Raw genomic sequence first — 139,149 nt, 5'->3', positions numbered from 1 at the left:
CTCTGGGTAGGCTCTGTCTGGCCAGCTGCTGCCATCCAAGAGGGCTGTGAGTAGGTGGTGGCTAGCTGAGCTGTGGTCCAGACGGACTCTTAAGTTGCCTCTGGCTGGCCATCTGGTATCCGAGTGTGCTCTAAATAGGCTCTGGGTGGCCGGGCTCAAAGGCAACTCTGAATAGGACCTGTCTGGCCAGCTGTGGTCCACGAGGGATGCAAGTAGGCTCTGCCTGAATTACCTCTTGTCCAGGCGGACTCTAAGTTGCCTCTTGCTGGCCAGGTGGTGTCCTACTGGGCTCTAAGGAGACTCTGGGTGTCAGGCCAAAAGGGCTGAAAGACAACTCTGAGTAGGATCTGGCTGGCCAGATAGAGATGTAGGGCTCTGGCTGTCCTGCACGGGTGAAAGAGGGCTCTGAGGAGGCTCTGGTTAGTGGGCTAGGAAAGGAAGGCGGCCTCTGGCTCTCTGGCTAACTGGCTAGGGAAAGAACGTGGCCTCTGGCTTTCTGGCTAGTGGGCTAGGGAAGGAAGGTGGCCTCTGGCTCTCTGTCTAATGGGCTAGGGAAGGAAGGTGGCCTCTGGCTCTCTGGCTAGTGGGCTAGGGAAGGAAGGTGGCCTCTGGCTCTCTGTCTAATGGGCTAGGGAAGGAAGGTGGCCTCTGGCTCTCTGGCTAGTGGGCTAGGGAAGGAAGGTGGCCTCTGTCTCTCTGGCTAATGGGCTAGGAAAGGAAGGTGGCCTCTGGCTCTCTGGCTAACTGGCTAGGGAAGGAAGGTGGCCTCTGGCTCTCTGGGTAACAACACAGGAAGCTGCAAAGCACGCAAGGAACATGGGCTCTGGCTAACGAAAAGAAGGTGGGCTCTGGCTAATGAAAGGAAGGAGGGCTCTCTGTGTCTGGCTAACAACGCAGGAAGGTGGGCTCTGTCTGTCTGGCTACCAATGCAGAAAGCTGGGCTCTGGGTTTCTGGCTAACAATGCAGAAAGGTGGGCTCTGGTTAATAGAGCATGGAGAGCTGTGGCTCTCTGGCTAACAATGCCGGAAGGTGGGCTCTGACTCTCTGGATCACAACGCAGAAAGGTAGCCTCTGGCTCTCAGAGCCCTCTTGGACCCCGTCCTGCCAGTCTGAGCCTATTTAGAGCCCAGCTGGCCAGCCAGAGAAAACCAATACCCTGCCAGGACCACAGGTCAGCCAGCCAGAGTCTACTCAGAGCCCCTGTGGCCTGCAGCACTCCAGTCAGAGCCTACTTGCAGCCCTCTTGGACCAAAGCTGGCCAACCAGATCCTACTCAGAGTTGTCTTTGAGCCCAGTGTGCCAGCCAGAGCCTTCTTCGAGCCCAGCTGGACAGCACCTGGCCAGCCAGAGGCAACGTAGAGCCCGCCTAGACCACAGGTCAGCCAGCCAGAGCCTACTCACAGCCCTCTTGGACCTCAGCTGGCCAGCCAGAGCCTACTCAGAGCCCTTGTGACCTGCAGCCCAACCGCCAGAGCCTACTTGGAGCCGATGTTGTAAGAGTTGGTCAGAAGATCAGCCTTGTCTCAACATGGTCATCAGGGACATGGGCAGGAAGGTAGCTGACAGCGGCCTGTTTGGAACTCAGTTGCCGATCCCAAGAGTGGAATGAGGTGCAAAGGCTCCTGAATACAGAACTGTGTGGCACAGCGAGCACTGTGCTGTTCTCCTGAGCACTGAGCCCTGTAGTACAGAGTGCTGTGCTATTGTGCGGTACCTGGGCCTAACCAGAGCCGTTAGACATGACCGCGTAGCTACTGTCAAAAAAGATGGATCGCAACTGTTGCCATAACATCGATGAAGGAATCATGAACTTTAGGTGAACTTTGCTTCATTATAATACCAAAACACACCTCCTTGTTGAAGGCTGCCCACCTGTAAGACTGACCACACCTCGGACACTCCCCCTCGTGCATGCGAGGTAGCCTCACTCAAGAAGGGCAGAGATCCCCGAGGCAGAGGAAGAGCAAGAACGAAAATTCGAAGCTTCCCCACCAAGGATCACGATGACCGACGACGGAGCACTAGCTGGACCCGGGACCATTAGGACGTCTTGAGATCAGCGGTGGTAGCTATAACCTTTCCTTCTTTCTAAACTTTACTTTCCCCCTTTCTTTCACTCATCTCTAACTATCACATGCCACTTCATGGGCAACACAATACAGTTTCACTGTTTGACTGATGCTATCCCCTTTGCTGTTGGTCACCTTAATTTTGCACTTTTGAGATTGTAGTAAACAAACCATCAAAAGTCCACCGAGTGGACTGTGACAGATGTGGAAACAAAAGTTGGCCAGCCATCTCAAAATTGGAGTTGTCTTTGAGCCCGGCTGCCACCCTGAGAGAGTCAGTTGGATACTAGCTGGCCAGACAGAGACAATGTTGAGCCTCCTACACCACTGGTTGATACAAGGAAATGATCACCTGGTTTGCAACTTATTTACTTATAGCAACTTACAGCAACTTATAATGATTTCTGAATATGGCTTAATAATCCTGCTTGCCCTGACTGTTCTGTGGAAACTTACCAAAGGCTACCCTGTTCATCAAAACAAAGCAGTTTTCTGTGGAAACTTACCAAGAATTACTATGTTCGGCAAAAATAAGAGACATGTCCTTGGAAAGCAGATGGGTTCTAACAAGTTGAGTCTTTGTAGACTATATATGGACAGTAGAAACTAATAAGCTAGTGCTTTTAGATAAGATAGAGGTGGTAAACCGTCTGCAACCACTCTTGTTGTTCAAGAAATTGGCTGAGAGAATCTGTGCATGCTCTGAGGAAAGGTACAAGTTGAGGAGGACTGTGAGCCTTCCTCCAACAGACCCCCGAAGACGCCCCCCAGGAGACAATGTGCAGGTGAAAGAGAACATAAACTGCTGACACCAGCCTCTAGAACTAACCCAGCCTTACTCATGCATATGTATGTTGGTGTTATGTGCTCCAATGAATATGTATATCCACACTCGATAAGTTTCTGGTAAAATGTGCTGTTGGTGTGCAAGCTTTGTGGAGAAATCCCCTTGCACCCCAGTGCCGGAATAAACATACCTGCTGTATAATTCTATTCGAGTTGTAGAGTCTTTTTTCCACAAATCACTGTCCCCAAGACCTCTCGCCCCCTGTGACCAGTGGCCCCTTCTTTCACTGCACCCTCCCCCTCCCCTCCAACCAGGCTCGGGGTCACCCCTCGGAGTGACTCTTTCCCTTTGTGCCCGACTTGGCTGCCTGCAGCCTCATTTTGCAGGTGCCGGGCATGGAATCCTTGCCTTGGACAGGAGACGGAATGGAACCGAAGCATGGTGAGCTGTGAAACGTGGCAACTTTATTCAACAACTAAGACAACATCATTTTTTTGTGCAGTCGGAAGGGCGTGGGCAGGACCAAGCAGGCTGTTGATGCTGAGGCTGCCATTGGCTCAGCAGGCAGCGCCCCTGCAGGAGATGGTCATGGTGCACTGCAGCCTGCACTGGATCCTGTCCATCCTGGTGCTCAGGCCTTCCCTCAGGTTCTGCAGGAGCTCCTGCAACCAAGTGAAGAATTCCACCAACTTCTGCAGTAGAATGGGGCAGGAGCTGAACCCGCCTGATTGCGTTGGTGTTGGCCTTGGCGTCTGAAGGGGGGTTGAGGGGAAGGCTGGCCGTGGCGTCGGAGCAGCCGTTACTGCTGGGCTCAGCCCCATCCGTTCTAGGATCCAGTCGTAAAAGTGCTGAGTGGAGGTGTAGATTCCGGGCCGTTTTGCTCTCGTACAGCCTCTCCCCCAGCTGGTCACCCCAACGAGCCAGAAGTACTCAGCATTCTTGTCTTTGCAGACGAGAGGAGCACCGCTGTCCCCCTGCAGTGGAGGAGAGAGGGTCAAGGTGGTGTCGGGTGGCCGCTGGCAGCACTAGGGCCGGCTCCTTCTCTCTGCCAGCACCCCCCAGAGCTGTATCCAGCACAGAGGCTCTGCTCAGGTGCTGGGGCCGACAGGACCTTGTCTGGGAGGGGGTCGTGGGCCCATGGGGTAGGGCTTGTGCTCATCTCCGCACAGCGATGATGGCTGGGTGCAAGAGGGATGTTCCAGGGCTTGGAGCTGGACCTCGGGGCTGCCAGGAGCGCTGGGTGGGCTTTCTGGGCAGATTCCTGGGCCTCTGGGGCAAGTGGGGCCCTGGGCAAGGAGCTGCAGCCGGGGAAGGGGAGGTGAGCCCCGCCAGCAGTGAGGACCCAGCGGTGGGAGGGCGACTGGCCAGGCAAAGCCCGCACCGGGGTGTGTCTGGGTGGCTGTGCCAGGGCTGTCTGTGCCGCTGGGTGCTGCCTTGTCGCAGGCTCCTACCTGGCAGGTGTCGATGCCGCCCTGCGGGTAGCCAGCGCACAGGTTGTGGGGGTGGACGGCCCCTAGGTACCACCGGCTGCTGTTGCAGAGGTTGAGGTCGATGAGGTGGACCTTGGACTCCTGCAGGACATCCGTTGATCCTTCAGCTGTGAGCACAGAAAGGAATTAACACCCAGCAGCTTGTTGCCAGGTCTCCTGCCCCTGTCTGGGTGAACCCCTTCCCTGCGGCTTGGCTTTGCACCGGCGTTGCCCTTCTGTCTTGCTGTGGGCCCTGGGCCAGGCCCATCTCTCTATGGGCACATGTCCCCACAGCCGGGCTCTGGCTCTCGTCTCTGCTGTCAGGAAGCCCAGTCTGCCTCCCCCATGTGCCAAGCTTGTACTCGGGACATGAGCGCTCTTTGGGAACTCACCTCTCGCTGTCGTGGACACCCAACCACTGATGTAGCAGGTCGTCAGCTCTGACACTTTTAGTGAGGCGTCGGGCACACAGGCAAGCTGTATGGAGTTGCTGCACTGGACAGGCTGGTCCAACTCCAGCAGTGCAATGTCGTTAATGTGTGGGATGTTCCTATAGTCTTCATGAACGAGCAGCCGCTTAATAGTGCGCACTTGGGCCTCCGGGCCCAGCTGAGTCAAGTGGGTGGCCCCAACCACCACGCGCCACATGGTGATGTGCCTGGAAGGCAGATGGGGAGAGGGGTCAGAGGGAGCTGAGCCATGTGCTGCAGCAGCCCGGCCGTTGCCTGCCCTCTGCTTCACGCGGGGGAGAGGAAAGCAGTGCTGCGGAGGCTGCGACTGCCCCTACATGCCTTGGGCTCAAGGCGTGTCGAGCTGGAGGCTGTAGGAAGCTGTGGCAGGAGCCCAGCCCTCTCCTGAGCAGCCTCTCAGCCGGGCTCTGCAGTGCCCAGGCACTGGGCGTACCGCAAGGAAAGGGGATGGGAGTAGCACATGGTGCTGTGGATGGGGCACCCGTGAGTGCTGGGGGATATCCCTGTTCCTGCTCCTCCTTACCTGGCCTTGATGAAGCAGTGGGCTGCTGTGAGGACCCACTGCGGGCTGATGAGGGACCCTCCGCACACATGCCTCGTGCCTGCTGCCCAGAGATCCTGGATGCTCACGATCCAGGGCCAGGCCCCTGTCTGGGCGTCTGTGCCCCCCACCACGCGCGAGGTGCCGTCATCAGCAGCCATGGGCCGGAGCCCGCAGGTCCCTCTGCAACCAGAAACTCATCACCGTCCTGCTCGACGGCTCGCTGCTGTCCCGGCTGAAGGACAGCCCTCTGCCCTCCCCACGAGGCGCTGAATGGACAGCAAGGCCAGGGAGCCCCGTGGGGTGGGCGGGCGGCCGCCCCCATTTCTGCTGAAGCCCCGCGGGCAAGTTTTGCCAGCAGCCCGGGTGCTGCAAGGAGCCGAAGCTCCCACGTGGGGCTGGGGAAGCTGTGGTGTGGCCACAGGGGACCAGCGGGCACCCTCCAGGGAACCCTATCAGGGTGCCCAAGCTGCCTCCCAGAGCCTCGGCCACTTACCCACAGCTGTCCCAGGCACTGTGTGCAGGCCAGCACAGGGCCAGCACGACGAGGAGATGGAGCAGATGCATCACTGCCAGTGGCATGTGCCAGCGGCCAGAACCGAGGGCTTGTCACCACCAGTGCAGCAGCCGAGGCAGTGCCTGCAGGGCTCGTGGTGCCCTTGGTGCCCTTGGCAACGGGGCTGATGTCACAGCGTCGCTGGTTCCGGGGGCTGGGCACGGTGGTCTCCTGGGGCGGGGGGGGACAAAATGGGGGTTTCCAAGCGGGAGGGGAAGCAGAAGCTGGGATCGGACACCCCCGACAGACCCCGCTGAATGCTCTGTTTGTGGGACGGGGTGTGCAGGCCCCGTGGCAGGCAGCAGCTCCTGGCCCCCAGCACTGCCTGCCAACGGCCAAGCAGGAAAAACCCAGCGTGGCACCACAGCCTCTTTGGGGAGCTCACCGCGCCCCTGCTCTCCGCAGCCCTCTGCCACCAGGTCCTTCCCAAAACTCGTACAGCAGAGAACAGAACTGCTACAGGCAGCAGCACACGTGTGGGTGTGGCAGAGCCCATCTGGTTCCAGCCGTGCAGGCAAGCAGGGATGTGCAGCCACCTCAGCCCAGCAGAGCCGAGCAGTGTCACCCTTCCCGCACACAGCACGGGGCAGCACTGGCCACACCGGCCACGTCAGCCCCAGCAACACCCTCTGGCAGGCGCCGTGTCCTCGCTCTCTAGGAGTTGTCTCGCTGTTCTGGGCCAACACCGACGAGGGTAGTTGTGGCCCCTGGTGTGCGTGGCCAAGGACAGGCAGCCGTAAGCTCCAGGCAGAGGAAGCTGCTCCTGCTCTCAGCCCCACATGCCATTCTCCATGGCCTTGGGAAACGCTGCAGCAGCCTCAACTCCTCAGTCTGCCTCCTACGGCCGATGGCGGAGCCATGCTCACATGCAGGCTGCAGGGCAGTCCCGGCAGAGAAGCAGGAGGCAGCTGCCTGAGCTGTGCTTGCTGAGCAGGGCCGGGTCCCTGCAGGGGCGAGAGCAGTGGCCTGAAGAACAGCAGCCTCAAAGCTGGTGAAAGGCGTGGGAGCTCCCTGCTGGCATCCTGGCTTGTGTGGACAGACGTCAGGCACACAGCTGAGCGCCCAGCCTGGTCCCGAGGGTGCCAGGGCAGGCTCCCGCTGAAAGCGGAATAGCTGCTGTCAAGGCCCCTGAGGCTTCTGAGGCACCAGGGCTGTGCCCCAGAGAAATGGGACTAGAGGCTGCTTTGTTTTGGGGAGGTTGACCGGAAGGTGAGGCCCCAGATCTGCTTCGGGAGAGCAGGCAGAAGGCGGCCTGAGAGAAGACGACTCGTCCTCTGTGGCTATTCCAGCACCAGGGTTTGCCGGTGGTTAAGGGGGGATGATGTGAGAGGGGCCACACGCCAGAGATAATTGAAGGGAGAGATGGGGTGATTCTGGGGAGAGGAAGCGTGTGTTTGTACATCTTACAGTGTTTATGAATAGACATATATATGTATTCTGGTTTAGGATACCTTATAGCAAGTTAGTGTGAATCTTTTCACTTTCAAACCTCTAGTGAAGTGGCTATTCGAATAATAATGTATTTTACTGAATTATTTTGTAAATCCTTACATTGGTTAATGATTAAGTGCTGCTAGTCATTAATAAATCTTGATTTGCTGCTAAATCATTACTGGGCTAATATTTCCATCTGCAACGTGCCCTCCCTGGGGATGGCCAGATAGTCCAGAGGAGAGTGTTCCCAAGGCCCAGCAGCAGTTCAGGATGCTCCTTCCGTGTTTCAGGGCATCTTTTTCCTTGTCTCCAATTCTCGGGATACAGTTTTTGGAAGCTGCCTGCCGAGAGGGCAGGATGGGGTGGGGGCAAGGAGCGCTTGCGTTGCCGTAGGCCAGGCCGTGCGACCTGGCCCAGCAGCCTGTCAGGCAGTCCTGGGCTGCAGCTGGGGCCTCGCTTTGGTCCCAGAGTAGCGTTTTAAGGAAGGAAATGCCTTTTTCTGTAGTCTGTATAAAATAATAGATCTGAATTTTAAGCACTAACTGGCTCTTGGAAGACTTTCCAAGGAAAGTAAGAGTCCTGATGCCTGTTTGATGGATGAGGAGCTCAAAGCAGAGCACCCAGCTGAAAGGGCATGAGGTGCTGGGTCTGAAGGAGCCGCCCTCTGCAGCTGGGCAGCAGCAGATACACATGTGCTGGGCCTCAGGACTGAAGCAGCTTGGCCAAGGTTTGTGGCAGAGGGGCACAGAAATCAGTTCTCCCTTGTTTTATCCAGGGGCTCCATCTAGCAGGTGGTGTGGCCCTTTATGGGATCTGGGAGATTACGGCAGATCTGGATATAGGTGACTTGGTGCCCCTGGCCTGCACTGGAAATGCTCTTGAGGTTCTTGCTAATACAGGAAATAGCAGAAATAGACAGTGGGGGATGTCTGTGGATTGCTCATGAGCAGTAATGCCAGTGCCTTATTTGTAAAATAAAAGACAACCTTTTTTCTTGGTGGTGAGTTCAAGCTTGCAGAAGCCACCCAGACACTGCCAGTGACTATTGTCAGTGTGTGATGGTGTGGAATTAAGGCTGAGCTGTAAGAGTGGCAGGTGCTTTAATTATGTATTTTGTGATTTATTTACCCTTTTTCTGAGATCTGTACTTAGCGGCTTGGTGCATTCTAAACAGACACAAACACCACAAGGCTCACGCAGTTCTCCACTGGCAAAGTTTGGAGGCATCAAAGTCTAATTAAAAGTTTGAATTTATTTCTAGAATTGAAAAACCCAGAGGAAAGGAGTAACAAAATCCCTGCCAATGTAACTGCACAATGTAACTGACAGCTGTATTGTTTTTCTTCCCTGTTCCCAGATGCTTTGTGCTTCCCACCTTTCTCTTTGCTTCCTTTTGTAAAAGTGGCCAATTTAGTAGGAATCTGCTGCCGGACTGCAGCTGGTGTCTGTATCTGATTAGTTGCACCCAGGAGATGTATTGGCCCTTCACTCCTCAGCGCAGGAAGGGGGTGGTTCTCTGGGGTGGTTCTCCAGGGTGGTACCGTCCCTACGAGCCACGTCCAGACGTTCCAGATAATCCATCCCGGAGACGCTCGCTGGCACAGAGGCTTTCAGGACGGGTGCAGATGGTTCCAGCCCTTCTCCACCGAAGCTAACAGAATGACTTAGCATCTGCTTCTACATGAGGAAAAAGGCATTCTAAGTCAAACGGGTATTTTCACTCTCTCGGATATATTGAGGAGAGACCACCCTCAGCCCTGAAAACATAAAGCACTTCCTAGTGAAAAATGCAACAGGTTAGACGAAGCCCAAAGCGTGCTGGCAAATGGAAGAGCAAGATTACAGGTTCTTGAACACTGAAGAGAGCCTCAGCAGCTCCAGACTGCTTAATACTGCACCTAGCAAAGGAACGCAGAAGCACACTGCATTAGGTGATGGCAGGACGGACGGAAAGCAGGACTTTAAGACAGTAACAAATGAGCCCGTTTAATCAGACCCCAACCTTCACATTTTGAAACACAAGAAATGTTTTTAGAATCAACTGTACAAAATGCTATCAAGGCAGCACCCCTGCAACCACCTGCCTGCCATAGGGCAGTTCCTGTACTTAAAAAAATCCTCGGCCAGCCACGTTCAAAAATAACTTATTCTCTGTTTCTATCTTTCTAAAAAAATTTCTGATTACCAAATGTCTGGGTGGAATTTCACAGACAGTGGGGAGCTGCCAAGCCCTGGTCTCTGACAGTAGCCGTCACCAGCTATTTCAGATGTCGGTTCAAGGAGCCCGGCAAACAGCAAACATGGGTTAGCGCTGCAGAAAGGGGCAAGCAGGTTAACAGAAGTAAAACTCCAAGAAAATGAATTCCTCACCTGTCCCATTTCTGGGGAGAACGTGCCTGACACTGTGTTCTGCTTCTTCAGCTTCCTGACTGATCTGGACACTCCTTCTCTTTCTTGACTGCTCCCTGAGCTTCCCGCAGCCTCTCTAGGTCATGCTGACAGGCCTCTCGCTGCCTCTCGAGCTCTTCCCTCCCCTGATGCAACTTCTCTCTCAGCTGCCGAGTTTCCTGCAGCTGAGCTTCTGTGCTTTCAAATGCCCTCTGCTGCCGACTCCTCTCCCGTTCCAGGCGCTGCTGCTCCAGCTCCAGCTGCCTCTGCAGTTTCTGCACATTCACCAGTTCTCTCCGTTTTTCGCAGTTCCGCTGTTTCTCCTGCTCTAGCAGCAGATTGCCTCGGGTAGGCTGCAGCCGGTGTTGCTTCTCCCAGTCTACCGTGGTGGCTCGTTGCATCTCGATGCAGCTGTCTGCTGAGATATCACTGCCTGGAGGGGAGATAAGAAATTCAGCATGAAACCCATGGGTTCAGAAAACATGCGCAGCTGAACAAAAGACAACAGCATCTACCAGATTAATCACAGAGACTTCTGCCTTCAGGAGCAGATCTAACTTCCAGCTTGTACCGCCCATCGGGACCGACACGATACTGAAGATGGCTGAGCAAATAAGTTATGCTTCCCTATGGCAAAATTAACATTTCTTGCACCTAGAATTATTACTCTGAATCCAATCAGTCACAATATCACTGATTACAAGGTTACGGTAAAAACAACTAATACATACACATGTGTATATCAACAACAACTTTAAGAGGAAGTGGGCATGGAGAGCAGACAGAGCTCCAAGTAGCAGAAGAATTTCATTTAAGTGAGCCGGAAAAAGGAAACAATTACTTAAGACAAGAGATCTAACACTTCCTTCAAAATACCAGACACAGAGTTTGTTTCCTGGAGTCTCGGGTCTTAAATTCTGCACTTCACTCTAGCTTTAGGGGATATTTTCAACGCAGCTCATCTCCACACCTGCATAAATTTTATTACATTTAATGCCTAACAAACCTCTTGGATAGTAAATAGTGGTTTACATGAAGACTGGAGAGCACCTGTAACAGCATTTGTATCCTCTGGACAAGCTGCAGGGGAGGTGAGGCAGGGGGAGGGAAAAAAGACATTAGACACTTGAACAGAGCTCTGCTTTGATGCATTAGACTTCTGTTTTCTTTTTAAACAGTGAACATAATCAGCGGTATCTGTACAACAATACACACAACGGAAGCAGGGCTGTAAGAGTGCTCTAACACAGTTACAGCCAGTAAAGCCATTGGCCGGCACGACAAATGTCAGTGTATTCGTCCTTGCAGTGATGTAAATCAGTGCCCAGCAAATCTCAGTGGGATGTCAGGGAGCAATCTTCATCATGTTTTCTTCACATGACCCACTTAATGATCGCTTCTTCCCATGCTCCAGCGCTGAATCACTACACAGGGAGTGTAGTGCCTCGCGGGAGATCCAGAGGCCAGTTCTGTCAGTGAGCAGAGACCACGCGATCCCTCCAAAGATGCAGGAGCAGCAGTCAGCCAGCTTCGAATCGCGTGTCTACACACCCAGAACCCACCTGTGCTTTCTAATGGGACTGTCACCTCTGCATTCATAATGTGTTTGAGTCATAAGGTACAGGCTGCTAATGTGCTTGTGGTTCCACGGACAAAAATACTGAGTTTTTTGGTGGGTTTTTTTGTTTGTTTTGTTTTTGCATGTTATTATTATAATATGGGTATTTGCCATTAGATTTCCTACCAGCAGAAACAACATACCCAAGACTCTGTGGTGGGCTGAAGACCACTGCTGTCAGCTGGCCTTGTCACATCGCACTGTAAAAAAAGACAAACCCAACACCTGTGCTAGAGACACTTGTTGGCGTTGGAAGTGCTGCCAGAACAAGGTGGAAGGGTTCATCTCATCAGGGAACAGCGTTTATGGCTGGAGCAGAGATTGCTCCCGTACACTGAAGGACACGTATCAAAAATATTTAAATCAGAGGCCGTTGTATGGTGATAAAGCTAGTGTTAATGGTACAGCATCAAATGAACAGATATAAAACCAAATTATCATGCACCTCAAGTGCTAAGTTATCTGCTTGCCCCAAAAAACATCCTCAATTGAGTAATTTGACAGAACTCTGTTACACTCTCACCCTACCAGCTATTACAACTTTTAACTTTGTGAGATTTGTTCTGTCAACACTAGTATGAAGAGGAACATGAGGAAATGCATTGATATCACGCATAAGGCAAACATATGGTTTGAGATCCTTCTCCGCATCAGAAGGGAGGTTGTGGAGCTGCACATCTGAACTCACTGCAGGGCCTCTCCAGTTCCACTGTCTCTGGTCACCACCACTGTTCCTCCTAAAGATACCAGCTGAAAGAGAAGTGAAGTATGAGTAGCTCACACCAGCACTGGGCCTGTGAAAACTCTTTGTATTAACAGAGAAAACAGGAAAAAATTGTGACTTTGAACTTAGAACCAATATGCAACTGCATGGCTTCTCCATGCTGATTCCAAGTGGAAGAGCAGACAATAGTGACGAGTAGCACTGCTCAAAAAAGTATGAAAACTTGAGGAGAGTGGGTTAAGATAAACAGGGGGAGTAAGTTCAAATTACATTATACTATTTTAAGTGAAGCAACCACAATGTGTGCATGAAAATGATCATCTGTGGCTACCAGAGTTGCAAGCTCGTAATATGGAATACCTGTTAGTAGAAAAATTCTATTCAAAGCAGCACCACTGTAAGCGTGGAAGGAGGTAGAGGGAAACCATAGTGTATGAAATGTCTGTAGTGTGACAGACATATAGCCTGTCAGAGACAACAGAAAGTATTCTAGAGCTTAACAACCAGTGAAAGAAAGACCATTTCTCAATAAATGCATAAAGCAAAAATGGAGATAAATAGTATCTACTATTTCCACTCATTTCGTTAATTAACTGATGGATCATCTGAGGCAAAAGGACAATTTATATTATCTAAGGATTCAGCGACCCTTTAGTGACTGTGCAGATACAAAAGAAAGTGGAAAAAAGTTTTCAAGATTCAATAATAAAAACAGGCAGCTGAATTTAAATTTCCTAGGTTTTGAGGTCAAGCTTATTTTTTTCAACAAAATTAAAATTCTGTGTGGAATTGTGATAATTAGGAAGTATGGGTTAATGAAATGCTCTCAGCATAACACCGAGAGCCCTACTCTGCTCTCTGCTGTTGGTATCAGAAGCAAAAGATACAACAGGCTAACACACTCAACACACGCTCTCATCCTCCTTTCAGAGCCTGGTGAAGCTTCCTTAAATCAGAGCTTCACTTAATTCATTGTTCTTATCTCATTCTCTGTGCAGAGAAACACAGTAAAGAGCTAAGCAGCGCAGAAGAATGCTGAAGGGTCCCTTTCTTACTTTTATTTGAAATTGAGGGACTACTGTCATATCCTCCAAAGGTCTCTGCTCTCCTGGGGAGTCCCAACCCAGAGCAATCCTCAGGCTGACAGGATCCACTGCCTAAGTGAGTGAAGATAAGGTTCTGGAGATTTCAGCTAGGAAAGAGGAGAGCATGTCATGTAAACAGCCATGTCTGTGCAGAGACAAGTGCATCATGCTAACAAGTTAAAAAAAGAATTCAACCATCAAGTACATTAAAAGATCGGGCAGTTTGAGAAATTTCCTGCAGTACAGATGAATTTCCCTTCATGACTAGCTCTTTACGACAGGCTCTTCGTATTGCACATATAAAGATGACCTCTTCCTCGATTGCAAGTTAGATTAGCGAGCCTTGAGTGTTTAGGGGTTTTTTTTCAAAATAAAAATTATGTTTGTGCTTATTTTCTTTTATACTTTATTATATTATTATATTATTCTTTAGATAGGCTATTTTAATATATAACCTTAATACAATATTATATTTCAGGACTGGTGCATTATTAGACCACTCAGTTACTCATCTGAATAGACTCACCCTAAGACTCCACTGGTTGATCCTTAAAAATAAAAAAATCCAAGGTGTGAGAAGGTCCTCCACCTAAAAACACCAGTGCACTTTACCTGTCTTGCAGATTGGTTCTGAGAATAAGGAAGTCTGAACAGTGTTACATACAAGTATTATGTTACTACAGGATGATTTTCAGGACCTGTACTTAGATCCTACGTGCTTATCCCCACCCCTGCACCTGAGGGAACGCAGACACATTCCCACAGTGCATTTACCTTCAAAATCACCTCTCCTTGCAGATTTTCTGAGATATCTCCTCGAAGAAGTAGCTTAGATCCGAGATCCTTGGGAATGGTCTCCAAACCCATTCATTTCAGGTATTTCTAGATAAAACTGTTGCTTCTCAGTTAGACTTTGCATAATCAGGTCGTCCTTCATGTCCAAACGCTCTAAAGGAAGAAACAAACTCAGTTCTGCCTTCCTAATCCCTGTCAGTATAATGTTCCATTTGGAACATTATTATTCATTTTATGGTCAGAGCATCAAACGCAGAGATATAATTAACAGGTAAGGGGAAAACTCATGGAGCATACAAAGCTTATTAGACTTACTTAACTATTTCTATATAAACTTGCACTACCTTGAAAGACTTATGAAGGAGAAACTTGATCATGTTTAAAAGAGTAAGACACTCATAAATCACAAATGATGCTGAGAAGCAGTTCAGGGAATATATAACTAGGTCATTACCTTGAAAATCTTTCAACTTAGCAGCTGTTGCTTCAGCCAGCCTCTTCTCTGCTCCAGGTTCATGAAACATTCCTCCTTCTTCATCAGGACAGCTGTGCAAAGCGGGAGACAGACAGAGGGTTGATGTGCACATTAGAGAACTTAAAACCATCTCAGGATTCAACCTGAAGCTTTTGCCTAGGATGTGGTGTATCTTGTGAGTCAATCTTCCTCCCTTATCCAAAGCCCTTTGGCATTTGACATCAGTGAATCATTTTTTTTGTTTATTTTTAAAAATAAAGCAGAATAAAGTCTTTGGCTGCTTTTTTTTTTTTTTTTTTTTTTTTGCATCTTTATGAGTGGCTTCTTCCCATTGAACACAGAATCGCACGCTTCAGTCTTACAAAGACAGTTTAGCGATAGTCAAATGGATTTTTACAATAAATTTATACCTATGAGTCTTGCGAAGAGAAGACAGATGAGCAAGAAATCAAACCCTCCCACTTTCACTCATCATTTACCTTTCTACAGCTCTGCGGATGTGTGTCATCCAGGAATTCCTCTTCTCTTTTGAGCTTGTGTGAATTTCATACATTTCTGGTCCTTTTAAGGAAGCGCTAATTAAAAACATTGCCTTTTCCTCATTAGCTACCTCTCTTACAATCAACTTTTGCAATGAGGTAACTCGTGGTTTAGAGTCCTGTGTTCAAGGAAGAAACATAATGACCAGACATGGGTATCTCTGGGTTTGCTTTATTAACAACTCAGAGTTGGGCCAACACCTCAGTGAGTGGCCAATGTCCAAAGGACTCAGGCAGGTTATACACTATTTCTAAATCTATTACCTAAGTCCAAAGTCTTTGTAAGTTTCCACTCAACCTTTTAGTTCTTGATTCTCATCATTTATTAAAGTCCACTGCAATCGCCTGTCTCAGCCAAATTCTCCTCTTTTCGTTCCAGTCCTCGTTTCAGTTTCAGGGTCATCTTTTGCGTCATCATCTTCTTCATCTGTCTTCCACTAGTTTTCATCTCACACAATTCTGAGAAAGACTCCAAGATGTTCTACGAAAAGCTTAGGTAGAGTGAGCAGTTTCGATATCCTAAATTCTCTTAATCTAGCAACCCCCCTGTGTTTAGTCAATTAATCATCCTTTGTTAAAACTGCCTCCATAGGATTAGCTTGACTGGGTTTTAGAGCAGCCTTGGGTCGGGACTATCCAAGAAGCGGGCTAAGAACACTTTTCAGGCCTGTTGAGCAGCACCCCGGTTGCCTTGGTAATACGACGAGATCGCTCAGTCCTGAACACGTTTCACTAGGCCTTAAAATCTATTTCAAATATACCAGAGGTTATATTTAAAATTCTTTTACATCCTGCAAAACAAAATATAATTTATTGCACTACATTATATACATTCTTTAGGGTTTGTGCTTCCTAGCTCCCCATCTTCCTACTTATACAAGGCCACCATGAGCCATAACATCACGACACTGTAACTTTATTGCTATGGCCTCTTCACATGACACTTTTGACATTGTCATCGTCAACCACAGCTAAAACATGGAATGAAGAAGGTACATTTCAAAAACAAGAGGTCTTGGTACCTGATTGAGTATTAAAGCATGTATCAATTTAAAGACCTGAGGATTCCCACTGGGTCCCAGAAGTGATTTTACACCAAATACTCAAGCATTTTGAACAAGACTCAGAATCACTGATAATGCAATTCACACAGACACTCCTGAATGCACTAACAGTGTTCTGCCTAATCCCTGCTCAACCACAGCGCTGCTTTCCTCATATTTGCAGAGGTTATTTCCATGCCTCACAATTCAAGATTGATACCACTCAAGGCGGCAGCAATTTATTGGGCTCCAGAGGAACAACTGCCTTTCTGCACAGAGTATTAGTAGGGGCTGAAGGAACTACAGGAAAGTTCAAATCACACCACAGGAGCATCAGAGTGTCACCACCAGCAGAGCATTACCACTTTTCTACCTTCACAAAGGAACTGTTTCCAGATAAAGGAACTGCAGCAGCCCTCTCTCACCCAGAAGGCATAAAACCATTAACAGCACAGTAAAATCCAATCTCTTTTTTTCTTTATCCTAACTACTGCTTGAGAAAACAGAATGGCAACTGGTACTGTCAAATACTTTCTAGTCTTTCTGCCCACCTACAAAATAAGTTCCTTTACCAAAAGCAGAAGCAGGACACCAGCAACTCAGTAAAGGAAACCAGGATTTGTTTCTTCCCATGTTTTTCAGGCATGCCTGTTAAAAGAGAAATAGAACAAAACTGGGAAGATGAACACCGTATCTGCTAGGGAAAAGCCTGATTATGTTTAAAGCACAGAGGACGAATGATTTAAGGTCTCTTCATCCAAACAGAACTATCACCCGCGCCTGGCGCCAAGATTGGTGATCTGCTTTAAGGCTCCTGGCTAGCACAGAGAAATGCTCACTTATAAATGTTTTCCATAATTACAGTAAAACTCTGAGAACAGGAGCAAAATGCTTACTTGGCCTTAAACACAAATAAATTAATAAAGATATAAAAACAAGACTGAGAGAAAGAATGAGTGCACAGACCTGAAAGATGTTATGCAACTTCCACAAGTGTGGGAAGTAAGAGCAGAATACTGCACTTTGAGTGGCAGAATACTGCCACACACAAAAAAAATCCACAATCACCTCCCATAACTTCTCTCTTATTTGTGGTATTTCTACCACTACTGCACCCCAGGCAACAAAACAAAAGGCACTATACCTAATTTCAAATGTATGTGCCTCTGCAAACGTATGATAAAAATGTATCAAAATTATTCTCTTGCTAAAACTACGTAGAGAATAACAAGATTAGCTATTTCAGCGTTGATAAGGGTCCACCTATCATCAGAAAATGAAGAGCTTGTTAAAAGACATGCCAAAACAACAAACGACTAGTTGTCAATGGAAACCCCTTTCCTCCTGAGACAAAGGAGCAAACTGTAGGCCAAAATTCCATCCCCCCCTGTCCCCCCCCCCAGAGGAAATAGAAAAAATTCTCCCTGATGTCAAGCTGGCTTGGATTCAAGTTTAGCTTGCAGACAGGTTCCCTTCAGGCCCATTGGTGGAGGGAAGTGTTGATGCAGCCACTGCCCTCCCACATGGCCCCGCAACATCGCCTCTGCTCTTGAAATCCACTTCATTCATCAAGAATTGTGTAATATAGTCACCTACACACATTTTGTTAAACTTTAACTAGACATTCATATTCCCTGACATTTACGCATCTTCAGTGATTACGTTCGATAATTATTTTCCTATTAATTATTAGTAGGACCAATTCTACTTCAAAAGCCTCGGTACCTTGTTAAGCTAACCGTAATACGGATATTAACTTAAAAATGTATTTCAGTTTTGAAATCATGCATTTGCTCCTGTCCTGGTTCAGCTAGGATAGGGTTAAGTTTCCCCAGCAGTGGGGAGGGAGCTCTGGCTGCAGTTCATTGACGATATCATTGTATGGGGGGACACAGCTGAGGAAGTCTTTGAGAAAGGAAAGAAGATAATTGAAATCCTCCTGAAGGCTGGTTTTGCCATCAAGCGACAGAAAGTTAAGGGGCCTGGAAGGGAGATTCAATTCCTAGGAATAAAATGGCAAGATGGGCATCGCCACATCCCAATGGAGGTGATAAACAAGATAACAGCCATGGCCCCACCAACCACTAAAAAGGAGACTCAGTCCTTCCTGGGTGCTGTGGGGTTCTGGAGGATGCACATCCCAAACTACAGCCTGATTGTGAGCCCTCTCTACCACGTAACCCGCAAGAAGAACGATTTTAAATGGGGCCCTGAGCAACAACAAGCCTTAGAACAAATTAAGCGGGAGATTACCCAGGCAGTGGCCCTCGGGCCAGTCCAGGCAGGGCAGGAGATTAAGAACGTGCTCTACACCGCAGCCGGGGAGAATGGCCCTTCCTGGAGCCTTTGGCAGAGAGCAGATGGGGAATCCCGAGGCCGACCTCTAGGCTTTTGGAGCCGGGGATACAAAGGCTCTGAAGCTAACTATACCCTGACTGAGAAGGAGCTACTGGCAGCGTACGAAGGAATTCGAGCTGCCTCAGAAGTGGTCGGCACTGAGACACAGCTCCTCCTGGCACCCCGACTGCCGGTGCTGGGATGGATGTTCAAAGGAAAGGCTCCCTCCACACATCATGCAACAGATGCCACGTGGAGTAAATGGGTTGCGTTGATAACACAACGGGCTCGAATAGGGAACCTCGACCGCCCAGGATTAGTGGAAGTGATCATAAACTGGCCAGAGAGCAAAGATTCTGGGATGTCACCAGAACAGGTGAAACGTGCTGAGGAGGCCCCACCATATAACAAGCTGCCAGAGGAGAAGCGATATGCCCTGTTCACTGATGGGTCTTGTTGCATTGTGGGAAAACACGATGATGGAAGGCTGCGGTGTGGTATCCCACACGATGAACCACTGAAGGTGTTGAGGGACAAGGTGAATCGAGCCAATTCGCAGAGGTGAAAGCCACCCAATTGGCTTTGGATATTGCTGAGCGAGAAAAGTGGCCGAGGCTCTATCTCTACACTGACTCGTGGGTGGTGGCAAGTGCCCTGTGGATGTGGTTGCAGCAATGGAAACAGAGCAACTGGCAGTGCAAGGGCAGACCCATCTGGGCCACTGAAGTATGGCAGGACATTGCAGCCCAGGTGGAGAACCTCGTTGTGAAGGTGCGCCATGTGGACGCCCATATACCCAAGAGTCGGGCCACTTATGAACATCAACATAACCAGCAGGCGGACCAGGCTGCTAAGATCGAAGTGGCTCAGGTGGACTTGGACTGGCAGCATAAAGGTGAACTGTTCATAGCCCAGTGGGTCCATGAGACCTCGGGCCACCAAGGCAGAGATGCAACATACAGGTAGGCTTGAGATCGAGGGGTGGACCTCACCATTGACACCATCGCAGAGATCATCCACGGATGTGAGATGTGTGCTGCAATCAAACAAGCCAAATGGGTGAAGCCCCAGCGGAATGGAGATCGATGGATGAAATATAAGTATGGAGAGGCCTGGCAGATCGACTACATCACACTGCCACAGACCCGCCAAGGCAAGCGCCACGTGCTCACAATGGTGGAAGCCACCACTGGATGGCTCGAAACTTATCCAGTGTTCCACGCCACCGCCCAGAACAACATCCTGGGCCTTGAAGACCGAGTCCTGTGGCGACACGGCACCCCAGAGAGGATTGAGTCAGACAATGGGACTTACTTCTGAAATAACCTCATAGATGCCTGGGCAGAAGAACACGGCATCGAGTGGGTCTACCACATCCCCTACCACACACCAGCCTCTGGGAAGATCGAGCGCTACAATGGACTGTTAAAAACTCCATTGAGAGCAATGGGGGGTGGAACCTTCAAACACTGGGACACACATCTGACAAAGGCCACTTGGTTAGTCAACACAAGAGGATCTGCCAATCGAGCTGGCCCGGCTCAGTCAAAACTTCCACGTGTTGTAGACAGGGATAAAGTCCCTGTGGTGCGCATGAGGGATCTGCTGGGAAAAATGGTCTGGGCTAGTCCTGCGCCGGGCAAAGGCAAACCCATCCACGGCATTGCTTTTGCTCAAGGACCTGGGTGCACCTGGTGGGTGATGCGGAAGGATGGAGAGGTCCGACGCGTACCACAAGGGGACTTGATTTTGGGTGAAAACACACCGTGAATTATACTGTGCTTTTGTTAATTTTTCTTTGTTATTGCTAATTGCTAAATGGCAGCTGGATGTGACACAGATGGTACAGAATAAAGGGGTGGATTATGTCCTGGTTTAGCCAGGATACGGTTAAGTTTCCCCAGCAGTGGCGGGGGAGCTCTAGCCGGGTTATTCAATACCATGCTGACGTCAGGTCCGGGCGCCCAAGCGCGGGAGAATTGGTGACCGTGCGTGGTGTGCGGTCGCTCTCCTCACTGCTGTATTGGTACATTTTTTGTTCTGTTTATTGTTATTACTGTTATTGCTATTGTTACTGTTCTTGTTGTTGTTCGGTTTGTTGCTGTTGCACTGTTGTATTAAACCTCTCTTTATCTCAGCCCCGGGGTTTGTATTTCACTCCCTGTCCTGTTCGGCTGTAGGGTGGGGGAGGGGCAGCGGCAGCGTGGTCTCGGATCCTGGCAGGGCGTAAACCACCACACAGCCCCTCTCTATTTTATCACTTTGTACTGTCATCCTGCAATTTATTACAAAAGCTCGACCATAGCTGAGAGAATGAATAGGAGCCCAGTGTTACACCTTCCTGTTATTTAATAAACTTCAGCTGTCAGCTGACAGTGAGATGGACCAAGATCCTTTCCAAGGGTCTGCTGGAGATTCCCCAGCTCCACATACTATAACCTACTGCTGTGGCTCCTGCCTTAAGTATTTACAGCATATTTTCCCTTTCCCAGAATCCGATCCCTGCTATCCTGGATTGGCAACTTTGCAACTCCTTATTTACTCTTTTTCTGGCATCTGGACCACATTTCATAGAACCATTTAGGTTGGAAAAGACCTTTAAGATGATCAAGTCCAACCATAAACCCAGCACTGCCAAGCCCACCACTCCTTTCCCTGGATGCATGCAGGAATTGCTTCTCAGAAAATCATCTACGGATTTCAAATCAAGGAAAGGACAGGGAGGGGGAGTTGGCTTTGCAGTTAGGCCAGCTGTTGCATTTTTCATCCTCAGCATCCACAACACTGTATAGACAGAGCAAGAGTAAGCTAAGCCCTCACGTACACACCGTGCAAAACAGATTTCAGGCCAAAACAGCCCAAAGGCCCTGTGCAAACCAAGGCGGGCAAGGCCAGCGGCGGCGAGGCAGGCAGCCCCCGTCCCCTCCACGTTTCACCCACAGCCCGGGTGCACTCACAGCCGCAGCCCGGGGGAAGAAAGGGAGACAGGCCGGCACTTTCTGTCTCCGGGAGCAAAGCTTGCTCCCTGCCCGGCTCCGCTGGGGGGGAGAAGGGGCTCCAGCTCCCAGCTCCTGACATGGAAAGTGCTGCAGCCTCCAGGTGCCTCTCGCCCAGCACAAGAACCCCCCACCCTGTGCTCCAGGAGTAACCTCCCCCTTCGGATCCTCCCCAAAAAAGCAGCTTTCGTGCAGGGACACAGATCCCACAGGAGGGCGAGCGCAGCACACTGCCAGCAGAGGTTGGGCAGGACCGAGGGCCCCCTGCCCCGGGCACCCCCCTGCCCCAGGCACCCACCTCTCGCACAAGGGATGCCCCCAGCCCTGTGGCGTGGGGCAGGGGGTGTCACACACATACACACACACACCCCCCCGCCTCTGAGCTCCCCCGCAGCCCCGGTCCTTGCTCTGCCCCGCTCCCAAGCCCCCCCCGCCCGCAGCTGAGCAGCCCGGCAGCACCGGCACCCAGAGCCGCCCTCCGGCTTTCGGCCAGGGAGGGGACGCAGCCACCACCCCCCCAGCATCCCCCACCTCTCCCACTCCGTGGGGGCCATGGGGATCCCTGCTGCCAGGGCAACTGGGCATCCCGGCCAGCCCCAACACTGCCATGGCAACAGCAGGGACAAGGGGTGGGGGCATCTCCGGGACACGGGGGCAGAGTGGACAGGGATGCTCAGCGCCCAAAGCCCCCAGTGAGCGCAGCAAGCAGCCCCTGAAACCGCCTCCAGCACACCCGCCCGGCTCCAGCACAGCCGCAGCCTCGGGTGCGTTACCCCGGCACGGGGCAGCGGCTACAGACAGTCCCTTGCTGACCCCGTTCCGCTCTCTGACCCAGTCCTGGGCGTCACCATGCCTGGAGATGGAAAAGTCCTCAGACAGACCCCCCCTCTCACAGAGCTCCCTGCCCAGGTACACGGGTGCAGCTGAGACAGGGAAGTGGAGGGACGACCAAGCCTCTTCCAGGCTTCTTCCCGAGGACGGGGCTTATCGGTTCCAAGAAGGCTTGCAGGCCAGCCACAAAATGAAGCATCAGTGTGGTGGTTTAGTCCCTGCTGGGGTCTGAGACCATGCGGCCGCTGCCCCTCCCCCACAAAGGGAGTGAAATACAAAGCTCCGGGGCTGAGATAAGGAGAGGTTTAATAAAACGGTGCAACAGCAACACAACAAACAGCAACAATAACAACGAACAGAGCAAGGTATGTACAGATACAGCAGTGAGAGGAACGGCTGCACAAACCCACGCGCTCACCAATTCTTCCCACGCTATGGCGCCAGGACGTGACCTCAGCATGGTATATGAATAACCCAGCTAGAGCTTCCCCCCCACTGCTGGGGAAACTTAACCCTATCCTAGCTGAACCAGGACAATCAGGCATTGCCCCCAGGGGAGACCCACGCTTTCAAAAAGAGAGCCCAGAAGCTGAAATTGACACCACCCCCCATGCTCAGGAGCATGGACTCAGAGGATGTACGGGGTTTATATCGCTGCCCCCTCTCCATTCCTGGGGTTGGACATACCCACCTCTGCTCCCTCAGGGACCAACAAGCCCCTCTTCCCTTGCCAACACTCTCTCTGCCCCATGAGCTCCCCTCTGTTTTCCTGCACAATATCCAGCTGTCACCAGTAAGCTCAGCTTGGAGCCATCCTTCCCAACTCACACTTGGCTCTCAGCTGGCTGCCTGCGTTTCTGACTCCAAGAGGACACATGTGGAGCAGCCCAGGGCATGGAGAGGGGATCACACTGGCACACAGCCCAACACAGAAGCAAGCCAGCCCCCTCAGCACTTCAGACAAGCCACCCTCCTCCATCCTAGCAGGGTCTGACCGAAGCAGGCTGCTGGCCCTGCTCTCTTCAGAGGCACAGGGAACTGTTGGTTCATGCAGGGAGCCGCTCTACAGGGCTGAAAATCCTTCCCCCATCCCCTGGGAAATGCTGCTGACACAGCTCTCATCCTCCTGCAGAAACACACGAGCGTACAGCCAAGGGCAGCAGCAGGCGTGTGGCATTATTAACCTCTCTCTTGCTGCAGTGCCGGAAGGACACAGGGCACCATCAGCCTGCATCCCCCGACAGCCCTGCTGCAGGCTCCGAGACAAAGCCACAGCACAGGCACTGTCTAGCTTCTGAAAATCCAAAAAGAGTAAATTGGGTTTTCAAATAAAGCAAAGTCCTTGGCCCCAACAAGTGTAATGCCTCCTAGATTTTCTTTTTCTGTAATACTATGAAACCATTTAATCCAGCCAGCTGTCTTTGTGGAAATGCTGAAGAAAATTTACAAGCCTCAAGGAGTTAATCACAGCTCAAGGGGAATCTCTGACATGGAGGTCAGCAAGGCAGTAACTGTGAGGCTGTGATTGCCAGGAGACAATGCCACAGGAAGATGGGTCCGTTCTGGATGGAGGTTCAGGCCTGACTCAGCAGGGTACTGCCCTTAGGCATCTCAGCCTAAACAAGAAAGTGGACAGTTGTCAAGGGCACTGATCACCTACACAGTTACAGGATGCTTCAGTACTTCTGGGGCTCACTCTACCTTAATCCCAACTCTCCTGGCCTTGTGTTTCCTCTGGCAGCTAAAAACCACCTAAGTCCCCACCATATTGAGGGCAGAAACACGCTGCAGTGCCAGCACACTGTAGGAGCAGGGCTTAGTGGCCTTTCACAGTCACAGAGGCAGAGCAGGGGTCAGTCTCTCCTCCTCCACACCCAGCTCTTCTTCTCAGCTGGAAGAGTCCTGCCCCGGCATTCTCCATCCCACCCAGTGCCACAGGGCACCACGGGCTGGGCAGCACCAGGCCCTCCTCTCCTCCACCCAAGGAGGGCACAGAGCCTCCTTCAGAGCCCAAGCACATGGCAGCTCTCTACCACTGGGCATCTCACGCATTTAAAACCATGGCAATACCTGAGCACCCACAACCCTCCCATGGTCAGCTCCAAGGACCACGCTAAATGCCACAAGGGCTCCTTCCCTCCAACTTCTCCAGGCCAAGAAAAAAACCCTCACGTGCTTTACCTGGTCCACCACAGCTTGGTTGGCATTTGCAGCTTCTGGCATCACTTGGCAGCTCCATTTGCAGTGGGACGGGTCTCCTTGGCTCCTGGCTTCACAGCAAATCGGTCATCCAAAGCCCCAGCAGGTCCAGCACCTCTCCTGCAGGGCACTTTCAAACACCAACATCTGGGTCTGTGACCTGAAGCAAAGGAGAGGAAGATTAAAAAACCAAGAGCCGTTAAGTGGGACACAGGGAAGGGACAAACCCAGCCCGTGACATGCATTTCAGCCTCAGCCCACAGGAGCCCCAGGCACAGTCACAGCAGCTACAAAGCACCACAGCGTGTTCAGAAGCAGTGCTGGGGAAGGAGCAGCTTGCTTGCTTTATGCCTTGTGAAGCACTGAAGGGACAAGCTGGTCTCCTCGCCACTGCCAGGCCAGCGGGTGCAGCTCCCTGCAGCACACGGGCTGTGCCAAGAGGTGCTGGGGCAGCCTGAAGGCACCAGCTCTGCTGGGCGAGGAATTTACAACGTGATCAGGCATCAGGAAAAAAGGCAAAGTGGGATGTGACTCCCAGCACATCACATTTCGGCAGTGGGAGCAGAGGGGCAGATTTTCATTTTCCAAGCTGAACTGTTAAACGAGCTCTTCAGATTCTTCCTTTGAACCTCTTCCCACCCTTCACACATCCCAAGAACTATCATGAATCAAAGAGCCAGCAACGAAACCAGCCCCAAACATCTCCTGCAGATTCGCCTTGAGAGAAACCTTCCCACTCATGAAAAAACAGCTTTGTAATAAGCGTATGGCCCCAAAACACAAAGCAGGAGCGGAGCCACTCGTGAAATCAGACTGGTTGATCATAAACGCTGATCAGTCTGTGCAGGGAGCACCAAAGGCCTGAAAGAATGAATCTGCCAAGCCACTGGTATCATTTAAAACAGCTGGGATTTTAGAAGACAAGACAGTAACCACATTAAAAAAAACCAAAAATGAGGATAAAAAATTAAAAGATAGGCACCCCAGGGGGTCCAGAAACAGCCAGGTTTGCATCTCAGTGACCACCAGCACAAGCATCTCTGAGTTTCAAGGCTCAGCGTTGCAGGACAGACCCACCCAACCCGGAGCTGTCAGCCTCACGGCAGAGCTTTTGTTTCCCATTACCAGGTCTGTTACAGGAGCAGCTCAAGAGGGTGCAGGTTTGGTTTGAGCAGCCTCTCTCTGCCAACAATGAAAACAGGGACCTGAGTACCCCACTTGTGACTTCCTCTCACACTGAAAAGTCTTCCTAGTGCACCCTGGCACCTGATCTCATTAGAAGGGAAGAGGGGAGCAGGTGGAAACAAAAAGCAGCTGTCAGCTGCCAACCACTGACCCCATCCGACTCCATCCCTCGCCCCACTGTGGTAGAGGCACAACTGGCTGCTCCTGGAAGGACAACAACAAGGCCAGCAGGACATAAGGAGCATTTCAGGTGGGCAATAAACAGCAGAAGCAGATGAAATCTTGGTAAATAAGAGATCCTTTGTCAGGAAGTCTCAGGAAAGACAACACGTGAGGACTGTGCCACGTCTGGGACCATCCTGTCCCTGCAAACAGTGAGCAGCGGTGTGCTGGCCGGAACAGCCACGAAGTCTCAAGCCTCTCCAGCATGTATCTGCCTCCAGGCACCAGCAAACCCAGCAGCAAAGTCCTGCTCCATGAGCTGGGATCCCCGGCAGGGCCTGCAGGAATCACGCTCCTATCTCACAGCCTCTAGTTCAGGTATTCAAGCACTCCAGGAAGCCTCAGCAGACCCAGGTGATGTCCTGTAAGCAAGAGCATAAGAGAAGTTACATATATCCACCACCCTTCCTTCCAAGGTGTTTGCTTCATTCCTATCCCCAGAACATCCCCCGCAGGCTCCACCACAGAGACAGCACTGAAACTTTCCCTTACAAAACTGCACGGGGACTCCCAGGGCAACCAGGCCACAGAGAAGAAACCTTCCCCATTTCCCGAACCAACCCAAAAGCCGTTCCTCTCTCCTATAGACAGAAAAAAAAAATTCCCCCCCCATGCCAGAGGCAGCACCTAAGATGGACCAAGGGTCATCAGTAAAAATAGAGCGAGGGTCTTCTCCCCTCCTTAGGGGTCCACATACTCTTCCTCACACTGTCCGGTAGTGAACTTTAGGTTTCTCGTGTCCGTATCTGGTCATAGAGTGACCTCATCCCTCCTTCAGCTCCTGTTTGTTCCAAGCAGGTCAGTTTAGACCAGCTTCCAGTCGCTTATCTTGACACTGGCGTCTTCTTAGACACTTGTTTTCTAGGTTCGTGCTATTAGGGATGTACTCAGGGAGTTTTTCAGACTGTCCAAGGTCTGTTTTATCTTTACTAGGCAAGGAGTTAAAGTTTTCAAAACATCTTACAAGTGGGTAATGACTACAGAGGGTAGTTAGGAAAAAGTATAAAAGAAATTATATACATTACAGTAAAGTACAGGAAGAATAAAAGTTAGCAAAACACAAGTGATGGTTAACGTTAAAACTAAATGTCCTACTTCACAGGTCCCTGTACATTAGCAATTTCGAGTATATTTGTAGCAACTTCCCTTCAAAAGAGGTTTCCAAACCTGTTTGGAAACATTTTTTTTCCAGGCTGGTCTCACCAGCACTGAGAACACTTTACTAATGATATCTCATTAAAGATACATCTGGGATTAACCAAGCCAGCTACATCACACCTTCCCAAGGAATAGCTGGGCTGCAGGGGAGCTGATGAACCTCCTTATGGAGCAGATCTGGGTAAGTAGCCCAGCAAGGAGACTGCTCAGGAAGCCTTCTTGTGAGTAACACTTCTTCTCCATGATAAAGAGCAGTGACAGCTTTGCAGGCTGACTCTGGGAGGCTCCAGCTGCTGGCAGAACACAGCTCCCTCCTCCGCTGGTTTGCAAGCCCTCCCTCCCCAGGCAGAGGCAGCAGAAGAGGTAGCCAACCTCCCTTCAGACAGGACATCTGAGTCTATAATGGCAGCTTCGATCTCTGGGCTTAGCTTCCTTCCTCTCCACAGCTCAGAGCTTTTCTGCCTCGTTGGACTCACTGGTCCCTCCCTGCCCTGAACTCGAGAGAGGGCCCTGGGGAGGTCGGACTGGCCCCTCCATGCTTTCAAGCTTGCTGGGCTGTATCTCTGTGCAACCCACAGTCCCTGCACATAAGGGCAGCCCTTTTTTTAGTCTCTCTGGCAAAGCGAGCTGAAAAGCAGCTGGGGAGAAGCATTCACTTGGGAGAGCGGGATTTCTCCTTCCCAGCGAGCAGCATTTGCAGGGCAGCAGACAAACTGGCTGACATTTGCTGAGAGCTCTGAAGGCACACAAACCTCTAGAAATGCCCATCATCAGTCCTGCTGTTCTTGGCCCACAAAGTTTGTCTGTCTCCCACAAAAGCTACGACACAAAAGCAAAACCCTTGCACAGATCCTGTCTCCCTGGGAACTAACCCTACACTCGTCCTCCTTCACTTAACCGTCCCCTTGAGCCCACAGAAAAATTTCAAGGCCTAGAAACACCTGGTATGAAATGGAAACAAAGGTCAGACATCAAGTGCAACCCCTCCTGGGGATGTACGCCCAACAAGAAACCCTCCCTCATTATGGTCGTAATCCAGGTAAGCCTGAAACAGCTGCTCTTGAGGAAAGAAGCAGTACAAGGAGCTCCTCCCCAGCACATCGCTCCCAGAGCCCTGCCTGGTCCCCGGGCAGGGCAGGGGCTGCTGCCAGCATGGGCTCCCCGCCTTCCCAAATTCCCCCCTCGACATTCCCACTTGCCCCACGTCTATGTACGGGTTCATCTGGCAACTTCACAGCAACAGCAGCTGTCTCTCCAGCGAAATAACTACATCTAGAAAAGGCAGCTAGCATCTGCTCCCTGGCAGAGCTTGCAGGAGATAGCAATATTGCCACATTTTACGTGTTTTACAATGCTTTTTTCTTTTCCTTTCACTCCTCATAAAGCAGACTACATGGGTCATCAGCAGGATCAGGCACAGAAACATGGAAAAATTTAGGTGGAAGAGACTTTGGATGTCTCTGGTCCAACCCCTCTGCACAAAACAGACAATTTCGAAGTTAAAATAGATTGTGCAGGGATGCACCCAGCAGTGTGAAATATCTCCCAGGGTGGAGATTCCCCACCTCTCTGGATCACAGTAAGCCTTTATCTGCCTTTAGAGTTACCAGACATTTGTCCTCAGCTACAGCACAGGCCCCAAGAGATACTGTGTGTTGTGACCCTGCAGCCTTTGTTCTGGCCGTTAACCTCAGCACATGCCTTCAAAGTCCTGGGCTCCTGGAAAAGAAGAGAAAGTCTCCTGGTTTGGGTGGGTTTTGTTTGTAAGCGGCCATCTGCTTAAGTATTGTCTGAGACCAAAATGCCAGCTGCTTCACACCACAGACGAAAGGCAGCGTACAGCAGAAAGGCACTGAGGTCATCTGCCTTGTGCATACGAGTGCCAGAAGATGTGCAATGGACCAACAACCCCATGGGAATAAAAGCAACCCTTTTTAGCAGCCTTTATTTTTGGCCCTGCAAATGTAATAAGATACGTACACCTCTTCTTCCTGGTCTCTTGCAATCCACCAGCACCAAGAAGTCCCCGGTTACAACATGTCAAACAAGCTGACCCTTAAGGTGGAAGAACCACCAGGGCTCTCAAAACTGAGAACAACACGGAGCTGGTAAAAGAACAGTTAAGTGCCACTGTTTTAAGGAACTAGCAGCAGGAGACACAGTATGGGCTGGGTTACCCAACATCCTCCCACGACAAGCCTTTGCAACTTGCTCTGAAAAAGCTGGTTGCACCCAGCACATGGGTTCAACAAAGCTTCACCCCCGTCCAGACTGGCAGCTCTGTGCTCCTTGGGGTGGGGAGGCAGGTGATGGCAGTACGAGGGTCATCCCTGTGGCCACACTGCCCACAGCAGTGAGCATGGCTAGCACAGCCTAAAGCCCCACAGCTACACTAATTTTTGAAAGGGTACTTCATTCAGCCCTGCTGCTACTACAAGGTGAACAGGTACCACTTGCCTTTAAATACGGGTGATTGCAGCAAATGGGTGCAGACTCCTGTCTGCTCCAAGCAGATGAGGTACTCTGAAGTGCTAACGGCTGCCCCGGGGCCTTTTCAGTAAGAAGCCCTTGGAGACACAGGCTGCCAGACTTGTGCCAGCCAGAAGAGGAAAGCTCAGCATGTCAGTGATTCTGGCTGAGCTGGCTCTCGTCACAAAGTCGGGAGGAAGAGTCTGGTTTTTTTGGTATGTTGGGCTACATCTCTTTGTGCTTCTCTTTCCCGGAAAAACTAAAGGTGATGGTTGGAGCAGTAACACAGAAAGGGCACGTCCCAGTCTCAGTCAGGGTCACCTACGTTATAGGAATGGTAAGGTCTGGTCCCCCAACGCCACCCGGCGCTCCCTGCAGTGGTAGGAGGGGGTTAACTGGGAAGCACCGATGCCTGTTCCACTTGCTGGTCTGTCAGCTGAGTACAGACAGAGCAAGTCAGAGATGGACATCCAGACAGACAGTTGCTTGGACAAACCAAAGTGTTTCAGCCAGAAAATACTGAAGAGAGGCCAGAGTCCCAAACAACCTGATAGTAGAGCATGTGGTAAATGGGCTGACGGAAAGGAGGAAAAGGGTTCCTGAAGCCCCCAAGGCCCACGGGGCAGGAAAAGTCAGAAAGCAGGCAGCATTCCTGAGAGTCAGGCCAGCTGTAAGTGAGCCCAGCTCATGGGCTCAGAAAAGCAGAGCTGTAACTCGCACTGAGCGCCAAGATCTGCTCAGCTAAGATATGTCAAACACTCAGTAAAACAGCAGTTCTGGTTCGTTTTGTTGGGTTTTTTTTCCACTGGATGAATAGTCTTTTCTATCGGGATGCAACCAGGAACCCAGCTCCAATGTGGCTGGGACAGCCTTTCCTCTGGTCAGGAACCTGGAAACCTCAGCTCAGCCACTCACAAGTTTCTCGCTCGCAGGGAGACTGCTTATAACAGCGCAGCAGGTTAAACACAACAAGCAGTCACTGCAAAAATCAAGGCAAACCCAGAGCTGCTGCTTGCCAGCAGAGCATTTTAATGGAGGGAGCGAGCAAAGGATCCTCCTTTCACTGATCCCTTGAAAGTATGCAACTGCTTTCCATCACTCATCGCCACCCAGACTGAGAAGGCTGAAGAGGTTCAGTTCTTCCTGCAGTCAGGGCCAAATAACGGGCACTTGTCACCACACATCTGCACTTGGGACTTGTCCGCATCTGACTGACACAACCACTGCAATAACACAGCGCAACACCCAAACTCTGTCCTAACACTCGATAACCACGCCTAGAGGGCACAACCCATGAAACAGCAGGGCCAACCCTGAAACAGAGATCTGCCCAGGGCATGGGGAGAACGGGGAGGAAGATGCAGGGCTGGAAGCACTGGGTTCCTGAAGCTAACAGCAGCACGGATGCAATCTAGACAAAAAGCTCTGCCTGCTGCATTCCCATCGAGTAATCAGTGGGAGGTTTAGCTTTCTGTATTTGTAAGGTTGTCCTGTACCTTGCTAGAGGGGTATGTCTCGTGCAGATCTGCAGTAGGGGATGTCCCAGTTCACTCAGCCCCGGCAAATCAAAGCTGTCTCCTAATGACAGAAAGCAGAGCTGAGCCGAGAGATGGGACCACTGTGAAAGCCACTGCCTGACGTCCAGGACCGAAGAGCAGAGGTCTCCAGTCTCCATCAGAAGGGGCCACTCCCAAAGTGCCTCCTACCTTCTGGTCGGTAAAGCCGTAACTTACGGACCGGTGACAGCTTTGAGAAAGGGTCCGAAACCTCCACTACGAACAGCAGACGAGCCCCAGATGTCTTCAGCACAGGGTTGGCTGGATTATTCACAGCCAGGGAATCAGCTAAATGCAGTTTAGCTCATTTGCCTGCTTAATCCAGAGCACTTTTAAATCCACATAGATTGATCCAAGTTGCCAGAGGTATTTTAACCCTTGAGACCCCCAGATGCTAAACACTGGTTAAGAAAGCAATTTAAATACACAAATCGAATTTCCGTCAGTGTTGAAGTAACTGTGAATGAACTCCTCATCCATCCTGGCTACCAGCTCTTGCTAGAAGGAAGATTTATTCGGCTCCATCTTGCTTAAAATACTGAGCTGAATCAGCAGATCCTGTCCTGGAGGAACAGGTAACCCTGCCCTGAACCTCTGTGCATCACGCAGCCCCAATCTGCCGCTGCAGATTAAGGGCCAGAAGCAAAACAGAAACAGGACAAAGAATGAGCTGACATAAGCTGCTGGATTTGGAGGCCTGGTAGCCCCCTCCCAAAAGACACGTCCAAAGACACCTGGGCTAAAGGATTGTTCCTTCAAGTACAAGAGGTAATACAGTAAACCCTCTTGTTTTCTCCTGGATTTGGTCACCAGAGAGCTGCCCACCAGCCCCTGGCCAGAAGAGCACACATCCTAATTAAAGGCAACATGTAAAAGCCCAAAGCAACAAAAGTACAGATTCATTGGTGGCATTTGGCAAGTGACAAAGATACAGCAGCTTTTGGGAACAGTTCTTTGAAGGGGAAGCCAGAGTTGATAGGCAACCCCGCTGGAAGGCTCTGTGGCCAAGGGGTGTCAGGGGGGTTTGGGAAACACCCCCCCTCCCCAAATGGCCAAATCCCCAACCCCCAGCTACTCACTGAGGGCGAGGCAGGAGCAGACCCACTGCAGCACCGCCACGGTCTGGAGTCGGCGGCGAAGGGGGAGCCGGAGAGGGGTGAAGTGAAGGGGCAGGGCGGGGGGGGGGGCACTGGGACTGGGGGGGTCAGTGGGAGCAGGGAGGGGCGGGGAACTTGGAGCTGCTGGTTTTAATGGAGCTGGTCCCACCCCAACTCCTGCCCTCCCCTGGGCAGGGGGGGTCAAAGGGTCGGATAATGGTGGGGCTTGTGCGAGTGGGTGTGCAAAGGCTGGGGCTGGTGTAAAGGCTTGTGCGAGCTTTGGGGCTGGGGAACGGCTCCTGCAACGTTTGGGACTCGTACAAACGCCTGTGCAAAGGCCTGTGCAAAGTCTGGAGCTTGTGCAAAGGCCTGTGCGATGCTCAGGCTTGTACAAACGCACGTGCCACGTCCGGGGCTGGTGCAAATGCGGGTGCAACACCCGGGACTTGTGCAAAGCCCCATTTTCACAAGTGCAGAGTCCTGGCGCGTGTGTTCAAAACTGTGAGTTTTAAAACTGTTTGGCTAACGCTGTGCTCTCGGTCAGCACTTCCACTGATGAGAACTGTGATAGGAGAAACAGAAAAAAACCGCTGTGTTTGAAGAACAAAAATTGTGAACATGGCAGATCAGCCAACTGGTATATGTTTGTTGTTTATTCGTCACAAATATGGGAGGTACAGTCAGGTAAGCCAGAAAAGGCATCGGCTGGAGCGGAGGAGGAGACAGCTGGGTGTATATCAGTCAACAGCAGTACTTCTAACCAGTTACCCTTATCCTTTTGCTTTATCACTGTTTTCTCTTTGCAATAAACTGTCAGCTCGGCAGGTGCCTTTCCAGATCACGACCTTATTTTTTGTAGGAAGAAGGAGACAATATTGCCTGTGACGCTTTTTTCTTAAACACCCCTGCCCAACCTTTATATAACTAAAACTGTATGCAAATAAAAACCATTATCATCGTCAACCATCTAAATGAGCCTTTCATGAAAGATTTCTGTAAGATTTCTCCCTATCACATGTGAAGTGCGAATCAGACAGCTCGCGAACGCGGGGGTGTTGGGATGGAGCCGCGCCCGTTGTGCTCTGCCCAGGCAATCCCTGCTGGTTCCATTTTTTGGAGCGGGTGGGAGGAGTTCAAACAGACAGGACTGGTTTGCTGCCCTGTGTGGAGGAGCTGGCAGGCAGGCTGGGACCGCAGAGACGTTACAAAAGAAAGTATTCTGATACTGAAGAGCTCTGGTTTGTCACGTCAAGCATCAGGCACCCCAGCAGCGGGTGGCTGTGGAAGGCGTGTGGACAGAGATAATTCAGCGGGCACGGGGAATGCGGGACAGGAAAGCTCACAGACAGACGCCAGAGGATGACAGCTTGGGCATTTGTTGCCAGGCTGAGAGAAGGCCGAAACACATGACAGAGAGAATTGAAGGCAGGTGTTTTTCCACTTCTTGGGTTTGCTTCTCGGTCAGAATGGAGCCGGGGAGACACGCAGCTTCAGCACTTGGTTTCTGCAACTGTCTGCAAAGTCTCCACAACACAGGATGGTGTGTACAGAGGACCCCCAAAACCCACATACGCTGCTGGTAGATTCACTTTCAGTCTTTTGCATTTCCTTTTACCTTCCCCACCACCACTTCTGAAGCAGCACAGGCACTGGGGAGCTGCTGCTTTATTTCCTTCACCACCACCACCCTCCAGCTGCAACATTTTCTTCCAGTTCCAGCAGAGATCACACCTGCGCTGGGCAGCACAGCCTGGCCAAGAGCACAGATACATCAAACCAGTGATACCAACCTGCCTGTGCAGCATCTGCCACCAGAAGCCACAAACAGGAACAGCAGCAACAACTGTAGTGTCACTGCAGTCAGACACTGGACCTGGATCAATCTGTCTGTGTTTGTAACACAGCAAACTGCACTACACCAGTAAAGAGAGCAATCTCATCTTCATAAAGATTAGAGGTCTCTTCCAAACAAGAAAAAGCATGTTTGGATTATCTTCTTCCTGAGAGTTTTCAGTAGAAAAACTAGCATTCACCGATTTAACTATTTCTACACATAGCAGAGCATGGCAGAAATATGAACTCTAATGCAATTATTTTCGGGAAGGAAGAAATATCCCTAAACACTTGCTATACATCTTTAATAGAAGAGATAGAAAGTACTGCAAAGCACAGGGCCAAGCTGAGTGCTCTAGTCAAGAAAAAATCTTCCCATCGTACAGTTGCTCCATAACTGTCCTCAGAGGGGTTTTGTCCCCAGGTTTTGGGCCCCTCACTACAAAAAGGACATTGAATTACTCAAGCATGTCCAGAGAAGGGCAACAAAGCTGGTGAAGGGTTTGGAGCACTTGTCGTATGAGGAGCAGCTGAGGGACTGGGGGGGTTTAGTCTGGAGAAGAGGAGGCTGAGGGGAGACCTCATCGCCCTCTCCAACTCCCTGACAGGAGGGTGCAGAGAGGGGGGATGAGTCTCTTGAGCCAAGGAACCAGCGCCAGGACAAGAGGGAATGGCCTCAAGCTGCGCCAGGGCAGGGTCAGACTGGCTCTTAGGAAGGACTTCTTTGCAGAAGGGGTTGTTGGGCGTTGGAATGGGCTGCCCAGGGCAGGGGGGGAGTCCCCATCCCTGGAGGGGTTGAAGAGTCAGGTTGACATAGCGCTGAGGGATCTGCTGGAGTTGGAAACTGTCAGTGCTAGGTTAAGGTTGGACTAGATGATCTTCAAGGTCCTTTCCAACCTAGATGATTCTGTGATTCTGTGATTCTGTCCCCTCCTCAGAAACACAAACTTCCAGTCACTTGCAAATACAAAGTACTGACCTGAGTGAACCACAGTCATTCCCAAATTATTTCCCCAGGGCAAATTCTATCTAGTAAGGAAGCTGCAGGTAATTTCCACAAGTTACCAAGGAAGTTCCACCCTCCCTTTTGGTCACCTCGTAAGGGAGGAGCGGCTTCTCTGGGCCAGAGGAGCAAGGCTCTGCTTTTATTTATTTTCTGACATGAACAAAACCTGCTTAAGGATGTAGAGCTCCAAAAAAATCATTTCTATAATGCTATCCAGGTTGTACTCCTCTCTGCCTCCAGTATCACCGACACAAGAACACCCCGCGTTCTCTTTCACACTGTTTTGCTGATTAAGGATACCAATTAAACTTGGACACCAGAGTGAAAAGAGTAGGCGTACTTTACTAGTGATAACCAAGTAATGTAACAGCGTAATACAGAGAACATGCAGTAAGAAGAAGCAGAATAGTGCACTTAAAGCAACAAACAGAGTAATGCATCAAATCATTACTACACGAGAGAGAGAGAATAGTAATTAAGAGAAATACATCACCACTTGCATATATAATCATCATCATCCGGATCTGCAGACGCTGGGCAGCCCCGGTTACAGCGAGGATTTGAGAGCCAGTCCCGGCAAGTGGGAAATCCTACGCGGTGCGTCCACCCGTAGGTGAGGCTTCCAAAGTCACTGCAAACGGGCCCAGCCTTATATACCAGAGATCGACAAGCCAGAATAGCTGGCACCTTTGTTCTGAGCGGAAAGTTTCTGGTTTCATTCTCCTGTTGGATTCCACCCAAAGCCTGGCCAGGGCTCGGGGGGGAGAACCAAGGGAGTTTCTAACAAGGCCAAATACTTGGGTTCTCAGCCTTGAACAAGGCTGTGAAAGCCGGATACATTCTCTCCTCACTACTGATTATATTTTGTCTTTCACTAGCCAGTTTACATATTTTATTAATGACTACATGCTAAGTTAGCAGCTTCAGCTTGGGGCCTGTTGTTCAGGCTGCAGTATTTCAATGCTTTAGCATAAGTGGGTTGTTATAACTTAGTACAATACCTACTAGCACAATGGTTATCAGTTATAAAATATACAGGATTCATCTATAGGTCAAGTCTGGCTTGGGCCGGTTGTCCAAGCCTTAGCACTTCACACACGCACACTTGAGACGCTTGTTGCAGAGACAAACCCCTGCAGGTGAGTAAAGCCTCAGCTCCTCGTGGAGGCAGATCAGATGCAGCAGTCCTGCCATCCAGACCCCTCTCAGCACAGGCCTCCCAACAGCTCTTCAGACACCCCAGCAGAATTCCTACTTCTCATTTCCAACACAGCCATCACAAATCCCCACCTCTGACTCCACTCACCCACACACCATAAATCCTCTCACGCAATTTGGGTCCAAAGAAGGGACTGCAGAAGCCTGGACGTTAAGTACTAAATTCACTGTTTGGTGCAAAAGGCTACCGAGCTCATGGACAGACTCCATGTGCTGAGCTTCACCGTCACTGGAAGCTTAATAAGTGCCTATTTTTTAGGGTCTGAAGTGACAGTTGACCCTCAGTCCGTGAGCGGCTGAAGCTGAGACAGCGACACGCTGTGCATCCAGCCAGCCAGGGCTGGGTGTGATCCTGGGGCCTCGACAGGAAGCGTTTGAACCTCAACAAGCTGAGAATGGAACTGCTGCACAGGTCAGGAGCAACGTGCTATTGGCACTTTTTACAAGAGTGAAATACTCTCGTGTTGTTGTTTTGGATCACCAACGGGAAGAAAATATATACACCTGTCACAGTTACATTGGCAGGGACTTTGTTATTCCTTTCCTCTGGGTTTTTAAATTCTAGAAGTAAATTCAAAGTCTTAATTAGACTCTGATGCCATAAAAATTTTATGATGCCATAGACAAACTCTGCCCTAAGCTCTGGCAGGAGAAGCAGCCCAGGCAGTTTTTCCCTTGGGCTCTGTCTGCCATCAGCGATGGGATTCAACCATAAACTGGCTCCTTCCCCCACACCAATATCTCACCCCGTGCCAGAGTAGGGATGGGAAGCTGCTCCCAGTGCCCAGCCAAGGCCATCTGGCAGCAGAACAGTTTCCTTCAGGCCTTTCCCAGCAATCCCAGTCTCATTCCGGAATCCATCGGAAGCAGTTTGTAATTAAAGGCACCTGCTGGAGATACCTCCCGGGCTCAGGGATTTACAGGGAGAGAGGCAAAATGTAATTAAAACGGCCAGATGAGGCTGGGTGGCTCCTCCACCAGGACAGTGCTGAAGGACGTTGCCTTTCCAGCCCCAAACCGCTGCTCCCCCCCCCCGCCCATTTCAGCTTCCCCCGGGAATTCAGCACCAAGAGCCACCGGACAGCCCGAGGGGCCGCGGGGGGGTGAAGCCGCTTTTCTGGTTTTTTTTTCCCTTTTCCCCCCCAAACCTCCCGCCGTTTCAGGGTCCCGCTGTACTCACCCAGAGCGGCTGCTCCCTCGCAGGGGCCGGGCGAGGCTCCCTCCTCCCGGGGGTCCCCACGGGGGGGCCGGAGGCGGCGGGGGCTGGGTGGGAGGCAGGACGGAGCGGCGCTTCACTCCCTCGGAGGGCGCCGGGCGCGGGGGGGGGCAGTTTCTCTGGCAGCAAAGCTCGTTTCTCTGGCAGCAAAGTTTCTCTGGCAGCAAAGCTCGTTAAACGAGACAAGAATGTTGGACAGGTCTCACCTCCCTCGTTGAGATCCCCTGTAAAATTGGGGTCTTAGCACGACAGAGGCTGTAAGAGGGAAGACGACGATACGGATTACGGCAGGGAAAATGCCCAGGCACAGTACGGCCTGGCTTGAAGGGAGGCACAAGCAAGCACTCGGGAGCAAACTCTTTTATTGCACGCACAAGGGAGTAAGGTCTGTGTTTGCTGCCTGCTGGAGCTGCCCACGGGCTCTACACCTCTCTTGCAACACAACTCCTCGGGGCATCATCCACAAGCCTCCCAACTAACGCCCTCGTTTTCACACGGGCTGCCGGGGCTGGCTGTGGAGAAGCTTTATGCAAAGCAGTGGGCGCCGTGCTCCTGTCTGCGCTGGGGGCTTCGGACCTGCTGGATGGACGGGCTGCCTGGAAAACTGCAGGCCCGTGGAGGGAAGGGCATCCGCAGCGGGATGGCTCTCCTTTCCATCCTGTGGTGTGGGCCGTTTTGTGACACCCCTTCCAGACTTCAGTTCGGGGGTCAGTGCAGGCCCACGTTGACATGTCCGCTCTAATACAGTGTCCACGATCTCTCTTGCCGTGGCCCTTATAGCCAAAGCTTTGCCTGAGGCTCTTGGATTTGGCTTAATTTCTCTCCCTGACTTCTTCTCCATTCCAAGAACGTCAGGGAGCACGGTTCTGGCATTCCCAGTCCGTTCTGCACGGCGCTGCGGAACTCTGGAGGTGGCATTTTTCATCCTTCCCTCTGCTTTCATCTTGTCTATACAGCTCTTCAGGACATCATCCACAAGCCTCTTAACGAATGCCCTCTTTTCTGACACGGGCTGCCGGGGCTGGCTGTGGAGAAGCTTTATGCGTGGCAGTGGGTGCCGTGCTCCTGTCTGCGCTGCGGGCTTCGGACCTGCTGGATGGACGGGCTGCCTGGAAAACTGCAGGCCCGTGGAGGGAAGGGCATCCGCAGCGGGATGGCTCTCCTTTCCATCCTGTGGTGTGGGCCGTTTTGTGACACCCCTTCCAGACTTCAGTTCGGGGGTCAGTGCAGGCCCACGTTGACATGTCCGCTCTAATACAGTGTCCACGATCTCTCTTGCCATGGCCCTTATAGCCAAAGCTTTGGCTGAGGCTCTTGGATTTGACTTAATTTCACTCTCTAACTTCTTCACTGCCATTTCAAGAACGTCAGGGACCACGGTTCTGGCATTCCCAGTCCGTTCTGCACAGCGCTGGTGAACACTGGAGATGGCATTTTGGATGCTCTCCCTGGCAATTGTGCAACTCAGTCGCGAGACTTCAGCAGCAGTTGTATTTGGCAGCGGTGGTGATACAGGCAACTTTGCTCCCTTGCTTGCTTCCAGGCTCTGCTGTTCAGATGCTCTGGGGAATTCTTGTCCTTGCAGCTCTTTGCCCACCAGTCCCATTTCCTGCTGGCAATCTGGAGAAGTCTCCGAAGGCTCTGCTCTTGTGGCACTGCCACACAAGCTTTCCCTGCTCCCCAGGGCAGCCTTCCTTAAAACAGAGGAATCCTGAGGAGCCTTCACCCTCTCAAACACTTCCTGTGCCACAGTCTCAGCCACCTCTTCTTCAAGCTGCTGGGCTTCTGCTGCAGCTTTTTGTTCAAGTGCAGCTTTTTGTTCAAGTGCAGCTTTGAACACACTGTCTGCAGCGACGTCTGGCTTCCTCTCGGAGTCGGCGTCGCTGCTGAGCCTCTGGGACAGCTTGGCACTTTCCCGTCCCAACTCAGGTTGGGAGCAGGTTTGGCCTTTGTCCAAAGCTCCTTTCACTCTTGTGCATTGCCTTCGTTTCCTGCCTTTGCGTGGAGGTGGGCAAGATGGTTTTTGAGGCTGCAGCAGCTGCTGTGCCAGGCGAGAAGTGTCCATCGCTGCCGCCGGTTCGGGGGCATCCTTAAATTTGGCCAGGTGCTGCCGAAGCCTCTCCTGAAAGGTGACACCAGGTTGTGGCTCGCTGTTGCCTGGACAAGCGCTCACACCCCGCCGTGCTGAGGCTTCACACAGGCCCAGGCCAGCGCTCTGCTTCAGCCATGTGATGAGGGCCGGAGAGAAGGGCTTCTTCCCTCAGCACTCCGCGTCCTTGCACATGACCTTCCTGCCCAGCCCATGCCCACCCCAGCACCCTGTGATAGCTCAGCTCTGAGCTGGGTGGTCCCTTCCCCGCCACAACGCCCGGCCCACCAGCCCAGCCCTCCCCTCTTCTGCACTGACCCCCTCCCTGAGACACAGCAAGTAAAGCCCCAGCCCTCGGCACCGTGCCGCTGGCAGGTGTCCGCGAACGCTCCGCTTTGCCTACCTCTTCTCGCCTGGCCACGTTCTCCGCCTGCAGCCTGAGTGTGAGCAGGTACTGTCTGTACTCGTTGAACTCCTTCAGAGTACAAACCACCTGTGAAGAGACGAGGGGAGGAATTGATCCAGGCCCTGTCAAGTGCCAGCTACGCAGACCCCAAAATGGCCCGAACGCAGCAGGCAGGGAGCTGTGCCCTTGCACACACTCCCTCAGCTCGGGGAAGCCCGCTTGGAGACAATCGTTTTTATAAGCCTCTCAGCGTCCAAACCTACCTGGCCATCGCTGGTGATGTAACCCGCCTCCTTCAGTCTCCTGAAGTTGTGTCTGCGTTTGTGGTATGCCTTCAGGTACGGGTCATGCAGGCTGTTGTACTCTGTCCGGAGTAGGCGACAGTAGGGATCTCCCAGGTCAAAATGTCCTGAGGGCAGGTGAAGCTGTAAGAGAGATGTTCCAGAGCGTGAACGGGGGAGGAGAGCAGCAGGGACAGATGCACTTCCCAGCTCCTCCCACACACAGGCTGGCATTTCCAAACCTCCAAGGTATAGCCTAATTCCTGGATGACTTCCCACCCAGAGGAAAGTTCTCTCTACTTCAGAGACTCTCCCACAGAGAAGTCCAACTGTCAGACTGAAGGGCTGCAGCTCCCACTGTAGAGCAGGTGGCTGCAAGGACTTCTCTGAATGGCGGGGACCCTGTAAAAGAGAGCTTCTCTGCCCCTTTTCTACTTCCTTTACCTTCTCCCCCAGCTTTGCCCGGCTGAAAACAGGTCTGGAGCCAGGCAGAACAGGGATCTTGGCCCCGAGTGGAAGGTCCAGCAGCTCACGGTCCGTCAGGCTGATAGCTCCTTCTCCCAGGTGCTGTCTCCTGTGCCCGGCCTAAGAAAACAGAGACACTCAGGCGCTAGCTCCATTAGCCTCCTGCACAGCAGTTGCAAGAAAGGGCACATCCCGAGGCCCCCAGAGCAGTCCCCCACGTCCCAGGCTCCCTGGCTCAGCCCTCTCTATCGGCCCGCTGCTCACCTTTCTCCTCTTTCCTGGTGCGCTCTGCAGCGCGTCTGCCTTTTGCACGCCAGTGGTAAGATGGCGCTCCATGGCTCCTTCCAAGAGCTCTCCTGGAGCTGCGACCCTGCACTGATTCCTCTTGTACCAGAGGCAACCCAGCTGCGGCCGCATCTGCCGCTCTCCCAGCGGGCGGCTCTATATATAGAGCAATTGCGCATCATCATGCTGTCACATTGCTGCATTGTGACATCACTGCGTTGCCGTGGCGCCATTCTGATGTATCGCGGCGTTGCCATGCCGCCGCCTGGCTGCCGTCCACCGGCCGTGTGGAGGAGAGGGCTACCGTGGGTGGCCTTCTGCCCGAGGTCCGGGCAACCTTTTTTTCAGGAAAACCACCATCTTCTCTACCCCACACTGCGCTGGCTGCGCCAGAAGCTGGACGCAATCCATGCAGAACAGTGGTGGCTGGCAAAGACAGCGGAAAAGCTGGTCCTGAATGCCCTGTGCTGCTACAGGCTGGACGAGGAGGCCACTGTCCAGCTGCTGCAGCACAGCCTCCAGGAGCACACAGCACCGCTGGTCCACGGCCTCATCAATGTCACCATGTGCCGGTGCAGCAAGGAGACCAGGAGGCTGCTGCTCTCCTACGCTGCCAGGAGGGAACACAACAGCCCCACATCCAGCCCCAAGCCCCACCACCTCCCAGGCAGGGCCTCCTGACTCCAGCCCGCTCTCCTCCAGCAGCCCTGAAAGCTCCGACAGGGAGGAGGAAGCCAGCACCACGGAGGCCGCCCTCCATGGGGGTCCCGGCCACCCCCCATCTGCTCCTGTCCTGGCAGAGCAGAGGCAGCCCCAGGAGGAGCCGGGGGAGGTGGTGGCAGCAAGCCCCTCTGCCCAGGGCTGTAGCCGCAGCCCCTCCGCTCCCAGCCAGGGCAGGGACTCTGGTCACCTGGGGGGTCCCGACACCCCCCAAAGAGGAGGACACCCGGCCCCCAGGACTCTCCCCAGTCCTGCAAGAGGACGCCCCACCGGCAGCACTAGCAGGGCTGCAGCAGGTCTTTATTGAAGAAAAAGACAATAAATTCCTGTTTCCCTGACCCTGTCTCTGGGTGCTGCTTTCTCCCTCTTCTCCTGGTGCCTTTCCCTGTCCCCCATGCCCCACTGTCGTGGCCCCCGCCTGCTGGGGGCATGGCCATGGGCCCCCGGAGCCCCAGGGCCATGTCTGTGGTGCCTCCTCCCGCAGAAAATCCTGCTGCAGCCGCCCACCCGCTGCGCAGCAGATGCCGAGGGCAGAGAGGGCAGGAGGGGAAGCTGGTTTTGCCACAGATCCGATGGGGACCCGACTGGGCAATGAAAGGGTTGGGGTGAGCTGTAACCGTGTCCCCTCCAGCACTTGTCTCTGCGCCCCACAGAGGGTGACACAGCACGAACCTCTCCAAGGTGGGGAGGTGTTTGTCCTGCTGGAGTTGTCTGTGCCTGTGCCGGGGTGTCTGTGTATGTGCGCACAGGGCTCAGTTTCGGGCATCTCTGGAGACAGTGAAGAAGCCTGGTGTGGAAGGGAGTGACCTGCCAAGGAAGGGGCTGAATAATCCCTCGAGCTCCCCTCTTTCTCATGCTGCTCATGTTCACAGAATCACAGAATCACAGAATTGTCTAGGTTGGAAAAGACCTTGAAGATCATCCAGTCCACCCATTGACCTAACACTGACAGTTCCCAACTACACCATATCCCTAAGCGCTAAGTCAACTTTACTCTTAAACGCCTCCAGGGATGGGGACTCCACCACCTCCCTGGGCAGCCCATTCCAACGCCTAACAACCCCTTCTGGAAAGAAAAGCTTCCCAACATCCAGTCTAAACCTTCCCTGGCGCAACTTGAGGCCATTCCCTCTTGTCCTATCACTCGTTACTTGGTTAAAGAGACTCATCCCCAGCTCTCTGCAACCTCCTTTCAGGTAGCTGTAGAGGGCGATGAGGTCTCCCCTCAGCCTCCTCTTCTCCAGACTAAACAACCCCAGTTCCCTCAGCCGCTCCCCATCATACCAGTGCTCCAGACCCTGCACCAGCTCCGTTGCCCTTCTTTGGACACGCTCGAGTCATTCAATGTCCTTTTTGTAGTGAGGGGCCCAAAACTGAACACAGTAATCGAGGTGCGGCCTCACCAGTGCCGAGTACAGGGGCAGGATCACTTCCCTGTCCCTGCTGGCCACACTATTTCTGATGCAAGCCAGGATGCCATTGGCCTTCTTGGCCACCTGGGCACACTGCTGGCTCCTGTTCAGCCGGCTGTCAGTCAGCACCTCCAGGTCCCTCTCTGACTGGCAGCTCTCCAGCCACTCCTCCCCAAGCCTGTAGCACTGCTGGGGGTTGTTGTGGCCGAAGTGCAGTACTCGGCATTTGGCCTTATTAAAACTCTTCCAGTTGGCCTCAGCCCATCGCTCCAGCCTGTCCAAATCCCTCTGCAGAGCCTCCCTACCCTCGAGCAGATCAACACTTTCACCCAACTTGGTGTCGTCTGCAAACTTACTGACGGTGCACTCGATCCCCTCATCTAGATCATCAATAAAGATATTAAAGAGAAGTGGCCCCAAAACCGAGCCCTGGCGGACACCACTCGTGACCGGCCGCCAACCGGATTTAACCCCGTTCACCACAACTCTTTGGGCCCGGCCATCCAGCCAGTTTTTTACCCAGCGAAGCGTGTGCCCATCCAAGCCGCGAGTAGTCAGTTTCGCCAGGAGAATGCTGTGGGAAACGGTGTCAAAGGCCTTACTAAAGTCAAGGTAGACAACATCCACAGCCTTTCCCTCATCCAATAAGCGGGTCGCCCTGTCGTAGAAGGAGATCAGGTTTGTCAGGCAGGACCTGCCTTTCATAAACCCATGCTGACTAGGCCTGATCCCCTGGTTGTCCATTATATGACTTTTAATGGCACCCGAGATGACCTGCTCCATGACCTTCCCTGGCACCGAGGTCAGACTGACAGCTCTATAGTTTCCTGGATCCTCCTTTCTGCCTTTCTTGTAGATGGGTGTCACATTTGCCACCCTCCAGTCCAATGGGACCTCCCCAGTTAGCCATGACTTCAGGTAAATCATGGACAGCGGCTTGGCGAGCACATCTGCCAACTCCCTCAGCACCCTGGGGTGTAACCCATCTGGTCCCACAGACTTGTGTGCATCCAAGTGGTGTAGCGGGTCTCTGACCACCTCCTCTTCAACTGTGCTGGCCTCAGTCTGCTTCCCCTCCCCATCTCCCAGCTCACGAGGCTGGGTGGCCAGGGAACAGCCAGTTCCACTGCTAAAGACTGAGGCAAAGTAGGCGTTGAGCACCTCAGCCTTTTCCTCATCCTTAGTTACCATGTTTCCCTCTGCATCCAGTAGGGGAGGGAGATTTTCTCTAATCCTCCTTTTGCTGTTAATGAATTTATAGAAAGATTTTTTGTTATCCTTAACAGCTGCAGCCAAGTTGAGCTCTAGCTGCGCTTTGGCTCTTCTAATGTTCTCCCTGCATAACTTCACTATGACTTCATAGTCTTCATGAGAGGCCTGGCCCCTCTTCCAAAGGCAATAGATTCTCCTTTTGTTCTTGAGATCCAGCCAAAGGTCCCTGTTTAGCCAGGCCGGTCTCCTTCCCCTCCTGCTTGATTTTCGGCGTACGGGAACAGCCTGCTCCTGTGGCTTTATGACTTCGCTCTTGACGTATGTCCAGCCTTCCTGGACTCCCATTTCCTTCAAGGCAGCCTCCCAAGGGATTTTGTTAACCAGTCTCTTGAACAGGTCGAAGTTAGCCCTCCGGAAGTCTAAGGTGGCTGTTTCAACAGCTGCTCCGCTTGCTTTGGACATGTGAAGACTGCAGCTACTGCAGAAGACTCCTCCTTCGACAAAGCTGTGGCACTGTCTCCCAGAAAAACAAACAGACACTGCCCTGCCTCCTGCAGCTTAGGAGAAAGCTTAAACACCTGCCCGAGACATGAATATCTCAATAGCAAACCGGCAACTCCATAACAAAGGGGGCGTTTCTACCGTCCACCTACTTTGTAATCTTGCCCCAGTGTCATACCCAGCACCACCTTCTGATGTCAAAGGGGAGCCAGGCAGACAGGAAAGAAAGGTTTCCTGCTAGCAAACAGAAAGTGAGTAGCACTAGCATGATCACACCTTAATTTTATTCTAGAAAATTAATACTGTGATCATCTAATTCAGGGCTAGTGGAGGAGGGTGGACAGGATCGCAGCTCTATTATTTTATGCCCAGGAATGTCCTGTCGCTTTCCCAGAACCACTTTCACTTGGAAAGAATAGGAGAGGTCTTCCTGACCCCTGCACTTAAGGACTCCGCTCAGGGTGAGACACTGAGCACAATGAAACAGCCGAGTTAGGTCTGTTATTAGGGCATGAATGCCACCTAAATTTTCACTATAAAAAAGCACCATTAGCCAACAAAAGACCTGCCAGTCGTGCCGTGTGTTTCTGCACCTCTCCAGGACACTTCCGAGGCACCACTGCCTACCAGGTAGCGCCTGCCCTGCATTAACTTCTGAGAAGGAAGTAAAGACTTTCATTTCTACCAGTGGTGGAAAATGAGGTGAAGGCACGGATCTGGACTTGGAGAGCTTCCACGTCGGCTTCTCTTCAGACTTTCTGAGTCTGTGTGTGTCGACACTCCCCACAAAACAGAGTTGTTTGCAAGACGCAAATCTAGAATTTGTTAGAAGTGCAAGGGGTTAAATGTTCCTCCACAAAATGAGGTGTTGGCGGATTGGAATTTCAGTGGTTTTTAAGAGAAAAAAGATGCTACCCAGGTTGGTGGGATCGATGGTTTTTTTCCTGCCTACCAGCAGATGATCTTAGTTAACACCTGTGTAAATAAAAACCAAATCTGAATCACAGCAACAACTGTCTTTTCTTTGTAAACTCTTAAGCTGGGACTACTTAAAAAGTGAGGGATTTGTAATTCCTTGCTATATTTTTAAGCCTAGGTACCTGAAATACTACTTGAAATTGCTGAGTAGGGAAGGATGCTCTGGAGAAGACAGAATTGTCAATAAGTCATTCGTTTGCACTGTACACGTGAGTTGAATGATGAAAGCAGATGCAGACTCTAAGGTACGTTGCTAAAGGCTGAAATAAATCCACAGCATTGGTTTGAAGTCAGTGAAGTCAGTCCCTGTCCTGGTTTTTGTTCTGTATTGGCAATTTTGGCCGTCTATTTACTTGCTTGAACTGTGGAGTGAACGATAAATGTGAATTGATGTAAGAGCAAACACTTCATCTCCTACTCTACAAAGCATTGGTTAATGTTTGTAGGCATATTAAGTTATTTGAGAAGGAGCACATATTTTCCCACAAATGCAGGGGAAGAGTGGAGGGGCAGAGACTGTCAGAGCTCACAAAGACATCAGATTGTGAAGAGCCTTGTGAAGACATTAGATGGTGAAGGAGCTAGTTATTTACAAAGGGAAATTGGTTATTTTAATGAAAGTTTAACACTGTCGTATGTTGCGCATCTTAAATCCCAGGCTCCTGAGACAAGGCGATTACGTGTGAACCTCTACCACTTTCCTTGTTCATCAACGCTGTTGTTAAAAGCGTTAACCCTAGCAACTCAAAGGGAAAGTAGAGAGCTGTCAGATGTAGAGCTTCAAAACTTTCCAGTTGTGCAAGCTTCTTGATTTTAGAAAGTTTTGCTTCATCTTTGAAAGTGCCGACACTAGGCTTCTGTTGGAGCCCTGACTGACATGATAAATCATAAAGCCCATCAGCATTCTGGGAGTTTTTTCTCAAAGAAAAAAAATGAATGAAGCATGCAGACAGAGTGTAATTATCGCAGTGCCTTAGCCTGGCCCAGAGCAGAGAGCAGGCAACAGGAACTCCACTTTCACCAGAGGAGGAAAGCCTGAAGTCTCGCATCCTTTGTCTCACCCTCAGCCCTTTCCCACTCCACCACCCTATGGACACCCCCACGTTCCTTACCTTTCCCATCTCCTGTGTGTTGAGGCTTTTGGCAGTACTCTTCACCTTCCCATTTTTCCACCTTGTTCATACACAGATGTTAGGAAACGCTGAAATGATGGTAAAAGCAATTTGATGTGTGGGAAGGTAAAAGTAATCCAACCGATATGTTCAGTTCAATTCCCTGCTTTGCCATCAGCTTCGGGTGCCTGCATCTACAGACTCTGCGGTGCTAGCCCAGCGTGCCTGTGGCCTACCTGCCCTCAAGGGTAACCAGGTTCATGAGTTGCAAGGTGGAAGAGAAGCTCGAGATCCACTCAGGAAATAAAAGGAGGCTGAACCTGGGTTTCTTCACATCTTGGAGTACTCCTAACATCCAAGGTAGAGTATAAGGTTGGGAAGGTGGGTGTACAGATACTACGTTGTGCTTTATTTTTAGAGACAGAGGGCCATACCAGCCCTCTCTCTAAAAGGATGCCCCAGGTAGGCTCTCCTCTCTTGGTTAGAGGTGGGAACATCCTGGCAACACCTAAATCCTCATGTGAATCTAGCCTTCACTCAGAGCCGGTGGCTAAGAGCTATTAGAGCTCGTAGCTCACGATAGCAGCGAACTGGAAGCTCCTCGGGTAGTGTAGCTGTAATAAGCAGTTACAGAACCTCCATCCCCAGCAGGTCCGAATCCTTTGGGGGGAGCTAAGAGCACTTCTGATAGAAAGGTCATAGTCCGTAGCAGTCCGTAGTAGTCTGTAACGCCTAGCAGGCCTGGGAGAGTTTAAAATCACATGGGTTACTTCATGTTTTGATCTCTAGCGGTTGCAAGCAGGACACATGATGCAGTTTGCAATAACTGTGCAAGGACCTGGCACAAGTTCCACTTTCTTCTGCAGAGAGCCCTTATTTAGTGAGCATATCTATTTTGTCACAATTCCCACCTGAGAAATACACGCAGCTTTGGAACGCTGTTGGCCTGCAGAGCTGCCCAAAACTGGACAGTCCCATTTCAGTTTCTGATCAATGCACAGACATGCAGATGGGTACGTAGTGCAGGCGGGATAGTTCCCCTGTTAGAAGGCAGCTTTAAATGAGAACAGTGTGCAAAATGAGGTTATGGGTGCTGCTCTGGAGGAAAGAAATCTGTGCTGCATGAAATACTGGAAGTTTGCAGAGACATTCCTTTCCCTCGTGCACAAAAACACTCCCAAGACCTCAAAACAGCACGTATAAATGGGCCTCGCTATCCTCTTACAGAGCAAGTCCAGACCTTGTTGGCCAGCTCAGCGTCTCAGGGGCTCTTCAACATTGTGCAGGTGACTACAAAATCCCAGGAGTCCTTAGTCTTGGAGAGGATCTTCAGCAGCCCATAGTGGGACTACGGCATTAGAGAACCTTCCTGGACCTGTTTGTGTCCGCTGTATGATATTCTCAGTTGATGTCTGGGGAGTTAAAAGCGCCCATGAGGACAAGGGCAGTTGATCTAGAGACAGGGCAATGTTGATCGCATTCTTCATTAAATGTCTTTCAATAGCACCCAGCATGATCTCCCCCTTTTCTCTCCCCTTTCTTGAAGTGTACCGCTGCCATGTAACCGATTCGTGTACTTCAGATAACAGCTAATATGGTTCAGTGCCCGTGTTAATTTTTTTCTAAAAATGTGGTTCTGCCCCTTCCTTCCCACCATCTCCAGTAGCTGTGGCCAAATTTCAGCTGAACTGTAACTGAACACAGTTACTTGAACTCAAGACCTACTGAAACTTGGTGTGTAGGGGCAGTGAAGAAATCCAGATTGGTGTGTGCTGGAAGAGAGTTGTTTTCCCCCGTATCAGTTACAGACTAGTTGTCACGTGTGTGTGGAGCCGGACAGTCCCCCTGTGGGATTTAAGAGCTGGTACTTAACCTCGCCCAGCGAAGAGCAGACGTGCTGGGGGTTGGCAGGTTTTCTTAGGGGAAGCATGGTACCAGTTTGTAATAACTGTTATGTTATGGTAATAACTGTTATGTGATGGTCTTCGCGATCACAGACCGGCTTCTTATTTGCTTGAAGATGGAGAGTATTTGCCAAAAGAAAAAAGTACATAGGAAAAATACCTTTTAACATCTGTGTGCCTATCTGTCACTTCATCTTTCAACTTACTTTCTCCTCACTGTTCTAGAAATGCTTATTATCAGCCGACATCTTGCAGGCCACGGTTCTAACTGGTCGGAGAGCCAGGATGTGGGCCCTCAAAACTGCAGACCGAGTCCTAAATTTTAGGCTATGGTTTCTGAAAATGAGGTTTTGGTCCCTGAAAATGAGGATTTGGAAGCTAAAAACGAGGCTTGGGACATGAAGATGTGCTTTTGGAAGCTATAAACAGGTTTTGGACTCTAAAACTGAGGCTTTTAACATTCCAAATCAGACTTTGGTCCTTAAAAATGAAGCTCTGGGCCTTTAAAATCCTGCCCAAAGAGGCAAACCACCTCAGGCAGGTACCTGGTGGGTGTCCCGGGTAGCTGCCAGCAGCAGAAGATTCCCTCAGGTCCCGTTGTGGCCTCAGGCTGAGCTGAGGGGGCAGAGCCCAGCCGGGCTTTGGTTCCTCAGCTCTCCCCGCTGCAGACGTCAGGATGGCACCGGGCGTTTCGCTGCTCCGTGTGGCAGGAGGCCCCGCGCTCCTTGGGGCGACGCTGGCTGGGAAGCGCCAGGCCTTCCTCCCCACGGCAGCCCCTGGGACGCGGAGGGGCACGGGCCGGGCCGGGGGCTGGAGGGGCTCGGGGCCGCCGGGCCTCAGCCAGGGGCGGGTCCCTCCCCTCAGAACTTTCCCGCCTCTCTGCCGAGAGCGGCGCTGGGATTGGGCAGGGCACGCCCAGCGCTGATTGGCGGCGCTTCCCGCCGCAGCAGCCGATTGGCTGTCGCTCTGCCGGCCGGGGCGGGCTCTGGGCTGAAATGGCGGGAGAGCCCCGGCAGTGGGGGGGCGGTTGTCATGGCGGCGGCCCAGGCCCGGCCCTGCCGCGGCCTGCGCTGTCAGGCGCTCGGGGGGCTCCGGGCCTGCCCTCACACGCAGCCCCGCCGGGTCACTCGGGGTAGCGTCAGGAAAATTCCCTTCCCAAAGCGTTCTATCGGCCAGTCTCTGGAGTAGGAGGGCGCGTTGGCTTTGTGGTTGGCTCTCTCTGTTCCCAGCCCGGGTGCGGTGTGATGAGGGGCGGGAAGTGCGGGCAGGGGTAGTGTTTGTGCTGAAGGAAAACAAAGGAAAGGAGAGCCCGGCCCCAGAAAGAAGGACTGTGCTTCGGCAATTGCTCAGGGCAATCCAGCCTGCTTAGAGGTAAAAACACTACCCGAGACTGGGATCAGGCTTCAGACCACAGAAATACGGCTTTGTACCCTCAGAACACGGAGTTAGGCTTCAAAAATGACACTTTAGACCCCCCAAATGAGGCTTTGGGCCCTGAAAATCAGGGTTTGGACCCTAGAAATGAGGCTTCAAATCCCCAAAAATAATGAACACTTGGGCCCTAAAAGTTAGGGTTTGGAACCTAGAAATGAGGCTTTTAATCCTTAGAAATAATGAACGCTTGGGCCCTAAAAATTAGGGTTTGGACCTTCAAAATGAGGCTGTAAATCCTCAGAAACAATGAACCCTTGCGCCCTAAAATTAGGGTTTGGACCCTAGAAATGAGGCTTTAAAACCTCAGAAACAATGAACCCTTGGGTCCTACAATGAGGCTTGCAGCCCTTCAAATGAAGCTTTAATCCTGAAAGAGTTTGACCCCAAAAGGAGTATTTGGACCATAAAAATGCATATTTGGAAACCCTATGTGGTGGTTTGATCTTGGCTAAATGCCAGGTACCCACCAAGTCGCTCTATCACTTCCCGCCCCTTCCCCTTTTTTTCTCAGCAGGGAAAAGAGGGGAAAGAAAATAAGATAGGGAAAAAGAAACCAATCCTTGTGGGTAAAACAAAAGCAGTTTAATATAAGCAAAGCAAAACAAAAGACCGCGCACGGAAGCAAAAAAAAGAAAACAGATTTATTCTCTACTTCCCATGAACAGGCGATGTCGGGCCTTCTCAGGAAGCAGGGCTCCACTACGCGTAGGGGTTGCCTCGGAGGACCAAGGGTGACCCCACCCCTTCCTCCTCTCTCCCAGCTTTATACTGAGCAGACGTCATACGGTCTGGAATATCCCTTTGGTCAGTTCGGGTCAGCTGTCCTGGTTGTGTCCCCTCACAAGATCTGGCCCACCCCGTCCCACTGCGGGGCGGGGGGGGAAATGTCGGAAAGAGCCTTGGTGCTGTGGAAGCACCACTCAGCAGTAGCCACAGCACCAGTGTGCTATCAACACCCTGCCAGCTCCCAACATAAAACCCAGCACCGTGAGGGCTGCTACAGGGGAAAACCAGTTCCGGCTCAGCCACACCCAGTACACCCAAAATGGGGCTTTGGCCCTTATAAATGAGCCTTTGTATTCTCCAAATAAACCTTTGGACCCTAAAGCTGAGGATTTGCTTTTTAGTGAGGGCTTAGACCCTACAAATGAGCATTTAGTCAAAATGAGGCTTGGAACGCTTAAAACGAGGGGAGGGACCCTAAAAATCAGGCTTTGGGCCCTAAAAATGAGACTTGTAAACAGAAATTGTGCCTTTCAACTCTAAGAATGAGGTTTGGACCCTATAAATGAGGCTTAGACTGCTAAAAAGGAGGCATTGGGCCCTAAAAATGAGACTTTGGACCCTCAAAATTTGGGAATAGAAACAGAAAACAAGGATTTGGATAATAGAACGAGATTTTATACTCTTAAAAGAAAGATCTGGGTCTTCTAAATGAGTCTTTGGAGTCTCCAAGTAAAGCTTTGGACCCTAAAACGGAGCCTTTGTTCCCTAAAAAGAGGGTTTAGACCCTACAAATCAGTATTTGGCCCCTCATCATGAGGCTATTGGCCTTAAAAACGAGGCTCTGGACCACCTAAATGAGGCTTTGGTAATACAAGAGTCTGGCTCTAAAAGTGAGTATTTGGACTCTGAAAATGAGCATTTGGATTGCATAAATGAGGCTTTATAGCCTCAGCATGAGGCCTTGGACTGCAAAGTTAGGTTTTCTGTTCTATAATAAGGAATTGGACTGTATAAATGCAGCTTTGGACCCTAGTAATGAGGGTTTGGGCCACAGAAGTAAACTAAAACTGAGGCTTTGGACCCTAAAAATGAGGCTTGTTACCCTAAAAGTAAGGTTAAGACCCTACAAATGAAGTTTTGGAGCCTACAATGGAAGGTTAAAACACTAAAATGAGGCTTTCAGCCTTGAAAAGGATGTTTGGACCCTAAAATTGAGGCCTTGAACAATAAAGATGAGGCTTGGAGACCCAAAATGAGGTTTTGTTCCTTGAAGTGAGAGTTTTGATGATTAAATCGAGGCTTTGTGCCCTAGAAATTATGTTTTGGACTCTAAAAATAAGACTTTGGAAACAAAAAATGGTGCTTTGGGCCGTAAACAGAGGCTTCAGACTCTCTAAATGCAGATTTTGACTGTAAAGAAGTGGCTCTGTCCCTACAAATGAGAGTTTACACCCTTAAATGAAGCTTTGGGCCTTTAATATAAGAGTCCAAAAATAAGACTTTGAGCTGTAGAAGAGGGATTTGGACCCCAGGAATGAGAATTTGGACCCTAAAGTTGAAGCTTTGAGCCCTCTAAAGGAAGGTTTGGAAACCAGACTGAGGCCCCGGACTCTGAAGTGAGCTTTAGTGTCTTCAAATGAGGTTTGGACACTAAAACTGAGGCTTTAGAAATGAAAACTGAGGCTTTGCCACTGAAGAATAAGCGTCAGACCCAATTTTAGGTTTTTGACCTAAAATGAAGGGTTGAACCCTAAAACTGAGGCGTTGGACTCTGTAAAGGAAAGTTTTGGCCCTCAAAATTCCGGTTTGGAAAATGAAAACGTGGCTTTGGGCCCTAAAAATTCCAGAGCAGATCCTAAGAATTAGGTCCCTGAAAAACAGACTCTAAGAAATGGACTCTCTGGTCTCTGAACAATGGACTCTAAGAACTGAGGCTTTGTGCCCTAAACGTGAGGGTTGAGCCTCAAAAAATGAGATGGACCCTGGGGGTGGCCCACGGGGTGGCCAGAGGGGGCACCTGGGATTTAAATGGGATAAACTGGGAGAGAAATAGGATGATAAAGAGCCTCAGCTCTACCCCAAGTGGAAGAAAAAAGCCCAGCCCAGCAGAGCTGGGCTCAGCCTTGCTCTCTTCTTGCCCAGCTCCTTCTGGCCCTGGGTGGAAGTGAGCCCAGCCCAGCAGAGCTGAGCTCAGCCTTGCTCTCTCCTTGCCCAACACTGGGTGAAAGCTCAGGTGTCTCCCCTGCCCCTGCGCATAGGTGCCATCCACCCCTCCCCGGCTGCACTCGCCTCCTCTCCTTTGCCCTCCAGGGACATTCCGACCTTCACGATGTCATTCCAAGTGCCTGGTTGCCCTCTATTGCCCCAAAAAGCCGGTTTCTTTCCCCAACAGCCATGGCAAAGGTCCCTGGGGAAGGTCCCTCCCATGGGACCACGCTGGGCTGATCTCAGCGCCACTGGCCAACTGCTGACAAAAGGAGTGAAACTGAAGGGGAAAAAACCCCCATTCAGTGGAAATGTTTCCTCCTATGGATTTGTCTCTCGGCCCCAGCACAGCACTGGCAGGAAACAGTTCATCACGCGTGTTCTGCTGCCATGACAGAGCCGCGGTCCAAGCTGATTTCCCACGCTGGGGACATGATAGAGGTGCCCCCGCCGGGGAACACATGGAAATGAGACTCAGCTGCCATTGCTTGTGTCTGTCAGAAGCACCTGCAATATTTGAAGGCTTTAGGACCGACAGCCAGGACAATGGCAGGAAACACCCGATGAGGGCATCAGCATCTCCAGACTTCTATTTCTGGTGACAGTATAAACCTTCTGTTTAATTAAAGACATCTCAAGCTCCCAGGGTGAGGCTGTTTATAGAGAGGGGGGGAAGGAGAAGCTCCTCAAACTACGGCCTGTTGAAGTAGCCCATTTTTGATCTCTTCTGGTAGTGGGGTCTTACGAATTTATGGCAGAGTGTAATAAATCAGAGCAACGAGTGCCATCGGCTCGCACCTGCTGCTCAGAAACCATGCCTGCAATCACCAGCTCCAGGCTGAACCAGCTCAGCTTTTCATCAGCTTCTGCAACTCTGCAGTGTGAGGAGAAAAATCTTGTCCCGTTGCAAGCAGGACTGGAGGAAGGCAGCACACACCTGTCTAAAGTAGCACTTAAACCAGGGCATCAGTGCTGGGAAGCCTCATCTCACAGCAAACCCACCCAGACACCCAGTGCCCAAGGCAGGAGGCAGCGGGGTGCACCTTGGGGTAGCACCAAGGCTCCCCATCCCCAGCTCCTCGCCGGGGGTTCTCCTTCTCCGGCTGGGCTGCTCAGCTGGTGTTTTGCAAGTGGGAAACTGAGGTGGAATGTGATAAAAGACGGGAGGATCGGAGCAGAAAATAGAGCTGAAGGAAGCTCTAAAGCGTTGCCAACATAAGCCACCTCTGCCCGTGGGTGACAGCTCCAGCCAGCTGAGGTGCCACTTCCTTCCTGGACAGCGTGACCTGCAGGTCTGGTATGAATTTGGATGAGCTGTGGGGGGATGTGGGGTAGGGGAGAACTTTGTAGAGGCCGGTGATGGTTGGACTCGATGATCCCGAGGGGCTTTTCCAACCTGAATGATTCTGTGATTCTGTTTAGGGTCAATAAATACCCAATAGAAATAATATTTATTTTATTATAAAGAAATAGACAAATACCCTGAAGAAATCCCCAATAAATTAGTTTGGTTTAAGCAATCCCGTGTCCGTGAGTGCCTGGGCAGCACTGTGCTGGGGAATGTCACCCCTTGGCTCCATCTCCGCTCTGTAACAAACAGATGAAGTTTGTTGATGAATTTACGTTTGCAGTGGTTACACTCAGACGTTTAGTGCCTCCTTCTCTTCTCTCTCTTCTCCTGGTGTTCCCCACATCCCCTTGTTATGAATGAGCTCAGACTCATCAAGATTTTAAAGCCTTAACTCCGAATTTATTGTTTGAATAAAGACAAGCAAACAGCGCTGGGTGTGCCCGCAGTCTCTGCTCTACCAGGACACACACACACCCCCCCACCAAAACCAATTCCTTTTATAATGTATCCTTATACATATTCATGAGGATGGGTGTGTTCCCTGAGGGGTCTACGAAGTTGTAACAATGTTCGCGGGCTTTTCTTGGGTTTTTCCATTTATGGGGGATGACTCAGCACAGATGATGTCCTGGCACAGGTGCATTTGCAGACATAGTATCAATAAGTCCAGACATGACACTGTCTGGTTTGATGAAGGAGCCATTTTAACTCCCTTCTAACAGCAATTGATCTTAACAACAAGAACTATGTACATAACATCTTATTTCCTAAAAAATACAAAAGCATTTAGGAATTCCATACATAAGAGAATTACATTTTATCACTCACATGGGCACGAATCAGATAAACACATCTCACAATCCCCCATTTCTTTTTTCATAGCATTGATTCGTGCCTGATCTTCAAAACGTGCTAAAGTTTGTTGAATAAGATTTGGTTTATCTTCCTTTTTCAATTTTAATATCATTAATGAATGTGTTGTCCCGCCTCCGACCTTCTCAGGATCCACTGGTATTGCTGCGATCTGCATTCCTTGTACATCTGAATGAATTAAGTCTAATAAAACATGGAATCATACACGGTATAAATATTAAGGCAGCTATTGCACACAACAGATAAAATTAAGAGTTGTTTTACCCACGGTGCACCGGGTAACCAGGACCATAAATCGCCATTCCAGCCATTCCACGTCTGGATAGGGACATGAGCTAGTTTTCTAATATCCTTGGTCAGCTGAAGGACCACTTCCCCTACATCATTTATTTCTAAGCAACAATTAGAAACTTTCAATTTTCCACATACCCCTCCTTCTTCAGCAAGCAGATAGTCTAATACCATGCGGTGTTGGAGAATCACAGTGCGCATCTGTTGAGCCTGTTGGGTTAGAAGATCTATAGCGTTAGTAGTTTTGTTTGTAATAATTTCTAAGACTGCTTGTAATCTAATAATACGATTTAAATTATAAATTGGTTCCCTGGCTCCTGATATTGGTTCATTAGGATTCCAGGAGGCAGGCCCATAGTGTTTGATTATTCTTTCGGGAGGCCATTCATTCTCTCCCCACTTCTGGGTTCCTCCTATTTTGAAATCAACAGATTGCTTACCACGGGCGACACTTTTATTTCCTAATTTATCATATAATTTTATTCCCAATTGAGGTCCATCTGCTTCTGGAAGAAGGAAAAACAGTGGTCATATAATTCCTATGTAACATACCCCTGACCAATTTGCAGGTAATTGTTTGTAGGCAGTGTGTCCACATATCCAATAGTGGCCCTTTCTGGCTTTGGCACCTTTAGCGAATGGTCCCTCTGTGGTCCTTGGAGTCTGGAAGTAGGTTGTGTTCTTATCTCCTAAAGGACTGAAAACTTCATTTAAATTATTATTTATCTGTATAGTGCAATACCAGGATCCCGTATCATTCATCCATACACGTGTTCGATTATAAAAGTTATTTCCGTACAATTTAGCATATTCAGTTTCATTTTTATCTGACCAAAATCCCTTGAATCCTTTGCTGTGTCCCTGTTCATTAAGCCATAACCATATATAAATACCTCTATCTTTGTTGATTAATTTATGTGTAAGTGTCCACTGGCACTTACTTTCTCCTACATCAATTCCTCCTTTCTGAGTTCGATTTAAACAAAATCGGCCTTGATTTGGAAATTGGACTGGCCATGTTCCGTTTTCTTCCCAGGTAGTATTGTTATAAATGTCGAGGCAGAGCCGAAAATATCTTTTATAAATTTATTTGCAATAAGAACAAGCAAAAAAAAGTTCGGCACGCCGGGGGGCAGGGGGGGCTTCCCACTCCGCACCGACAAGCACCGGGTGGTGCTACGTCACTCTCTTTTATAGTCCTTTCTTCACATGCGCAGCAGGGTCCCTCAAACTTTCCCGGGCTTTCTGGTGTTGTTGGGGCTCCTGGCAGGGATTCCTCCAATCGTATTTCACCTGCGCAATCCGGTGTTGCTGGGGACTTCTGACAGGGGTCCCGCCAGTAATTTTCCACCTGCTTAGCATCTGTCACTGAGGGAAAAAACCTCCAAACTCCTTTGAACCATAAAACTATGACAAATCTCCTTTAACTTGTGTACATGGTAAACTCTTAACAAAGTCATCATATTTTAACACGAATCACCATCATATTCTTCACAGTATTGTCAACATCACTATAATTACTCACAATCTGCGATGGAGTAAGGGGTACAGAGACCCACGGCCAGCTGGATAGTCCTAAGGGTCCTCCACAGATCCAGCAGTGGCTTAGATTGAAGGTTTTGCTTATTGTTTTGGCTAATAAAATAAACTCATTATCTTCAAAGGGATCATATGGAACATTTCGACTTTCTGTGGTTATTACAGGACTGACACATATAATTAGGAGAAAAAGGAAACCACTATAGTGAGGTCCGGTATGGCACATTTTTCTGTTTATCCCTGGACCCATTGGGTTGCTGCCAACGGTTGGGTTTTTATCTTCTTAACAGCAGAAATGGAGGCCAACCCGGTCTTGCCCTCACTTAAACTTATTTTTAGTCTTTTTCTCCTTTTTGTTATTCTTATTTAACTTCTTTATTAGACTATATACAACGGCTTATACACTTATTTATAAAACATGTATCACAACTTATTATAATAAACATTTAGGATGTTAGAAAACTTTATAACAAATACCTCAAATCTTATTGTTACCAATATAGAGTCCTTTCAATTATTCAGTCAGTTTCAAGGAGTCCATTCTTCTGCTAATTCCACCAGTTTCAGGTCTCCTGGTGTCGATTCAATCTTCCACTGAGGTTCTTCTGTAACAGGTCCTTTTACCCTAGAAACATGAGTCCACCCTCTTTCAGCAGTTCTTATAGCAGTTTCTGTTGTTAACAGCACCAGGAATGGTCCTTCCCAATGAGGGGAGAGACTCTCTTCTTTCCAAGCTTTTATCATTGCTCTGTCTCCTGGTTTAAATTGATGGATGGCAAATCCCAGAGGTGGTGTTTGAACTATCATTCCTATTTCCCTTAATTCTTTCAGTCTTTCTCCAGTAGTTATTATATATTTCTGTGTATTATGATCTTCAATAACATCGTTTCCTAAAGGCATTCCCTGGAGTATGGCATTCCGTACAGCATTTCATAGGGTGATAATCCAGTTTCACTATGAGGTTTTGTTCTAATGTTTAGAAGTGCTAATGGTAAACATTTTGTCCAAGGCATTTGGGTCTCTATCATTAATTTAGCTAATTGTTGTTTTATTGTTTGATTCATTCTTTCTACTCTCCCGGAGCTTTGTGGATGCCACGGGGTATGATACTCCCATTTAATACCCAGTGATTGACATAATAATTTTATTACTTTAGAAGTGAAGTGTGTACCTTGATCAGAATCAATGTATTGGATTATTCCATATCTAGGTATTAAGTGTTCTAATAAAATCTTCACCACCATCTGTGCTGTTGCTCGGGTGACAGGGTAAGCTTCTACCCACTGTGTTAAATGGTCTACTATTACCAATAGGTATCTTATCCTTCCCACTTTAGGTAATTCAGTAAAATCAACTTGTATTTTCTCAAAAGGTCTATAAGCAGTTTTTCTCCCTCCTATAGCTACTTGTCGGAACACTTTCTTATTCATCGTTTGACAAGTTAGGCAGCCTTGTGTAATTTGGTTTGCTATTTCAAAAATTCCAATACAGCCAAATTGTTTAAGAAAATGATCACTTAATGCTTTCGTACCCCAATGTGTTTTCATATGTATTTGTTCTAATATTTGCCTGGTACATGCTCTCGGCAACATTTCTCGCCCGTCCGGCAGAGTCCATTTTCCCTGTTCTAATTTTGCTCCTATTCCCTCTAATTTGGTTTGCTCCTCAGGGGTAAACTTCTTCTCTTTTTCGTCTTGTTTTTCTTCTCTGGTGTTTTCTTCAGTTTGTATTACGTTTATTTTAACAACTTGAGTCCTTAAGGCTGCTTCCTGGGCTTCTTTATCTGCTAAATTGTTTCCTCTAGTTCGGTACTCTAATCCCTTTTGATGTCCCCTTACATGCACTACTGCTATCTCTTTTGGTTCTCTTAGTGCCTTTAAAATTTTTACTATTAATTCCTGGTGTATTAAATTTCTTCCTTGTGTATTAATTAAGCCTCTCTCCTCCCAAATCTTTCCAAAAGTGTGGACTACCCCATATGCATACTTAGAATCTATAAATATAGTTCCACTTTTTCCTTTTAATAGCTCCAAGGCCCTGTATAAGGCATATAATTCACAGGCCTGAGCTGACCATGATGGACTCAGGGGTCCTGATTCTATAAGGTCGAGATCCTTATTAATTATTGCATATCCTGACTTTCTTTTTCCTTCTACTACCCGAGATGAACCATCTATAAATAATATTTCTCCTTTCTTTAATTCAGTGTCTCCTAGATCTGGTCTCACTTTGGTCTGGGTTTCAATTACTTCTAAACAATTATGTTGTAATTTTTCAGATGGCTCCCTGTCGCGGATGAAAGTATTGACACGGCAATATTTAGTAAGAAATCTAGGTTTATTAATAACTAACAGCAATTTGTTATTATAAAATAATTCAGAAATACTAAAAGAAAGAAAAGCGACTTATTCAGATTCTAAAATGACAAGATTCACACTAACTTACTTAACGGTACCTATATATACATATATACACATGCATGCACATAACAAAATGGACAAACATACAGAAACAAAGGTGTTTGGATTCAGTAGAATGAACACAGAACAGACATACACACACAGAAACAAGGGTGCGTACCCACACACACACACACACACACACACACACACAGAGTAAAGAGAAGCTAGCTCAAAGAAAATTTCCCTCTTGAGTTTAGAGCAAATACTCACAATGCCTTGGCATTCCTCAACGGGCGATAATTGAGACTCAAGCGGGGGACTTCGCCCTGGCCTTCCGTCTGGAGCAGACGACACCTTAAGGGTTTGGTACCTGAGAGGCGTCCCAGCTCAGGGGAGATGCTGGTCACAGGCCCACTGCGATCCAGGAGAGCTCAAAGGGTCTCCCTGGTGGTCGCCATTTATAGGGTCCAAGATAATTGACTTTTGTCAAATGCCTTCTGGTGCCTTCCAGCAGTTACAAAAGAATTTGATTAATGTGCGACTCTGTTATTGTTCCCATTTGACCACATCCCAGGCACAGGTGTGCCAGGCCCTTAGGAGTTGATGGGCCATTTTAACCATTTCCGAGCAATCGGGAGGGGCAGGAGCCAGGCTCGTTAACATTGTCAGTCCTTATCTCCACAGACTGGTGTATAGCTCGGGGGATGTGGGTGGAATCGCACCTAGCACCAAGCAGCCCAACAAAGAGGGGCGGGGGGGGGGTAAGGATTGCACCACCACAATCCACCCCGTGACTAAAGTCAATTTATCTTGTCCATAGAGTGGCAGTGTGGTTGCCTCTTGCCTCTATGCCTATAAACAGAGGATGCCATAATCCAATTACAGTTGAAGGAAATTTTGTGTTTGATTAGCTTCAAAAAGAAAAAAAAGTTATTTTGGGATGGTGTACATACGGGGATACTTCTGTAACTGAGTAATCTGTCTAACCATCCTCCAAACCTTAATATATAATACAATTATGAGCAGTAAACATATTAGATTTAGAATTAAGAAAATCATGACTGGGTGGAACATAGAATTAAACAGTCCTGTTGCGGTGGGTGACCATCCAGATGAGCTTTCCCACCACTGATGTTCTCCATTCCTTTTGACTCTTGTTAATACTTGATGTATTTCTTCTATATCATGTTGGACTGTGATAAAAGTCTTTTGTCCAGTTTTCTGTGCTTGTTGCAGGAGGTCGATTAAGTCAGGATGTTGGAGGAGTTGTATGGACAGTACCATCTATTAATAAGGAATCACATCGTGTTCGCATGCAAACACATCCTTTCCCAACATATATGACTATGCTTTCAGGGGTTTCATTTGGGTGGATCTCAAAGTGACAAATGTTTTGTTCAGTATCAAGACAAATGTCTTGAGCCTCAAGAGTATTTCCTTCACAAATGAAGCCTCGTTGTTCTCGCACAGTACATGCATTTACATCAATTGTTTGCCATTTTCCCTCCTTCTGGTGGGCCCATACTTTATGTTCTGAGGGACAGAGTATGTTTCCATTGTGATTTAGTCCTAATGCAAGGATTGGGTGTATGTTGTACACTGAAGCATTGCATATAGTGAGGACAAACGCAATAATCCTGTCACCTTCTGTGTAGTGAGGAAAGTTGACCAATTAGACCTGCCTTGTAGTGTTTTGATGCTTCCAGTGTATCCCAGTAATGCAAGATCCCAAGGATTTGATGTGTGAGCCATTGTAAGTGTCTTTACTCTCATGAGCAGAAAAAGGAAGAGAGAAGAAGAGCCGTATAGACACCATTGTTGTAGCAATCGAGGTATGATGGTGAGGGAGAGAAAGGGTAGGTGCAATGCTGTGAAGAGTCTCATATTGAAGATGAGGGTTGTTCCCACGGTGCTACTGGTGGACTTGCTGGGTATGGTGTCTGCTTCCACATTGTCGTTGGTGGAGTCGGTTATTTCTGAAAAGGAAAGAAAAGAGAACGGTCTCGGGGGGGGGGGGGGGGGGGGGCGGGGGGGGGGAAGCTGAACAGGTTACCCCTTAGGATGCTGGATAAATCCATCTAGTACTGATTTTATGTTTTATTCCATTATTATCAATAGCATCCCATGCTAGAAATCCTCGTGGTTTGACCAGGGTTACTGGTATTGTTCCTACAGATGGTATTTTTGCCATCACAGGCTGTCCTGCTTTCATTGAGGACCAGGTGTGCTCATTATTTAGGTTTGTTTCTGAAGAAAGTGTTAAGAAGGCTCGAGTAATTGGACTTCCATAGGGACCATACCGATTATTTAACTGCTGTAAAATTTCAGAAAGACGTCTGTCCCATTGTCCTTCATGTGGTTTAAGATATTTTTTCAGCAGTCCATTGGCTCGTTCAACTATACCATTAGATTGTGGGTAATAAGGTGTGTGAAATACCCACTTTATTTCTTTTTGCTTTGCCCATTCCTGTACTTCTTTACTAGTAAAGTGTGAGCCATTGTCACTTTGGATAGAATCAGGGACAGGTAAAATTGAGAACCATGAGGAAAGGCCTCGGATAGTATTCTGTGCATTAGCCTTTTGGCACTTGGTAGCTGTAAGGAGTCCAGATATTATTTCTACACCTGTTAAGATATATTTGTACCCAGCAGAGGATTTTAAAGGACCAATGTAATCAATTTGCCAAGTAGACCACAAAGTTTTCCCCTCTTTAATGTGTAAAGGTGGTGCTTTGGCAGGGTGGTCCATCTGCAATTTTAATTTACACTGGGGGCACTCAGTGAGGATGGTTTCACATGTTTTCCTACTGAGGGGCCATCCCCGGCTTTGGGCTGAAAAGTAAAGTGCTTCTTGACCTGTGTGGCCTAATTTTTGATGTAACCATTCTCCTAGTCGATACCATGTGGGGTCTGAGGAATCTTCAATGTCTATTTTCCTAATTTTTGTCAATTCATCCACCCTTTGGTTCCAATTTGTAGCTGGTTTATGGTCATTAGCATGAGCTTTTACCCATCCTATTTGGAATGGTGTTTTTCTGGCCATGGTTAATAGTAATTGCCAGTCTTCAGTTCTCCAGATTGGTGATTTATTTATCTCCCAGTTTAGGGCTTCCCATTGACAAAGCCACTGTGTGGCACCTGCCCAGACAGCATAAGAGTCTACATAAATGGCTTTTGCTTCATTTTGTGCTGCCAAAACAACTGCTCTTAACTCTCCTACTTGAGCACTGCCTTCACCCTCTTCAATAACTTGTTTTCCTGTTTTGATTTCTAATGCAACAGCTTTATATTGCCATTTACCATCCACTCTTTTTGCCGAGGCATCAGAAAACCAGACACCCTCGGTTGGTGAATCTTCAGTGAAGGGAGATGCATCTAAAATTGGTGAAGGTTTGAATGGTTGTTGTAATGCTAGGGGGTCAGTATTAATAGGCATTTGTAATTTAGAAATTTTTGTGTGTCCTTCACTTAATTGCATTTCATCTGCCACACCCACTAGATAGGCATACCATTTTCTAATTGTAGGTTTTTGTGCAATTCCCTCTGGGGGAGCAGTCCCTTTTAGGATTGTGTCTAATAAATTAAAGGGACCTCTGGTCTGAACAGCTTGTTCTTGACGTATTTTCTCAACTTGTTTGACTGCACGGACTAGAGACAAAAGACCCTTTTCCCACTCTGAGTATCTTTGTTCAGTCTCTTTAAATGCAGTTGAGCTAAACAGTAAAGGTCTCTTCGGCCCATCAGGGCCGATTTGAAATAAGTTACAATAAGTACCATGTTCTGCAAAACCCCATTCTGCTATAATAGGGTCACGAGGATGAACAGGTCCTAGGGATTGATATGTTTTTAATTCCAGTATTAGAGTTTTAATTGCTTCTTCATGTTCTGAATCCCATCTCCACGATTTTCCTTTTCGTAAAAGTGAATAAAGTGGGCGGGCAATGATGGAGAATCCAGGTACATGTTTTCTCCAATATCCTAAAGTGCCCATTAGCTGTTGTAATTCTTTTCTAGATTGGGGCATTTCTGATTGTTCTATTTTATTTAGAGTATCTGGTGGGATTGCTGCACTTCCAGCAATCCACCAAGTGCCCAGGAATTTTACTTCTTTACTTGGTCCCTGACATTTTTCAGGTGGAATTTCAATTTTTGCTTCATGCAATGTTTGCCAAACTGTTGCTGCCACTTCTCCCACCTTGTCAGGAGAGGGTCCTCCGATTAGAATATCATCTATATACTGATACAGTTTTACATCTGCAGGAAGTGAAACTGTCTGTAAAAGTTCAGCAAGTGCAGCATGGGCAATTGTGGGTGAGTGTTTATATCCCTGTGGGAGTCTGTTAAAGGTATATTGGATACCTTCCCATGTAAATGCGAATTTTTCTTTATCTTTTTCCCTTAAAGGGACCATGAAAAACATGTCTTTTACATCTAGCACTGCCATCCAAGGATGTGCAGCGGCTTGCAGTGTAGCAGTTAAAGCTGCAATGTTGGGAACTGCCGCTGTCAATGGGGCTGTACTGGCATTTAAACGCCGATAATCGACTGTTAAACGCCACCTCCCATCTGGTTTGCGGACTGGCCAGACAGGAGAATTGTATGGGGAGTGAGTTCGGGAAATAATCTGCCGTTTTTCTAAGTCCGCAATTACTTCAGAAATTCCAGTTCGTGCTGTAGCAGAAATTGGATACTGTGGGACATTAGTAATTTTTGATTCGGGAAGTGCTGGAGCTGCACGGAGTACACGCACTGTGGCAGTTTGTTGATTTTTATTATGGCTGGGGTTGGCAATTGAACCAAAAGACCACAGACTGCCGTCTGGCAAACGCCAGGTCCGGCCGTTCAGTGCATCAAAACCCAGGATATTTTCATAATGCTCCTTGATCGCAAAGCGAAGAGATGTTACACGTTTTTCGCCAGGGAGCAGTAAATTAACTTTTGCTGTCTGGCACACAGTGCTAATTCCTGTAACTCCGGTAATTTTAACCTTTCGCCGGCCAGGTCGTATGCCTAGCTTATTGGCATCTCGCTGAGATTTGTGCACCAGTATCAATCAAAAATTTTATTAATTGATTTTGAGGACCAACTGGAATTAAAATGTAAGGGCCGTTCTCATTTATCCACTGATAAGCTTCTACTTGCCGGACTGGCAGGCCCAGTTGCTGTCCGGACCTTATCAGTTTTTTGATCCTGTGCTTTGCAACTGTTCCTCTTGAGGGAGGAAAGGGTTATCTTTTTTTTTCTCTGGGAGCTGGCGACGGGGGGGGGGGGGGGGTTGGAGCATTTGGAGCGATACCTTTTTGAAATGCCTGAATCAGACTCAGAATGACGCAGGTAGGCTGTCTCTGAATGGCGGCTCTAGGAATTCCTAGTGACAATGCTTGCTTCCACAGTTCATTTCTCCACTCCTGACCCCTAGATTGTCGGTCAGAGGGTTTTTGTTCCTGAGAATTATTTTGATGCAATTGTTTAATTTGCCTAACAGTGCGATCTACATTTTTTGTTTCATTGGGAATTTCATCCCATCCCATTTCTCGGGCATGATTTACAGTTTCATGTACTAAAGTTGCCCAAGTGGGTAATACTCTTGGTTCTAATTCTTCTTCCCCACTATTTCCAACAGTTTGTGTTAGATTTACCAATTCATTATAATTTAAGTCTCTCTGGATCTCATCCCGTTTTGCAATGAGAAAAGGTTTGAGCATGGCAGGGGCTCCTTTTATCAGTACTTTAAGTATAGCAGGAGCTACAGTTGCCGAAAGAGGAACATCAGTAGGTTTACGCTGATGCATGGCTTGAATACAGGCAGCTTTTGTAAAAGCTGCAGAGAGGTCATTTAGAGATTTGATAGGTATTAACAGAGGTTCTCCTCTCTCTAAGGCATCAATGCCACCAGCCCAATATGCCACTCTGCTTGTTAGTGAGTGGGGATCATTCGGGGGGTTGGGACCAGCATCCAAAAAGACACCAGGACCCCAATATCCACTGGCTTCATTGCCATCTAGTAAAATTCTATCTCCCCCGTTTAGAGAAACTCTCCATAGGTATTCAGTTTCAGTCTCTCCAGGCTTACGGCCGTAACGATCTTGTAAATGAGCTATTTGAATTGGATCAAAAGGGGTTGTTTTGCTGATGCGACTTCTCACACCACCCCGAGGTCCTGTTGTTTCCTCTGTTTTAATAATTGGTCTGACTGCAAGAGGGGGAGACTCAGGCGGCTGCAAATAATTATTTTCGTCTGAGTCGTCATTATGTGTATCACTCCAAATGTTACCATCCCAGTCTTCAGGGGACACAATTAATTTTCTGATTTGAACGATATCAGGGGGGTTCGGAGACTGCATTAGCATCATTTCAACACGTTCCCCCAGTTTTTGTTGTTTCAATTGGGATTCCTTAAGTTGCTGTTGCAGCTGCTCTATTTTAATCGATAACAGCAGATTGGTGGATTTGTGCCCTGTAATCTCATCTTGTAAATTTTGTATTTTACGATTAACTTTCTCTCGTTCATGACAGGCAGCTTCCAGGCACACTCCCAACATTTTACAAATCATACCTTTATTTTTTCCAAATTTAGTTGCACCTCGAGCAATAGTTAACTGTTTTTCTACCTCTTCCCAGTTGTGCCAATTATTATAAGCCCAATCCTCTGGGAAGGTGGGATTTGGTTGGATACCGTGTTTTTGTGAGTATTTGGTGATTTTGCTTGTCATCCTGCCGACTACGCCAATTTGTCGCGGATGAAAGTATTGACACGGCAATATTTAGTAAGAAATCTAGGTTTATTAATAACTAACAGCAATTTGTTATTATAAAATAATTCAGAAATACTAAAAGAAAGAAAAGCGACTTATTCAGATTCTAAAATGACAAGATTCACACTAACTTACTTAACGGTACCTATATATACATATATACACATGCATGCACATAACAAAATGGACAAACATACAGAAACAAAGGTGTTTGGATTCAGTAGAATGAACACAGAACAGACATACACACACAGAAACAAGGGTACGTACCCACACACACACACACACACACACAGAGTAAAGAGAAGCTAGCTCAAAGAAAATTTCCCTCTTGAGTTTAGAGCAAATACTCACAATGCCTTGGCATTCCTCAACGGGCGATAATTGAGACTCAAGCGGGGGACTTCGCCCTGGCCTTCCGTCTGGAGCAGACGACACCTTAAGGGTTTGGTACCTGAGAGGCGTCCCAGCTCAGGGGAGATGCTGGTCACAGGCCCACTGCGATCCAGGAGAGCTCAAAGGGTCTCCCTGGTGGTCGCCATTTATAGGGTCCAAGATAATTGACTTTTGTCAAATGCCTTCTGGTGCCTTCCAGCAGTTACAAAAGAATTTGATTAATGTGCGACTCTGTTATTGTTCCCATTTGACCACATCCCAGGCACAGGTGTGCCAGGCCCTTAGGAGTTGATGGGCCATTTTAACCATTTCCGAGCAATCGGGAGGGGCAGGAGCCAGGCTCGTTAACATTGTCAGTCCTTATCTCCACAGACTGGTGTATAGCTCGGGGGATGTGGGTGGAATCGCACCTAGCACCAAGCAGCCCAACAAAGAGGGGCGGGGGGGGGGGTAAGGATTGCACCACCACACTCCCCAAATAAAAATTGTGCTGGACTTTGAATAGAGGTCACTTTTAGTTCCAAATTAGGAGAATCAACTAATATTGCTTCATATTTCAGGATTCGGCTGTCTGTCAACCATTTTTCTGCTTTTTGTTGTAAAACACCCCTGACATTATGTGGGGTATATACTTTCAAAGGGGCACTAAAGGTAATCTTTCTAACTTCTTCTATAAGCAGTGCTGTGGCAGCTAGAGCTTGAAGACAAGCAGGCCACCCTCTGTTTACCGGGTCGAGTAATTTAGAATAATATCCTACGGGTTTTCTTACTCCTGCCCAATCCTGAGTAAGAATGCCATATGCTGTTTGATTTGATGTATTTACAAAAAGATAAAAAGGCTTTTCCAAATCTGGTAAACTTAGCACAGGTGCTTGTATTAATGCCTTTTTTATCTCTTCCAATCTTTCCTCGTCTTCTGTAAACCATTTGATTTGGTTGTTAGTTAATTTCTCATATAAAAATTTTACTTTTTCACTATAGCTTTCAATCCAGGGTCTACAATATCCTAATAATCCTAACACTTGTCGAATTTCTTTCTTTGTTTTGGGGGGTCTTAGGGATAAAATCCCAGACACTTTGTCAGGGTCCAGCTTCTTTTTCCCTTTGCTTAACCAATGTCCCAAATATTTTACTTCTTGTTCTGTAAACTGTAATTTTGATCGGGACACTTTTAATCCTTTTTCACCTAGGAAATTTAACAATTTAATAGTGGTCTCTCGTGTCCCTTCTTCAGTCTCTCCTGCTATTAATAAATCATCCACATATTGTAGTAGTTTTACTTCTTTAGGTAATATAAAATCTTGTAATATTTTTTCTAGGGTCTGTCCAAATAGATTTGGTGACTCTGTGAACCCCTGTGGCAGCACAGTCCATCTTAATTGTTGTTTCCGTCTTGTTTCAGGGTCTTCCCACTCAAAAGTAAAATAATCTCTAGATTCTTCATCTAGAGGGCAGGCCCAAAAGGCATCTTTTAAACCTATCACACTGTACCAAGTATGTTTTGGGGATATATGACTTAGTAAAGTGTAGGGATTTGCCACCACAGGGAATTTACCAATTGTTCGCTGATTTACAGCTCTTAGGTCTTGTATCATTCTATATGTCCCATCCGGTTTCTTTACAGGGAGGATGGGCGTATTATGAGGTGACATGCATGGTTCTAAAGTTCCTTTTTCTAAAAGTCTATCCACTATAGGTTTTAATCCTTTCCGGCCCTCCATTGGTATAGGGTACTGTCTAATTCTGATTGGACGACCCGGATCCATTATTTGGACACTTATGGGGGTCATTTCTATTTTTCCAGTTTCCCCCTCCTTATACCATACTGAGGGGTCTATAGCTTTTTCATCTTCTTGTGTTAAAGTATATAGCTGGATCTGTAATTTATCCCCTTGGCTTCGGATGCTTAGATTTAATTTCAAAATCAGATCCCTTCCTAATAAATTGTATTCTGCCTCAGGGAGTAAAAGTAAATCATTGAGGTAGATTTTGTTTTCTGTTTCTATTTCTACATTTTTCAGAATAGGAACTTTAAAAGGCTCCCCTTTTGCTCCTATTACTGAAGTATAATCTTTTCCTTTTTCTATCCCCTTTGGGAGTCTTTGAATAGTTGACCTTTCAGCTCCCGTATCTACTAAAAATAAAACCTCTTCTTTGTGGGGACCTATCAATAATTTTATCAAGAGCTCTGTTGATGTTAAAGTCCCCAGTAAGTATAGCCCCTGACACCCCTAATCATCTTTAAACATTTTTTCGTCTTGCTCCCGTTTACGGCAGTTCCTTTTAACATGTCCCTTCTTATTACAGTAGTAACAGACAGGGACTGTGAATTTTTCTTGATAAAGCCGTCCTCGGGGTGTTCGTTCTATTCTTTTTCCCTTTATTTCTCCAGATGGAACCCTATTTTTCTGACTCTCTCTTACTGCTGTGCTACGGAGGCTTACAAATAAGCAACCCACCACCAATTTTTAAAAATAAATAAATAAATTTATTTTTTTTCTAAAACCACCAATCAGCCCTCCGTAGATTACAGATCCGAATGTCTGCAAGAGGAGGACAGAATAACTTTCTGGGGTTTAACAATAACCCAAAAGACTTTACAAAGCCCCACTCCCCAGGGGTTTAACGGCAACCCCAAACGCAAACTTCACTTCCTGGGGTTTAACGGGAACCCGAAACATAAAACAAAACCTCACACCCCAGGGGTTTAACGGCAACCCCAAACGTAAACAAAGCTTCACTACCTAGGGTTTAACGACAACCCAAAACGCTCTATCACTCACCTGGAAAGTGAGGGCTCTCAACCTCGAGGACCTGTTCAGGGCAGCATCCCAACCCAAGGCACCTCGAGGAGTTTCCCTGGGCGGCGTCCCGAACCCAAGGGGAGAGTCCTCTGGCCGCAGCGTGCAGCTCCAGGGGGACGAGCTCAAAATGGCTCCCCCAAGGGACTCCGTTTATACCCAGACCGAATCTGACCTGTAGTCAATAGCGGCTTCCATTGGTCGAAGGTCTCAACTACCGCAAGACCCTGAAAACAAAGACAGCCAAAAGCTGCCACATTTCAACAGCCAGGAAGCTCTGTTTTCACTGGGCGGATGCACCTGCCACATGCTGCCACAAAAATTTTCGCTTTTGCTTTTTGCTTCTCCTCATCTCTCCTAACATAAACTTTTTGAGCTTCTCTAAGTAATTCTTCCAATCCTCTTTCTTGCCAATCTTCTAGTTTTTCTAGTTTTCTTCTTATGTCTCCCCAGGATTTAGCTACAAATTGAGTTCTGAGGAGTGCGGTTCCAGCCACTGTATTCGGATCAATTCCAGAATACATTTGTAAGCTTTTTCTTAACCTTTCCAACCATTCCGTTGGAGATTCATCTTTTCCCTGCTGTTCATTAAATGCTTTATTAATGTTTTGTCCTCGGGGAACCGCTTCTTTTATCCCCTGAATAATCAGTATCCTTAGATCTCTCATATTTTGTCTCCCCTGGGGTTGTTGGTGATCCCAGTGGGGATCCACATTTGGCCATTTATGATCCCCTGGGGGTCCTGCCTGATTTTGTCTCTCCCAAATTCTCATTCCGGCTTGCCTAATCATTCCTCTCTCTTCAGCAGTAACTAAGATGCTTAAAATGGACTGCACTTCTTCCCAAGTATAAGTATTGGGACCTAAAAATTGATCTAACCTCTCAGCTACTCCGAGAGGATCATCTAATAGAGTCCCCATCTCTTTTTTAAAGTTTCTTACATCGGTGGTGTTTAACGGGACTGTTACAAATCCGATGCCTCCTTGATTGCCTCTGAGGGGTACCTCCCGTAAGGGATATAAAGAAGCTCCCTCAGTTACAGCAGTTTTACTTCTTGTGCATGCAGCAGGAGGTGGAAGGGGAACCGTTGCCGGAGCCGTCAAGGCCGCCGGGGCCGCTAAAGCCTCTGCCGCTGTTAAAGCCGCCGGGGCTAAAGCCACTGCCGCTGTTAAAGCTGCCGGGGCTGTTAAAGTCGCCGGGGAGCCGTTAAGGCCGCCGGAGCCGCTAAAGCCTCTGGGGCTGTCAGAGCTGAATAGTTAGAGTATGGAGGCGGCAAGTTATCTAATGGTTCCCATTCATCATCTTTTTCTTCCTCCTTTTTATTTTTATCTCCTTCTTCTTCCTCAAACTTTTTGTTTGTTTTTAAGGTAAGTATTGAGGCTGGAAAGGGACGTGAAGTCCTGCCCCACAATCCTGCATAATCACTCTCTTCTTGATGAAAAGGTTTCTTTGAATTAACATATTCATTTAAAGCTTGACAGATCCAGTCTTCGAAGGATCCAAAAACAGGCCAAAAGACATGTGGTCTTAAAGGTTTCTTTGGCCATTCAACCATACAGTACTGTATTAACTTTAATTTGCTCTTTCCTTTTCTGGGGCCCCTTTAGTTCCAATTTCTAATCATTATGGCTAATGGACTCTCTGGAGGTATGTCTAATAATTTGCTCCCTTTCCTCTGGTCCTGGGTCTTCGATTTCTTCTGACCCATCTAGGAATTTTACATGGTAATTCCTACAGCCCTTCGGTTGCCAGTGAGAGTGTCCCGCAGGGGGTTTAGGACCTATCACCCACCCACGAATCCTATAGGAATCGCTTCGGTCCTTCACCGGCCAATTCCCTCGCGGGAGATTGGAACCGCGGCTAAAAGACCTCCACAATCACTTCGGAACTAGGTTCCGTCTCAGTCACACTCTCACTCACACACAGACAACTGGATCCCACCCAACAGAACGGTATATGCAATTCTTACGACTCTGTCATCTTCGTCCGGATCTTCGCGCGCAGAATTACGGGCAAAAAAAAAACTTGCTGCAGCCGGCAAGGGAGCTCACAAAAAAAATTAAGTTCTTTGCTTGTCTTTATTCGGGTTCAGGATGGTGTTAGTCCCGATCCGACTTCACCAGGAGACACCTAGTGGTGGGGCACCTCCCCTGTATTGAGTCAGAATGCAGGATCTAAGACCATCCCGGATGAGCCCCCAATTGTTATAAATGAGCTCAGACTCCTTAAGATTTTAAAAACTTAACTCCGAATTTATTGTTTGAATAAAGACAAGCAAATAGCGCTGGGTGTGCCGGGAGTCTCTCCTCTACCAGGACACACACACACACAACAAAACTGATTCCTTTTATAATGTAGTCCTTATACATATTCAAGAAGATGGGCGTGTTCCCTGAGGGGTCTGCGAAGTTGTAACAATGTTCGCGGGCTTTTCTTGGGTTTTTCCATTTATGGAGGATGACTCAGCACGGATGATGTCCTACCACAGGTGCATTTGCAGAGGAGGAGGATGCCAGGTCTCCTTCCCTGGGCTCTGGTGCCATCTCCAAGCCTCTGCTTCTCCACAGGCTTCCTGGGACACCCTCCGCGCCTGTGCAGAGTTCCTGGGCTGGAGGAGGCTCAGCTTCCTGGCCGAGACAGGGCAGACACCCCTGATTGGAGAGTACTTGGTGAGGACAACCCCCAAAGCCCCGGGCCGGGCTGGACGGGGGCTGCAGCCGTGCCGTGGACGGGGCTGTGCCGCTCTGCATCGCCGCCCTGCTCCAGCCCCGCTGCTCCAGCTGCATCCTCCTTCCCTGCCCTCCAGCACGCCGCCCCCAAGGGCTCTTCTCCAGGAGACCCCGGCCCATCTGGGCCCTGGCAGCGGGACGGAGGGGTCTCAGCACCCCCAGACCCCTCTGCCTGCGGCGCTCTCTGGCCCTCAGCCCCACGGGGCTCCTGGCTGGGAGACGGGAGTCACTGGGAGGGAGCGGGGTGCTGGCAGGAGGGACTGGTCTGGACGGCTGCGGAGGGACCGTACCAGCCCCGTGCCCTTGTGCTCCCTCAGATAATGCACAAGAGGAACAGCCCGGACGAGTATCTGCTCCAGAGCCTGCTCTACGTGGAGAACCCTCAGGCCAGCGTGCGAGAGGCAGCTGTCAGGTTCATCGGTGAGTTCCCGGGGACCCGTTTCTGGCCGCCCGGCCCCAGTCCCCACTGGTGGGGCTCGCTGGGAGTCTTGCTGGTTCCCAGCACCCTCGGGTGCTGTCCTTGCTGGGGGACAGCCCTGCCGAGGGGGAGCAGAGCTCTGACAGGAGCTCTGTGCCCCAGGGCTTGCTGCGCGGCGCCGGAGGATCCTCAGGCTGGAGAAGCTGTGGGAGATCTGCCAGAGTGGTGAGTAGGGGCAGTGCTGTGCTGGCGGGGGCTGGTGGGGCAGGGGACAGAGCCTGGGCTCCTGGGGTCTCTGCGGGCAGGGGGGGTTCACCTCTGCTCTGTTTCCTTCTCTCGCAGCCCTCCAGTCCTTGGAGAACGACGCTGAGCACTCCATCAGGTGCCTGGCAGCTCAGACCGTCCTCATCCTGACAGCTCTAAAGCAGAAGCCAAGGTCAGGATGGAGCCTGCGGTCGCTGTGGTGCTGCGCCTGATGAGCCTCGGAGAGGTGCAGTTCTCGGGGAAAGGCCGTACTTCAATAAAATTTTTTTTAAATCAAGCTGGAGCAACAAGCCCAGTCCCACGGTGTCCTTCCCACGGGGAGCCCCCGAGCAGTGTCCCTGTGCCGCTGCCCCCAGGGCCGCACACCCGCACCCGGGGTGTCCCGCGAGACCACAAAGCCCGGAGAGGAGGAGGAGGAGGAGGAGGAGGAGGAGGAGGAGGAGGAGGGAAGCTTTAGCCCATCCTGCCCCTCCCGAGGGGTCTCAGGGCACAAAAAGGCACCCCCACGCCAAGCTGGCACGTCGCCATTTGTCCCAGCACCAAAATCCTCTCCTGTACTGGGGAGCTGGGCTGGTTTTGACTGGGCACTGGTCGGTTGGTGGTCAGCAGTTGGTTTCATTGCCATCACTTGTCCTCCTTAGGTTTCATTTCCGTCTCTTTGCTAATTTTTCCTTTTCATGACAATTTATTATTATTGATGTTATTTTAGTTCAGTTATTGAACTGTTCTTATCTCAACCCACCACTTCTCTCACTTTTCCAATTCTCCTCCCCCATCCTGCTGGGGGGGAAGGTGCTTAGTTGCCGACTGGGGTTAAACCACGACACCAAGTGGCAATTTTGCCTCTCAAAAAAACCCCAAAATCCCTTCAGGTACCAGCAGTAGCGTTCCCTTACTGGGTGCAAGACAGCACTAGAGAATTAATAGAATCGGAGAATCAGAATAATTCTGGTTGGAAAAAACCTTTAAGGTCACTGAGTCCGGCCGTGAACCCAACACTGGTGAACCCACCACTAAACCGCGTCCCGAGCGCCACGTCTACGTGTCTGTTAAATACCCCCAGGGCTGGGGACGCCACCACCTCCCTGGGCAGCCTGTCCTGGTGTGCGACAACCTTCGCGGTGAAGAAATTCTTCCTGCTTTTCGCTCTGGTGTTCGGAGAACACAATAGCGGTGGGGGTGAAGGAAGTATCTGACCAGGGCCAGAGAGAGGGGGAGAGAGGGGGAAGAGACAGAGGAGAAGTGAGGGATGAAGAAAGGGAAGGCTGGAAGAGGGCAAGAGAGGACAGAGGGGACAGAGCGGGGAGAGGAGCCCGTGTGCCGGGCTGGGGGGGCGTGAGGAGCGCCCAGCTCGCTCCCCACGGACAAGAGCTGCTCCCTCCCAAGTTTTGCTATAGCTGAGCTCCAGCCAGTAAAACTAACCTTGATTTTCAGTTCTCCAAGTAAAAAAAATGGATTTTTTCTTTTTTTTCCTGGAGGCTGGCAGAAGAACATCACCACCAGCACAGCCTTTCTTAGCATGACAGTGGGCTAATCAACCTGTGGCAGCCTGCATGGTAAAGAACATGCTTCCACCGAAACGAGTGGTTGGGTGGTTTGGTTTTAATAAAATAAAAGAGATACTAATAATAAATTCTATAGTCCTTTAATAAATTATTATTTGCAGTCAGAACTTTACAGCAGGAGAGAGAGAGACAAACCAGAAAAACACCCAGTGAAGGAAAACAAATGTCCTAAATGGATCTAAACATCCCCACGGCATTTTGGGAGCACTCCTCCCAAATCAGGGGGCTCTTATTTTTGTCCCCCCAGCATCACACAGGCATTTCTGCTTGCTGCCAGGTCACCTCCGCACCAGCACAGCACAGAGCGTGAGTCAAGGCTTCTTATTCTACAGGGAGACAGAAACTGGAAAAACTCCGGGGGAGGGGGGGCAAAAAAAAGCACGGATTTGAGAGTGTGTGTTAAAAATAGCTCGAGGGAAAGGGCAGGAGAAGGGCTGGGGTGCTGGCCAACAGGCTGTCAGGGGTATGGGCTTGTAGCTGCAGCTGTGTTTAAAACAGTGGGTTGCTACCAGCCTGCAACAAGCAGCAGGTGCCTGTGCTGCAGGAACTCTCCATTCCTCTTGAAAACAGCGGGGACTGTTTGTAAGAATGAAGTTAAATATTTGCTCTAGGTAAGTGTGCTGACAAAAGGAGTGAAACTGAAGGGGAAAAACCCCCATTCAGTGGAAATGTTTCCTCCTATGGATTTGTCTCTCGGCCCCAGCACAGCACTGGCAGGAAACAGTTCATCACGCGTGTTCTGCTGCCATGACAGAGCCGCGGTCCAAGCTGGTTTCCCACGCTGGGGACATGATAGAGGTGCCCCCGCCGGGGAACACATGGAAATGAGACTCAGCTGCCATTGCTTGTGTCTGTCAGAAGCACCTGCAATATTTGAAGGCTTTAGGACCGACAGCCAGGACAATGGCAGGAAACACCCGATGAGGGCATCAGCATCTCCAGACTTCTATTTCTGGTGACAGTATAAACCTTCTGTTTAATTAAAGACATCTCAAGCTCCCAGGGTGAGGCTCTTTATAGAGGGGGGGGGAAGGAGAAGCTCCTCAAACTACGGCCTGTTGAAGTAGCCCATTTTTGATCTCTTCTGGTAGTGGGGTCTTACGAATTTATGGCAGAGTGTAATAAATCAGAGCAACGAGTGCCATCGGCTCGCACCTGCTGCTCAGAAACCATGCCTGCAATCACCAGCTCCAGGCTGAACCAGCTCAGCTTTTCATCAGCTTCTGCAACTCTGCAGTGTGAGGAGAAAAATCTTGTCCCGTTGCAAGCAGGACTGGAGGAAGGCAGCACACACCTGTCTAAAGTAGCACTTAAACCAGGGCATCAGTGCTGGGAAGCCTCATCTCACAGCAAACCCACCCAGACACCCAGTGCCCAAGGCAGGAGGCAGCGGGGTGCACCTTGGGGTAGCACCAAGGCTCCCCATCCCCAGCTCCTCGCCGGGGGTTCTCCTTCTCCGGCTGGGCTGCTCAGCTGGTGTTTTGCAAGTGGGAAACTGAGGTGGAATGTGATAAAAGACGGGAGGATCGGAGCAGAAAATAGAGCTGAAGGAAGCTCTAAAGCGTTGCCAACATAAGCCACCTCTGCCCGTGGGTGACAGCTCCAGCCAGCTGAGGTGCCACTTCCTTCCTGGACAGCGTGACCTGCAGGTCTGGTATGAATTTGGATGAGCTGTGGGGGGATGTGGGGTAGGGGAGAACTTTGTAGAGTCCGGTGATGGTTGGACTCGATGATCCCGAGGGGCTTTTCCAACCTGAATGATTCTGTGATTCTGTTTAGGGGCCCCAGGAGCTCTGTCCTGCCAGGGGGGTTGTGCTTTGCCCGCTGCAGGGGCTGCAGAGCCGGGGGCAGTGGCCGTGGCCCAAGGGGCGGGTGTCCCCGTGGGGCTCTGGTGCCTGTGACATCACAGAGGAGAAGTCACCCAGGGATGTCACCAGGGTGCCAGCCGGCAGCACCCGCTGCAGTACGGCTCGGGCCAGCGGTGGGTGAGGCTGGTGGGGGGAAGGCTGGGCCGGACGAGGGCCGGGGCAGAAGCTCTGGCCCCTCAGGGGGGTTTCTACAGCCGGGGCGAGGGCGCAGCCGCTGCGGGGAGCGCCTGGGGCAGGGCAGGTGCCGCCCTCGGGGCTGGGCGCAGGGGTGCCGGGGCTGCCAGCCACGGCCAGTGCCCGGGGGCTGTGGGGAGATGTCCCCGTCCCTGCAGCGCTCACCACCCTCCCCCTTACTGCCTCCCAGCTCCCTCGGGCCCTCTCCCACCCGGCCCCAGCCCCGGCATATTCTCCCCTGCTGCCCCAGCCGCCACCTCCCTCCCACCCAGCCCCACTGAGCCCCTTCTCTCCCTCCTCCTCCTCCAGACCATGGCTGTGTTCATCACCCGCGTCCTGACCCTGCTGAGCATCGTGCAGTACGTGCTGAGAGCCGGGGACCGGCAAGACGCGGCCACGCAAGAGCTCCTGCGGCAGCGCGAGGAGCAGGAGCAGCAGGAGATGACCCGGCTGATGGAGGAGGTGGAGCAGAGCAGCCAGGAGCAGCGCGGCCTCGCTCCGGAAGGCCTGCTCCTCGGGGCCTGCCAGCACTGGTGGTTCTGGGCCTCCGCCGACGCCCTGCTCGTGCTCTTGGGGCTCTACTGGCTGCCCAGGCAGAGCGGCGCTGACGGCGACAGCAGCAGCCAGCGGGGAAGCGCCAGCGGTGCCGAGGAGCAGAGAGGGGAGGACGAGGACTGCGAGGGCAAAGCAGAGCCCAGTGACACCCTGGCTGGACACAAGCCTCTGCAGAAGGCGGGGAGCTCCGCGGCGCCTGCCAAGCAAGCCCGCCCCAACAACTCCCTCCTGACGGGGCCGCATCCAGCCTTGGGACAGGGCAGCGCCTACGAGTGCCCCCAGAACAACATCCCCCAGCGCCTGCTGCTCGCGCCCCCGAGACCACCCCTGGGCCACGTCGTCCGCCAGCGCTGGGCACCGCGGGGGCTCTGCCGGCAACGCGCTGCTGCACCCCCGGCAGCTCCTGACGGGGAACGTGCTGCGCCGCCTCCTCTGCCCCGGGAGCACCCCAACACCAGCCGGGTCCCCGCTTCCCGCGCAGCCTCTGACCCGCTCCGCTGGCACGCTGCTCCAGCTCGGAGGCGCAGGAGGGCGTCAATAAATACCCAATAGAAATAATATTTATTTTATTATAAAAAGAGATAGACAAATACCCTGAAGAAATCCCCAATAAATTAGTTTGGTTTAAGCAATCCCGTGTCCGTGAGTGCCTGGGCAGCACTGTGCTGGGGAATGTCACCCCTTGGCTCCATCTCCGCCCTGTAACAAACAGATGAAGTTTGTTGATGAATTTACGTTTGCAGTGGTTACACTCAGACCTTTAGTGCCTCCTTCTCTTCTCTCTCTTCTCCTGGTGTTCCCCACATGCCCTCCTCCCCGCCTCCTTTCCCACAGCCCCAACCACCTCTGTCCTTGCTCCCAAGGCCGCCGCTGAAATCAGCTGTTCCATCCCCGGGTCGGGCTTTTCCTGGCTGAGATCAACCCACCACACGCGGGTCCCTTCTTTTCCTCGGGGAAAGAGCACAGAAGGCACAAACAAAACTCATTAGATTAGGAACGAGCAGAGTACCGGCAGGCAAGGATCTCTGGAGGTCAGGGATGTGTGAAAATGTCTCTTTCTCCCCAAAATGAGCATTAAGGCGCTGTGTGGTGACTCGTGTCCCTACAGCGACCGATGAGAAGATTTCGCCATCTCCTGGGCGCCCGCTTAAGCTCCATCTTAAGTAAGCCCAGGATGCTGCAGGCGTGGCGCTGTCCCCAGCAGCTGGGAGGAGGAGGAGGGGGTGGCCGAGGGGGGTCAGGGGGGTTTGGGAAACACCCCCCCTCCCCAAATGGCCAAATCCCCAACCCCCAGCTACTCACTGAGGGCGAGGCAGGAGCAGACCCACTGCAGCACCGCCACGGTCTGGAGCCGGCGGCGAAGGGGGAGCCGGAGAGGGGTGAAGTGAAGGGGCACGGCGGGGGGGGGCACTGGGACTGAGGGAGTCAGTGGGAACAGGGAGGGGCACTGGGAGCTGGAGGAAGAGGGGCGGGGAATGGGAGCTGCTGGTTTTAATGGAGCTGGTCCCACCCCAAGCCCTGCCCTCCCCTGGGAGGGGAGCACACTGGGAGACACTGGGAGATATTGGGGGGGGTAAATGGGGAAACTGGGGGACATCCACGGACACTCTGGGGACCCCAAGCCTCCGTCTCTGTCACCATAGAGGGATCACGGGACACTGGGAGGGGCCACAGGGACAGTGGGGGACCCCCAGGCTACCCCCTGTCCCCAGCATCAGGGTCCCAGTAGGGTCACTGGGCAGACTGGGGGCACTGTGCCACCACCCGGGGGTCCTCTTGGCTTTCCCAGCAGAGGAGGGGGGGTGGTTGTGGACTGTCCCAGGCTCTGATTTGGGAGGGACACTGGGGGAGGTGGTGGCTGACGGGGACAGTTTGGGTCCTGGGGTGGGGGCACCCATGGGGGTGTCACTGCTGGGGGCAGGGACACCACGATGTCCTTCTGGACGCTGCTGGTGACAGTGACACTGGGACCGCAGGTGCCATCAACACCAGTCTGGCCACGGGCTGGACACTGGCGACACTGGTGGTGCCAGGGGAGGTGGCTGGGGGGAACCAGGCTGGGGCTGAAGGTCATCACCTGGGGGGCAGGGGGACAGCGTGGGGCATAATCCTCTGTCCTGACTGTGATTCCCTTGGCAAAAAGAAGTGGCACTTGCAAAGGTAACAGGGAGTTCAAAAACATTTTTCCTAATTCGTTTAACTTCATGGATAAAGAACACCTGAGCAGCGCTGCCATTCCCTTGCACACAAAAGCCTTTTGAAGTCATGAAAAATAAATTAATTCCAGGCTTTGAGCAGAAAACTCATCGCGCCACTGGACAGCTGAGTTGTTGTTTGACCCCATCTAAAAGCCTTTCGAGAAAGAAAGGCTCAAAAGATTTGCAAGGGAGGCTTTTTAATAGGATTTTGACAGAGATCTTCGAAGTGGTCTTGTGAGAAACAACCTGTGGTAGGTGTTTGGGGAGCCCCAGCTGTGTAGAACAGCAGCTGACTCCCGTGCGGGGGGTGGCAGCGCACAGGCCCTGGAAAGCAGCACGTGCTCCCCCAGGAGCCGCCTACAGCAGCCCCGCCCTGTTCTGCCCTCTAATCAAACTGCAGCCCAGTGACCAGTTACACTCAGAGGAGAAAAAACACTTTTCCAGTTGAAGGTTTCATGAAGTGAACTTCAGGTAGTTAAGGATTCCTTACCATGCTCCTGGGCTGGCAGCAAACCCCCGTCTCCCCGCCCCAAGGCACAGTAAAGCCGCGGTTTCTCTCTCTCCCACATTCCGGCGTAACCTGCCAGCGCCCCCCACCAACACCACACGTCAGGGAACTGGCAAACAGAGAAGCAGAACATGACTGGAGGTTGCTTTAAACACGACGTTGCAAACTGTACGGGCCATTCTGCAGACTACCAGGTGTGCTGTCGTAACACTGGTGCAGAGAAACAACACTTAAAATTTGAGTTTCTTCAGGAAGAAAGAAAAGAGAGTTCCTGGATGCAGCCTTCTCTTAGGGGACCTCTCCCCTTCTGCAAGGAACAAAAATGCAAGAAACAGCCTTGACCTTCAATGGGAGAGGCTAAAAAACCACAAACCCTTTTCAGGAGTGAGGACAAAGAGCTTCAGATCAACTAGTTTCAGTTTTAGGGGGGAAGAAAGAATCTCTTGCTCGATGATCCATTTGTCAGTGGAGTCTGTTCCAGGTTACACCATCTCCTGCTGCCATGTCAAACACGATTATGCCCGGGACTAACATGCACTAAAGCAGTAATGTTTCTACAAATACGAAAGAAGAGAGAATTCCCAACGGCAAAAACAATTCAGACCCTGATTTAACAGGGTTCAAGTGACCGGCAAGGCCTACTTCAGTACAGAGACTGTCCTAAAGTGAGGCCTCAAACCAAGAGCACTTCAAGACTGGGGGACAAGTGTTAGTGACACAACAAAGATCCAAAACAAGGGCCAAAACACTCTGAGCACTTTACACAGTATTTCCTAAGAGTCATGACGTTATTTTCCCCAAACTCTTCAGCTTCACACAAAACAATATCCACTGAGCTTTGAACAAACAAAAGCAGCCACCTAATACCTTCTCTGCTCCCCCACCGCGTCCTCCAGAAGGTGCCTGATGGTCACAAAGCCACCGACCCAGCAAGTCCACATTTATTTCATGCAGCCGGTCTGGTACAGCCAGGAATCCTGTGCAACCAGAGAGACACAATTACAGACAGCAGCTGGTACTGAGGATCAGCCACAGAACAAATGGATTCACGGGCAGAGACTGGGTAACTCTGATCATTAACGTTCCTGGCAGCTGCGGGGACATCTACCACCCGGCTTATTTCCAATGTCTCCTGCAACTCACACGCACTGAGAAATCCCTCTATTTGCCCCGGGAAATACCATTTGTGGCACGTCTGGCCACGTTTCTGGGGGTCACTAGGAAAGTACAAATTCCAGGAAACAACAGTGTCAGCTGAAGCCTGCTCATTATCACCTTCTCCTGAAAAAAACAACCCCCAGACGTCCAACAAACAACAAAACCAGAAGCACACACACCACCAGCGATGTGCCTGTCCCACAACACTGCAAGATACAGGTAGGACTGCCAGAAACTTTTGAACTGCTGTGCAAAGCAGTGGCCGCTCACAGCATTTTAAGGAGTGTGTGAATGTGCAAGACGAATCTAAACCCGCCAGGAGATGGCGACTGCAAACCCTAAACGGAACCGGCAGCCCCAGCAGAAAATAGATCGTCGTTGCTTTTCCGCCTTAAAAAGCCGACCTGAACCCGTGACTGTTAACTGTGACCCGAGGCAGACGTGACCACGGCCCCTCAAGCCTTCTGGAGGTGCAGGTGGGACTGAACAGGGTGGGGGCACTCGGAACAGGCTCACCCAGGCAGGCTGGGCACGGTCACCCCCACGTCTCTCCACCAGCACTTGCTAACGCTGGTCCCCTGGGGTATCCAGAGCTGCAGGCAGGGAACGGGAAAGCAGCTCCTCTAACACCAGCGTTCAGCCCAGAACTCTGCCTCCCCAGCGCCCAAACGGGACAAAACTCAAACTGGGCCCCTTCTCCTCACGCCGGGTCAGAGTTTGGGACCCCAACGGGATGCCACAGCGTGGGAAAGCTCCAAGGACACAGCCTAAGGGAACCGGAGCTCCCCGGCTCTCAGAGTAGTTCTAGAGCTAAAGCGGGGGCAGACATCAACTCCACATCAGGTAAGACAGGCCAGCGCTCAGCCCTGACCCGGGAAGGCAGCCTCCTCCCGGCCTGCCCAAGGGGTTCCAACCCAGCACACTTTCTTCCCAAAGCGGGACGCTGCCTTACTGCGGTGTGACGCCACTCACCCGCTCCTGGAGACGGCACCAGAGGGACACGGCACAAGCCATCAAGCCGCTGTCTGCGAGCACCAGAGCCCTCTGGGGACTGTTCTTCACCACGGGGCCCCTGAGAGAGAAAACAGGAGACAGAAGAGATGGTGAGACATTTCAGCTACGGCGGAGCTACCTCAGGGCAACAAGACTGAGACTGAGCCCTTTTGCTCGGGGGAAAGTGCACACCAGAGAAATACCCGCTGAACAGAAATCTCCAGCTAAACTGAGGAAAAAAAGCAGATTTGAGGAGCACAACATAGCAACAGACTACCACAAGACTTCTTTTGTACGGTACTAGAGTGTAAACACACTCCACATGCATCAAAACTGGTCCGTAACTGTACATTCCATACAATTGCTCCCTCATTATTTAAACATAATTTAATACACAGCAATCTGTATTTCTGTGCAAATCAGCATCTAGAGAATCCAAACCTTGCCTCTTCCTCTGGCCAGACGCATCTTTCACCTCAACGTGCACCGAGAAGCATTCGGAAAACCCCAAAGCGCTTGTCTACAAAACCCCAGTAACACCCGTAGCTAAGGAATATTTGGAGAAGCCGCTGCAGAATTCACGGTGAGCGCAGACAACATCGCCAGTGGAGGAGCTTCAGCAGCACAGCGTTCCCAGACCTGGCAGCTTCTTTAGCAGATGAACCTCAACAGCTCTGCCCGCTGCGGTTTTTTTCCCCGGAAGGTACCGAGTTCGTTTCTGCCCCTCAGACACTTCTCGCCGCGTTTCCTCCCCCCGGCCCTGCCGAGGCCGCACGCACCGAGCTCAGTGCCCGAGCAGAGGCACCGATTCCCCTCCGAGCACCCGCCGCTTCTTCCCCCGGCACCCGATCGCCCGCTCAGCCCCGCTGCCGGCTCCCCCGCCCCGCTGGGACGAGCGGCCGGGCCCGGAGACCCCCCGACACCCCCCCCCGGGCCCAGGCGCCGGCGGCCCCGGCCGGGCCCTTCCCGCGCCGCGCGCTACCTGCACGCGCCGCCGCCGCCGGAAAGAGCGTCCCGGGGCGGGGCGGGGCGGGGCCGGGGCAGCTCCGGCAAGGCCCCCGCTAGAGGTGCCCGGCCCAGCGCCTGACCCGCGCGTGCCGGCGGGCACAGGGACGCCCCGGGCACGGCAGGACCCCGCCCGGAAGCCGCGGCTCTGAGCAGAGCCCGGCGCCGGAGCCAGCCGCGGGGCAGGGCCGTGCAGCCGCGCTTCCTCTCACAAATAAACCCTTTTTCTGCCCAGTTCAGCCCGTGAGGCTGCGTGCGGGGTGACTTCCCGGTGTCGGGCCCTGCAGCTGCGATCCGCGCCGCGCGGAAACACCCTTCGGAGAGTCCAAGGGAAAGTGTGTGTAACGCTGCTGGCACAGAGCACAGGCAATAAGGTCTCTTTGCTTCTTTATTTTGGGCGGTGGGGGTGGGATGGGGGGAGGGCTCTGGGGGAGGGGTTTGAGGCGTTGCGGGGTGCGTTGGGTTTTTTGCGGGGTTTTCAAGGGGGGTTGGGTGTTTTTTTCCAGCCAATACTTGTCCGGCGTGGCACAGCACCGATCTTCCCGCAGGGCAGTCAGTGGCAGTTCACCGCCATGAAGCTCTTCCTTAAGCAACTCAGACTTTGCACCTGGCGACAGGATTTGTACCGCCCGGCGCTGCGTTCAGAGCGGGGCTGCCAGGGCCGTGGTGGAGCGAGGGCGTTTGGGTGAGCGGCTGCGAAGGAATTTTGCAGCAGGGAGCGGGGCCAGGGAAGGGAAATGAATTTTGCAGCAGGGTCAGACTGGCTCTTAGGAAGGATTTCTTTGCAGAAGGGGCTGTTGGGCGTTGGAATGGGCTGCCCAGGGCAGGGGGGGAGTCCCCATCCCTGGAGGGGTTGAAGAGTCGGGTTGACCCAGCGCTGAGGGATCTGGTGGAGTTGGGAACGGTCAGGGTGAGGTTCATGGCTGGACTGGAGGATCTTCAAGGGCTTTTCCAACGCAGATAATTCTGTGATTCTGTGAATTCCCTGAGGGGTTCAGGTGGGAAGGGGTCTCTGGAGGTCATCGAGTCCACCCCCCCTGCGCCAGCAGAGCCAGTTGTGCAGGACCATGTCCGGTTGGATTTTGAGTAACTCCAAGGCTGGAGACTCCACAGCCTCTCTGTGCAGCCAGTGCCAGTGTTTGACCCACCCTCGCAGTAACAAAAAGTGTGTTTTCTTGTGTGCAGGTGGGGTTTTATGTGTTTCATTTGTGCCCGTTGCCTCTTGCCCTGTTGGTGGGTGCTGCTGAGGAGTGCGTGGCTCCGTCTGCCTCCTTCCATCCCATCGCGTGTTGGTGCACATTGCCAAGATCCCCCTGAGCCTTCCACAGGCTGCACAGCCCCGGCTCGCTCAGCCTCGTGCTCCATCCCCTTCGTGGCCCATCCCCGGACTCTCTCCAGTCTGTCCCCGCCTCTCTTGTCCTGGGGATCCCAGCGCTGGACACAGCACTCGGGGGCGGCCTCAGCAGCGCCGAGCGATTCCCCAGGAAGGCCGGGGAAGGTGCATTCTGCCAGCACTGACAGAAGGGCCTATCCAAGGTAAAAAGCAATAAAATTCCTCCTTCTCGAGAAATGCAGTTAAGTATATATACTGATGGAAAGGAGTAACAGGGGTAAATATACCAGACGTGAAATAACTGTGATGCTGTAAGTCATTCTCAAGGAGAAGGTGCCCGCTTTCACTTGAATCGTCCTGACTGAACATTTACTCGCTTAAGAAGCGTAGCAGTGAGAGAGGCCCCGCTCTCTGAAGCTGATAATCTGTTCCTACTGGATAGTATCTAACTCCTGAAAAGCGACACAGCGCAGCCTTGGTGCTGCAGAGCTGGGAGGGCTGTTCGGGGGCTGCGGGCTGTGGCACGCTGCAGGCACTGGGCAGTTTGCCTGAAATACAATTGAAATGATGTGACGAGCAAAGGGAATAAAAGCAACCCCACCTCTCTGCTTATAAAGAGATTTTTCATAGGATGCAGCAATGACGGCCAGAAATAACACTTTGATCATCTAATTTTACAGTGAAAAACCGTGGTGCTGTCAGGTTCTCATTTCTTGCCCTTTCCAGCATTGTTGAAACTGAAAATAAGGCCATTTCCTCCAGGTTCTTTGCTGTGGGATCAGTCAGAATGAAAACACATTTAAAACTGAGTGATCATACTTGTTTTTTCCCACGCTGATGAAAACACGTGTCTGTGTTTCTCGAGAGCTGTACTTCCCATTCATCCCTAAAGAAGTCATCTTGCTTAAAGCCCAAGAAAACAAGGGTTTTCTTCATGTGTGTTACAGGTTCCTTTGAGGCCCAGAGATAAACGCACCGAATGACAATTCCTGTCTTTGCTGCATTCAGGTGAGTGAGATGGGTTTGTCCCTCAAGAGAAGCCCTGTGAAAACCAGAACTAGTTTTTGTTCATACTGACTCCTGAGTGTGTGTAAAATATGGATAATGTGGGCACCGTTTGAGAAGAATAACCCCCGTCTGTGGTGTACTTTGTGAGACTGTATGTTCTGGAAAGGTCCAGAAGGGAAGATGTAGTCGCTTTCAATTGTTTAACAGAAGCACGTTTCTAGAGGCCACAAAACCCCAGTGTTCGCATATTTCCCTTAGCAAGTGGTGACCTAGAGACAGTGTGCTGCAACGTGGGATTCCTGAGGGAGCGGCATCGATTTCCCTGAGATTCCCTAATTTGCTATCCACCCAAACTCCGGTGATAACGCAGTGGAGGCAAATCCGTATCATTCTGAACAACGCGGAAACACCTCAAGTCCCATTCCGTGTTACGTGCTAGATGCCATCGCAGGCAATAAAAACTAATAATTTTGTTCCCGTTTTGGTCGTATAAATTTTACAGAGAAGTTTTTTACCTCTTCTCCCACCAAAAGCCAAAGATTTAAGAGCAAGCGAGTGGGGCAAGACAACAGCCAGTGAGTTTGGAATTCAGAAATGTTTAGAAATCAGCGAGTTTGTTAGTCAGAAGGAGTGAATGCCGCAACTGAGAGACGGGAGACAGGCTTGATGGAAGCAAAGTTCTCACTTTATTACATGTAACACTCATTTTTATAGAAAATCAGAAGATGCGTGTGTTAAATTGACTGGTTGCTATGCTTCAGAATTCTTATCAGCACGCGCTAATCGGTAGCTACTGAAACTTTAGCAATTGGACTAATAGCAACTAAGCCACTCCTGTAAAAAACTCTAAATTCCTAGCTGTCTGCACCGTCTTCGGCCCTTTATCAAGCATGACTCACAGGTTAGCAATTCTTCACCATATCAGCACTTTTCTCAGTGCTTTTCTCTTCCCTTTATCAGGCCTCCCAAGGTTTGTAGCCTACAAGTTCCAGTACGTCCCCCTCTAACAACGGAGCAGTACAGGCCGTTCTGTCTGAGTCCTTCAGGTCGTACCCAAAAAGTGAAGGGAGGGGATGGACGGGGAGTACAGAAGTAGTGCTTAACTGTGCACCCAATAAAAAGATTTTATTTTCCCTTTTTTGAAGGAAAAGGGGTTTTTCCCACACCTTTCTAATTGCCTTGAGAAATGCACTACAGTGCTCTTCCCTGAGAGCACAGAGCACTGCAGCAGCACCAGCCGTGCTGGATACATTGCTCTGAGCCTTCTATTTGGCAACACGATCACGAGCTGCGATCACCCTTTGAACCTGAGCAGTTCCCTCCTAAATCTGCAAAGAAAATTGCAATGATGTGAGCTGGGCATTTAAAAACTATGCTGACAGATCTTTCCACACTCGTCAGCCTTCTAGCACTAATGCAGTGGGGGTTGGGATGTGCAGAAAGACAGAGAAAACTGAACAAATTCCAGCGTGACGGGAGTGACTGCAGTGGGCTGAACGCAGGGAACCACATGCAGGGTGCTGAGGGACAGCCTGGTTCTCTCGGATGCTCTCGTCAAAAGGCAGCACGGTTCTCATGAACTGAACAGGCATTCTGGGTGAAGGAGGATGGGGAAATGCCTGATCCGGGGAAGGAAACACATAATTGGGTTTTACAAAGTAGGTTTCGAAACCGCGGGTGGAGGGGAGGAGGTGACCTGTGCTAAAAGTGTTGCCTTTTCTTTGAGTAGCCTTTCCAGGCCGTCGCAAATGTTCCCTTTCATCCATTTATTCCCACTGCTCCTTGTTAACTAGTACTTTCTTCAGTACAGTATTTCTTTTTTAGTTTATTTTGGTTTTTAACCACGTATTCTTGCATCTTTCTCTAGAAACATTCTGCACCTTCCCTCTGTTCTCTCTGGCTTGCTGGCAGCCCCGTGGGAGATACACACCAGAGCACGTGTGTAGGTCGAATGCCACCTGCTCCCCAGGTACAGTGCAACGGGATTCGGGGGCAGCACACTTTTGGGGTTTCAGTGTTTCACCTCCTCCCAGTTCTGCCAAAACTTGCTTTGGCAGATTGCTCCGCTGCAGGCAAATTCCCTTTCTCTGTAGTCACAACATAGGGATAATCTTCCCAAGAACCTTCCAAAACTTCTACAAAATGCAGACGCTGTAACCTCTGGTCCCAGTAGTGTTTTGGTTCAGAGGAAATGGTTCATTCTCAGAGTGAATTCTCTGCCTGCTGCTGCTTCCCCCATATTTAAATTATTTGCTGATGAAGACAGCCATGAAACTCGAGTGTAAAGACATCAGACCCCACAACCTCCTTGAGTAACCACGAGAAAGGGTTTGGTCTATCAGCCAGTGGGGGCAGTTTCAAGCCTCACTGACAGTTACAGAAGGGAAGTTTTCCAAATGTGAGAAACTAACTCGGAGTTTCTGTCATAGCAGCCTGGATTTGGAGCTGGACAGAAACCCAGCGCAGAGCGTGGGCAGGTGAGAATGTTACCAGTGAACACAACAGCAGAACTGTGTCATGCTGAGAAATATCGAATCATGGAAGAAAAGAAGAGGCAGAAAACAAAGTTTCTGTACGTGAAACAAATGGCCCAAAGCATAAACCATCTGGATTTGGGCAGCAGTAGAGGGAAGCGTAATCAGGAGACAGGGATGAAAGGATTGTAAAGGCAAAAGCCTTTCCTGCGTTCGTTTTTGCCCTTGGGGGGTGCGTGCTGGAGGGCAGGGAAGGAGGATGCAGCTGGAGCAGCGGGGCTGGAGCAGGGCGGCGATGCAGAGCGGCACAGCCCCCCCCACGGCACGGCTGCAGCCCCCGTCCAGCCCGGCCTGGGGCTTTGGGGGTTGTCCTCACCAAGCCCTCTCCCATAAGGGGTGTCTCCCAGCCCCCCGGGGGGTCTTTGGGCACAGCCCTGGGGGACAGGGATGGGGGCTCAAAGCACACAGAGCCTGTGGGGACTCGTGTGCTCGGTGGCCACGGGCTGCTGCTGAGCAGGGAAATGTCTGTGCCCAGTTCTCCGGCCCTGCTGGTGCTGGGGCTGCAGGGACCCTTCCTCTGGGCTGGGGGGGCCCCCACCTCCCCCTCCAGCTCAGCAGCAGGGGGGGAAGGTGGCTGGTGGAGGTGGGACCGGAGCAGCGGGACCCTGCGGTGACACACAATCCCATTGTCCCTCACGGCCAGGCCACCCCCGTGGTGTCAGCACGCCCTTCCCCGTGACACCAGTCACTGATCTCTGACCTTGGCCACACACTCGATCTTCTCGTTGGTGTGGAAGAACAGCGCCAGCAGCGCACCCTGCACTTTCTTCACCATTTTTTTGGTGTTTCTCCCCACCACGGTCTTCAATGCGCCAGAGCTCAGGGGGACATTGGAGGGTTGAGAGCTGGTGGACGTGGAGCGTGACCTGGTTTTCCTTTGTTTTCCAGAGCGAAGAGCCGTCTGGGACGCGGTGGCCGGCTGCATTTAAGAACAGCTGGTGCTGCGCAAGGTGGGGTGACACCCGCATCCTCCTTGTCCGCCCAGAGAGCTGGGGAGTCCCCCCGGCCCCGGGGCACAGCCTGTCGTTTCTCTTCCCTCCTCAGAAAGTGGGAAACTCACCCCAAAAGTCCCCACTGGGGGACAAACAGGGCTTGTGCCAGGGTGGTATCGCCTCTGGGAGGTGGTGGTGGACCTCAGGGCTGATCCTGGGCACTGGAGACCCCCCGGATGCCCTCGGGCTTGTTAAAGAATCTCTAGGCTTAGCTTTATTGACAACTCAGAGTTGGGCCAACACCTCAGTGAGTGGCCAATGTCCCAAAGACTTGCACCGTTTATATACTGTATCTAAATCTATTACCTGAGTCCAAAGTCTTTGGAAGTTTCCACTCAACCTTTTAGTTCTTGATTCTCATCTTTTCTTAGTTATTAGTTATTTATGATATTATTATCTCACACAATTCTGAGAAAGACTCCAAGATGTTCTACGAAAAGCTTAGGTAGAGTGAGCAGTTTTGATATCCTAAATTCTCTTAATCTAGCAACCCCCCTGTGTTTAGTCAATTAATCATCCTTTGTTAAAACTGCCTCCATAGGATTAGCTTGACTGGGTTTTAGAGCAGCCTTGGGTCGGGACTATCCAAGAAGCGGGCTAAGAACACTTTTCAGGCCTGTTGAGCAGCACCCCGGTGCCTTGGTAATACGACGAGATCGCTCAGTCCCGAACACGTTTCACTAGGCCTTAAAATCTATTTCAAATAGACCAGCGGTTGGATTTCAAATTCTTCTCCAGGCTGCTCCTGCCCTGACATTTTCAGAGGGGGAGGACTCAGCGTCTCCTCCCCAAGCGGGAGCGGGCAGGATCCATCCCAACGAACCATCCCTGGTCAGGGCCACCTCCAGCTCTTCCCTCTGCCGTCCTCACCCTTGGGTCCTTCCTTCTCTTCTGTTCCAGGGTGTCCGAATTCCCGCCCTCGGCTGCTTTGACGTTGTCTCCAGACAGATCCAGGTTGGAGAGGAGGCCGTGACTATCCACAGGCCCGTCTTTCACCCGGCCAGAAACCTCATCGTGGTCTGCAACCTGTCGGACAACAAGGCCTACCTGCCCGGTAAGATGGCGGATTAAACCCCGGTTGGCTTCACGGTCATCGCGTCCCTTCCCTGGGGCTGAGAAGCTTCTCGGAAGTGACTCCCCCTCTGTGGAGCAGAGCCCAAAATTTGGGTTTTTTTTCTTTCTGGGGGAGGCAACGATCGTTTTGCCTTGGGAAGCGCCTGCGGAAGGGCCACTGGGTGAACGTCTCCACTCCTCTCGTGTGGTTTTTTTCAGGCAACAAGGAGCTGGAGCCCCTCAAATACTCCAAGGTGGCTGCAGCCGCCTCGGTGTCCCGGCAAAAAGCGGCGGGCTGCATCCAGGGCACCGTGTCCCTCCTCTCTTACTGCCTGGGGAAGGGGGAGAACGTCGCCTTCGTCCTGAAGGACATCGGGGTGCTCCTCATTGAAGGCACAACGGTGCAAATGAAGTTCTACTACGACTTCCTGGAGATGTTGTCTGGGAAGGAGAACTTGGAACAAGTGATTTTCAAGGTCAGTGATTCTGTTTCTCCGTGGCACGCGTGGGCAGTCCCATGGCGGTGGCCCGGCAGGACACGGCCAGGTGAGAGTTGATGGTCCTACCAACTCTCCCTGCCTCGAGCTTCTCCAATATGGCTCACAGCCATGTTGAGGACATCCCACCATCTTGGAGCTCCTCCATTGCAGGTCCCCCGGCTGCTGGACATGGTGGTGTCCCGGATGGTACTTGTGGCCTCCCTGAGTTTCTCTGGCCATGTTGTCATCTTTCCCGAGTGAGTACGTTGGCGGCTGTAGCCGCTCTCAAGGTGACATTTGCTCCTTATGACCCCACGGGTGTCCTCCCATGGGGACACCCGGCAGCCACTCTCGATGTCCCCAGGCCGTGGTCACTCCCATAAGGCAGATTTGATGGGTAGGACCAAGGAATTTAGGCAACACTTCCTTCCCATGGTGGCCTGGACTCTTTGCTGGGTGACTCCTTTTCCCAGGACTGTGCTTGGGGATGGGGCATGGTGGACTTGGGGAGAAACATGGTAGAGTTGGGGAAAAAAACCAGCCTTTACGGCAATGCCAAAATCTGCCGGTGAGCACGGCGAGCGGCAAGGGCTGGTGGTGCTCTGGGTCACGGCGGTGTCTTCTCCTCGTTCCCAGGCTTGAAATGGAGTTTGTGCACAAACCACCTCTCAGGGCTCTTCTCAAGACCTCGAGACAAGTCCCTGGCGAGGATGAGCAGACGAGAAGAGAGTTTCTGCCACCTCTTGGACAAGGTAAAGCAGCTCCCGGCTCCTTTCCACAGTGCGGGCAACCAAATTCTGTCATTTGACTTGGAAATCACCGGCGCTGAGTGTCAAAGGGCTCCGACTTGTGCCAAAGCTTCCCCCCAGCTCGGCACAGCCGTTTGTCCTAACGACTCATTGGCTTCACCAACACGGAGCCCCGGGGTGGGATGCGCCCAAGGGTGAGGTGGGAGGATGGTGATCCAAGGCCGCCTCCTCCCCGCCAAGAAACGACCCCCCAAAAGAGTCCCGGTCACCTCCCCGCTCCCCCTTCCCACACCGGGAGCTGACGATGCCGTCGCAAAACCACGGCAATGGGGAACTGGGGGCAGAGAGGCTGCGATGGCGGCTGCGAGGGGAGCAGAACGGCCCTCTTGGACCTTGGGGAAGGGGCCGGAGCACCCCTGCGTGTCACCGGGGCCGGCAGCGGCCCAGCGATGCTCTTCTGACGAGGTTTCTCCTCCCAGTTCCAGTGGGATGTCCTGGGTTCGCTGCTCCAAGCTCGCCTAACCAGGAACCACCACAGTTCCGGGAGATCACAGGGCAGAAGAGGAAGAAGATAAAGTCTTCGGTCAGGTGAGGCTGAAGGCTCAGGGCTGGGGATCTGCACAGGGTCGTGTTGCCCAGAGAGGTGGTGGATGCCCCATTCCTGGGAACATTCGTGGTCAGGTTGGACGGGGCTCGAAGTGACCTGCTCTGGTTGAAGATGTCCTTGGCCGTGGCAGGGGTGGGGTTGAACTAAAGGGACCTTTAAAGGTCCCTTTTAACCCAAACTATTCTGTGGTTCTGTGACTTTTCTGACCCAGCCAGAGCCCATTCCCCAGCCCCAAGCACTCGCCGTTCATCACCGCCCATCGGAGGGGTGGGATGGGGCTAGTGGGACCGCCAGTTTCACAGGGCTGGATCTTCTCCAGCCCTTCAGGAGAGCCCCAGCGTGGCCTGGGGACACGGGGACAGCCGTGTGTCAGCTGCGGGGCCTAGCTCAGGGGCACAAAGAGGGTCATGGGGGGCAGGATGCGGCCCCAAACCCAGCGTGTTCCTCAGGTAGAGACCTCTCTGCCGTTGTGTCCTTCCAGGCAGCAGCCGGAGATCTTGGGGGATTCCTCTGGAGAAAAGCAGCCTGGGACCGGCCAAGCCAAGGGCAAAGCTGCACTCAAAGACCGAGTGTCAAAGCAGAGCCGAGCCCAAGTGCAGGCAGCGACGGCTCAGAGCTGCAGAGGAGGAGGAAAAGGAAATGGAAAAGGAGGAGGATGGGGACGAGGAGGATGAGGAGAAGGAGAATGGGGGGAAAAAGGAGGAGGATGGGGAGGACAAGTAAGACGAGGACAAGGAATGGTGGAAAAAATGCTGGCAGCTGCAAAGACCCGGAAAGCCAAGCCCTCCCCTCCTCAGGAGGCCTCGTACTTCGGAACACCCGTCATAGCTGTTTTGTCGACGACGAGCTCTGAGGCCAGCCTGCTGGAGGAGGCCTCCTGCGACGGGCCCAAGTGGCCGCTACGGAGGATAAGATGGAGAGTGTTGTGAAGTTTCCTCCTCAGAAATTCTGGCCGGTGTTGCAGTAACCTGGGAAAACAATTCCGGACGTGGAACTCCGAGGCCAACCTGCTCGAGGAGCCCCTCGATGAACACCCGGGCTTTGGGGCAACCGATGGAGGGATGAGGGGACCCGGCTCCCCGCGATGCCTCGTGCTGAGGAGCAGATCTCCCCGGGCCGGAGAGGCCCTGGCTGGAGCCATCAGGAAAAAGAGGAATAAAAATAAAGGGGGAAAGTTGCAAAAGAGCGTCGACTTTTTTAATCGGTTGCAACCGCAGCAGGGGGAGAAGGGTTTGGCAGTTGGCCAGTGGCGCTGAGATCAGCCCAGCGTGGTCCCATGGGAGGGACCTTCCCCAGGGACCTTTGCCATGGCTGTGGGTTGGACTCGATGATCCCGAGGGTCTTTTCCACCTGAATGATTCTGTGATTCTGTGTGAAATGAGGAGAAGAAATTTTAAGGAGCCAAGCGATCGACATTGTGCCCAGCAATTGCTAAGCCAATCTAATGAATGCTCCTAACAAATGGTTCTGACCCACTGACCCGATCTGCCGTTATCTCAACCCTTCGAGCCCCACGCTGGGCACCAAAAAGGACTCTCGTGGTTTGAACTCGGTCGGAGCCAAACACCACGCAGCCGGTCGCTCTCCCTCCCCCCGTCGGGGGAATGGGGCAAGAGAGTGGAGGGACACACGGAAAACTCGTAGGTTGAGATAAAAAAAACAGTTTAGTGATTGTAGTAAAGCAAAAAAATAACAACAATGGAAAGTACATATGGGTGATGCACAAGGCGACTGCTCACCACCCACCGACCAACAGCCCGCTCCCGGCCAGCGATCCCGACAGAAGGAAGATGCCGCCGTCACAAAACACAGCACTGCGGCTGTGCTCCCTCCCAGCTCGAGAAAATGAACTATCCCAGCTGAAACCAGGACACTGCTGTAGCAGATTAAAGCTACTCTGGGAGTGTGGGAGAGAACGGGAGACAGGCGAGCAAACGCTCCAGGTGAGCGCAAAGTAGAGACGGGGCAGTCTGGAGTGTTTCTGTCGGGATCGAAGCAGAAGGTCCGGGGGCCGTGCCGGGGTGTGTGAACCCTCTGGGACGAGCCGGGGGGTACGGGAAGGTCCTGAGGGGACATGATGGGGGGCTGGGGACACCCCGAGAGGAGCCGTGGCCCAGTGGCAAGCTGGGTCCCTACCCCCTGCAGCGGAACCCCTGCCCCACCCAGCCTGGGTGACAGGTCACAATGTGACCCCTCTTTGTGACACCCCTTTGTGACATCACTCCGTGTCACCCCATGGCACCGTATTTAAGCAGCGCAGCCCCGCAGCGTCTGACAAGACAGGGAAGGGACAGGGCAGGAGCGCAGCGAGGAGACTCCTGAGCACAGCCCACGTCTTTTCCCGTCACTCCCTAAAGCTGAACCCCCCCCACTGTCCCTCACCCAGTTTTGAGGATGGCAGAGAGACCCCCCAGCAGTCCCAGGGTGGTTTGGGAGGAGGAGGTGGGGGCTCCCCAGGAGAGCAGCTCTCCGCTGGAGCCCTGCGAGGTGACCACGGTCCTGCCTCTGTGGATTGGTGAGTGAGGGGGCCGACGCCAGGACCCCGTTTCCCCCGTTTCAAGCTCTTTTCACCCTTTGGGAGGCTGGTTGGCCAAGATGGCCGTTGTCTTACCGACTCTTCTGTGTTTCCATGTAGTCGAGATGCTGCCAGAGGAGATTCCAGAGAAATGGGGATGGGATTCTGAGAGCACCTGGTTGCTTTCTTCACTCGACAGCAGCGACATGACTACGGTAATGAGCTCCCCCCTCGCCGGGACCCTTGTCCATGGTATCGGCTTGTGCGAGCAAGGGGACCCAGAGGTGGCCGAGCTGCTCAGCCAAGCTCAGTGTCATGACACATCTTCCCCCCCTGTCCCTCCACCTGTAGGTGTTTGACGAATCCCTCCAGCCTTCTCAGAACATGGATGTTCTCGTGGCCATCGAGGCCTTGATGGCAGACGATGTCCACGACAGGCAGATGGGCAGCGACATCGTGGACACGGCCATGACAGACCCGGCGTCCTGGCTGACGGATGTAAGTGCCCCGTGGCTGGACTGTCCTTCTGTGTCAAGACGTGTCAAGTCTTGTTCTTCCTGCCCTAACCCGGCTCTCTCGGGCACCCGAAGCCATGTCAAGGCAGCAGGGAGGGATGGGAAGGGCAGCACCATCCTCACCCGTGTCCCCTCCAGGTGCCAGAAGTCCTGAGATGCATCCACACAAACGTGGAGCAGATCCGCGCGGAGCCGGCCCGGCGCAGCCTGGACTCGCTGCTGCTGCTGCTGACCAAGTGGCGTCCCAGGGAGGTGGTCAGGAGCCTGTTGGTCATCTCTCCAACGTGTGACAGGTACCGGCCCCGACAGCCTTGAAGGCTCATTCCCCACGGGGAGAGTGGCCCAGAGACTCTCTGGCTGCCAGACCCACGGAAAACTGTGGGATATCCCCGAGGAGCAGGGCTCTCCATCCCACCACGCTTCCCACTCCGGCCAGAGCCGGCCAAAGCGGAGGCCCTGCCCCATGGGGAACAGAACCTCACCCCCTCTGCCTCCCCGGGCACCCCGAAATGAGGGGGGTGGGCAGGGGCGGGGTCCGGAGGAGCCGAGGCAGCTCTGCTGACCGAGTTGGCTCTGGCTCCGCAGCGCTGCCGTGGCCATGTGGGAGGTGATGATCTCCGTGCCCTGGGCTTTGTGGAGAGTCGTGTCGGAGCTGCTCGGTGTGCTGCAGGACTGGCGGCTGCGCAGGGTGTTCAGCTGTGCTGCGGACGATGCCTGCATCTACCCCTTGGCTGTGAGTGACCACGCTCAGTTCCAGTGCTCTGCCTTCCTCCTCCTCCTCTTCCTCCTCCCAGACCCCCGTGCCACACATTTGGGCCCACCCGATGCTGGTTTGGCCCCACGAAGCCTGTCCCAGTGCAGGCAGCGCTCTGCCTTCCACCCTGCCTGCACCCACCTGCCTGACTCTGGCCCTGGGACAGAGAGGTGGGGACTCTGAGGTGGCTTCAAGGGGAGAGGAGACCCTTGCCACAGGCTGTGCCTGCGCGGGGAAGGGAGCCTCACAGCTCTGCTGGTCTCTCACCACTGTCTCCATTTTAGCTGCTGGTCAGCGCTGACATTGACGACAAGCAGTTTGCTGCCCTCTACGAAACCCAGAGGTACCTGAGGTGTCCCAGTCCGGTGATGCTCTCTCTCGTGCTCACGGGCCTCACGACACTCTCAAAAACACCCGAAACGGTGAGTGGGGGGTCGGCAAGGGGAGCCAAGTTGGTAGCCAGGGCCTGGGGGATGCGGTGGCTTGGCCCTGGCCAGGAGGATGCAGGCTGACGGCTCCAAGCACCCTCCCTGCTCTGGAGGGGCTGGGGGGTGCCTGGGGCGGGTCTTTCACCACTTCACAAGGTGACCGGTGTGTTCCGTACAGGCCAGGAAGATGCTGGTGCTCCTGCCCGACATCATGGAGAACCTGCTGGCAGCCAACAGCGATATTAGGATGAAGGCCCTGATGCTCTTCGTCAACGTGATTCCTCACATGAAGAGGAAGGAGGCCAACCTCATCGCTCTGAGGCTGGCGGAGAAGCTCCCGCTCCTCTTCGATGATGTAAGGCGGGAGGCGGAGCTGAGGCGATGGGTGAAGGACATTCAGCCCGGCCCTGCGGGCAGCATTTGGGCAGGGATGTCCCCCTGGCTCCTCTTGCGTGGCCTTTTGGGGCTCTTCCCACTCTCCTTCCGTGGCCTTTCCAGGCTATTCTCCTCCCCGCTCCTCTTCCGAGGCCTTTCAGGGCTCCCGGGCCGTTGAGCCACAGCTGCAGGTCTGGCCGACGGCTCCTGCGTTCAGGATCCGACCCTGGGGCAGCTCCTCTCCCCCCAGCCACGCTAACGGCCCTGCTCCCCGTGGGCGAGGAGCGGCTGATGCTGAGCTCCTTCTGTCCTCCTCCCTGCCAGGAGTCCAGCCGGGTGCGGGAGCTCTCCATCCGCCTCTTCGAAGACGTGATGAAGACCGCGCTGGAGAGAAACACCAAAAAAATGGTGAAGAAAGTGCAGGGTGCTGTGCTGGCGCTGTTCTTCCACACCAACGAGAAGATCGAGAGCGTGGCCAAGGTCAGAGATCAGTGACTGGTGTCACGGGGAAGGGCGTGCTGACACCACGGGGGTGGCCTGGCTGTGAGGGACAACGGGATTGTGTGTCACCGCAGGGTCCCGCTGCGCCGGTCCCACCTCCACCGGCCTCCTCCCCCTCCCCTGCTGCTGAGCTGGAGGGGGAGGTGGGGGCCCCCCCAGCCCAGAGGAAGGGTCCCTGCAGCCCCAGCACCAGCAGGGCCGGAGAACTGGGCACAGACATTTCCCTGCTCAGCAGCGGCCTGTGGCCACCGAGCACACGAGACCCCACGGACTTTGTGTGCTTTGAGCCCCCATCCCTGTCCCCCAGGGCTGTGTCCAAAGACCCCCCGGGTGTCAGGGCCAGCTCCCAGAGCGCGGGATGGCCCCAGGAATGAAGGGGGATCCAATCCCGGGATCACCCCATCCGCGCAGCTCAAAGCCAGGCCCAGAGGAGGAGGATGCCAGGTCTCCTTCCCTGGGCTCTGGTGCCATCTCCAAGCTTCTGCTTCTCCGCAGGCTTCCTGGGACACCCTCCGCGCCTGTGCAGAGTTCCTGGGCTGGAGGAGGCTCAGCTTCCTGGCCGAGACAGGGCAGACACCCCTGATTGGAGAGTACTTGGTGAGGACAACCCCCAAAGCCCCAGGCCGGGCTGGACGGGGGCTGCAGCCGTGCCGTGCGGGGGGCTGTGCCGCTCTGCATCGCCGCCCTGCTCCAGCCCCGCTGCTCCAGCTGCATCCTCCTTCCCTGCCCTCCAGCACGCACCCCCCAAGGGCTCTTCTCCAGGAGACCCCGGCCCATCTGGGCCCTGGCAGCGGGACGGAGGGGTCTCAGCACCCCCAGCCCCCTCTGCCTGTGGCGCTCTCTGGCCCTCAGCCCCACAGGACTCCTGGCTGGGAGACGGGAGTCACTGGGAGGGAGCGGGGTGCTGGCAGGAGGGACTGGTCCGGACGGCTGCGGAGGGACCGTACCAGCCCCGTGCCCTTGTGCTCCCTCAGATAACGCACAAGAGGAACAGCGCAGACGAGTATCTGCTCCAGAGCCTGCTCTACGTGGAGAACCCTCAGGCCAGCGTGCGAGAGGCGGCCGTCAGGTTCATCGGTGAGTTCCCGGGGACCCGTTTCTGGCCGCCCGGCCCCAGTCCCCACTGGTGGGGCTCGCTGGGAGTCTTGCTGGTTCCCAGCACCCTCGGGTGCTGTCCTTGCTGGGGGACAGCCCTGCCGAGGGGGAGCAGAGCTCTGACAGGAGCTCTGTGCCCCAGGGCTTGCTGCGCGGCGCCGGAGGATCCTCAGGCTGGAGAAGCTGTGGGAGATCTGCCAGAGTGGTGAATAGGGGCAGTGCTGTGCTGGCGGGGGCTGGTGGGGCAGGGGACAGAGCCTGGGCTCCTGGGGTCTCTGCGGGCAGGGGGGGTTCACCTCTGCTCTGTTTCCTTCTCTCGCAGCCCTCCAGTCCTTGGAGAACGACGCTGAGCACTCCATCAGGTGCCTGGCAGCTCAGACCGTCCTCATCCTGACAGCTCTAAAGCAGAAGCCAAGGTCAGGATGGAGCCTGCGGTTGCTGTGGTGCTGCGCCTGATGAGCCTCGGAGAGGTGCAGTTCTCGGGGAAAGGCCGTACTTCAATAAATTTTTTTTAAATCAAGCTGGAGCAACAAGCCCAGTCCCACGGTGTCCTTCCCACGGGGACCCCCCGAGCAGTGTCCCTCTGCCGCTGCCCCCAGGGCCGCACACCCGCACCCGGGGTGTCCCGCGAGACCACAAAGCCCAGAGAGGAGGAGGAGGAGGAGGGAAGCTTTAGCCCATCCTGCCCCTCCCGAGGGGTCACAGGGCACAAAAAGGCACCCCCACGCCAAGCTGGCACGTCGCCATTTGTCCCAGCACCAAAATCCTCTCCTGTACTGGGGAGCTGGGCTGGTTTTGACTGGGCACTGGTCGGTTGGTGGTCAGCAGTTGGTTTCATTGCCATCACTTGTCCTCCATAGGTTTCATTTCCGTCTCTTTGCTAATTTTTCCTTTTCATGACAATTTATTATTATTGATGTTATTTTAGTTCAGTTATTGAACCGTTCTTATCTCAACCCACCACTTCTCTAACTTTTCCAATTCTCCTCCCCCCATCCTGCTTGGGGGGAAGGTGCTTAGTTGCCGACTGGGGTTAAACCACGATACCAAGTGGCAATTTTGCCTCTCAAAAAACCCAAAATCACTTCAGGTACCAGCAGCACCCTGCCTCTCCGCAGCACCCAAGGGGTGCAAACCCCGACCCAGAGCAGACACCAGCCCTGTCCCACCTGCTTCACACGGCATCCCTGCAGCCACAGGCAATTCCTGAAAGGGGGGAACCTGTGAGAGCAGTTTTGAAATGTGTTTCCATGGAGACCAGGCAAGTACAGAAAAGAGATTTCACAGGATGAAAACCTGTGTCTCCTGGTTTGGGTGGGTTTAGTTTGTAAGCGGCCATCTGCTTAAGTATTGTCTGAGACCAAAATGCCAGCTGCTTCACACCACAGACGAAAGGCAGCGTACAGCAGAAAGGCACTGAGGTCATCTGCCTTGTGCAGATAAATCTTGATAAATTTCAGTGTGTCACCTGAACAATTTTACAATTATCCCCAGGTGTGCAGTAACTATAGCTATTAGCATAATCATTGACCATGAAATTTAGTAAACATGAAGCATACTATATCAGTACCTCCCCACATTGCATCAGTTGCAAGATTTAAAGTCCTACCTGTCTTTTCAAAATTAAACCCACTGATATGTTATTTTTCATACACATTAACTATCAGCAAGCTTTTACTGGGAGCTGTTTTCTATCACTTGTCTTTTCTCTGCTAATGCCCAGCTATCACCGGAAATCTCATCACATTGGAGAGTTCACTGAAAACTTCTTATTGTAGCCAAAAAGTGACATAACTGGGCTGTAATGTATTCCACAAGTCATTCTGCTGATATTTTATAACTGATACTAGCTTGTTCTGATTCTTCTGAGAATCAAACTCTTCTGAGATGGGAACAAATGATATATTTACGCTACAATGTTTATTTGTCTTTACTATAAAAGCAATAAAAGCACACACATATTATAAGGAATCTCTCTACATAGAGGAAAGAGGACCTACAACCTGGCTCTCAGAAAAATCAACCCCAAGAACAAAACCAACAGAATCATCTTAAAAGCCACCATTGTTGGAGTTTGAACCCCATGTCCCAGCAGGGCAATTAAAATCTACCCCACGCAGCTTTCACAAGAAAGATACACTCCGAATGCCTCTGTAAACTAGTATCCATTAAAAAACTTAACACACTGAAAGCCCTCACAAAGAATATAATGCTTCATGGGTACTTACATAACACAGGTTTTGCTGGTAGCTTTAACTCCTCCAGCAGAGATTCTTCTAACAATTACTACAAGTTCTTAGGAATTGGGGCATTATCATCTGTGTATTCTGAAAACAACATCAATACAGAAGAAAACATTAGTCAATTCATAAGAATATATATTAATATGTAATTACATAGCACTTCAGAGAACACCTTTACAGATATAAAGGCAAAATTTTATATGTAACATCGTGCTTGTATTGTCTCAACACACTAACAGGACCTTTCAAGAAACCTTCAGGTTTGAGAATCAAACACAAGCAGCAAAATATTTTTCATTTTTTTGGTAGTTCGAATGCAAAATGGTCTCAAAGGTCACTAAAGGAGAGTCTGCTAATGCCTGAGGTTCTTTCCTGACCTAGCTCAAGTTGCTTTTGCTCCTGTTAGGCTGCACACCCAAGAGATCTTTGGAGAGAAACAAACCACAGCAAAGTCTCACCTGCATAAACCAGACTCTAAAGTCTGACCAGCTTGCCCTGCAACAAAACTGCACTCGGCTAAAGCATGAAAACTCTGCGCTGTTGCTTTCAGAGCTGTTATGTAAAAACAATTCACCTGTGCTGAGAGTGCTCAAGACTGACAGAAGAGAGCCACCATCTCTATTTCTTGGAGCTTCATCCATCAACAGCCACACTGTCAGCTGCTCGGTGCTGTACACTCAAATGGAAATGAAACTGGCAGTGCTGGAGTTCGGATCACAGAAATATGGGGGTTTTTTTGAGCTTGCTTTCACAAGTAAGGCAGAATTGGCTCAAACTAACTCATTTCACGTTATTCCGCATATGTTCATTAGCATCATTCCTCCTCTCAAAGTCCTTCACCCATTTAAGATTTCCTTACAAACATGTCTGATCTTTTAGTTCCTAAGAAAAATTGATCAATGTCAAGAAACTCCTAGGAAAGCCACCAGTGTGCAGTCCAGGTTAACATCTCCCCATGTACCCACAGGAGATAAATAAAAGAGGAGATGAAGGCAATTTCTCTCCCATATCTCCTCCCAACTGCTTTGAGGTAACGGTTACACTCAGAACAGGGAGAGGCAGAAAATCCAGCAACTAGACCTCTTCAGGTTCTGGCCTCCTCATGGCTGTCAGGAGGTGAAGGGTGTCACTACAGAGAAGCTTTAGTGAAAGAGACACCTGCTCCTCAGCAACTGCTGCCAAATTGTAACTCTCAGCCAACTGTAATCTCTGCCGTAGCTGAGCTAGTAACCTACGTATGGAAATCCTCTCCCTGCTAACCCCTGGGATCATCCCATCCATCTGGAGAGGGCAGTGCAGATCCTCCTGATTCCTCTAGCCAGCCTGCTCCTCCGTTAAGGACATGTAAAGCAGTTACCTGGAAAACAAACGCCTGCGCTCCTTTGGAGTCTTTTTATATTCCATCCGTTCCTGAATCACCTGTAAACTCATCAAGTCTGGACTTCTTCTTTTCCCTGTTAAGATAAGTTTGACCTTTATTACAATTACAGCTTGACCTTTATCACAAAAAGACACCAAGAAGAAAAACATGGCCAGTATGAGAAAATGCATACTGCTTGCAGATGCAAAGCTGGACATGCCATTTAAGCAAAACCAGTTTAGAATTCCTACAAGTCTTAGGGAAAGTTTTAGGATGACATTTGTCTTGTTTTAGTTTTGCATGTTCACCATCTGCACCCAGAAAGTCTATTGGAGCAAACACTCTGTCATTTTTGCTGATGTCAGATGCACTTGAGTGTAACTGCCGTCCGACAGGCCATCGAAACACAAACATGAAAAACAGCCCAACTTCATTGGGCCAAACCCCCACTCTTCTTTAAGTCTCATTGTGCTCTGTCAAACTCCTCCCTAGACAAGGGAGGCCAAAGGCATCCTGCTTGTGTCAGAAATCGCAGCAGGACCAGGGGAGCGACAGTCCCCCTGTCCTCGGCTCTGGTGAGGCCACTCCTCGAATACCATGTTCAGTTTTGGGCCCCTCACTACAAGTCAGACACTGAGGGGCTGGAGCGCATCCAGAGAAGAGCAACGAAGGTGGTGAAGGGTCTAGAGAGCAAGTCCTGTGAGGAGCGGCTGAGGGAACTGGGGGTGTTTAGCCTGGAGAGAAGGAGGCTGCGGGGACACCTCCTTGCCCTCTACAACTACCCGAAAGGATGTTGTAGCAAGGTGGGTGTTGGTCTCTTTTCCCAAGTAACAAGCGATAGGAGGAGAAGCAGCGTCCTCCAGTTGCACCAGGGGAGGTTTAGATCAGCTGTTGGGGAACACCTCTCCACTGACAGGGTTGTCAAGCATTGGAACAGGCTGCCCAAGGAGGTGGTTGAGTCACCATCCACGGGTAGATGTGGCGCTGAGGGACATGGTTTAGTGGTGGACTTGGCAGTGTTGGGTTAACAGTTGGACTCGATGATCTTAAAGGTTTTTTTCCAACCTCAGTGATTCTACAATTCTCTAAAGGAGGTGCTTGTGTCATTGGGCTGGCATTTGAATGAGCCATTGGAACTGCTGCTGGTCCTCAAGCTGGTGACGTGTCTGCAGGAGCTGGGGGATATCCTGGAGGAGGGAGAGTGCACCCAGCAGGCGGAGCTGCCCAGGTGGAAACTGAGGAGGAAACGGTTGTGGTGGTACCCCCGGGGGAAGAGGAAGTGCGGGGGGTGGTGGAGGATACAAGGGAAGTGGAGGCACAGGCACAGAGAGCGGTGTTGATGCTGGTAGTGCTGGGGCCTGAGTCCTTTGGGTACGTTCACTGTGCAGGCGTCCTCGATTTGAGCTTCTAAAGAAACCCCAAAACACGAGTCACTGTTTGTTACACTCTGCCCTGATTTTAAAGAGGAAAGCAAATGGAGGAGGAGCGTTTCTCCCTGCTTTTTGTTCATTTGAGACTACGCTCATTTCTTGGTCCTCATACCTGCCTTCCACATCCTCACCCCCAACAAATCCCTCACTCTTCCCTTCTTATAGTCAGTTTGGCAACTGTGGCTGGAGGCTGCCCGTGCTAAAAGAGACACGTGCCAAGCGCTCTTCTGCCACACCTTGACACGCTTAATACTTCACAGTTCTGATCTTCAAAGTACTGCACAGACATTAACTCATCTTCTCTCAAACTTCTTTTAACATCTTCCGCACACGCTTCCTAGGTTGTTGCCTCATGGTGACGTCTTTGGCCTGTTCTTGGCCCTGAATTGTTATTTTTTGCTTACTGAACTTGAGGTATTAGACGATCTGTGGGATGGACCCTGGTTTTTGTTTTGACTTATCTTTAAGATTTTATACACACAATGCACCCTTACAATCTATCTATAACACAGAGGTACCAAAAGGAAGGACTAACGACGCTGCAATAAACCAAAAGAGACTCCTCTCTCTCCAACCGAGAGAAAGCAGCTTGGCTACTTGAGATGACTAAATAGTAAAATAACAGCCTTGCCTTTTCCAATAGTTTGCTTAATCAGTATTAGCTAAGTTGTCAAAAAAAAGAATATTGGAGGCTGATTTCTATTGGGAAATCAATTTCTTCAGCCCTATTCAGCCAGTAATCAAGAGGGTGCCTTTCCATCTAATCCTTTAATTATGTTTCATTTATATATGTAATTATGATTGCCTCAGAAAGACTTCATTCTTCAGAGTCCTATTTTCAATCATGTACTGGAGTTTTATTTTAAATAATCTTCCTGAGAGCACAGATCCCCTTTGTGAAAGACAATTCAAATTAAGCCATTTAAAAATTAATTACCAGGTGTATTCTCCACAATGATCTGTGCGTACTTATTCCCTTATAAATCAGCTGTTGTGTCTGTTATGTGTTACAGCCTCGTTTAACAGGTTACAAGCAGTGAAGTGCTAAGGCTTGGACAATAAGCCCAAGCCAGAGTTGACCTATAGATGAATCCTGTACATTTTATAACTGATAACCATTGTGCCAATAGGTATTATACTAAGTTATAGCAAACCACCTATTCTGATGTAAAAGGTGGGAGTATTGAAGCCTGAGCAACAGGCCCTGAACTGAAACTGCTAACTCCTTATGTAGTCATTAGTGAAATATGCATAGAAGATGTAGCTTAAACATCATAAAACATGTCTATCTTGAATGTATCCTTATCTTTCTTTATGTGTGAGCAAGACAACAGGGCCACAGAAACAGTTGTCTGGCCTTGTGACCTTGCTCATAAATTAACTAGATAAGCAGGGAAACTCCCTTAGCTTCTCCCTTAAGCCCTGGCCAGGCTCTGGGGGGAACCTAATGTGAGATGAAAACCAGATATTTCCGCTTAAAACAAAGGTGCCAGCTCTTCTGGCTTACTGATTTTTAGGTATATAAGGCTGGGCCCGCTCACAGCGACTTTGGAAGCCTCACCTACGGGTGGACGCCCCGCGTAGGATTTCCCACTTGCTGGGACAGGCTCAACAAATCCTCGCTGTAACCGGGGCTGCCCAGAGACTGCGGGTCTGGATGATGGTAAAATATGCAAGTGGGGATGGATCTTCCTTAATCACTGTTCTCTCTCTCAGGTAGCAGTGATGTGATGCGTTACCCTGTATTGCCCTATTTGTTTAAGTGCACTATTCTGTCTTTTCTTACTGTATGTTTTCTGTATTATTCTGTTATATTATTTAGTTATTTCTAGTGAGATACACCTGCTCTTTTCACTCTGGTGTCTGAGTTTAATTGATATCCCTGATCAGCAAAACAAGCAGCAATATATTGAATTTCTGTAGCATACTTACAATTCCCAGTCTGGTCTGCCACTTGCTGAGCGAATTTTGCCAGCTCTCGTTGGATGACCTTTTGGCATGGGGAGAGAAAAAAAATCCCCTTCAGTTTACCTGACGATAATTTTTTAAGAGAAATTTGTAAGTTACGGTTACTTACCAGTTGTGGGTATTGATTGTCCTTGGTACCCCAGAAGACTTGGCAATGCTGGCTGTCTCAGTCCAGGAACCTGATAGCCCTTGTGAATCAGTGCAAACAGTTGGAAAATAAGCTCTACTAAAACACAAGAATCACTGCATATGGTGGAAGAAAACCTACCTTCTCTTCCCCCAAACCACGGATTGACAGGGGGGAAGATTGAGGACATTCCGTGGCAGCCACCAGTGCAGCAGGAGGGGTCAGAGCCACGAGTGCTGGTGGAGGTGCTGGTGGCTGCTGCTGCTGCTGCCTCTGCTTACGGATCCTCTGTGCATACCCAGTTCCATTTTTGAAGTTGTTCACAGCCTAGAGGCAGAAAAACATTTACAAAGAGGTAACATGAACCTTCTGTAGCTCTATGAACAAAAGCCTCCACAGAGTAAAATTACTTGTGTATTCCCATATATACTCTCCATCCTAAAATAAACCAACACACGGATATATTCAGATTAGATGTAAGGAAGAAATTCTTCCCTGTGAGGGGGGTGAGGCCCTGGTACAGGTTGCCCAGAGGAGCTGTGGCTGCCCCCTCCCTGGAAGGGTTCAAGGCCAGGTTGGACGGGGCTTTGGGCAACCTGGGCTAGTGGAAGGTGTCCCTGCCCGGGGCAGGGGGGTGGCACTGGATGGGCTTTAAGGTCCCTTCCAAGCCAAACCATTCTGTGATACATGAACGCATCCCATTAAACACTGGTTTACTGACTGGTAGCTCAGACTATCTGTATGTAAAGCACTCCAGTGTTAACACTGAATTTAAACTGAGGCAATCCTGTCAAACACAAGTGTGACCTGAATTTGCCGGATTGTCTCTCAAGAATTGTCAGCTTCTGTAACAACAGGGAATGTATTTGCAAAGTAAATTTAGCCTTATTCCATTTAGCCTTGTTTAAGGAGATGTAAATTAATATTTTCTTCCCTTTCAGCTAACGGACTGACTAGACTTTTCTTACAAACAGTTTATCTAAAAGTCACTGCATTACCTGGCGTAGGCACTTGTTGGCAACTGAAGAAACACCTGCCTGATGACACGCTGGGCATGTATGTTCCTCAGAGTCCAGTAATGCTGTTCTAACACCTGGGTCTAATCAGAATCATCAGAATAGGTTTTAGCTAAACTAAGGACATTGTTTGGGTTCTAATCAATTATAAAGGCCTGTAGATGGTTAATGGGTGAATATGGTCCTGAATGAGAGCATGAAGCTATAAATGTTCAGCAGTGTAAAAAATTTCTAGTATGCAGGAAACAGCTGCCCAGTTTTGCTATTTCACTATTGTAACATTTGAAGATGTAGAGTTGGCCGTGTCTTGATGTTCTGACTAGTCTGTTCTCCACTGTCCAGCACAGTGAGAAGTCACCAACCTCAAGGTTCATGAATAAGACACATCTCCAGAAACCATTAGTAGGTTCAAGTTCTGACGGTTTTAACCAACTCTCCCGTGGAGAAGAATGTGGATTAGATGCCCAACGAGCCATTTGCTGCAGATCACAGTAAGTCACCAGCGTTGGCTCTGTAGTTTTGTATGAGAGAAAGGACTGTGCACAAACTCAATGCATTTGATAACTAACACTGTAATCAGCTGCAGCATTACGCACTCTTCTCATACTCATCCTTCTGCATGGAAAGAGGATTTAACTAGATACATAAAAAGGGGAAAAAGCCTTCTGCCTTTGTTTTTTCCTTTCTACAGGAAGAGTCCTTTCCTATTCGGGGTACACTTAAGTATTAAACAGAGCTGGTAACAAAGGAATGTTATGATCTTTCTGCTGTCAGAAGAGCAGGTGTGATGTTTTGAATTAACAAACATGGGAGTAACACATTCGTCACAATAACTGTTTCCACAGCAGGGAATAATAACTGCATCAGTCATGATTTCTTTACAAATGAAACATAAGTGCTCCTCTGGAATAGGATCATCTGAGGAGGAGGAGGAGGAGGAGGATGGCTCCTCTGGTAAAAAGGAGGCTTTTCCTTCTTTCATCTGGCATAAGCTTCCCTGGAGGGGGAATGCGGAAGGAAAAAGAAAAAAAGTTAAAGATGGGTAAAGAACTTTCCCAAGCTTTGGATTTTATCCAATGAAGACAGTAGGTGTCATTCTCACTCCACATTAGCCTTCAAAAACGCAGGCATTTAGTTTAAACCACTTTTCTATAGCCAGAGCACTAGAAAAGGGAGGGGGGGACAATTTTCCTTCTCCAGAACTCTTCCGTTCATTGGATCAACTAAGAAATTAGCTCAGACTAGAGAAATCATTTTCTGACAGCTAGAAACCAGGTGAAATGAATCCCACCTCTCCTTTGTCAGAGGGTAAATGTCAATCGCAGGCTCAGGATAAAGTCAGTCTCCACCTAATTATGTTTTATAAACGGAATAAATCTATGTTAGAGCTTCTGCAAAAGGAGATCCATGACAGAAAAACGGAGGTGCTCCAAGTGCATTTTAGAACAGCCACTCTTGTCAGCACACAGCAGGATTTTCTTAGTTTACAGCAACAGGAAAACATCCCTCTGCTTCACACATGGGATCTGATAAATGTCAGAGGCAGAGGGAATCTCAGTCCAACAGTTGTTTGTTAAATTCTGCAAGAAGCCTTAGAAAGATAAACCAGAAGCAAAAGGAGCTTTCAAAAAGAATGACATCACTGTAAACATGACTGAAATGTTTTGCAGAAATACGGATTCTTAGCATACCACAAGCTTAACCAACGTTCAGGGCCGTGAACAGCAGGACTGTCCTATTTTAATATTAGAAATCATCACAGATTTTAAGGTTAAGATACAATGACAGTGCTTCTTCCCCCGTAATTACAGATGCTGGCCAGCTTGGTGGCATTGCCACTCAGACACTGACACGTGGCTTCTCTCCTTCACTTTTTGGTCAGACCAGCTAATTCCATACTCACGCATTAATAATTGGTATTGCATATCTTCCAGTCTTTGTCAGCATTGCACCCTTTGTATTGGGATCTTCCACCTCCACCATGAAACTCCTGGGAATTCCTGTGCTCTTTTTAAGTCTGGGAACAGACTCAAAATTACTGTCCTGTTAAGAAAAGAAATGCAGACATAGCTCAAGACCCACACTTAAAATGACATTTCAACCACTATTTTAAGCAGGAAAGGCCTTTAATCCTCTCCTTTTACCTAGCCTAAGGGTTGTTCGACTGAAATACCCTTTTTCCTAAATGAATATAGCCAGGATGCTCCAAAGGCTCGAGCAGTGTTCTGAACTCAGTCGACATTCCTTGGCTTAACTTCAGGGTCCTTAAGGGTGAAATATCCCTCAGCTCCCCATCCCCTCAGAGGAGAGGCACAAACCCCCTCCTCCTCCAAAGCGCAGTTCAGAGGGAGAGCTTAATGCAGGGCTCTGGATTGGCCACTGGCGAAACTGATATTCACCATTTACAGATGAAGGTTGAATGCATACCTCATGCATATACGTTCAGTGAATAACGTTAAATGGCATGAATACTCAACCAGAGACTTGTGTAATTATAACACGCGAATATTCAATAGATGGGGTCAAGAGAAATGGCATCTTTTTCTACAAAATACTGAAAACTGCAAACTGTCATTAAAAAGAGTTAAGATGAGAAAATTTCGCAGTAACATTAAAATATATAAAAATCTGCATTAAAGTTCATACGTATGTAATGACTATGACCTCGAAGAAAGAAAATTTCCCATTGAAAATTCCAGCTTTCCCTGGAATTTTGAAGGGCTTTGCACCACTGCCATAGAACCTCTGTATTTCAGCCCAAGAGAAACAATTCCTAACAGGGGTATTCATGTAATTGCTGTGTAACTGCCAAGGTAAAACAAGTAAAACCCAAGTGACACCAGAAGCCGCCCACAATCTTACCCCATTTGTTGGGCAGTGCCCAGGTTTTCCACAGTGAAAGCAAGTGTAGGACGGTGGAGGTTGACCCAAGGATTTCTTCACGTAACTAAAAGTTTTTTGGGAAAAAAAGAAAATGGTATGTATGCGTCTCTCTTGTTCCAACAACATCTCTACAATGTTTCCACAGTCTTCAAAGAACAGGTAGGACTTTGCCAACACTTACTTGATTGGATCGTACTGACGGCAAGACTGGATCATCATGGCTTGTATTTTCTCTTCCTCGGAAGCGTTGGCTTCAGCCAGATTGCCGGTCTGTTTAACAGGTATTATTGGACACGCACATTAGAAATACATTTAAGCTCCCCCAGCCAAAGACTCACCCAACCCTGTAAAAAGCAGCCCAGCAGTAGCTGAGGTTGCACGAAAGCAGCTGCTTCTATGAGCCAGAGTTGTCCCAGAGATGTTCTGGGGAGCCCTTACGCCATCACATGGTGTCTCTGTGCCTGTTAACCTGCTTGGAAGGAGCATTCTTGGGCACTCAAACCTGAGGCTCTGTTTTACGTTACATAAAGACTTGTGTAACCAATCCAAATGTCTTCCAAGCAGACTGAAGCTATGCGTAGAAAAAAATTACATTATCCAGTATTTTAAAATGGATTCTTGAGCTCCAGAGTACTTGAAGGAGAAAATCTCCGCTGTACATTTAATTGAGAGAGATGTATGCAAGTATCAGTGTTTACATTTTGCAGCATTAAAAGGACACACAACTTAAGAGTCAGGGAAGTTGCTTTTGCTCACCGAAATTCAGCTTCAGACACAGAAGCATTAAGAGGAATCAAGCTTTTTATAATTCCTCAGCAAGACAAAAGATTCTTTTCAGCAGGAAATTGCCCATGGTGTGCTGTAGGCAGCCCAAACTGCATGTCCCCTGCCTACTCGCTTCTTCACGGTAAGTGATTTAACTACGGTCAGCACAACCTGCAGGTTTTTTCCTGTTTGTTGTGTCCTTCTAACACACAAATTGTAATAGAAACCTTATGCAGAACTAGATCTTTAAATTATCGAAGCCAGCTGATTTTTTGTAAGTAGCATTTGTTCAAATGTTCTCATTACACACTAGTCCAGATCCCAGCAGGGTCTAAGGGAGGGATGTAAAGGATACGGACATCCAAGCACCCAGCATTCAGAGCAACCACTCATGGTTTTGGTTTTATATGCATTCATTCGCAAAAGCAACCAACTAGTTTCAACAGTTTATTAAATGGTTGTTTCATAGACACAACAGCAACATAATCCAGATCGACATCTATGAAACCCCTTCTGCTACCATTTACAGAAAACTGTACTGATACTTGACTAATTTGTTTAAACCCAAACAGTTTACAAGACACATCCAACCCCCACAAACCATTACTAGGCACAGACCATAATTCAAATACGGGATTTTGCACAAGGTAATAATAAAGCAGAAAACTTTTCAACACATTGCCTCCGTGCCAAGCCCGTCTGCACTGAGGAGGTTGGAGTATAACAGTTTGGAGCTGCTTTACGTTACGTTCCTGCATTTTTCTGAAATACGTACATTTTCTCAAAAGCTTAAATGTGTACAGCACTTGGACAGTTTTTCACATTTTATAGTCAAACTTCACGTGAGTTTACAGAACCAAGGACATGTTCAGGGACAGCACTAACGGAGACCAATTTCTTCTGGTGACTGCCTTCCAAAGTAACTGTTGGGGTTTTTTCCCCAAATGTACACAATTTAATTCTGCAGTGAGAGAGGGAAGAAGAGAGTGGAAACAGATTTATCTTTCTTGGAAAGGAACCCCAGCCTTTATTTTCAGAAGAAAGAACTAGCTCCTCCGCATGAGGCCCTGCCTCCTCTATACTTTAAGACCAGTAATTTGACAGGCTCACACTACGCCTTTTCACAAAGTGCAACCACTAGTGCTTTCCCAGACAAAGTTACACATTGTTGAGCAAAAATGCAAGCAGCTCCATAGCAAACCATGGCATTACGACAGCTTCAGAAGGCCACCTCTGCTAATATGCCACACTCACACATTGGTATATTCCTGCAAACAATTAGGTACATTTACACAATTTACACAGTCTGCGTTCAAACAAATTAGGGTGTGTTGTCCACTCTCCATAGACTACAAGTTATTAAACTGTGCAGCATTCAGGGAGTGGATCTATAACTGCAGTGACTAGAAACTCAACAGTAGCCACGCAATTGTCTGTGTTACACAAACGCTTCTATTTTGGCTGTTGCAAACCCCCCCTGAAATGTCCATGACTTGCAGCCAGTTAAATTCTTCTGTGAAAATTGTGTCAGTCTCCAACACAAAATTAATGAAAGGTCTGAGAAACAGTAAACAGCTCCTGAAGTGCTGCTTCTTTGTGTCTTGAAGATGAACAATAATGCAACATGACGTTGAGGGACTCCCCTTCTATCCTCCCAAACTGGGAACTACTCTTTACAGGATACTATGGAAATATACACACATTTTAAAGTTAAAACCAATACTGTAGGTTATTAAAAATTAAGTTTTGTTCACATTACAACAGTTATCCTCTTATACATCACAGTACAAGATCTAAAAATATGAACCAAGTGGGTTTTTTGTTGTTGGTGGTGGTGGGGTTTTTTTAAGTCTCTGACAAGAATATACACATACCTTAATGAGCTGGGCCAGAGGAGTGGGTGCAGAAGAGTCCTCAATCCGTTCACAAAAAATTAAACACATATTCAAGTTGTACAATCAAAACATAGCAAAAGTTAACCTCTACTGTAGTCTGAAAGTCTGCACTACATCCTCCGAGTGTCACGGAAAGAGACATGTCCAACCTAATGTAAGTGTATTGGTTCAAAACAAAGTCCACACCTATGACAGCTTCAGAGGGCCTACGTGGTTCATGAGAAGCAGCTAAACTGGGTGCGCTGGGTTTTAGATATTTGCATTTGCAGACAAACCATGAAACTAAACTGTTTCATTGGATAAAACGGAAAGATCCAATGAAGAACTTAGGAATGTCACTTCAGGTAGCAACATTTAAACTCACAGCAATCCGTTAGAGACCTTTACGTACTCAGAGGGGGCCAAACAATAGCACTTCAGTTATACAGCTTTATATACCCAAGTGTTTCAGGACACGAACAAATACCCAAGTATTTCAGGATACGAAAAGGAATCTTAGCTGCACAGAACTGTCCTCAAAACCTATGGGATACGTTGATTTTGGTATTTGTTTGAACCGCCAAGTCAAAAGTAAGAAACAGTACCAAGTGCAACAACAATGGTTTCTCAGTGCGTTTTGATAACATCTTCCCAAACTGTTAGGCAAAGAAAGTATTTAAGAACAAAAGCTAAGCGATACAATGTGAAAATGGCAAAAAATACACTCCAAAAAATATTAATTGCAAGAAACAAAGAGCACACGACAGCCTATACAAACATACTAGCTCTAGACAGACAGATGTAGAACCCAGCACCAACTGAATCGTGCAAACCTTGAACCTACCTGATCTAAACCCAATCCTACATTATCTGTACAACACAAAGTCATTCAGGAAATATTCCAGCATATTCAATATGAAACACTATGAAACATCACTAGGCACAAATACCAATATTCACATTAGAACTGTGCAAATGGTGGCATTACTCAGTTTTCACTGTGCCGTGAATCAAATACATGGTCTCTACAACATATACTATGTCTTGCTGCAGAACAGATTAAGTTAATGTTTGGGAGATTAATACAAGGCTACGTTGTTTAGAATTAAGTGCAATGTGTAGAAACAAAGTGTGAGATTGTGTTTTTACATACCACTTTTGGTGTTCCACTCACTGGCTTGGTTCGAGTTCTAGAGGAAGAAATAAAGGTGATGAGAACTTAGAACAAAGCACTTGCACCCAACCAAAAGCAGTGAAAACAGATTATAAAACCTGAACATCAAGACATTATGATCTGATAGTCTAGTGAATGTGGAAATGTATTTGTATACATGAACTGTTCTCTCTTGGCACATGCAGTGCAACTAAAAAAAAAAAACCAACAAATCCCATTTCTAGTTTGTCAGCAATTGCTGTCAGACTTACAGCTCTAGAACACAACAGTGCCAGAGGAAGTCCTCAGATATTTTGTCTCTGCTGTGTAAGTATCAAAACGATGAAGTCTGTGCTACAGATTTGTGCTCTTAAATAACCAACCATCCAAATCGCGACCCTTGGTCTTTCCTCTGTAGCCAGTATGCCAGAAAGCCAGATCTGAGGCATAAGAATACCTGCCATATCCCACCCTGCCTCCCCCAGATGCAAGACACAGTCAAACACTGACAGACTCTTCTGAGAGGGGAACATGCGTATCTCTCTTTACTGTAAAAGCAATAAAAAGAAGAAAGATGCACTCCGAATGCCTCTGTAAACTAATCTCCATAAAAAAGTTAACACACTGCAACCCCTCACAGACTACAGTGCTTTATGGGTACTTACATGACTCGTGTTTTGCTGGTAGTTTTGACTCCTCTAAGAGGGACTCTTCTAACAATCACCGAGGAGTTCTTAGGAATCAGGCTGTTATCATCTGTGTATTCTGAAAACAACACCAATACAGAAGAAAACATTAGTCAGTTCGTAAGAATGTGTATTAATCTGTAATTACATAGCACTTGAGAGAACCCCTTCACAGGCATAAAAGCAAAATTTTGTATGTGACATGGCACTCCTGTCGTCTCAACACACTAACAGAACCTTTCAAGAAGTCTTCAGGTTGAGAATCAAACACCAGCAGCAAAACCTTTTCCATTCTTTTCAAACAGTTTGGATGCCAGCAGCAAAATGGTCTCAGAGGTCACTAAAGGAGAGTCTGCCCATGCATGAGGTTCTTTCCTGACCTAGCTCAAGTTGCTTTTGCTCCTGTTAGGCTACAAACCCGAGAGATCTTTGGAGAGAAACAAACCACAGCAAAGTCTCACCTGCGTAAACCAGACTCTAAAGTCTGACCAGCTTGCCCTGCAACAAAACTGCACTCGGCTAAAGCATGAAAACTCTGCACCGCTGCTTTCCGAGGTGTTCACTAAAAACGATTCCCCTGTGCTGCGAGTGCTGGGGACTGACAGAACACAGAAGAGAGCCGCCAGCTCTCTGCTTCTCGGGGCTTCATCCATCGACAGCCACACTGTCAGCTGCTCAGGATTGTACATGCGAATGCAAACGGAACTGGCCGGGCTAGAATTTGGATCACAGAAACCTGAGGGGTTTTTGAGCTTGCTTTCACACGTAGGGCAGAACTGGCTCCAGCTAAAGTGGTGTCTCCTCTCTTAAGCTAATCATCTAGTTTGAAAAAGCCAAAGGGACGTGAATTCTTTCAAACCACTTTTTGCAGAGCAGAGAGACTCAAATGAAATTAATTACGAAGACAAGTCTTCTGAAAAGCCTTTGAAACCAGTGTGTGCCTGAAGGTCTCCATGCTTTGCCTTGGCTTACACCGTGTTCATCTGTTGAAGAGGAGGAGCTACCTGAGACACTTTGACTGAGTGAGCCTCAAATGTAAAGATCTCTCCATGAGTGAGTCTCACATGTAAAGACATCTCCATGAGAAGGGTTTTTATATTGTACTTACGCAAGCTGGATATGACTAAATGTTTTAAAGCACCATCAGCAGCCATGCCCTGTAATCTGCCTACAGTTTTAACCACTAAAAGCCCTTACCTTTGGAGGCCGAATCAGAACGATGGCCCAAAAGCCAAAGTTCCTGTGAAAGTACTACTAATGACAGAACCCGAAGCTTTTACAGAAGTCATACCCTGAAACCAACGCCTAGAGCTCTGCTCAAATGGGGAATCTCACCATGACAGAGCCACCTGTCAGGAAAGGCCTGAGAGGGGACTTTCTGATGTCAGAGGAGCTCAAACAGCACTGAGGCCGACAAGCAATGGGGAGATGATGGCAGCTGCAGCTCTGGAAGCCCAAAGCAGCTGTTTCCACCTGCTGAACGGAGTCATACAGAGTGTTTTTTCTGGTCCAGATCACAAACCACTAGACCAAGATTTCAGAAGCACAGGATAAGTAACAGTGGCTCCACAAAAAGGCAGGAGTTTGCTACGCCTGTGCCCATCTGAGGGTTGTGGTAGGTCTGCGGAGGATTGCAGGTGGCAGCACCTCTCCTCGAGGGAGGCTGTGTGTATGAGGACAGCAACCAGTGCACTTATTCGCCAATTCTGCAAGCCTGCAGAGGTCAGGTGGAACATGCACAACAGGTGTATGATGCAAAAAGATGAATGGGTCCTCTTTTTGTATTTTATGACAATTCATTGACCATTAGAAGAGAAGCATTGACATCTGCCTTCTGAATAGACTGTCTGCCTGCAGATATATATAGATAGAGAGCGGGATGCTTGTTTTCAATCCGCTTGTGAAGTGCACAGGGAGGAGACCTCCAGCCATCTAATACCAGACTGATAGAAAAATGAATTCCCCTTAAAAGTCAATCAGTACACATTTAAATGGATCAACTGAAAACTGAAGAGTGGCAATACCCTGGTGAAGTAAAGGCTTTATTTGCACAGGACACTTATCAGGGCACATATTTGTATGTGGGACTTGAAGTATCCCACCAGCTGGGTCACCAAGGCAGAGAATTTGTGGAAGAGGGTTTACAAACAGCGGAGTGCGCTGCCGAGGTAGTTCTGTGAAGGGACCTGACGCCTGTTGGCTTTCATACATTTATTTTTCATTCATGTCAATGAATTGAGTTCATTTTGGTGATGAAATCTGTGTCAATGATGAAATCTGGTGAAGTCAAACAATGCAGACTTAAAAGTTAACTTTTTTGTTTTTAAATAGGAAAGGACTAAAGCTGAAGCACTATTCCTGAAGTCCCTGGAAATGTCTGTTTGCTCCCTTTGAATTTAACAGCTGCCAGCTTAGTCTAACGCTCTCAGAGAAAACTGGCATCTGCCAGCAGGAGCCTGTTCCCTGCAGGCAGCAACATCCCGTGTAGCTGCGGGGCCTTGGCAACTACCAGTGTCACTCTACCTCGCCACGACTCCACATCTGCAGATTGAGCAGCGACATCATGCTCAACAGGGCTACTTTTCACACTTGTCCAAGCAGAGCTCCAACAGAAATGTTCAACAAAGCTGGAGCCAACACCATTGTTGATTCCTACTCCCTTCTAGCACAAAACTTGTTTTACTGCCAGTGATGGCCAGTAAGTGGCTTCTGGCCTTTGCAAGCACTAGACGTTGCACATCGACCACGTAGTCTTCTATGCCCGGCTCCGTGTCTAACAACAGATCGGAACGGCTCTGTGAGGTCCCCACACAAGCCACAGCTACCGATGGTGGCCGAATCGCACTGTCCCTTCCCGCCCCACTGAATCGCTGGCACCGCTTGCCCTCCCGATTCCCTGCACGCCAGTGGGACAGGCCCCAGGCTGACTCAAACCACGTGGGGACAAGCCACAGAGAGCAGAGTGTGGCTCCCGCAGGCCGCGGCTGCCGCCAGCCGGGCAGTGCCCGAGGCCCCGTGCCCGCCGCCCCACGCATCTTCTCTGGTCTGGGTGTTGCTGATCTGCAGGTTGCAGGTGGCCGCCTTCAGCTTCTGGCGGCCCATGATCTGGCGCTTGAGGTTGCCAAGGGAGATGTGGAGGCCGCTGAAGGTGACCGTGTCATAGCACAGCTGGGAGAAGAACTTGTAATGGACGCATGGCATGGCTGGGCCCGGCGACACCTGCTCCTGACAGCGTCTGCCGTGTGCGGCAAGTGGTATCTGCCAGCCCCTGGCCCCCGCCCCTGCAATGCCTCCAGCCTGAGGCCCTCAGCGATGGAGCTGTGCTGCGGTGGCAGCACCCACCCGGCTCCTCCTGGCAGCCCGGGCCAGCGGATGAGTGATGGGGAGAGGCCCCGCGGCCCCGGCTCAGCCTCTGCTCCCTCTCTCGTGGGCAGCGCTCCCAGGCCCCACCACTCGCTGGGGCGACTCGGGTGCTGCTGCCTCAGCGCTCCACCGAGGGGCTTCCTGGCCACCAGCAGCACAGGCTGCGACCGCCACCACCACTGCCACTGCAGTGTGTCACCGCAGACTGCCATGGAACTGCCGTGCCCACCCCACGTGCATCATGACCTGGCGCATGGTGACAAAAGGCCCGTTGTCCTGTCACCCCCCAGGGTTGTCCCTGACCAGTGTCCCTCCTGTCACCATCCGGGCCTTCACCACACAGCATCACCTCCTGTCAGCCCCTGGGCCTGTGGTGTCCCTCCCAACAGCCCTGGGCCCATCACCGCCTGACGTCCTGTCACCCCCCAGGCCTGTCACCGCCTGGTGTCCCTCCTGTCCCCCCCAGGCTGTGACCACCCAGTGTCCCCTCCTGCCAGCAGCCAGCCAGGGCACAGCAGCCTGGAGGAGAGGCAGCGGGCTTTGCCATGTGGCGCTCGGCTGTCGGTGCTGCCAGGCCGGCGAAGGGAGGGGACGTCTCAGGGTGTCTGAGCGTATCTTGTTGCACCGACGGAACGTCCACTCCAGGAAGCCAATGGCCATTTATGTTTATTGCCATAAACAAATGTACTTCGCAACTGTGGCGCATCCACAGTTGCTTGAACTCTGGAGAGGAGGACTGAAAAGTAAGGAATGAAGCACTAGCATTTGGATGTGCCCCCAGACAATATTTCTTGCTTTCTCAGTCATCACAGCTGCTGCTGCCACAGCCCTAGCACATGAAATCATGCCTATAACGATGAGCTCGAGTTCTGCTGAGTATATGCTAGGGCTTGCAGATGTTTCTGGGCCAACTGGCTATTCCTTTACGTTCATGTAAATATAATAAAAGGCTTGTTATAGTCTGGCAGGGCTACCGAGGGAGCTTCCATGCCTGCCTGGCTTAGATCTCTAAAGCCTTTTGGGTTTCTGGAGTCAGGAAACCCTTTTGATTTCACTGCTGTCCTCTCTATCTAAGGGACAGTTATTGTTGTTACTTGTGTCTGTTGTTCTTTCCTGTTAATAGTGATTTGGAAGCTTAGGTTTTAATACGGGAGCCTTGTGCTTATAAGCTTCTGGTGGAATATGGATGATACGTGTTCATTCCAGCATTCGGCCATAGCCTCAGTCCCAACTACAGCAGCAGAGGCAAACAAGCCCGGCGGTTGGATATGCACGGAAAGCCCATCATCTCCTGGAAATCAGCTCTGCGGGGTCTGTCCCGTTGAACTCCCCGTGGTACAAGGACAGCATCTGTGTTATGAGCTTTCCCTGAAGAAGGGAAGGATCCTGCCCTTGGGCCAAGAAGGGTTTGTCTGAAAGGGGACCCCTGGGTATGCTTGGCAAGTCTTTAAATGGAAAAGTAACACAAAGCATTTAAAATAGTGCAAACTCTCTTAATGCAATTCAGGGTCTAGAAAAAGACCCTGAACTGGTCTCCGAGCTGGTGCTGGGTGACCTGCGGGTACGCAGTGGCCTCCCTCGTGGCCCATGGAGCAAGAAATGTAAGACAAAAGCGGGATCTGCTGTAAGCTGAAAATAGGGAAGAAGAATGTCTATTTACCAAGTGTTTTTGAATTAAAAAATCTTTATTCCGGCAGTTTATAACTCAGTATCTTGCAGAAATGGGTGAAAGCAAGTGCCAGATAAAATGACGGGAAGTTGCCAGGAAATGTACTGTCACGGCTTAGCACGACTACAAGGCAGAGGTGATTACAGAAGGAGAAAAAAGCACCAAATGCCCAATCCCACGGGAAAAACACAACCAGAAATTCGAAATGGCTATTCGGACTGGGCTCCTTGACACTGAAAAGGGAACCGTTCCGCAGGCAGGACCCTCGCCCCAAGCTCCGTTTAGCGAGTGGCTGGAACGATTCATCCTCTCTGCTTCCCTGGCAGGAGGAGGAGGAGGAGGAGCGAAGCGGGAAGCAGCCCCCACTCTCCCGCTGGGCCTCAGGCCGCGGGGGAGGTCGAGCTGCCCCTTCCCCCCCCGGGAGCAGCTGCCCCACAACTCCCCGTCTCCCTCGCTCAGAGCCGCCGAGGCCAAAGAAGCTCCGTGGGGCACCTCTCCTCCCCCTTCACCCTCAGCGGGTTCTCCATCAGGCCGGAGCTCACAGGACCCGCCCCGGCCGCCTTCCCACCGCGGGGGGCGGCCGCTCCCGGGCCCGGGGCCGTCCCGGCAGGTGGATGCCGCCGCCCCTCCCCGGCCCCTCCCCCGGCCCCGCACCGCCTCCTGCCACCGCCCCGCTCCCCGCGGACGGGGCAGCCCCTTGTTCCCCGGCCAGGGAGGGGCCGCCAGCCCGGCCTGCGTGGGGAGGGGCCGGGGCCGGGCGGGGCCGCGCGCTCTAAAGGGGCCGCCGCGGGGCCTTTCTCCGGGGCTTTCACCGGCGATGCGAAGCCGGGGCCGGTCCCCGCGCCCGCCCCGCGCCGCCCCGCCCCGCCCCGCCCCGCGCCGCCCCGCCCCGCCCCGCCCCGCCCCCGCCGGGACGAGCCGATCCGCGGCGGCTCCGGCGGCGCGGGCCGGGGTCCGAGAGCGGCGGCGGCGCTGGCGCTGGCCGTGGTGCTGGCGGCCCGGTGCAGCCGGAGCCGCGGGAACGGTGAGTCGGGGCCGGGGGCGCGGCCGAGGCGGGCGGCGGGGCCCGGGCGGCGGCGGCCCCGCGGCGGGAGGGGCCGAGGCGGGCGGCGCGGGGCGGCCCCGCCGCGCTTTGACCCTTCGTAGCCGTGGGGGGGGCGGCCGCCGCGCCAGGCCGGACCGCGGGGCCGGCGGCTGGGGCGGCTCGGCCGGGGCCTGCGGCGCCGGGAGCGGGGCCCGCGGCCCTCCCGCGGGGAGCGGCTCGGGTCACCTTCGTTCCGGGGCCGGCGTGTTCGGGCCCAGGCGGGGCAGAGCGGGCCGGGAGGGACGGGCTCGGCGACGGCCGGGAGGAGCTGGGGCGGGACCGGGCCGGGCTGCCGTTCACCCCTGCTCGCCTGAGGATTGACCCTGCGGCGCCTCCCGACCCGCCGGGACTCTCGCCCGGGGCCGGGGATCAGCGGCGGGGAAGGACACGGCCCCCCCGGCCCTGCTGCTGGGAAGGGGCTGAGCCTGGGCGCTCTCCTGGGCCGCTTTCAGCCCCGGCTGCAGTTCCAGACGGGTTTAGCGAGGCGTGGGGCTGGGGGTTTGTCTTTAACGGCGGGAACACTTCGAGGGAGCCGTTCAAATCCACGGGTGTTACGGGGGGTGGAGCTCAGAGGTCGGGATCGGTGTTTGAACGGGGTCTGGTAAAACACCAGACGGGTGTAAAGGTGTTGTAGATTGTTAAATCCAGGCTGACACAAGTTTAAGCCTTACAAGCTGTTTTGATGGGTCACATCAAATAAACTTGCTCAGGAAATTATTCTAGTTAGAGGTTCTAATTTTGGATGATGTTTACAGATGTTTTTTATTAAAAGGAAAGTATTTATTAAAGCAAACTGACTGGATATGTGTAAATCCCCTGTCCCCCAGACAGCCCCACACCCCCGTCAGCTTTCCCTCCGCAGAGGCAATAGCAGTTCCAGTGCAGCGATGGCTGGTCTGAGCTGTGGCTGCTGTGCGGAGAATAAAGCAGGAGGTTCCCTTAACACGGCCCCTTTTTCCCAGCGATCGGACAAGTTACACATTTCACAAATAGCCCAGTTTCTTCCTCACGTGTGTTCTTACGTTAGAAGCCTTGAGACAGACCCGTGGTGAGGTTTTAACCTGGGCGGGTAAGTTCCGGCTGGCAAAGCGTGTCCAAACCTGCTCCTCGCCAGCAGAGACGTGGAGAAGGGAGTTGACATCCAGCACTAATAATAAATACGTATACAGCTCCGGTCCAACAGCTCATCTGAAAACATTATTACTGCTACAGTGAAGCTTCTTATTTATTTATTTAAATGATACTCGGCTTATGGGGTTGCAAGTGTGTTTACAATCTTAACTCCCTAATCTTTGCTGTATTGCTACATGGTGGGAAAAGATACTCAACAATTTATGGATGGAGAAACAGCAGCAATGCACAAGATGTCAAAACAAAGTCTGAGGTAGAATATTTTTATATCATTCACGCAGTGCAAATACTTTGTAAAGTAGTTTGTGGACAATTTGGACAATAAAGGTCCCTAATTCAAAAGGTTTTCAGCCACTTTGATGTTTGATTCCGATTTTTGAGCATGATGAGCTCTCACAGCGCTGCAGTGCAGGTGGAGAGCAGCACGCTAAGGCGAAGGCCGGCGTCAGCGGGGCTCGGAATGCACAGACAATAGTGGCATGAGCAAACAAGCTGTTCCCTGCGCAGCGGAACTAATGGAGTCTGCTTTCTTGCAGATCTTGCAGTCCTGCGTTCTCTACAAACATGCCCCAGGATAACGCTGCTCTCCAGTGACAACATTCCCCCCGTCTCTGAGCCCAACCGTACGTGGTTTTTCTTGTGCCCCGTACCTTTCTCTTCCCTTTACTCCTTTTAGACAGTATCTGGTAAGAGGCTGGGCAGCATGTAGTGTGTGTGGCTCAGCAGGCAAACTGGGAGGATGGTTTGAGTTCACATTTAAAGCACCCTTTGGCTGGAGATGCTGAATTTTTCCTCCTTAACCCATCCCCAGTTTTCATACATCTTTTAGGAATATGATGTGTGAGAACTCTCTTCCTCTTTTACATGTGACTGAAGTTAGTTGTGAGCTCAGAAGTTACTGAGAGGAGTAGAAGCAAGGGTTAAGGAAAGGAGACCTGACCTGTGCATAAAATGAAGATCCATATTTCTTGTTTTGTGAACAAAAACAGGTTTGTGTTTGGGTTTTTTCATCACTGTGTAAACATAACGTGACTTCTTGAAATAAATCTCACACGTGACTGCTGCATGTCAGTTCATCAGCTGTGGTATTTAGGGTGGGATTTACCTCCCCTAGTTTTAGGCATCTACCAACTGAGCAGCTCTGGGCTTAGTAGAAAACTAATTAATACAGTCACTAGAGTTTAGAGGACGCTTCCCCCCCTTCTAAACTCTTCACCTAAATTTGGGCGCTGCACATGTACTCCACTGCCTGCTGCTGATGGTGGGAGTTAGAAATCTGGCTGAGATCTCTCTACTGAAATCATCAGGTGGGACAAATTCCACTTTGTATTTCTGCAGTAGTAGCCTTTCAAAATAATTTGCTTCTTATATATTAATTCTGGCTCATACAGATTTTTTTTGTGCTCGTAAACTCATTAAGAAACTGTTCCCTTGTTCCACCTCAACGCTGTGTTAATTTTTGGTGCTGAGAGACTCGGTCTAGAATGAAATTTTGCTTCCAAGAGTATCAAGTAGAAAGAGTAAGTGGAGCAGGGCAGGGCTGTATCAGAACTAGGCAACAGCTGTGTCTGTCAGCTCTCCGTGTGCCCTCTGGCTGTGTTAAAGAGAGGTAGTGCACTAACTGTCTCTCTGAACAGTCTGTGAAACCCATAAACTCTCTGGAGGTCAATATTGGGGTGACTGTCTTGCAGAATATAAATGATGTTGATATTGGTGACGCGTAAAACCTGTTCCTGCTCCCTCTGAAGTAACGAGGTCTGTTAGTATCGGCCTCTGTCCCTTACCCCGAGTGACCTCCCGTGGTCCTGGGATGCTGTCGCTTCACTGCCTTTGATCTGCGCGTGGGAAGCGTCGTGTTTTCTGAGGTGGAAAACTGGAGTTTAAAAATTAATATTTCACAATTAGATTTTTGAATGTTTATTAAACTGTTGCTGCAGTAGGCTAGAAGCTGTCTTACAGCTTCTACTAACAGCTTCTACCTGTCACTGGACAGGATGTTTTCCTCTCCCAGCAGTTATCCCAAGAAACACCCAAAACCCCTTTTTCCAGTTTCCTAATACCAGTTCTGAAAGTCAGCCTTACACAGAATTGCAAAGCTTTTGATTTGACCAAAGTGAGTGTAATTTTTCTTAAATAATTTGCTTATTCAAGTAGGCAGCAAACACTATAAAAATGCAGGACTGACTAATAGCTTAAATGGTTTGTGAGCTTTCTGTGCAGTGCTGCGTTATTCTGGTCTTCCTTGATTGTTAAAGGGCCAGAGCTCTGACGCAGGGAATCGTTAAGGTCTGGTATCCACGTGCTTTACTATAAACAAGGCTTAAGTTCCAGCTGTTCCCCTGGTTAGGCTCTGTCTTGAAAACCAACCTCTGACATCAGATCTAGTTTCTTCATTCAGTACTTCAAGGTTGTTACCAAACTAGTTTGTTCAAGAGACTTTGGCATCTTGGGGTTTTGTTGTTTGTTTTCAAAAAGCAAGCCTTGCGACTTTTTTTCTTGGGGGTCTGATGAAACCATGTCTGTAATGATGTTTCGGGTGTTTTTAAGTTACTTTGAGTCACTTGGTACCTAGGGCTGGAGGAGTGTTTCCTCTCTGGCAGCGTACTGCTGTGCTGCTGGACATGGAGCCTGTTTCTGCTGAAATTTGGGAATTTATGTTTAGTAGAGATTTTGCCAGTAGTTTGACCAGCAATAGCTTTGGGCCTACTACTAGAGAATCAGTTTGAAATTTTGATTTTCCTGAAAGCTGATTTATGTGGGGTTTTTTTGAGACCAGGTTGTCTGCATTATAATTGATTGCTCAACTTTGCTCTCCTCCTTCTGGGATCAAACCTGCGTAGCCTTCATGCTGAATTGCTGATTAATTCCCCTGCCCCTGCAGAAGAAACACTATCAAGAGAAGTTTTGGAAAACCACTTATTGCTTTGCTTAAAACTGCTTCTTGTTGTCTTGGTAACAGTAAATTTATGGGGTGGCTTAAGCAGCTTCTGCATGAACAGCAGATACAAACTGCTGAGCAGAACTCAAAAGCGTGAAAACCCTCCAACAAAAGCATATTTTCTTTCAGATATTCTTAACTCCTTACTCTTATCCTTGATCCTTGAGGTGGTTAAAAAAAGTTCAGATACCATGGTGGTATTCGTCACTTGAAAACTAAGCTGAAGTAGAACATGAAAAATAAGTCTTCAGTGTAATTTTCTCTAACTGTGGAAAAATCCGTATAAACCCTTTTAATCTTTGTACATTTAGAATTACATTAGCCTTTTATTCAGTTGTTTATTTCAGAAAAAAAACCCTGATTTGCTTTAAATTTCCCTAAGTTTCTATTCCAGGCTAACGTTGGCATCTGCCGTTGCCTTCCGTGAAGAGGCCTCGTGCAGGAGCCCCCAGTGCTGGGACCCCTTGAGCCCAGCAGACAGTGTGCCAGTTTATGACGTTGCTGTTGCTCCGCTTTGAAAGCAGCAGAGTTTGAGTAACTCGGGTCACATCCTGGTTTGCCCAGATGTGTAGAACCTCCTGTTTGGTCTGTGCTGGCAGCACTAATGACAAATAACTCATTCTGTATGAGAGCTGGCGAAAAATATGGAAATATTTCTAAAATGCAAACAGCTGATGGACTGTGGCTGTGTACTTCCAGCTCTGGTAGATTGATAGGATTATTTAACACTTCAGGATGCTTTGCTGTTTACTCCCAAGCTTCACTTGCCACTTTTTAGCTGCACTCCTGGAGCAGGGGGAGCTCTGTGGATTAAGGAGTTGTCTGGGGGCCAGCTTGTGACCAATTTTTAGTGACTTACCTATTTCTAGTCAAAATGATGAAAGACTCAGGTAATTATGCTGAGTGTATAGATGCATTTTGTGGCGTTAAACCACAATAAAAGCCTAAAGCTTTTACTCTCGAAAGGAATTCTTAGTCTGTAGAGTTGAGCTGCATTTTTTGACCTTTCCTTAAGGCCAGCTGTGCACATTCAGGTTACTCCAGGTAGTACTTTATCCTGGGATATGGCCGTTGGCTGTGGGTACCACCTTCGCTTGCTGTATGTGGCCTGTGTACAAGCAGTAAATAAGAAGCAAGCTGTTGGATTTTGCATTTATCAGGTAGCTTTAGCTGCACCGGTGTCTTGTACATTGAATTTCAGTGTTTGAGTTTTATTTGCCCTGCTGTTGTTTCTCCTTTCATGAAGAAACCACTGGCCTGCCCTGTCACACACTTGCTTCCTTGGAAATACCTATCAATTATTTAAAATTAAATATTTAGAGTACTTAAACTGAATCTGTTGCTCTCCCAGTTCTTTTAGCCCACGGTTGGGATGTGCAGCAGGACAGCTTTCTGCTTACTTCCAGTTTGGCTGCAGTTTTTCATGGGGCAAAGAGGTTGCTGGTAGTTGGTCATCAGATTTCCTTTCCCAGTTTCAAAAAGTTGATCTTTGAGGCACTGTGTGCATTAGCTTTTTCTTCCAGAAAGCAATTTATGAAACGACTTGGATATAGTGCCAAAAAATCCCACTGGGCAATAACATTGCTTCAAATCCTATATTAGTGTTGCCAGATTTTTTTTTTTTATTGCAGTGGACTAAATTTTTGAATAATCATTAAGATGTTTGCTTATAATTTATTTTTAACCCACACAGCAGTGGTCTGTGTAAAACCATGAGGAGTCAGACAATTGTAACTATTAAACATCTGTCTCCACATCAATATTGTAAGGCCTGATTATTGCTGGGTGAGTTCTTGAAGCTGTGGCATGGTAATTTTATAGTTGGTGAACTTTACATACAGTGACAAAAAGAGTAAAGATCTTGTGCTTTTAATTCTTAGGGGGGAGAGGGGCAGGGGTGGGCTGTCTCAGCTGTAGGCAAAAGAGAGAATCCTTAAAGTGGATGCAGTCTAAAAAAAAATAATAATTGAAAAAGCATCCCCCTGAACAGGACAGGGGAATGGTTGTTTTGCAGCGTTGTGTTGCCAAGCAGGTTTACCTGTCCACAGGCTTCTCCCTTGAACATCAAGGTCCAGCTGTGTGTTTCTATGAAGTTTGGTTTGAAAAGGGTTATCACCGGGGCTTTTGCTGTGCTGTACAGGCATGGGGCCCTGAATTTCTTTCTTGATTTCTTACCTGTGCTTAGAGTTAAAAAAAATATTTCCCTATTCAAATTTTTTCCTTTCTGTCTTTTCCTTTTGCTGGTGCCTGGATTCATATTACTCTGTTTACCTTCATGTAATTGTTCACTCTGCCAGGTCTTTGGGTTACTGGTTCTACTAAATAAACTGTCTGGATAGTCAAGGCAGGGAGATTTGCAACCCTGGGAAAATAATAACAAAAAAGCCCAAACACCTAATCTGAAAAGAATGCTTAGGGCAAAAATTACTAGTGAGTAAATGACTGCTGTCAGCAAAGCCTGGGCAGGAGTGTGGGCTGTACTCGTGCGTGTGTGTATGTCCAGGTTGTTCTGCTCTCTTCCGCAGCACTACCATTTCCTAGCCATTACTCTTTTCCGATCTTCCCCTCCCTGCAGCCATTCTAAATTACTTCATCTAATCCACTGGCACTAATTGCATGATCTGAGATGAGGTAGGTGTGCTGCTGGCAATATCTAAAGAAAACAGACTCTCTTGCATAGACATCTCTTACTTCTGTAAACACCAAATGACGTCTAAGAACTGGTGTTACAACTGCTGTCATGACAGAGGTAACATCCAGAAACTGAAGATGGCAGAAAAAATTAGGAAATACCCCTTCAGTCATATTTTGTAATCCTATACCAGGGAATCTTCCCCACAGTATATTTCTTAGCACTTGAAGCATGCTTTACTGAAAAGGACCTGGTTGTGAAGTCTAAGTGTAGCTGTATATTATGGTATGGTTGGACAAGAATGTGTATTTAGAAAACTAAAACAATTACATTTTATTAAATAAATAAATAACATTGTTCTTTGCCTTCCAGTCTGCAGAAGCGTGGACACTGGCAACAGTCTGACCCGGCTGAACATGCTTGAGAGCTGCACTGTGAGTGGGGGCCACTCGCAGATACTGCTGATGTTTAAAACCAAGCCTGAAGGTTTCTGTGGGCTCAGCTTTCCTAAACTGACTATGGTTACAGACTACTTGCTTCTTTTTTGTGTGTATGGCCTGGAGAGTTTAAAGGGACTTTTCCCAACCTCACTGTGATTCGAGGAACTCATCTGTTTTCTAACTCTGCGCTGGTCATTTCTGAGATGGTTCACCTGAAGGAGATGGGCCTCTGTAACCTGATGGACGTTACTCGAGGCGCTGTGCGGATGGAAAAGAACAATGGATTGTGTTACTTGTCCACGATCGACTGGTCAAGGATTTTAGATTCTGTAGAAGATAATTACATCGTGGCCAACAAGGATGGCAAAGATGAGTGTGGAGATGTGTGTCCAGGAGCTGTGAGAGGGAAGAGCAACCACCCACCTACTGTGATAAATGGCATTTTCATTGAACGCTGCTGGACCCGCGATCACTGTCAGAGAGGTGAGTCTGGGGAGTGGTGTGTGTCAGCTGTGGGTTTGCTGTCAGTTTTTAACCTGTCAGACCTATTGGAGGGCTAATAGGTGCCTATTAACCTGCTACCTTTAAGCACAGCTTCCTAAAAGCAAGGCTCAAAATTAATGTGAGTCAGGTGAAGAGAGGACCTGTGGGATGGGGCTGTTTTAGCAGTTCTTTCACCCGTGTGAATAGTGTATCCAAGAATGTTGTCTTTGGTTTCTTTGGAAAGTTAGGGACTGCCTAAAGCTCACAAGTTTAACTGACTGTGAGTGCATCTGGTATCTTGTGTAATATTGAAAGTGTATTAGTGTCTCTGGTGGGGTTTGGGTTGGGGATTAAAAGTCCAGATTGACTGAAAGGCTGCAGCAGGCAGAAACAGAGCGGGGGAGAAAAGTCTGATGGAATAAACCCAACTCTGTACAGGTGCAGTTACATTTTTACTGAAACATGACTGCTGTAAGAAGGTGTAAGGCCTGTGGATGAGTGAGCAACGCTTGCACAGAGCAAGAAGCTGGAAGCCAAGTCAGACCTGAAGGGAAAAGGAGAAGGAGGAGAGAGGACCTGGGTGGGGGTTGCCTGCAGCAGGAGTCCTGGGGAGGGTGAAATAACGGGGCTCTGAGCCTGGGGTTTGTTCAGGGGAGAAGGTGTGGTCAGAAATTCAGCTGCTGCTGCAACCCCTGAACTCCGGTTCTTAAACTGTATTAGCGTTGCTTTTAATTTCATACAGCTTTGTTTTTTCCAAACTTGGAACTGACCTTAAGTTTAGTTTTAGTTATATATTTACTTTGATTTATGTTAAATCTGACTGTCAGGGAGCAAAGTGAATTGAGGTAAAACTGACATGTTTGGAGTTGTCTGTCTTCCTGGAGGTGTTGCATCCAAATGAAGCAGCGTGTCCTAAGATGAAATGAGGAAACCTGTGGGCTGGAGAGAATTTCTGGCCAAGCTTTAAAGAGCAACTTGGAGTGCCAAGTGCCAAATTTGAGAAGGAATCCCTACCAGTGTGCATAAACTAATGAAATTCATGTGGTTTCCCCTCTGATACTCCTCACTCCAAAATTGTCTAGCTTCCTTTTAAAGAAGGTGGTTGTTTTTGTCGCCAGAATCACAGGGTATGAGCAAGAAGATGCAAGTGTGTATGTATGAAAAATAAGGTTATAAGGCATCTTAGTTTGTAAACTCTTCTGGTATATGGTTCAGCAGCACTGAAACCTGGCTCCTTATACATTTGTGGTTTATGTTTTCCACTATTTCATAACGTTAAAGATCTAACCGAAACTTTTTCTGTGGCTAGACCATTCATAATGTCCCTCGTTCCTGTGAATTTTCTGGGGCTGTGCTGCAGCAGGCTGGAAGGCATGGTTTCTCTCCTTTCTATGACTGCCTATTGCCATGAAACCTGTAGGAATGTAATATTTTTACCACTGGGGCAGAAATCTCAGCTCCTGAGCCTCTCATACAAATTCAGCTGAATTTACTGGAGGATACCCGTGTACTACCACACGCTCTCTTAGCTTAGTGACTGAAGGAAGCCAAGCTCGTAAGTCCATTTGACCTGAATTTGAAATTGAAATTTGAATTTGAAAATAATTTCTAGAGTAATTATATACAGGTGCTCCCATCTGGTTTTCTGTGTTCCTAGTAGAAGATGTAGAGAAGCAATGCTCCGACATGTTTTGGCTGTAGCTGGTATGCATTCTCAAAACACTTAATGAGCCACGCTTATCTTTGTTTTGCATGTTAAGATTTGTACTTTCATTTATTGGTAGCTGGTTCTCAGCAAGCTGCTATCTGTATTATACTGTGCCTTGTGACACCTGCCTGTATGCCTCTCAAGTTATTTTAACAGCTTGAGGAGTTTTTCAGACTTTTTAGACTTTTTTGAGTAGTCTTTAGACTTTCAACACACATGCACGGTAGTAACTGTGGTAGAGATTAAGTGACATTTATTTAGTGAACCTGTTCATCGCTGTTTGCTCTGTTCTTGTGCCAGCCATAACGTATCCTTAGCATGTGTAATTGTTTTCTCAAGATTATTAAGCACTTGTGTGAATTGTACTTTGGCTTTCCTCAGCCTGAAGAGCCTCACAGCAGCTCCCAGAACCGAGGGTATGAATGTCATGAAATCTTTCCCTCTGCATTTTTGCAGCTTATCTGGGAATCTTCAGCAGTTAATTCTGTGCTGAAGTTCCCATCTCTCTGGTTTTAAGTGTATTCTCCTCTTATGTTTGCTCTTTGGCCAATGTTGGAATGAAATGTAGCAATTTCAGTGTAATTTTCTTGGGGGAGGTTTGGTTTTGTGTGTTATTTGTTTTAAAGCAGGTTATTTGTACCCTGGTTTGTTTTATAGAACTTGGTGTAGAACCTCCTGTTTGCTATTTGTTGTTTTGCATCTGTGGATGGGAAGTTGTCGCTGTCTAAGCTGAGAGCGCTGCTGCCCTGGGACAGTGGGCCAGGATTTTTTGTTTGCTGTTTTGTCTACTAGAAAAAATTCTTCAAAAATCTTAACGAATATGTACATAATAATTGTTTTGATGTTACAGAGTGTGTGTCAGTTGACAGAGACAAGTCCCAAGCTGTCAGGCTTTTCCAGCCTGCCAAGCTTTGAGTCTGGCTGGAGAAAATAGGAGATGGGCAAGAATTCTGAGAAAGCACATGTGGGAAGGCTGAAAGATGTCACAGAAAGGTCTCGTGTGAGTGGGAAGGGAGATGGTCACGGTTGGGGTTGGCGTGGGGTCCCTGGGTGTCCCCCCTCTTAAACACCAGTCCCTGAGCTTCCCCTGCCTGCTTTCTGCAGTGGCTCCCTTCACGTTATCCCTGCGCATCTCATATTGATCGTGCGTCTTTGATAGCTCTTTAGTTTAATCAGCACAGATACACCAGTTACCTCCAAAACTAACTTTCAGTTACAATTATCTCTGAGGCACACATCCAAGTCTCTGAATCATCCTTGCAGCTATAACTCCAGCCCAGAAATTTTTTCAGTTGGTGATAACATGTTCAAGGCATTTGGGCCGATTGAAGAGGACGATAAAACAGAGCTGTTAGAAGGGATGACAGCCTGGAGTAATTGGTGTGCAAAGGAGCTGCTAAAGAAAGGTACTTTATAAAAATAGTCATGTTTGTCCAGAATTTTAATTATATTGGGGAAACAGGTCTAGAGACAAGGGATACAACAGAATCTCTCTTTAATTTTCCTGTGTTATCCAGGGAAAATTCTGGGACAGGTAGGGGACAGGTGAGGAACTGAAGAGTAGCTTTAATAACTCGCTTTGTTTCCTAGTACCAGCAACACAACAAAGCGCTGAGAAAAACCTTGCTCAGCCTGAAATGTCTTTCAAGGGCTGTGAAATGTCACCGAGCGCTGTTAAAGAGACGGTGCCAAAAAGAGTTCTGCAACTATGAACACCTTCAAGGCAGGTTTGTAACAAAGTTCAGAGGTGTGTGTGGGAAATGTTTTGTGATGTTTACTTAGGTAGAAATACTACTTAGCAACAACTTCCTGTAATTTTTATGTGCTGGGGATTTCTGTAACAATAAGCTTAGTTTTATCACCTTTGTATGGGAAAGGGGTCTAAAAGCACTGAACAGACTTCAAGGGCAAGATATTTTTAAAGCTCCAAACATAAAAGAAATTTTTCCAGTTGCTACCACTTGAAGTGGAAGTGCTCCTTTCATTTGAAGATCTGATAAGAACTGCCTTTTTTTTTTCCCTAGCTCTGACAAATGCCCGGTGGAGGTTGACACCCGATAATCTCACTGCGGCGTCCAAGCACCAGCTTTATTGAGCGGGTGTAGTGCTTGTGGTTGGGGCTCTTGTGATGCTTGCAACAGCTGCACATCCTAAACTAATTCACTTCAGCTTATTAAGAGTAGTTAAGAGATTTGTGGTGCTTGGTGGTGTGGTACAGCCCAGAATTGGGGGGAAAGTGGTGGAAACAATCACTCCTTACAAATGGCTATTTAAGAGTCTACTACTTACTTTAAAAACACGAAACAAAACTTGAGGCTGTGAAGAAGCATCTAGTTAGGCATTTCTCCACCAACCTGGGGTGACACAAAACTGTAGGATTTCAACACTTACAGTTTCAACTTGCTGAGCAATCCCCATGCACGCAGCTCCTGTGGTCTTACCACATTTATGTTTCTCCGGCTTCTCCACTGCTGCACCTTTACTTCAATGCAGAGGGGTTGAAGATTTTTTTCCCCTGCCACAGATCCTGAACAGCACTTCAGGCAGAAGCCGCTGTCTGATCTGTTCCATCTTTGGAGTATTTGAATAAGAACTAATTCCTAGCTCATCCAACAGTTAACAAGCAGTAAATATAGAGAATTCTCCCCGAAGTTAAGATATCTTAATGGCTAAGATATCTTATCACGGTTTTGTCTAGACTGTGCTTTTGCCAAGAAGGGTTGGACCAGATGATCCTTGAGGCCCCTTAAAACCTGGGATTCTGTGATTCTATGATGTCTTTACATACATACAGATAATTTCTGTACCGATGTCAAGGCAAAGGCTTTTGATTAGTTAAAAAGGAGAATGGGGTATTTTGCTGCTGATACAGTGAAAATTGGAAAGTTTTCATCTTGTTTGATCTGAGTTAAATTCTTTCAACCTTAGCCCCTTCCCCAGAGCACTTGTTGTTTAAGTCAGTGTCTGGGCTGTTGAGGAGGCTGAGCAGAGTTTAACACTTCACATGTGGTGATTCAGCACTAAAGTTACTGGAAGATGTGTTAAGATCTCTGCTTGATTTTTAGTAGTGGCATCGACTGCTTGTGATTTCCAAGGGTGGTGTGCCAAGGGTACTTCAGGTAGAATACTTATTTTTCCCACTTCAAGAACAGTTCCAAGTTACCTTATTTGCTTAAACAAGGGAACCCACCCTACCCCTTGTTAGATAAAATATAGAAGACTGACTAAACTTGGCAGACACATTTGGTGGAAAATGCTGTTGTCTGGGCATGGATGTAGAAGCGGGAAGTCACAGAATGTAAAAAGAAAAAAAAATTAAAAAAAATATTGAGCAACCTGTGTTAATAATGCATGAATGGGAGAGCTGCAAATGGTTCACCTGGTGTGATGTGTTTGCTCAGGGAGGAGGAGACCTGTTTCATTCAGAGCGAATCCTGCTGAATGTTGGGGGTGCTTTGATGCTGTAAGTGAAGATAAGGAACTGGCCAGCTTATATATCAAGTTTCTAGACCACAAAACTAGTCCACAAGTCTATTAGAACTAATATCTGCATCAAGCATCAGTTTTTGTTCTGGGGAATATAAAATATTCTCTTTTGAGACTGTATAGTGGGTGAATTTGGTGGGTGTGATAAGAAAAATGTCCTCGTGTTTTGCACGGCTCTGTTGGCGAAAGGAGGAGTTGTTGCATGACGGTTCTTGTTGATTTTTTTTCCAAACACATGTTAGGTCTCTCAGTGCTCAGATTTGCCAGTGACTAACCACTGCGGTAATACATCCATCCACCCAAGGCCTAATTTGAAGTGGCATGGTTTCAGATATGAGCCTTGCTTTGATACTGAAGGAGACTGAGCAGGACTCAGCAACAAACTCTCAAGTGTTTTGCTTCGTACTCAGTATTTTGCAGAGGATCATGCGCTGGATGTGGACATTACTGATCCCTTCTCGGCGCTGCTGTTGGCCTCGTGGGTGGTTCTGTTCTCCTCTCTGTGCCTCGGTGGTTGTCTGTAACATGGAGCTGATCAGAGCGACCTGCTGACGAGCTGGACTTCAATAAACTTCAGATGGTGAACGCAGGAAGTGCCTCAAGGCAGAATTTAACTTTAAGATGGGTTTAAGCAAACAACTGTGTTGCGTTTAAGGTGAGGCTAAATTTGGTAAGAGATAAATCCCCTTGTGTTCTAGCCGATCCGCAGAGATTAGAGGGGCAGCTGGACTTATCTCTTCATAGGTACGTCAGCTGGGGCCGTAACTATAGGCCTGACCCGGGTGCACGGACAGCCCGTGTGCTGTAGGTCCAGTTGCATTCAAGAGAAGCAGTCAGGTTCACGAATAGTACGGTTTATTCTTTATTCAACATTTACAGATTCTTTGAGATTGCCTACGATAAATGCACAAACTGCAGGTTGGCTATATAGCCCTACACACAAAAAGAAAACCGGTTGCAATCACACACACAGTTCCTGGGTAATCACTTGGCGTAGCCGAGGGAATCTTACCAAAAGGCGTCCCTTCTGGGGGAGCGTGAGAGCACAAACCCGTCGGTCTGTCCCTCCAATTTGGGGTCAGATTATCGTCCTCCCAAGTTAGGTACAAACTTGGGGTAGTATTTATCATAGTATGTATGTGTGAGTGGGTGGGACTGTGGTCAAGCCATTATCTCCTGAATAACGACACAGCACGTTCCTTGGTGTGAGGGGTGCGCTGTTTTTTGTGGGAGTAGAGGAAGGGTGAGAGACAAGGTGGCAGACTGCTGCAAAACAGTCCTTGAGAGGAGAGACATGAAAGAATGGGACCGTGCGGCCTCCACCTCGCTTTGCATTCCTCCTTGGTGCCACAGCAAACACAAATCACTGGATCTTCATCCTGTCCTGTGTTTGTTCTGGGCACCATGTGTCAAAGACATGTGTGTTTTGCAGATTTTTCATGGTTTTGCTTTTCCCACACTTCCAACACCTAACAAACTGTCATAAATGTCTTAGGTAAAGTGTCTGACCTGGCCTTGGACAGGTGAATGAACTGGGCGGCATCCTGAAAACTTCTTTGGCTCCCTTCCAGATGAAGATTGCTTTCAGTAACGGCAGCTCTATGCTGAGATCCGAAACCTCCATAATTTGCTTAAGAAAATGACTTTGTCTCTGGAGAAACCATGTGGCTTCAGGTTTCTTGTAGAGGAGAGTCCCATCTCTTTTTCTTTCTGGATAACACTAGTTTGTGTAAGTTGTTTTTTCCCCAGACGACTCTCTCCATTGTAAGGTTATTTCCATAAGTTTCCCCCACACAGAGCAATTACCCCATTTAGGGATCGGCAGGTCTCGTGGCTCAGGCCATGGGATCAGTTAGACCAGCTCTGAATAATCTTAATTGCTCAGAAATGGACAATGCTGATGGTGACTGGTAGTTAGATTGTATCTTGACTCCCGTGCTGATAAACACCCACGAAGCTGAAGCTTTGTAGCAACTGTGGCACACACCTGCACAGTTCATGTTATGTGAGCAAGTCCTGTTTCTCCCAGGGGCCGAGTGTGGTTTAAGGAGACTGTTGCTACTACTGTACTTCCTGATTATTGAACAAAGTGACTTCAGTGACTGTCAGTTTTAAGAGCTTACCACAGCAGAGGCATGAAATAAAATAGAATTTTCACAATTCTGACAACTGACAGTTGGAGCCATTAACTATTGTGGAAGAAAGATTGAGAATCAAGATCTCCCCTGAGTTTAATGTAACTTCAGAAGATTCAGTTCCCTTGCTGGCCTGTCCTTGTTGGGATGGCACAACCAGTTTGGGACTAAATTCCTTCAGATTACAACTTTCTCTTGCATAATTTACAAGGAGAAATAGATTAGTAGCCTCTAAGGGTGGCTTGTGCAATGTAGTTAATGGGGTGTGTACTAATCTATAGCCATTTGGTTTTCCTTAGGGTTGTATTTGTGTGGCTTTTGGTCATTTTTATCATTTCCCACTTGGCACTTTGATTAGAGAAGCAGAGTGATGTGGCATGGCACACATCCTATAGCTCAAAAACTATAGGGATCAGTATGTTTGTAATGAGAAGCCGTTAAGCAGATGTATATCTGACTGGAGCTGGGATGGATAGTTTGTGCAAGGCCACATGTTATACATTGAATTACTTGAAAATGGGCATTGCTGGTATGCTGAAGATGATGAGGGCAAGTAGTCAATAAAAATATGTTTCATAGAGAGTTCTCAACTGCTTGGCTCTGGGACTGCGAGCAAACAGTATCTATTTCAGTACTGCTAAGAAAATTCTTATACCTAGAAGCAAGCTGTGGAGAGCATACTTACAGCTTTGGGCAAAGAGAGGAGGGTGTATAAATTAGTGGTTGTGAGCTGATGAGGCCAAAAGTACTAGAGTAGTTGAGACAATATTACATGAGTGCATATAATCTATGCATTTGATACCAGTATGCCTAGTAATGCATACATTTCTCCGTTCCACAGTTCAAATATGATGTGGAAAAAAATTATTATAGGTTCAGGGAAAACCGTGACACTTATGAAATTACTGGAAGACCTGCTTTAGGATACTTAGTTTTGGATGTATCTATGTGGGAAATAAATCTGGTACCAGAAGGCTGTATGCGTTAGCCCTTTGGTGGATCCTTCCGTGCGCTGGCTGCTTGCGTGGGCTGTAGCTGCTCTGGTGAGAGTCCTGCCAGGATTCCTGCTGCCAGCCTCGGGCCATGCTGGGGAGCCGGCAGCTGAGCAGCAGCGCTTCTTCCAAGGGCGCTGCCTGCTCGGAGAAGCTGCTCGAGACCTGGAGTTGCCTTCCCTCTGCTGCTGTCTCCGGCAGTCAGCCTCTCTGGGCACGGAGCGGGACCCTTTACCCTTGGAGTGGCTGCAGTGGCACAGAGACCGGCGTTGTGGTCAGACTCCCACCGCAGCCGTTCCGTGGCTGGCGTGGGTTTGGGCAGCATGCTAAATGCCCATGCGCTGTGAAACAGTTTATGCGTCCTGGTAACTTAAGGAAAAAAATAATCTGGTTGGTAGAGCTAGTTAGCTCTGCCTCACAGGAAAATTAATCCTCCAGGTATTTCTTTGCACAGCTGGCCTTCAGGTGAGTGATAAAAACAACCATTTTATGATAAAAACCATTGAATGATAAAAACAAATCCTTAGGTTGTAATAAGGATTGAAATTTAACAAACCATAACAACAAAAAGCACCCTTGTAGCTGTGAGTAAAATTATGTGCAAAGCTTTACAGAAAAATTCCCCAAATTAACTTTAAAAATTCTGGTCTTGGTCTAAATGACAAATTCTCTGTTCTGATGTACAGAATCAAGTACAATGTGAGGTGGCTGATGCCCAAATGACTTTAAAATTAACTACTCCTTACAAATCTCCATGTTCCCTGGAGGTTAGGTACGCTGAATATTTCTGCCCCTTTTTACAGGGAGACAAATTTCACTGAGTGGCTCTTTAGCAAATTACTGTCAGAAGGGCTGAAGCTCCAAAGCTTCTGGCCTCGCAATCCTCAGGTACCTGAGGGGCAGGAGTAGGTGCGGTGGCTTCTTAATCTTCTTCAATTACAAGCTGTCCAAGGCCCTGACAGTAGCAAAGCCTGGAGTTAGTATCAGTGTGCATGGGGGCATTACACTTAGTGATAACTGGCTGAGGACTCCAGGTTTTGCCTGAAGTTGTGTCAGTTTTGGGGTTTGCATATTAAAGAAGAACAAGCAAGCAGAGGTTGGTGGTTATTTCTGATCCCTTATGCAGCGCTGAGCTCCCATGTAATTTTGAACACCAAGTACAAGGACCTTCAGGCTTGCTCTGCTTGCCAGAGAATGGCCCAACAGCGGTGTGGTAGGCACTGGGTAAAGTATTTACAGCTTCTCGTCGCTCTCCTTGGGTGCACTTTGTGACACTTGTTCCGCTTTCAACAGTGCTGCTGTCTTTTCAAATCAAACTCCATGTTTTGGTATTTTGAGCTTGATTGCCAACAGCTTAGCCAGAGTTCTGCAAGTTGTTTTTACCTGCTTGGAGAATCAGTTGGACTGAAAGGAACTAGGACAATGAAAACAGACATAGTTTTGAGTTTGTTTTTTTTCTTTTCCAGCTTTGTTCCCTACTCTCATCAGAGAGAGATGCTTTGTTCTGCAAGTTCAGTTCCTAAGGGACTTGCTGCCATCGTGTAAACACCATGTGCACTGCTTAAAATGCATGAGAGGAAAATGTTTCTTTGATCTTTATTCTATCTGGGCAATATTAGGCATACTCCAATGGGAGGCCTCCACTTCTCCGTGTAAGTAGTTGGGGTGACAGAGGAGAGCAGGAGTGCAAACCGTCAAGGGAGAGAAACAGAAAGGTGTAGGTTTGTGAACGGAGAGCCTGTCTGAAGGTTCGATGGGAGGAGGTGAGGGACTTTCATAGCTGAGGCTTGTAGTCCAAGAGGTCCTGTCCCCAAAAGTAAGAGATGATAGTTGGGCTGTCTGACTAACCCCAGCCACGGAGGTGAGCCTCCGCATCTGAAGTTATACGGGGCTTTGTGTGCCCGGGCACAGGTACTGCGCCGTGTCCTCGGTGTGGTGGCTGGAGAATCTCATTTACAAAGATTGTAACTTCTTAAGAAGATAAAGAGCGAGTGACCAAAGGCATTGGGGATCCGTTGCAGTTGATAACTTCCTCCAGGCTTCATCGTGTTAAGATGACTTATCTATAAATATGTTTCTACATATTATATAAATAAAAGTATGTGTGTGTATACATACATATGCATATGTGTATGAGTTCCTCTTAGTAAGTTTTCTGTATTCCTTGGCATAATTCACATATGAGTAAATTTTTCTTCTTTCCAGAGAAATACTTCACCATCAGTTGTAGTGCAGAAGATGATAGATTACTCCACAGTCTAAAGAGCAGAAGGTTGGCGTGGAAGAGACGGCATTTCTAGAGAGGTCTTCCTTTATCTGCTCTTCCTCTATCAGCAACAGAGCTCAACGTTTTCCCTCTATCTCCATTCAACAGCTTCTTTCACAGACCTCCATATCCTCCGTTATCGTGACTGGACAAGGTGGCACACAACTCCAAACCCTCTTAACTTTTCTCAACTCATTTGCTGATCCTAACAGGTCCATGCAACACTACCAGCATCTCCGTGGGTTTTAGCTGTGGCGGCTGTTCTTGGCTGGGAGGACGCCTTACGGGAAGCAGCTGAACACACCGGGTCTGCAAATGGCACCAGTTCTGTTTTGGAATGTTTGAGATGTTCCCCGTAGCTCCAAATGAGCATGTAACTTATGAAAGGGTGGGGAGGCAAAACAAGTTTTTTCTTATCCTTACTGATAGGTGAGATAAGAGTTGTAACGTTGTCCTGCGAAATGTCCATAGGAAGTTTCCTTTACATTTTAGTAACAGCGTGTCGGTTTTGGAAGTCACTGTCTATGGTAAGGGAGGCACCTGCAGTTAATTTTATCTGTTCGTGGCTAAATACGGACCTCCTAACGTTCCAACTCACAGTACAGTGGGGTCATGGCATTATGTACTGTAATATCTTATTTTCTAAATAACACTTTAATTTTAGTGCTGATTTTAAAACCCTGGATTTTTTGTTGTCATGGTTTGTTAAATTTCTGAATACTGTTTGAAGATTGTGTCACCAAAACGGGATAAAAGAACGTATCGACACCAATGTGATGTAGATAAGCAGACACTCCTTTATTATTTTCCAGGGCTAGAGGTCAGTTCCACACTACTGCATTTCAGATTGCAGTCAGGGCTTTTCCTAAAGAGGGTAAATAATGACACACATCTTGTTTCATTTTACATGCATATTTGGATTCAGTTCCAGAGATTCATGTGGTTTCCCATATAGTAATTCATAAGGACTAACTGATGTGTCACTTTCTGGTTGTACCCTGATTTACAAAAATGCTAATAGAAGTGTCTGAGGCCACTTTAAATTAGTTTCTTGACGTATTTTGCTAATTTGCCATTTTAGGGTCTGATTTTTTTTTTTTTCTAATTTTCCACTGGCTTGTGGCCTCCATGGTGTATGTAAGTCTTAAGTAATTTCCAGAGTTTTACAAACGCTTTGTCCCACTTCAGCAACAAAGTGTGGGCCTCTGTCTGAAGAGATCCTAATAGGGACTCCAAATCTTGGGATTATTTCTCATAGTAACCATTTTACTACTTCTTTTGCGTGAGTGATATGACAAGGAAAGGCTTCTGGGCATCCTGTGAAAGTATCAACCCCCACCAGAATGTATCAATACCCATTTTGTCTAGGTAACTCCAAAAATTCTACTTGCTAATAGTCTCCTGGTTCTGTTCCAGATTTGAGTTTACCTATTTGGACCCTTTATTACTGGATTGTTTTTCAAACGCACATCACATTTTGCAATTATCA

The 139,149-nt window shown here is 49.6% G+C and overlaps 6 protein-coding genes and 3 long non-coding RNA genes across 19 annotated transcripts; 4 read left to right on the top strand and 5 right to left on the bottom strand.

Moving 5' to 3' along the window:
- Window positions 1–3,414: 3,414 nt before the first annotated feature.
- LOC141936814 (acrosin-like) lies at window positions 3,415–5,934 on the bottom strand. The gene is made up of 5 exons (XM_074854137.1): window positions 5,834–5,934; window positions 5,320–5,520; window positions 4,719–4,984; window positions 4,309–4,454; window positions 3,415–3,831 (listed from the first exon to the last, which is right to left on the bottom strand). The coding sequence occupies exons 1-5, from the start codon at window positions 5,917–5,919 to the stop codon at window positions 3,415–3,417; spliced, it is 1,116 nt and encodes a 371-aa protein (XP_074710238.1). The 5' UTR covers window positions 5,920–5,934.
- A 2,625-nt stretch (window positions 5,935–8,559) lies between these two features.
- Window positions 8,560–10,016, bottom strand: LOC141936849 (uncharacterized). The gene is made up of 2 exons (XR_012626834.1): window positions 9,698–10,016; window positions 8,560–9,004 (listed from the first exon to the last, which is right to left on the bottom strand). It is a non-coding gene; the product is annotated as an uncharacterized LOC141936849 (long non-coding RNA).
- Window positions 10,017–13,112: 3,096 nt separating this feature from the next.
- Window positions 13,113–14,931, bottom strand: LOC141936846 (uncharacterized). Its single transcript, XR_012626832.1, has 4 exons — window positions 14,892–14,931; window positions 14,392–14,483; window positions 13,917–14,090; window positions 13,113–13,249 (listed from the first exon to the last, which is right to left on the bottom strand). It is a non-coding gene; the product is annotated as an uncharacterized LOC141936846 (long non-coding RNA).
- A 39,555-nt stretch (window positions 14,932–54,486) lies between these two features.
- LOC141936841 (geranylgeranyl transferase type-2 subunit beta-like) lies at window positions 54,487–82,905 on the bottom strand. Of its 8 annotated transcripts, none has more exons than XM_074854178.1 (6): window positions 82,327–82,649; window positions 81,865–81,964; window positions 80,602–80,711; window positions 79,717–79,843; window positions 77,873–77,976; window positions 54,487–54,634 (listed from the first exon to the last, which is right to left on the bottom strand). In XM_074854178.1, exons 1-6 carry the CDS (start codon window positions 82,351–82,353, stop codon window positions 54,611–54,613), a joined length of 492 nt encoding a protein of 163 aa, XP_074710279.1. In that variant the 5' UTR covers window positions 82,354–82,649; the 3' UTR covers window positions 54,487–54,610. The 8 variants fall into 8 exon arrangements, 5 of the variants coding, with proteins under 5 accessions (XP_074710279.1, XP_074710281.1, XP_074710276.1 ...); XM_074854180.1 differs by having other exon boundaries at window positions 77,873–77,970; XM_074854175.1 differs by lacking the exon at window positions 54,487–54,634 and adding an exon at window positions 75,465–76,074 and having other exon boundaries at window positions 77,873–77,970; window positions 82,327–82,650.
- On the top strand, window positions 72,524–73,143 carry LOC141936844 (uncharacterized). Its single transcript, XR_012626830.1, has 3 exons — window positions 72,524–72,604; window positions 72,765–72,827; window positions 72,945–73,143. It is a non-coding gene; the product is annotated as an uncharacterized LOC141936844 (long non-coding RNA).
- Window positions 76,240–77,580, top strand: LOC141936840 (uncharacterized). Its single transcript, XM_074854174.1, has 2 exons — window positions 76,240–76,412; window positions 76,783–77,580. Exons 1-2 carry the CDS (start codon window positions 76,359–76,361, stop codon window positions 77,578–77,580), a joined length of 852 nt encoding a protein of 283 aa, XP_074710275.1. The 5' UTR covers window positions 76,240–76,358.
- A 6,277-nt stretch (window positions 82,906–89,182) lies between the features above and the next one.
- LOC141936830 (coiled-coil domain-containing protein 81-like) lies at window positions 89,183–92,830 on the top strand. The gene is made up of 8 exons (XM_074854152.1): window positions 89,183–89,202; window positions 89,321–89,399; window positions 89,658–89,811; window positions 90,030–90,286; window positions 90,461–90,546; window positions 90,926–91,041; window positions 91,518–91,626; window positions 92,127–92,830. Exons 1-8 carry the CDS (start codon window positions 89,183–89,185, stop codon window positions 92,317–92,319), a joined length of 1,014 nt encoding a protein of 337 aa, XP_074710253.1. The 3' UTR covers window positions 92,320–92,830.
- A 263-nt stretch (window positions 92,831–93,093) lies between these two features.
- LOC141936833 (maestro heat-like repeat-containing protein family member 7) lies at window positions 93,094–98,348 on the top strand. Of its 4 annotated transcripts, XM_074854156.1 has the most exons (13): window positions 93,094–93,588; window positions 94,032–94,160; window positions 94,281–94,375; window positions 94,512–94,658; window positions 94,814–94,968; window positions 95,261–95,408; window positions 95,714–95,851; window positions 96,036–96,212; window positions 96,557–96,712; window positions 97,229–97,330; window positions 97,708–97,810; window positions 97,971–98,033; window positions 98,151–98,348. In XM_074854156.1, exons 2-13 carry the CDS (start codon window positions 94,040–94,042, stop codon window positions 98,282–98,284), a joined length of 1,539 nt encoding a protein of 512 aa, XP_074710257.1. In that variant the 5' UTR covers window positions 93,094–93,588; window positions 94,032–94,039; the 3' UTR covers window positions 98,285–98,348. The 4 variants fall into 4 exon arrangements, with proteins under 4 accessions (XP_074710257.1, XP_074710260.1, XP_074710258.1 ...); XM_074854159.1 differs by lacking the exon at window positions 94,032–94,160; XM_074854157.1 differs by lacking the exon at window positions 97,971–98,033.
- Window positions 98,349–112,599: 14,251 nt separating this feature from the next.
- Window positions 112,600–116,534, bottom strand: LOC141936829 (E3 ubiquitin-protein ligase RBBP6-like). The gene is made up of 3 exons (XM_074854151.1): window positions 116,360–116,534; window positions 113,313–113,412; window positions 112,600–112,684 (listed from the first exon to the last, which is right to left on the bottom strand). The coding sequence occupies exons 1-3, from the start codon at window positions 116,532–116,534 to the stop codon at window positions 112,600–112,602; spliced, it is 360 nt and encodes a 119-aa protein (XP_074710252.1).
- Between the last annotated feature and the right edge of the window lie 22,615 nt (window positions 116,535–139,149).

The sequence above is a fragment of the Strix uralensis genome, chromosome 34, assembly GCF_047716275.1.
Source record: "Strix uralensis isolate ZFMK-TIS-50842 chromosome 34, bStrUra1, whole genome shotgun sequence".
Lineage (NCBI taxonomy): Eukaryota > Metazoa > Chordata > Aves > Strigiformes > Strigidae > Strix > Strix uralensis.
This window is presented reverse-complemented; position numbering and strand designations above follow the sequence as displayed.

Excerpts from the sequence above, each read along its gene's own strand:
- LOC141936830 (XM_074854152.1), top strand. The coding sequence starts at position 89,183 with ATGTTCTACGAAAAGCTTAG. Across the intron at positions 90,547-90,925 it reads CATGTTGTCATCTTTCCCGA|GCTTGAAATGGAGTTTGTGC; the intron begins GTGAGTACGTTG and ends CCTCGTTCCCAG. Across the intron at positions 91,627-92,126 it reads AAGATAAAGTCTTCGGTCAG|GCAGCAGCCGGAGATCTTGG; the intron begins GTGAGGCTGAAG and ends GTGTCCTTCCAG.
- LOC141936833 (XM_074854156.1), top strand. The coding sequence starts at position 94,040 with ATGGCAGAGAGACCCCCCAGCAGTCCCAGGGTGGTTTGGGAGGAGGAG. Across the intron at positions 96,713-97,228 it reads AGATCGAGAGCGTGGCCAAG|GCTTCCTGGGACACCCTCCG; the intron begins GTCAGAGATCAG and ends GCTTCTCCGCAG. Across the intron at positions 97,811-97,970 it reads GGCGGCCGTCAGGTTCATCG|GGCTTGCTGCGCGGCGCCGG; the intron begins GTGAGTTCCCGG and ends TCTGTGCCCCAG.
- LOC141936814 (XM_074854137.1), bottom strand. The coding sequence starts at position 5,919 with ATGCCACTGGCAGTGATGCATCTGCTCCATCTCCTCGTCGTGCTGGCC. Across the intron at positions 5,521-5,833 it reads AGTGCCTGGGACAGCTGTGG|AGGGACCTGCGGGCTCCGGC; the intron begins GTAAGTGGCCGA and ends TTCTGGTTGCAG. Across the intron at positions 4,985-5,319 it reads CACTGCTTCATCAAGGCCAG|GCACATCACCATGTGGCGCG; the intron begins GTAAGGAGGAGC and ends TCTGCCTTCCAG.
- LOC141936840 (XM_074854174.1), top strand. The coding sequence starts at position 76,359 with ATGTCACCAGGGTGCCAGCCGGCAGCACCCGCTGCAGTACGGCTCGGG. Across the intron at positions 76,413-76,782 it reads CAGTACGGCTCGGGCCAGCG|ACCATGGCTGTGTTCATCAC; the intron begins GTGGGTGAGGCT and ends CTCCTCCTCCAG.
- LOC141936829 (XM_074854151.1), bottom strand. The coding sequence starts at position 116,534 with ATGCCATGCGTCCATTACAAGTTCTTCTCCCAGCTGTGCTATGACACG. Across the intron at positions 113,413-116,359 it reads GACCAGAGAAGATGCGTGGG|AATACACAGATGATAACAGC; the intron begins GCGGCGGGCACG and ends TGTTGTTTTCAG. Across the intron at positions 112,685-113,312 it reads ACCAGCAAAACACGAGTCAT|AACTCGAACCAAGCCAGTGA; the intron begins GTAAGTACCCAT and ends TTCTTCCTCTAG.
- LOC141936841 (XM_074854175.1), bottom strand. The coding sequence starts at position 82,353 with ATGCGTCTGGCCAGAGGAAGAGGCAAG. Across the intron at positions 80,712-81,864 it reads GGTGCCGTCTCCAGGAGCGG|GATTCCTGGCTGTACCAGAC; the intron begins GTGAGTGGCGTC and ends CTGGTTGCACAG. Across the intron at positions 79,844-80,601 it reads GCGGTGGGGGAGCAGAGAAG|TTCCCTGACGTGTGGTGTTG; the intron begins GTATTAGGTGGC and ends TCTGTTTGCCAG.